The 144179-nt window shown below is 38.4% G+C and overlaps 1 protein-coding gene across 5 annotated transcripts; it reads right to left on the reverse strand.

The window, feature by feature from the left end:
* Window positions 1–684: 684 nt before the first annotated feature.
* Window positions 685–91124, reverse strand: MINDY3 (MINDY lysine 48 deubiquitinase 3). 5 transcript variants are annotated; one of them, XM_029954551.1, is made up of 15 exons: window positions 90820–91124; window positions 78459–78538; window positions 74764–74824; window positions 72910–73038; window positions 69648–69699; window positions 68654–68768; window positions 66121–66194; window positions 65178–65257; window positions 51821–51891; window positions 45784–45864; window positions 26800–26872; window positions 8719–8791; window positions 7266–7353; window positions 3752–3823; window positions 685–1634 (listed from the first exon to the last, which is right to left on the reverse strand). In XM_029954551.1, exons 1-15 carry the CDS (start codon window positions 90911–90913, stop codon window positions 1485–1487), a joined length of 1293 nt encoding a protein of 430 aa, XP_029810411.1. In that variant the 5' UTR covers window positions 90914–91124; the 3' UTR covers window positions 685–1484. The 5 variants fall into 5 exon arrangements, with proteins under 5 accessions (XP_029810411.1, XP_029810410.1, XP_029810412.1 ...); XM_029954550.1 differs by having other exon boundaries at window positions 72910–73086; XM_029954552.1 differs by lacking the exon at window positions 90820–91124 and adding an exon at window positions 87113–87194 and having other exon boundaries at window positions 72910–73086.
* Between the last annotated feature and the right edge of the window lie 53055 nt (window positions 91125–144179).

The following is a 144179-nucleotide window of genomic DNA, read 5'->3' on the forward strand; positions in this document are numbered from 1 at the left end:
GTTAGGCAGCAAGAGTAAAAAGCAGATGCTATTTTGTAGGCTCAATGTTTATGAGAAAATCTGTGCTTTTTCATAATCCTATGGAATTTAGGGCCAGAGTTTGTTTTATATACATTTGGAAGTAGCCAAGATTAACAACAGCCAAAAGGACATTGTACAGCTGTAATTTTAGTAGCTAGAATCACAGTCCTGAACATAATGTCACTGAAAGTCGCACATAAAATCTTGTGCCACTTTTTTCTTAGGCTAAAGCCTACTTCTATTAGAATTGATAACATCTAGGAAAATTACATTTAATAAAACCCCAAATAAATTCACAGAGGAAATACACACTCAGTTGAAGATAAAAATTTAGTTCTTAAATACCTAGGAGGATACTTGACAAATAACTTCCCAAGTGAAGGAACAAAAGTATTGCTGGCTATTCACATTTCAAATTGCTAGGCAACAAACCTACTGAAGCAAACTTCTCTCTGAAATAAACAGGATGGAGCTTCTGTAACTTCGTTAGGGTTTTGGCACTCCTGGCTGCCTGAATCCGTTTTAGCAGATGGTTCAACCTCACTTTTCAAGGCATTTGCTCTTGAGTACACCATAGAAAGCCCTCTAGCTTTCTGCCGGGTAGAAACACTGTAAAATATTCGTTTCTTTGGAGCAGCTAATGTAAGAAATGCAAAGCTCCAGTTAATGAAAAACGTGTTTATTTAGACCATCCACCAGGATAATAAATAATGCAATATACTAATGTAATAACAGATGTTCTCATGCATTTATCACATAAATATACAAGAAAGTTGGCTTATAGGGCTGCTGGGGCAAATTTGGAAAAGTGTATTTGGCAATACAGTTAAAGTTAACAGTGTTAAGACTATCAGACAGATTCTCTTACCTATCATTTTTTGAAATACGTCCTCTATATATCAGTGAATAAATGGTAATGTTCCCTTATAGTTTCTACTTTTTATAAACATGCCAGAGCTAAGCCAATTGGCAAAGAATCCAGGTTGATAATTTGTTACGTCTCATTATTTCTAATGGCAACTAAAGATTTAAACTCTTCTGCCTTTCAATGTTGAGACTGCTAGAGCGCCAGCCAGAGTCACTGAAATAATGACTTGTGTCTGAATGAAATAAAAACCCAAAGTGGTTTATAAATAGTAACTTTGATGCTCAATATACAAATATCATATAGTATTAGGATGTTTGTAATTTGATAAATGACCAATTATCTGACTGTAAAAGTGATGAACTTTGATTAAAGCTTAATTTTGCTAGTAAATTCCACATAAAGAGTTAAAATAGGGTAACCTTTAACATAAAGCTTTAAAACAAATAATTTAAACATATCTTAAACACTGAAAATGTGTTTTTATTTGTTATTTACAGCTAAATCCGTGATACCAGTGTAGAGCTTAATGGAGTCAACCGCCAGTCCTGTGTCCGTCTTTCAACATCTGCTATTACGAGCTAAAGCCACGGGCGAGTCAGTTCAGTGATGGAGAGCGATCTGTGGTCCACAGTAACTCAACGTAGGGCCATTTGGTTTGGAGACAGCGTTTAATAGGAGTGTCGTCTGTCTGGAGCATGGGATCTTCAAAACCCATAACCACTGCGGTCCCTTCAACATACATGACCTGTGGAACGAGATAAAGACACAGAGGTCGGTCAATATTCTTAGCAAATTCTTATGCTAACAATCTGAGCATTGCATATTATTTCATGTGAAACTTTAGTTTTTGATAGAAATTATGAGCAAGAAGATCTGCTTGCTAATTACTGTGAAAATATGTTTGGACACAAGAGGGTGATGGGCATTTAAACTGATAGCAGTTGATTTGTAGCTCATGAAGCCTATGTGAATACTAAAGCACATGCGGGTTGTTTCTGATAAAAGAAAAGAAAAATCATCCTTTAATTAACATATACCCCTTGGAAGAAATATTTATTTTATTTATATAACTGAGGCACTGGATACGCTGCCTCATGAGAGTACACACTATAAGAGAAACAAAGCTATGGATTCTGAGGAGGACTTCATTTTCTTTGACTTAGTGTCGCATTTCCAGAGCTGGAAGCAACACAAATTTCATGTGTGTCCATGAAATTTGATACTATATTAAATAATTATGTAATGCTATTCATAAGTATTCTCTGTACTGCATCAAAAATCATGGAGGAAAATTAAGGATGTCAGGATAGAAACAAAAATCACCTATAGAAAATGCTAGACAGATAAAACCAACCAGGTATTTTATCTACAGTGGTGATGATTCCCTATAAAAAGTACATGGGCAGATGGATATTGGAAAAAACTTTGAGAACTATCTGTGAAATAATATATACTAATACCGTAATTCACTATAAGGGCTCACCATGTACATTAAATGAGTCAGTCATTAATTGTAAGAGGAACACATACAGACTGCCTTCTTCCAAAATTTATTTTTATGTGTTCAGTGTTTGATACACATGATTGTAATGATGTTCATCCAATGTAAAAGCTATAAGCTGTTTGACTAAGGAGCCCAAAGAAACTTTACATGAGTTTCTGTAAAAACACATTTGTATCTTTATTTTGAGTAATGTATTACTTTCTAGTTTTGATGAAATAAATTTTATATAATAAAGCTACAACTCACACTTTTCAACTCCCCACAGCCAAACTTCCTTTTTTGAATAACTGTCCACACAGAATTTAACTCATTATTATTATTATCAGATAAAGCAAGCCCTATTTTTCACAAGGAACTTCACTTATTTAGGGCACTGGAGCAGACCTTCTTGGGCAGAGTACCGTGACCTGCCTCCGAGGCCTCAGCCCGCCGGGCAGAGCACACCCCTCCCACATGGCCAGCACTGTCATTTTGTCTACTGCGCAGAGACTTTGTTCCCTGCCCTGCGGGAAGCAGTGCCGCTCACCGTAGTGCTAGTGCATGCGTGCATACAACTTAACAGCATACATTACAGACTACTGTCCCATTAATATTTCATCTTTGATTCCAGATCTTGTTTTGAAATCATGCTCATGACAAGTGTCTTACTAACAAAAAGATGATCTGAAAACTTCCTACATACAGGTAGCATGGCCCAGCAGACCAAGGACATTATTGGGAATCAGGAACTCAGTTCCAATGCCTGCTCTGCCCAATGACTTGCTGTGTGAACCTTGGTAAGTCACCTCATCTCCCTGTCACTGATGCCTCATCTGTGAAACATGGATAATGTTGGACCTACCTTGCCGGGGTTCTGTAGGCAAATACTTACGACCGTACAATACCTCCTAGTACTAGGCTTTGTAAAACTTCAAAATCTAGATGAAGCACTCATTAACCCCTTAATAAAACTTGGATGCTCTGTTCTATCTATTTTTTGCTATAGATGGTGATAAATTGTGAAAAAAATCTTTGCATTCATATTTTGTTATGAAAAAGTAACTTTTAGTCTCAGATTCGCTCTGAAATAGGACACTACGATTGTGTACAGCCCTCCTCAGTTTATTTATGAAATCAGCCTGGCTGTGTTAGGTCTTATTCCTTCTAATAGTAGCTGTATCTAATGCTATTATTGAGTAAATGCAAATATTATCTATATATTTTATGGGTAAACAAAGCTAATTACCTGAAAAGAATCAGCAAGACCATAATAGCAAAGAGAATATCTCAAGTAGCAATTTTATGGGAACCAAACCTTGCTACATACTGATACAGTTACCAATTCAGGTGAAGACAAATTAATATGTGAATTATCATACCTTTTCATTATAATTTGACTGCTTCAATCCATTGTAGTGATAGACAGTAAACGACTCTGGACCACTGGAACCCTAGTGTAAATAAAATACTATTAAACTTTTAAATTATACTTTGATATTTGGCAATTTCTAGTTACCAATTGAAAGGAAAACACAAGTTGCTTAAATTCATGCTCTTTGGTTGGCAAATTATTTAATAAAGCAAGAAACTTATTAGACGTTATCTCCAGAAAACCTAAAAGCTGAAACAATTGCTTCTGGGTAAGAGATTGGAAAGTGGGGCGAAGTATTTATTTTTATTTTAGGCTCTTCATTAGGATATATTTGTTTAAAGACAAGACTCCAAAACACAAAAATGTTTCCTAAAAGATTATCTCTGCCTTTTTTTTTTTTTTCTAGCTGTAAATAATGTCACTGCAAACAAGAGCTATGCACCAGTATTTCCCACATGGCTCACAATATCAGGGGTTTCCACATCACCCACTTCATCTAGATATTGTTAAATTATAGTGTTCAGAGCCTTTAATATCCAATAAAAAAAAATCCTGGGGCGCCTGGGTGGCTCAGTCGGTTAAGTGTCCAACTTCAGCTCAGGTCATGGTCTCACAGTCCGTGGGTTCGAGCCCCACATCAGGCTCTGTGCTGACAGCTCAGAGCCTGGAGCCTGCTTCCCATTCTGCGTCTCCCTCTCTCTCTGCCCCTCCCCCATTTGCACTCCGTCTCTCAAAATAAATTAAAAAAAAAAAAAAAAAGGAAAATCCTAGAACTTGCTATTCTACTAAACTTTCAGGAATGTTTGATCATGTTAGCCCAACTGCCTTATCCTGGGTTCCCAGTTAGCTAAAGATCAAGTTCCGTTCTCGGAACCTGGCATTTGAGGCCATAATGGTCTGGCCCCACCTGGGTCCAGTGATTTCCTGGTTTTCCTTGCTGTGACTGATTCAAGGATGCGTAGGGGACAAAAGCCGGCCCTGTGGTCTGCCTTAGAATTTGGTCCAGTTTTGGAATGTAGAGAAGAGAGCTGCTGGGAATGGTAGCTCCAACCTTCTAGAGCAAGAATCGGCGAGGGCCTTATGGCCTCATTAGGCTTGTTGCTTCAGTTCTTGAATTTGTCTAAGCTACCCCCCGCTGAAGCTCTGACCTTCCCCCTGACTTCAGTCACTTCAGGCTGTGCAACCAAGAATCCTAAATTACAGGACCTAATCTACCTTCTCAGCTGATTCTCTCTCATGACAAACATGTAAGTCTATTGTCAGCTCTTTGCACATTTTTAAAAAACCTCTTTTCTCATTTTTCAAGATCTAATAAATCTAAGTTCTCTTACAAAAAATTAAATCCTACTCAAAATGCTTTACAAGATATAGACAAATCAATAACTTGTTCATTTTCTTAATTGTATACATGAGTGAATGAAATTAGTTACTTAGGAGGTAATTTGGCTATTTTCGGAGTTAACGTACTTTAACTTAAAAGGAGATCTATATATTCTTTAGTTCCGTTTAACAATTGGGCGAAAATACAGAACTACCAGCAGCAGGCAGTGTGACACAGTGGCAAAGTACCCACACTAAACGCCCCAATCAGCCACTGTCTAGCTGTATCATCGCAAGCAATTTTCTTAAATTCTCTAACCCTAAATTTCCTCATTGCCAAAATGGGCCAAAACGGCACCTGAGTTATAAGGCAGACAGTACCTGGTGCACAGTTGTGAGCTCAAAAAATGGGAGGTGCTTCTGCTATTGTTATTATAAACACAATGCCTCGAAATGCTTGTCTGTCCTCCACCCCCTCACCTCAGGCCCCCACACTCCCCTCCAATCTGCCTCTCTCCGAGGAGGCAAAGAAATGCTCTTCCATGGCACCTACTTTAAGCATTTGTAGTAATTACAGACGTTAGATAAATGTTTTCCTGGCTGTCCTTCTGAACTGTTTTGCAACTTCATTTATTCCTGGTTGATTAAATGTTTACTGAGTGTTACTATCCTGATGGACAGTAAGTAAATAATGGACAGAATGAGAGACAGTCATTTTATGCTCTGAGACTATGAGGAAGAAGACCTCAGTGCTGTGGGACACAGAAAGTTCAGAATGGAATAGGTGAATCGGGCACCATTAGAATCCACTGGAGGGTTTCTGATCCCCTAGGATGGGGGATGGACCTGAGAATCTGCATTTCTACAAACCTCCTAAGAGATTACACTTTGAAAGGCAAGGGGACTAAAATTATCTTAATTACCTCAAGGAATTGTACAATTCAAATATTAATTTTTAACTAATAAGTTCTTAGAATACTTGTAAGTCCTATCATGTAATTCATACATCCAGGATATACAGTTCCAAAGGGTGTGGTAACTATCCCACTGTTTACATTTCCCCAGTCAAAATCCCCTAAATTTAATGCAGTTTTTAAAATGTACTGAACATTTATTAAGCTATCTAAAACAGTATTAGGTTCCAAAAAAGAACTTTCAGAAAACCCTGGTAGTTTCATTGGGGGTGTGAACAGAGTGGACATCAAAATCTAGTGGTCATTCTGTCATGTAGGGGGAAAAAAAAGTCTTTTCCATGAGGCATCTATCAAAATTTTGAGAAGTCTAATAATGATCTTGTGATACTTACTTTTTGAAATTCACTATACTCTTTACTCATGGTAACATAACAGATCTATATTTAGAAAACATGGGTTCCTTTTTCAATTACCAAGGATGAACGTCAACACTATTATCTACCCTGTTAAAGATAATTTAAGCCTGAAATATCAAATTAACAATTCTATCTTGACATTTTCCCTCCATTATTTTGTTCCAATTTTGCTTCCTGGCAGTACATCTCCTTTGTAAGAGAGGTGAAAGAAATTGGCTATTGAAACAATGATCTTTAACTTAAACCGCACTGGTATCTGATAAAATGATCCCAGTATACCTGGCTACATATTTGGTTTAGCAGTAAAATCCTCCAGTGGGACAGGAAGGAAACAGTCAGTCGTACAGCCCATGCCTTCTGCATGTCAACAGTGCAGATGGAACACTCCTATCAAAGCCGATGGAAACGGCAGGGCTCCACACAAAGGTTCTTTCACTCAGCTAAAATTCTCCTGGACCACAGCAGTTTCCACTACAAATGCACTCCTTTACCTTTATTTAAACATATTTAAAAACATCAAAAAAGATCCATACCATCTATGAATAACAGTGACCTGGGAGAAGGAAAATTAGGGGTACAAATGGATAAAGAGCATCTCTGTCTTTTTACTCCAATAGTTCTGAATGTTATGCTTCTTCTAGAAGATTTTCATAGTACGTATTTACTGATGTATGTACACTTTTCCACGACCCCCTCCCAAGTGTTGCATTACTGTACTGAAACATTCTTCTACCTTCTCTGTGGGGGAAAGTATTTCGTCTTCTATCTCCATGTTAGAACATTTTGAACAAATAGAAAAAATTCTGAAACAATCAAAAAATGCTCATCCCAATGGAACAAAACCATACGTGCATTTCTTGAACTATGTTACCTGATCAGGAAAAAATTCTTGAAGGAATGGACCCAATAATATGATTCCTAATCCTTCTGGATCTAATTTATTCTTCATGAGATTTATACTATGGGAAGAAAAAAAAAAAAAACAGTGGATACCAAAGGAAAAAACTTACTTTTCTTCTTTCATGATTAAATTACTAGCACTATAATACATCTGACTGCCAAAAATCATATGAACTGTTCTTTTTAGACCCTTAATGACAAATACACAGGAATGACATCTAATTTGCCAAAACTTGGTTATTTTTAAACCAGAGTGATCTGTTACTATTTAGAATTTTTAAATTACGATGATGACTTTGGAATATTGTTCCTTATTAGGTAAAGTAATTTAAAAACCTCGGCTTATAAACTCAGGCTTATAACCTCCCAAGGCAAATTCTCTTTGCTTCATAGGTATGCCTGAATTTAACAATCAAATGAAGCACTTAACTTAAAAAAAAAAAAAAAGGTTCATTTTAAGCTCAAAGAGAAAAAGGAACAACACTGAAAGGTGCTGGTACATTAGATAACCAAAACCATCTCTCAAAGTCTTAATTTTAAGAACCAAGTGAGAGAGAAGCCTGAAATTCCCAGACAATGTGAGCTGAAGGGTAAAGAGGTAAACTAATTCTCACCGAGCTCAAGTGCATGACTTAGAGCAGGGGCAAGTACTGTACTGTCCCAGGAGCAGCCTGGCCTGAAGGCTGCTGTGCTGGGCCCTTACCATGGAGTACGTGTGGCCAACGCTGGTGAAAGGTGTTATGTGTGACTAGGAAGAAGGCAAAGTTTTAAAAATGAAAATGGTCTTTTTAGAAAATTTTCATTTTTCATGTTCTCTCTCAAATTATAAATGCCAGGGTAAATGTACCTTATTATATACAATATGCAAAGGATGGGATATTTGAATGTGTCTGAGTAAGGGTAGCAGGTTATGACCTGAAACAAATAAGGCAAGGCCATATTTAATATATTGCATCATTAATCCTTACTATGGGCCTATTACTTTATAGTCACATAAATGTGACTAGACCAATATACAGAATGAAGAACCTGGTCCAATCTGTCAGCTACTTCTAGAAAAAAAATCTAACTCAAGTGTACCAAGTGTGCTAACTTTACAAATGAAGGTATGTTATGTATTCTGATGAAAAAACAAAAATTAAGTAGGTGATATATAGCCACCTATGTAAGAATTTGGGGAAAAATTAACCTTTCCCCTCCTTTCCCTCTTAAGAATTGTCAGTAACCAAAATTACCGGAATTCAATTCTCTTTTGCAAATTACAGTGACATAAACAAGATGGCTCCCCTTGGAAATCAGTTTAGAACACATACAGTGATTAGGATTATACCATTTATTGGACTAGTTAACCTAGTTCAACTTTCAATGTTTTAAAAGTAATAATTTTTTTGAGTCAGTTAAATAACACGTCCTATTTAGCTTACTATTCAGGATCTGAAACAAGGTCCAACGCTTTCATCACATCTTCTAGAAGTGAATCAGGTATGAATCCATTATCTAGGGAAAAAATTAGCAGAAACATCTCGGAATAAGAGTTTTGCCAAGACATGCTATGAGAAAAATCACGTAAGAGGCAACTGTGGCTATTATGGTCAGACTCTTAGTTTTCTTGGGCACAGAGGCAAAAATGCATTTTTAAGGTGAGCTTTTAATAAAATAAACTCCACATCCCTTCTGAGAATTCCAAGGAAACTTTAAAGCCAAATTACTTCTTAAAGTTATAGTAATTATTTAGTAATTAGGTATGTCTTTTAATAAAACAATGTAAATTCCCTTTAAGAAATCCAGCGAAAATCAGCCTTTACCAACAAATTCCTTTAATGTCACTTAGCTTTTCGAAAGAATGTTAATTATGAGCTATTATTTAAGTATTTGACAATATAAGATCAAGAACAATCTCTATTACAGACTTGCTTTAAATAAAAGCCATAGATTAATGGGGAAAATTCAAAAGTTGAAACTCAGAATAGAATCAAATAGTTGATGAAGACTAGTTAGTGGAAAATATTCCTTTTCTTGGGCTTGTTGAGGGAATAGCACTGGGAAATGGCCCACATTCAGATGATGCAATGGAACATGACACAGAAAGAAAGCGTGTAGGTCATTTTGAAATCACAGTTTTAACAAGCGCTTAAGTTCATTGCCTTAAATGTGCAGTGACTGAGTTTCTCTACCCATTTACTCATTCTTGAAGACCGTTTCAGCTTTAAATCAACCTCCAACACAATATCCTTTTCAGGAATTAGTTTGAAAACAAAGTCTTTTCATGGAGAACAAGACGTACAAAAGCCCTGCTTCTGTAATTCTACTACAGAATAAAATGGAGCTGTTCTTCCACGAGGCGGCATATACTCTGTCTCTATCAGAAAGGAAATAAAGACTTTAAAGTCTTAAACCTCTTAAGTAGATGCTTACCCATTTGAAACAAAATTGGCCTTGACTAAAGGCAAAGAATCACTTAGGATTAACTTGTACAGTTGTTAAAGGTGAAGGTTTAATTCCAAATTGTCAGGTTATCAATAATTTGAGGTATAGAGAGTAAACGTGTTTGAAGGTACTTGCGAAAGTACTCAGGCTTTGTAAGCCTAACACTGATGAGTTTAAAAGGCAGAAAAGTAATCTGCTTAGCTAAGTCAGAGTATAATCAGCTCTCAACATGTAAATTAGGCTTTACTTGGCCACTAGTTGACAGGACGGAATCTCTGCATCAGCCTCCTTGTGTTCTGGCTATCACTATAGCCACTTGACAGTCTATTACAGTGTTCTCCAGGAGCACTGAATGGTGGGCAGTTTTCTCTCTTCTTGCCCTAATTAGAGACCTAACTGGCTGCATAAACTATGCAGAGAACAACTGGGAAAACAACCAACCTTTTGGACTCAAACACGATTATCCTCAAGCATCAACATCCCAAAGTAAGTGTAAGATGCCTAGGAGTATCTTAAACACGGACCTTCTGGAGCACGGCGGCAACCAGCAAGCCGGCGATTCTACATTTGGCACAGACAGTATTTTAAAGCTAGATGGTAATGTAATTTTCATAATATATCTAAGACTTTTAGTACATTCGAGATGATTAGAGGGGATTTGGAAATGGCTTACCCTTTTAAAGCCTTAGTTTTGATGTTACTTGAATCATATCAAAGCAACTATCAGACAAATTCTTTAGAATAAGAAATTCTTAAGTCTGAAAACAAATGAATCTTAAATCATCTAGTATTTAGGCAACCAATTCCTTACAGGATATGCAAATAGAGACACAGTGGAAAGATCCCAAGACCCACAGCAGAGGAAATGTGAGTACAATTTGCTGACAAAACAAACGGGAGCAGCATTCTAAAGCTTGAACACATTGCTGAATTAACCAGATAAACATAAAATAGACTTCCATTGGTTTTAAAGCTCAGAGGACCTGGGGCCAGGAGGTGTGAGAAAACGAGAGGGTGTACCAGTTATGATCCTAATAAGCCGTTACCACGTCAATGCTCCAGTACAGTTAAATTCTGTTTGAAAGGACTTGAAAGGAGAAAAGCTGTTTAAAAATAACTTTTGGGGGCACCTGGGTGGCTCAGTCTGTTAAGCATCAGACTCCTGATCTCCACTCAGGTCATGATCTCATGGTTCATGAGTTTGAGCCCCGTGTCAGCCTCTGCACTGACAGCTCAGAGCCTGCTTGGAATTCTCTCTGCCTCACTCGTGCTATCTATCTATACCTATCAATAAATCAATAAAAAATAAATGAATTTTTTAATCAACAGCTTGTAAAAAGCGTCAAGTTCTTAAAGTCTTAGAGGAGGAATTAACTCAATGTAAAAAACCAGTGATGAAAGAGAATGATAGTTAAGTGAGTTACCAATTTCCTGATAAGCTAAGAACATTTGCACCAATCAGGACTTTGTTCTGAAAGATGAGAATAAAAGGCAGAGCCTGGCAAGTCTTTTCATTAGCTCAACTGATGCTTCAGGAGGAAAGCCAAGTATCCAGCTTGTGAGGATATGGGGATGGGGTGGGCAAAACACAACAGCATTAGGACTGTACATTTTCAAACCACTGTAGGTGTAAGAGTGTCAGGGCGCCTGGGTGGCTCAGTCGGTTGAGCCTCCGGCTTCGGCTCGGGTCAGATCTCACGTTCGTGGGTTCAAGCCCCACATCGGGCTCTGTGCTGACAGCTAGCTCAGAGCCTGGAGCCTGCTTCCAGTTCTGTGTCTCCTTCTCTCTCTGCCCCTCCCCCTCTCATGCTCTGTCTATCAAAAATAAATAAAACAAAAAAAATTAAAAAGAGTGTCAAGTTTCTTGGGAACAGAAAATAAAACCGAAATTAAAAGATAATGCCATTTGTTTTAGTCAAATAGTTATTTTTACTAAACACTGAATTATACTTTACCTATCTTATTAAAAATGTAAGGGGAGGAGTTAAGATGGAGAAGTAGGGGAACCGGGATTTCCCTGTCCCTCAAACAGCTGTATTGGTCAGATCACCTGGCACACCCAGGAAATCCATCTGCCGGTGAAGGGAGACAGCGTGGCAGGAACGAGGGGCCTGTACGTGAACTGGGGGAGAGAAAATGGGGAGGCCGTGCAGAGACAAAAGGGAAAGATCATGAAACCGCAGTATTGAGTTAGGACAAGGGGAAAACATCTCCGGACCACCACTGGGGAACAAAAAATACGACACTGACAGTTTCTATTTTGCACACACACTTAGGAGTTGAGAAACGGAGGTTTCAAAAGTGGGCGACTTTCTCTGGAGTGGAGTTGCCGGGTGCAGCCGCCTTGGGGGCAGGGGAGCCAGTGTGGAGGCATGGCCGTGACCTCAGGGGCACACTGTGACAGACAGAAGAGTCTCCTTCCTCCAGGAAGGTGGGAAGAGGCTTGATCGCCTCCCTAAGGGCAGAAGACTGTGCATGCCTGCCAAAGGCCTTTTATCAACAGGGCGGTGTGGGGCTACCGCAGAACCGCAGAACCGAGGGTCCTTTTAAGATCACAGGTTCCGAGTCCCGGGGAGACCTTGCAACAGGACCGGCTGAGCAAGCACCAGCAGCTCCTTGCGGGCCGCCTCAACAGAGTGGTTTCACATACCAGGTCTGGGGAGGTCTGGGGAGGAGACACTGTGGGGGGGGGACCCAATTTTTCTCCGTCACCAACACGGTGGGGCTGCAGGGAAAAGGACAGCGGCCCCCAGTGGAGGCGGACCCGCTGACACCAAACCCCGCCCCTCCGTGCCTGGTAACTGCCCGTGGGAGACTGACACGGACACCACCACGCTGCCTCTCCTCCAGACCAGCACAGCCCCCGGTCCCAGCACCCACAGACAACTATTATTATTTTTGCTTTTGTCTGTTTTTTTTTTTTTCCTTCTTTCCCCCCGCCCCGCCCCCTTTTCTGTTTCTGATTTGTTTTTGGTCAGTTTTTAAATCCTGTGTGTGTCTGTGTAAAACACACACACACCTAATTTTTTTGTTTTTGTTTAATCAGGCATTTTCATGCTATTCTTTTTACACCTTTTATGTATCTCCTTCTTTATTTTCCTTTCACTCTACGGATTAAGCAATGGTTTTTTTTTTTTTTTTTTTTTTTTAGATTCTTGGCTTGGTCTTTTTTCTCCCACCCCTCCTTTCATTTTTCTCTTTGTCTGGAATCTGGCTCCTCCTCCCCTTCCTTTTTTCCAGGATTACTTCAATAAACAAATCAAAGCACACCTGGTAGAAGGTCCAACACTCCACAACAAGCAAGGAAGAACTGTGCAGAAGACGCACCTGGATACAGCAGCCAAAACACAACGGAATGCCCATAACACACTTGAAAAACACTTCCCAAAGTGCCAGGCCCTGGACAGTGTATTACTCCTTTATAATTCCATAGTACTCGCAGGTGCAGAATATGTAACAAGCTACTAAAACACATAAAAGACAAAAAGCTGTCCAAAATCACAAAATGGAAGAACAATCATCAAGAGAAAATCCAGGAAGAAATGACAGCCAGAGAATTGCTCAAAAGAGACCTAAACAATATATCTAAACAAGAATTTAGAATAGCAGTCTTAAGACTAATAGCTGGGCTTGAAAAAAACAGAAGACAGCACACAATCTCTTGCTGCAGAGATCAAAGACCTTAGAACTGGTCATGATGAATTAAGAAATGCTTTAAATTAGATGCAAAATAAACTAGACACAGTGACAGGAAGGATGGAAGAAGCAGAGGAGAGAATAGGTGAAGTAAGGTAAAATTATGAAAAATGAAGCTGGAAAAGGAAATCACTAGATCATGAGGGGAGAATTAGAGAGCTAAGTGATTCTAAGAAATAAAATGATATCCGTATCACTGGAGTTTCAGAAGAAGAAGCTCAAGACAAAGGGACAGAAGGTTTATTTGAACAAATTACAGCTGAGAACTTCCCTAGTCTGGGGAAGAAAACAGGCATCCCAGTCTAAGAGTCACATAGAACTCCCCTCAAATTCAAGAAAAACAGGTCAACACCATGACATATCATAGTGAAACTGGCAAAATACAAAGAGAATTCTAAAAGCAGCTAGGGACAAATGGGCCTTGACCTACAAGGGTAGACATATAGGGTTAGTACCAGTCCTGTCCGCTGAAACTATGTCAAAAGACACAGGGTATCAGACTGGACAAAAATAAACAAACAAACAAACAAACAGATCCAGCTATGTATTGCCTACAAGAGATCATTTCAGACCTGAGGACACCTGCAGATTGAAAGTGAGGCAATGGAGAACCATCTATCAGGCTACTGGATGGCAAAAGAAAGCCAAAGTAGCCATATTTCTATCAAACACACTAGATTTTCAAACAAAGACTGTAACAAGAGATGAAGAAAAGCATTATACCATAATTAAGGGGTCTATCCATCAAGAAGAGTTTACAAAAAGTGAAAGTTTGACTTTTCTTTGCCAATTCTGATGCCTTTTATTTCCTTTTATATTCTGATTGCTGATGCTAGGACTTCCAGCACTATGTTAAACAGCAGTGGTGAGAGTGGACATCCCTGTCATGTTCCTGATCTCAGGGGGAAAGCTCTCAGTTTTTCCCCATTGAGGATAATATTGGCTGTGGGCTTTTCATAAACTGCTTTTATAATGTTTAGGTAAGTTCCTTCTATTCCGACTTTCTCAAGGGTTTTTATTAGGAAAGGGTGCTGTATTTTATCAAATGCTTATTCTGCACCTATCGACAGGATCATATGGTTTTTATCCTTTCTTTTGTTGATGTGATGGATCACATTGATGGATTTGCGAATATTCAACCAGCCCTGCTTTATCAAAAATTAATTGGCCATACATTTGTGGGCCCAGTTCTGGGTTCTCTATTCTATTCCATTGGTCTATGTGTCTGTTTTTGTGCCAATACCATATTGTCTTGATGATGTGAGCTTTGTAGTAGAGGCTAAAGTCTGGGATTGTGATGCCTCCCGTTTTGGTTTTCTTCTTCAATATTACTTTGGCTATTCGGGGTCTTTTGTGGTTCCATACAAATTTGAGGATAGTTTGTTCTAGCTTTGAGAAGAATGTTGGTGCAATTTTGATGGGGACTGCATTGAATGTGTAGATTGCTTTGGGCAGTAATGACATTTTCACAACGTTTATTTGTAGGAAAGTGGATGGACCTTGAGGGTGTCATGCTAAGCGAAATAAGTCAGGCAGAGAAGGACAGAAACCGTACGTTTGCACTCATAGGTCTAACAGGAAAACAGGAAAAACCTAACGGAGGACCAGGGGGAGGGGAAGAGGGAAAGAGAGTTGGGGAGAGAGGGATGCAAAACTTGAGAGACTACTGAATGCTGAAAATGAACTGGGGGTTGAAGGGAAAGGGGGAGGGGGGAAAGAGGTGGTGGTGATGGTGGAGGGCACTTATGGGGAAGAGCACTGGGTGTTGTATGGAAACCAATCTGACAATAAACTATTTAAAAAAGAAAGAAGAAGAGTTTACAATTGTAAATGTTTATGCCCCCAACATGAGAGCAGCAAAATATATAAATTAATTACAAACAAATGTATAGATAATAACACTGTAATTATAGGGGACTTTAATACTCCACTTACAGCAATGGACAGATGATCTAGGAAGAAAATCAATAATGAAACAACAGCTCTGAATGACACATTGGACATTCAGATGGGCTTAACAGATATATTCAGAACTTTTCATCCAAAAGCAGAATACACATTCCTCTCGAGTGCACATGGAACATTCCCCAAAATAGATCACATACTGGATCACAAAGCATCCCTCAAAAAGAATAAAAAGATTGAGATTATATCATGCATATTTTCAGGTCACAAGGCTGTGAAACTTGAAATCAACCACAAAAAAAATGTGGAAAGCCCTCAAAGGCATGGAGGTTAAAGACCATACTACTAGGGGCACCTGAGTGGCTCAGTCCCTTAAGCATCCGATTCTTGATTTCAGATCATGTCATGAGTTCAAGCCCCACATTGGGCTCTGTGCCAGAAGCACAGAGACTGCTTGGACTTCTCTCTTGCTATCTCCCCCTGCCCCCATCCTTCTGTTTCTACCCCTCTCCTGCTCATGCTGTCTCTGTCTCTCTGAGAAGAAATAAATAAAAAAGGTAAAAAAAAAAAAAAAAAAAAAAAGAACATTCTACTAAAGAATGAATGCATCAATCAGGAAATTAAAGAAGAAATTTAAAAATATATGGAGGCAAATGAAGATGAAAACATGACAGTCCAAACCTTTTGGGATGCAGCAAAGGCAGTCCTAAGAGGAAAATATATTGCAATTCATGCTTATCTCAAGAAGCAAGAAAGGTCCCAAATACACAACCTAACCTTACATCAAAAGGAACTAGAAAGGCAGCAGCAAAGAAAGAACAAAGCCAGCAGAAGAAGAGAAAGAATAAAGATTAGAGTTGAAACAAACAATATAGACTCCAAAAAACCAGTAGAACAGATTAATGAATCTAAGAGCCAGTTTTTTAAAAAGAATAAACAAAATTGATAATCTCCTAGCCAGACTTCTCAAAAGGAAAAAGAGAACCCAAATAGATTAAAATAAAAAATAAAAGAGATTACAACCAACAACACAAAAATACAAACAGTTATTAAAGAATACTATGAAAAATTATATGCCAACAAGCTGGACAATCTGGAAGAAATGGAAAAATTCCTAGACACTTACACACTACCAAAATTCAAATGCGAAGAAATAGAAAATTTAACCAGACCCATAATCAGTGAAGAAATTGAGTTGGTGATCAAAAATCACCAACAAATAGAGTGTCCTGGGCCAGATGGCTTCCCAGGGGAATTTTACCAGACATTTAAAGCAGAGTTAATACCTATTCTTCTCAAACTGTTCCAAAAAGGGAAAAGCTTCCAGACTCATTGTATGAAGCCAGACTTCCCTTGAATCCTAAAGATTCCACTAAAAAGGAGAATTACAGGCCAGTATCCCTGATGAACATGGATGCAAAAATTCTCAACAAGATACTAACACATCAAATTCAACAGTACATTAAAAGAATTACTTACCATAAATTAAATGAGATTCATTTCTGGGCTGCAGGGCTCATTCAATATTTGCAAATCAAACAATGTGATACATCACATTAATAGAAGAAAGGATAAGAACGATATGATCCTGTCAATAGATGCAGAAAAGGAACTTGACAAAATACAGCATCTTTCTTAATAAAAACCCTCAATAAAGTCAAGATAGAAGGAACATACCTTAACATCATAAAAGCCATATATGAAAGGCCCACAGCTAATACCATTCTCAATGGGGAAAAACCGAGAGCCTTCCCCAATTTCAGGAACATGAGAGGGATGTCCACTCTCACCACCTTTTAATAGTGTTGGAAATCCTAGCCTCAGCAATCAGACAACAAAACAAAATAAAAGGCATCCAAATTAACAATGAAGTCAAACTTTCACTCTTTGCAGATGACCTGATACTCTATGCAGAAAATCTGAAAAGATTCCATCCAAAAACTCTTATAGCTGATAGAGGAATTCAGCAAAGTTGCAGGATATAAAATCAATGTTCAGAAATCAATCTCATTTTTGTACAACAAAAATGAAGCAACAGAAATAGATACCAGGGAATCAATCCCATTTACAATTCTATCAGAAACCATAAAATACCTAGGAATATACATAACCAAAGAGGTAAAAGATTTGTGCACTGACAACTATAGAAAGCTTATAAAAGAAATGGAAGAAAACACAAAGAAATGGAAAAACATTCCACACTCATGGATAGGAAGAACACATATTGTGAAAATGTTGATACTATCCAAAGCAATCTACATATTCAATGCAATCCCAATCAAAATTGCACCAGCATTCTTCACAGAGCTGGAACAAATAATCCTAAAATTTGTATGGAACCACGAAGACCCAAAATAGCCAAAGGAATGTTGAAAAAGAAAACCAAAGCTGTAGACATCACAATCTCAGACTTCAGTCTGCATTACATAGCTGTAATTATCAAGACAGTGTGGTATCGGCACAAAAAGAGACACATAGACCAATAGAATAGAGAACCCAGAAATGGACCCACAAATGTATGGCTAACTAATCTTTGACAAAACAGGAAAGAGTATCCAATGGAAAAAAGACCATCTTTTTTAGCAAATGGTCCTGGGAAAACTGGACAGCAACATGCAGAAGAATGAACCTGGACCACCTTCTTACACCATACCCCAAAATAAACTCAAAAGGTATGAAAGACCTAAATGTAAGATAGGAAACCATCAAAATCCTGCAGGAGAAAACAGGCAGCAACCTTTTGGACCTCCGCTACAGCAACTTCTTAGCTGACATGTCTCCAGAGGCAAGGGAAATAAAAGCAAAAGTGAACTATTGAGACCCCTTCAAGATAAACAGCTTCTATACAGTAAAGGAAGCAATAAAAAAAAAATCAGAAAGCAACGGAGAGAATGGGAAAAGATATTTGCAAATGACATATTCGATAAAGGGTTAGTGTCCAAAATCTATAAAGAATTTAACAAACTCAACACCCCAAAAAACAAATAATCCAGTGAAGAAATGGGCAGAAAACATGCATAGACACTTTTTCCAAAAAAGACATGCAATGGCAGACACACAAAAAGATGCTCAACATCATCATCAGGGAAATATAATCAAAACCACACCTCACACTGGTCAGAGCGGCTAAAATTAAGACCTTAGGAAACAACAGATGTTGGCAAGGATGTGGAGTAAGGGGAACTCTCTTGCACTGTTTGTGGAATGCAAACTGGTGCAGCCACTGTGGAAATAGTGCGGAGGTTCCTCAAAGAAATTAAGAATAGAATTACCCTATGACCCAGCGACTGCACTACTAGGAATTTATCCAGAGGATACAGGAGTGCTGATTGAAGGGGCACATGCACCCCGATATTTACAGCAGGTGCTATCAACAGTTAAATTATGGAAAGAGCCCAAATGTCCATGGACGATGAATGGATAAAGAAGATGTGGTGCATATATATACAATGGAATACTACTCAGCGATGAAAAAGGAATGAAATCTGGGCACCTTGGGTGGTTCAGTCAGTTAAGCATCTGACTTCAGCTCTTGAGTCACTGTTCCCTTGCTCATTTTCTGTGTGGATGGTCTAGCCACTGATGTAAGTGGGGTATTAAAGTCTCCTCCTATTATTGTTGTATTGTCAATTTTGCCCTTGATGTCTGTTAATATTTGCTTTATATAATTAGGTTTTGTTATATTTGGTGCACAGATATTTACAAACCCCAGGTCTTCCTGTTGGATGGATTGATTACTTTATCATTATGTAATGTCTGTCTTTGTCTTGTTACTGCCTCTGTTTTTTAAAGTCTATTTTGTCTGCTCTAAGTATTGGTATCTAGTTGTTTTTATTTTTTTTAAACTTCATTTGTCTGAAATATCTTTTCCCATTCCTTCACCTTCAGTCTGTATGTGTCTTTTGTAGGGAGTTTCTTGTAGGCAGCATATAGATGAATACTGTCCTTTATCTATTCAGTCACCCTATAGCTTTTGTTTGGAGCATTTAGTCCATTTATGTTAATGTAACCTTGATAGGTATTTTGCCATTTTGTTACTTGTTTCTTGGTTGTTACTGTAGTTTTCTGCTCCCTTCTATTCTGTTGGTTTAATGGTTCTCTTTAGTGTTTTGTTTGACATGCTTTCTCTTTGTGTAATCAGAGGGTTCACATATAACTTTCCATGTGTGTGGCAGTCTATATTAAGCTGAAGACTGCTTAAGTTCAAAAACATTCTAAAAGCACTAAATATTTACTCCCTTAAATATTTACGTCCTCCTTGAGGAAGTTCTCATGGATTTTAGCCACTCCTCTTTAAAGTTCTGTTAGTATCTTTATGACCATTACTGTGAACTCTTTATCAGGTAGATTGCTTACCTCTGTTTTGTTTAGCTCTTTTTCTGTAGTTTTGTCTGTTCTTTCATTTGGGACATAGTCCGCTCTCTCCTCATTTTGTCTGACTCTCTTGTTTCTGTGTCATTGGTAGGTCACCTACCTTTCTGGTCTTGAAAGCAGTGGTCCTGTGGTGTAGTGCCCTCCTGTTCAGGAGAACCAGGAGCTCCTAGGGTGATCCCTAAGTGGACTGGATGTGCCCAAATGTTGTGGCCAAGCAGCACATACTGTGGGCATCCTGGTGTGCAGATCTGTTCCCTGTGCAGACAACTGAAAGGCATTTTCTGATATCTCGAGGTACTCGAATATTCTTCTATCTTGTATCTTTCGTCACATCAATTTGCCTCCAAAACATTCACTTTGAAGATTTCTGTTATTTCTAAAACTCATATAAAACATGTACCTGAATATGGTGCACATATCCAAACACTCCCCCACAAAAGGGATACAAAAAAACAAAACTACGAACTTGCTTTAAAGAGGATGGCTGCATCCAGAAGTACAGCAAGCACATTCCCCGGGCCACTCCATCACCAGGAAGGACCCCCTCTGAGGGAGTTCACTGCATGGCACAAAGGAAAACAGGAGCACCCCAGCAAGCCTCCCCACAGTGACGTCTGCAGCCTTTGCCAGCCTTCAGCAATGTTGATCCCAGCTGAAGGAGCTGCCCAGAGCTCTGCTCACTTCGAATCTACTCCCAGAGGCTGGGGCTGTTGGTGCAGTGAGACCTTCGACACTGCTGTCTCACTCCCTCAGAGCGGGCAACAGAGCACTTCACCACATGTGAGATCAGAGGTGCCACGGTCTGTGTCCCACCTCTGGTGCCCCAGACTGTGGCTTTAGCCCAACACTATCAGGCTATCAATGGACACATCACTGCTGGCAAGGGCTACCAGTGCCCTAAGCCACACCCCATGCCCTGGATCACAGCTCTGAACATCACTGCCAGGGCAGTGTGCCATTGCTCTGAGCCCAGTTCCTCAGGTCTTGACATGCAGCTTTAATGGACCACCACTGAGACTGTGCTGCTGACGTCATTGCCTCCTAGAACACGAGCTGAGACTTTGGCTATGCTACTATTGCATCATGTCATCACAGGGCCTGTGCCACCGCTGTGTGACCCAACACTCCCTAGTCACTACAGTGAGCCCCTAAAGCCCAGTACTATGGGAGATCTGCACAAAGATGGACCCCAGACACCAGGGCCACAGTTTCTAGTACATCTGTGCCCCAGGATCTAGGCATTGTGATAGTTCTACACGCACCTGTTCCTTGAACTCTGATGTTAATAATGCTCTGAGCACCAGCAGGCAAGACAAAGAGCAGAGAATACCCTCAGCAAGAACTTCCTCCCACAGGCAAAAGGGAAGAACAGAAATATCCCGGCAGCCACAGTCTTTGCCTGAGGACCACAAGAGCACTAGCAGCCACTGCTACCTGTGGGAAGCTGTGCAGTCTTAGCCACGGAAGATCCCCAAACTATGGTCAATGTCAAACTCAGCCGATAAAGATGCACAAAGATGGAACCATTGGGCCTTCTTAAAAATTCAAGATGCTATATCCCACCTAGCTGGTGCCACCACAGCCACCTCCAGGTGACAGTCTTTCTCCACTGAAGGCAGTCCGAAGAGGTAGGAGAAGGGGACTACAAACTCAAACGCACAGACATAAATGCAAAGCCATCAGAAACATGAAGAAATAAGAAAAGTCACCACCACCAAAACACTGTAATTTTCCAGTAACTGACCCCACAGAAATCGGTATCTCCAAGTTATCTGAAAATAAATTCAAGAAAATTGTTTTAAGGAAACTCAGTAAAATTTAAGAGAATTCAGAAAACTCAATAAATTTAGGAAAACGTGTGAACAAAAAGAAGCTCAACAAAGAAGTAAAATCAAAGAAACAAAAATTCTGGAGCTTAAGGATAGAAGAGATGCAATGAAAAAAGCAACAAGTAGCTTGAACAACAGGCTCCATCAGGCAGGAGAAAGGACAGGTCTCTGGATATTATCAAGTCAGAGGAAAATAAAGAAGTTAGAATGAAAAAGATTGAGAAAGGCTAAGTCCATTGTCAGGCATCAACAAGAAAATTAATATATGTATTATGGGAGTCCCAGAAGGAAAAGAAAGACGAGTATGAAATGAAAATTTCCCAAATCTGGAGAGAGAGATGGCCATTCTGGTAACATGAAGGTCTAAGATCCAAAGAGCCTTCCCTACAAGAAATACTGTTTTTTTTCTTTAAGCTGAAATGAAAGGATGCTAAGTTAGTAACATGAAAACATAAATATATATAAAATTCACTGGTAAAGGTGAATATACAGTGAAATTCAAAATCCTCTATTGGAAGTATAATAGAGAACCATTTATGCCCAACACCTCAAGGAACTAGAAAGAAAAAAATAAATGAAGCCCTAAAGTAATAGAAAGAGGGGAAAAAACAAGGATCAGAGTGGAAATAAATGAAATAGAAAAGATCAATGAAACTAACAGCTAGATTTTTGAAGGGAACTGAGAAACCTTTAACAAGACACGTCAAGAAAAAAAAAGACTCGAATAAAATCAGAACAGAAGATGGCACATCTGATGCCATGATCACAGAAATACAAATGAACAGAGGAGAGTATTAACATTTATATACTAAATAACTGGACAACTGGACAAGAAGAAATAGATCAATTCCTATGACCTTACAACAGACCAGTTGTGAGTAGAGAGACTGAATCAGTAATCAAAAAACCTGTCAACAGACACAAGTCCAGGACCTGATAGCTTCACTGGTGAATTCTAAATATGTTAAAAGAATACAGAGCAATTCTTCTCAAGCTCTTCCAGAAGTAGAAGAGGCAGGAATATTCCCTAACTCCTTTCATGAAGCCAGGATTATCCTGATATCCAAACTGGACAAAAATGGCACAAGAAAGGAATATTGCAGGTCAATATCCCTGATAAACACAGATGCAAAAATCTTCAACAAAATGTTAGCAAATATTAAACAATACATAGAACATACAACGATCAAGTGGGTTTATTCCAGAGGTACAAGGATAATTTAAAATCCATGAATCAATCAATATGACACACCATATTAACAGAATGAAGGAGGAAAAATCATATGATCATCTCAAGAGCTGCAGAAGAAGCCTCTGACAAAATTGAAGATGCATTCATGATTAAAACTATCAACACAGTGGATGTACGGGGGGGGGGAACTACCTCAACATAATAAAGGCCATGTTTGACAGGCCCACGGCTATTATCACATCAACAGTGAAAAGCTGACACCTTCTCCTCTAAGATCAGACAAGACAAGGATATCCACCCTTGCTACTTCTACTCAAAAGCAGTATTAGAAGTCCTAGCTAAGCAATTAGGCAAGAGAAAGAAAGGACATCTAAATTGGGAAGGATGAAGTAAAACTGTCACTGTCTGCAGAGGACATGACACTATATATATGTATAATAATAAATAAAATAAAAACTACAGTAAACAAGTGGGGCTCTATTAAATTAAAAAGCCTCTGCAGAACAAAGCAAACAGTAAATTAAAATGGCAACCTAGAGAACGGGAGACCTTTGCAAGCTATCTATCTGACAAGGGGTTTATGCCCAAAACATTTATATATACATATATAAATAAAAAACCCTAAATACTCCACTAAAAAAGTGTTTAAACAAATTCAGTGAGGTTGCAGAATATAAAAACCTGATGCATTTCTATACACTTATAATGAACTATCAAAAAGAAATTAAGAAAATAATCCCATGTCAAAAATCTTATGTCAAAAAATAGGAATGAATTTAATAAGGAGGTGAAAGAGCTATAAACTGAAAACTATAATATTAATGAAACTGAAAACACAAATACAAAGAGGGCCATTCTGTTTATGGACTGGAAGAATTAATATTGTTACAATGTCCATGTCCACACTACCCAAAGCAATCTACAGATTCAATGCAATCCCTATCAAAATACTAATGGCTTATTTCACAGAACTAGAATCTTAAAAGAAGACACATAATTCAGTGGGACAGAACAAAGACATGAAACTACAAATGGTCAATTAATAAAAAAAAATAAAGATATACAAGGAAGAAATGACGGTCTATTTTATGAATGGTACTGGGAAATCTGGAAAGCTACATGCAAAAGAATGAAACTGGACCACTATCTTATACCATACCTAAAAAATTTAACCCATTCAATAGTAGTAGAATATAATGTCAGAAAACAAAACTCTTATTAGAAAATTTAGGTGGTAAGCTCCAAGGCATGTCTTGGCTATCTATTCCTTTTTTAATTTAACAACAAAGGAAAGGCAACAAAATCAAATGTCCATAAAACTAAAAAGCTACACAGCAAATGAAATAATCAATGAAATGAAAAGTTTACTAAATGGGAGAAAATATTTGCAAATGATATATCTGAAAAGGGGTTAATATCCCAAATACATAAAGAACTACAACTCAACAGCAAAAAATCCAAGCCATATGATTAAAATGTTATGGGTAGAGGATCTGGATGGACATTTCTCTAAAGTGGATATACAGATGGTATATGAACTTGAAAAGGTACCACTAGTCATCAGGGAAATGCATATCAAAACTATAATGAAGTATCATCTCACACTTGTTGAATGGCTATTATCAAAAAGACAAGAAATAACAAGTGTTAGGAAGGATGTAGATAAAAGGGAACATTTATGCTCTGTTGGTGGGAATGACAAATATATAAAACTCCATTAAAACACTGTTAGAATAAATTATTTCAGAAAATTTACAGGATACAAAATCAACACACTAACATCAGCTGCATTTCTATACACCAATGAACTATCTGAAAGAAAAATTAAGAAAGCAATCCCATTTACAATAGCAATGGAAACAATGAAATACTTAGGAATCACTTTAACCAGAGATGTAAGACTTATACACCAAAAACTAAGACACTGATGAGAGACTGAAGACTATGCAAATAATGGAAAGATATCCTACCCACTTGGACTGGAAGAGTATTGTGAAAATGTCCATAGTACACAAAGCAATCTACAGGTTTAATGCAATCCCTGTCAACATTCCAATGAGATTTTTCACAGGTAGAAAAAATTAGTTTGGAACCACAGAAGTCCCCACATAGCCAAAGCCATCCTGGGAAAGAGAAATAAAGCTGGAGGCATCATGCCACCTGATTTCAACCTGTATTACACAGCTACAATAATCAAAGTATGGTTCGGGCAGAAAAAGAGGCACACAGACCAGTTTAACAGAATGGAGAGCCCAGATGTGAGCCCATGCATATATGGCCAACTAAGTTTTGACAGAGTTGCCAGAAACACAGTGAAGAAAGGATAGTCTCTTCAAGAGATGGCTTTGGAAAAACTGGACAGCCACATGAAATGGATATAAAATGGAATGAAACTGGACCCCTTACGCCACCCAAAAATTAACCTGAAATGGATCAGAGACTTAAATGTATGGCCTGAAACTATAAGACCCCTCTAAGAAAACATAGGAAAAAAAATCCCCATCATTGGTCTTGCCAATGATTTCTTGGATAAGACACCAAAACACAAGCAATAAAAACTACAATAAATGAGTGGGGCTCTATTAAATTAAAAAGCCTCTGGGGAGCAAGGGAAGCAATAAATTAAAATGGTAACCTAGAGAATGGGAGACCTTTGCAAGCCATCTATCTGACAAGGGGTTAATGCCCAAAACATTAAGAATTCATAGAATTTAATAGCGAAAAAGAAAACAACCCAGTTAAAAATGGGCCATGGGTTTGAACAGACATTTTTCTAAAGACAACATATGAATAGCCAATAGGCATATGAAAAGACGCTCAGTATCATTAATCATCAGGAAAGTGCAATTCAAAACTACAATGAGGCATGACCTCACACTTGTTAAGATGGCTTTTATCAAAAACAGGAGACAAATGTTGGTGAGTATGTGGCGAGGACAGCACCATTATACACAGCTGGTAAAAATATAAAACAGTAACCCATTAAAAAAATACTATGGAGGTTCCTCAAAAACTTAAAACCAAAACTACCATATGATCCAGCAATCCTACTCGTAGATATTATTTGAAAGTACCGAAATCAGTAATTTGAGGAGATACCAGCACAAACTGAGTCACTGCAGCATTTTTCACAATAGCAAAGATACAGCAACAACCTAAGTGTCCAGAGATGGATAAAGAAGATGTGGTTTATAGATGCACAAACAATGGAATATTGATTAGCCATGACCACACAGGAAGTCCTACCTTCTAAAACAAGATGGATGGACCCTGAAGGCATTACACTAAGTAAAGTAAGTCAGATAGATAAAAGACAAACACTGCACAATGTCAGTTATACGTGGAACCTAAAAAAGATGAATTTGTGAAACAGAGTAGAATAGTGGTTATAGGGGCTGGGTGGGGTAGGTTGACTGGGCAGATATTTAAGATGTACCTTGCAACTAGTAGATAAATGAGTTCAGGAGAGCTAATGCACAGCACAGCGACTATAGTAAAAAAAAAAAAAAATCCTAGACTACGCCGGAAGACTGGATCTTAATTGGTCTCACCACAGAAAAATTCAATTTGACATGATAGAGGTGTCAGCTAATGGTACTGTAGTAATCATTTTGCAATATATGAATTATAAAAGCAACACTTTGTATATCTTAAATTTACAGGTTATTTGTCAATTTTATTTCAATTCTTAAAAAACACTCTAGAAGACTTATTTAATATTAGTTTGAATAACACAAAAATACCTTTTCAAAAAGCTTGTTCAGCGGGTGGTATTTTCCCCTGTTTAACACTGACTGACAGAGGGCCAGATTCAAGTAACTATCACTTTGTTACCCCCAAGAAACCTGCAAACCTTCTATTATACCAGATAGTATAATGATGTGAGAATCTGACAATCACTTAAGTTTCCTTATTTGTTCTCCCATTTTCACATTTCCCACTTAAAATTTTCAAGAAATGCAATCCACATTTTATTCAACAATCTAAAAGCACTTCTGAATAAAACTCAGGTATCAATATATTTCAAATATGTAAAAGAAATAAAAGAGAATCAATGTTAATAAAATAATAAAATCTTTTACCTTCTGGATCATAGGTTTGAAAAACTCTCCTGGCTTGTTCTGAAGGAGCCTCAGGAGCAACTAAAGCCATGTCCTGAAAAGACAGAAACATTGTGTCAACCAGCTACAATAATATCAGGGCCTTAAAAATAAACAGGACCAATACAAGGCTAGGGTAAGGACACAGGTCAGAAGACTTCAAGTTATATTTCTATCTGACGTGTGTGAGACTAGATAAATCACGAACTCTGTGGGCCTTGATTGTCCATTTGAAAAGCAAGACAAGGCCTTCAGCCATAGGAAGATGTTGTGATCATGACACTGAAGCTTTATATAAAAGCTCCTGAAAAGTCTAGTATTACATAATTATTATAAAAATACAATCTGCAAAGAGTAGTGACTTACACATTTGCTTTACATCACTATTCGAAAAGAAAGAGAACCCAAAATATACTCGCTTTCAAACATTTAAAACTTAAGTTGAGATCGATGACAGAAAACAGTTACATAGAAGTGCATCTGAAATGTATTACTTTAGTAGGCATTTTGTATCAATACCTGGTCATAGATCAACAATAAACTTTTACACGTCCAGGATTTTACTTTTTCTTAACTCAAAGGAAATATCTAGAAGGCAGAATGATTTCTTTTTACCACAAAACTAATTCTTTATCGTAAGTAATTTCTTTACATAGTAAGCCATATTACAATGTATCAAAAATAACCACATAAGGGGGCACCTGAGTGGCTCAGTCGGGTAAGCGTCTGACTTTGGCTCAGGTCACCATCTCACAGTTCATGAGTTCGAGCCCCACGTCAGGCCCTGTGCTGACAGCTCGGAGCCTGGAGCCTGCTTCAGATTCTGTCTCTCCCCCTCTCTCTGCCTCCCTCCCTGCTTATGCTCTCTCTTTCGTTCTCAACAATAAAGTTTTTTTTTTTAAATAAAAATAAACAAACAAAGAAAAATAACCACATAAGAGGCACCTGGGTGGCTCAGTTGGTTATGCGTCCGGCTTTGGCTCGGGTCAAGATCTCACAGCGCGTGAGTCCGAGCCCCGCATCTGGCTCTGTGCTACCTGCTCAGAGCCTGGAGCCTGCTTCAGATCCTGTGTCTCCCTTCTTTCTGTCCCTCCCCTGTTCACACACGGTCTCTCTCTCAAAAATAAATAAATGTTTAAAAAAAAACCTAATAAAAAAACCAAAGCAACCACATAGGCGTCTGACTTCGGCTCAGGTCATGATCTCGTGGTTCACGAGTTGGAGCCCCCTGTCGGGCTCAGAGCCTGGAGACTGCTTTGGATTCTGTCTCCTTCTCTGTCTGCCCCTCCCCCACTCATACTGTGTCTCTCTCAAAAATAAATAAAGCATATAAAAAAAAATAACCACAAACTTCAGTGTTATTTTGAACTCTTTGTTCCACATATTTAAACTGTTACGAAATTCTACTTGACTAACAGAAATGTAGACTCTGGGCCCCAGTTGTTTTCCTCTATTCATACTGTTGGTCTGAGCCTCTGTCTATAATTGTGTTCACTCATATGAACCTCATCAGGGAACAAGTTTCTAACTACCCCAATTTACCTTCTTGAATCTCTTTAAGAAGCTATAGTATATACCATACAATTTGAAATGCTGTTTTTCTGTGGAAACACATTTTTGTAAGAAATGTACTAATTAACTATAGTCCTAATGATTCCCACCCTTGCCACTTACCCTCAGAGAGGAAGGGACAAAGTGTTAGGAACCAACTGGAGTTCTTATGAGACTAGGTGCCTCAGTTTTTGTGGAAACATAAGTCAAATGGGAATGGGAATTAAACCAATCATACAGTTTTCAGGTAAAATAGTAAAAAAGTGCTATTTTATAACGCAGTAAAATTTGGTAATGTACAATTCTTTCCCATTTACTAGCCCCTTTGCCTGCAGTTTCAATATTACTTTGCAGACGATACGCATGTCAAATTGCATGTTTTCATCTGGCCTAACTTCCAATCATTGCTGGATGCTGGGATAGTGCCTAATCCTCCTCTATGAGAAACAAGTGCTGCACCAAAACACCTGAACATGGAATTTCACACATGTGCAGTTTTATCTGTAGGAGACAGCACAGAGTAGGACTGCTGGATCAGAGGAAGAATGCATTTGTAATTCTGGTTGATATTGCCAGACTCTTGGGTTATGTTTATTTAGCCTATTTAGAACATTACTTCTTAAAAACCGCTTCCCTTTTTGTAATACATGACCAGTACAGCCTTAGATCGCTAACTCTGTATTGAAGCTGGGATCCCAGTGGCAGCCCTCAGATTTAGGGAGCAACTGCTAACACTGGGGGTATTATTCCCTAACTTCGTTTAGCACATCCAAACCGTAACTGCACAAGTCGCTCCACTGTAAGCTTTAGTTCCCTTAATTATTTCCAACCCTTCTCCTCTTTTTCAGTTCTTCCCCCTGGAATGGCTACTGCAATCTGGGGATTCGGCATGAGATCCCGGCTCAGGAGAAGGCACAGCCCCAGATGAGACTGCATCTGTGGGTAAACTTGTAGGGGCCCAAGAGGAGGATACAGTCCTTCTTTCTCTTAACCATCTGCTGCACTGCAGCCTTTCTTACTAGTAAGTAATGAGGAAAAGCTTAAAACAAGAGTTTTAAAACAGGACTTTGAGCTTTCTAAATTAAGTATGATCTAAACAGAGGGAAAGGAAATACTGTTTTTCTTGGTCAAAAAAATAAAGAAATTTTTTTAGGAAAAGAGGTGGCAGAGAATACATTTGAAGCATACTTTAGTACTCTTATTAAGTGAAGTTTGGGGAAATCACTACTATTTAGTTACACTAACAAGATTCCGGTTTCAGCCAGAGACAAAAGTTCACATCAAATCCTCTGGCTTTAAAGACGGCAGAAAATGCAGAGGTGTAAAAGAATTGGAAGTGAACTACCTATTGCCTCATCTCTAAGTTCCAAGTGATACAAATGAAAAATATACTATGCTAGTGTCGAAAAGATTTAAAACAGTCTTAATAAAAAGTCTGCTGCCTTATCTCTTGCCTCTGGCTATGAACATACAAAAAAACATAGGCTTCAGAAAATGTATTATTCTTGTTTGAACAGGCTATCCATACTGGCCTGACACAGACGATCTGAGGCTTGCGCCCAGCTCCCAGCGAGCTCTGATTTAACAAACGTTCATTCAGAGCAGGGCTGGCGGCATGCTCTTTCTGTAACGGGCCAGAGTGTAAATATTCCAGGTTTTGCAGGCCATGTGATCTCAGCAGCAAGACAGCACAGTAATACATAAACAAATGAGCATGGATGTGTTCCAATAAATATTTTACGAAAATAGCTCATGGCTTGATTTGCCCTGTGGGCGTTGCTAACCCATGATGTATTATTTCCCCAAATGCACTGACACTTACTAAACATGCCTTCTTTCCAACACATCTGGGGATGTCTTAGTATCTTAACGGGTTTCACAAAGAAGATAATTCTGGCTCTCATCTGAAAGGGAAAAGCGGGTAGGGAACCCTTGCTGGAAGGAATTAAGAGCTGGGGGACCAGAACTGTGAGAAGAGCAGTAGTTAGGAAGGGAAAGCAGCTATGGTGGAAGAATGGCCATCACGAGTTCGGAGGTGATGGTTACATATCCAGGTAGAGAGCACGGCGTTCCGCAATGCTTAGTGCACACGGAACCTCAGCTCGGCAAACAGGGCGGTGCGGGCGCTGCCCGAGTCAGGGCTGCGGAGCCTACAAAGCGAGGCACTGGAATGGACGACAGGCGGGTACTTCAAATGTGTCACAAGAGAGGATGGCAGAAAAGGAATTGAGACAGTTCACGGTTTGAAGTTTTTAAGTGTCAAACGAGTCGCTCAAAGCGCTGTATGTGAGCAAACAGCCCATATGTCACCTACCTAAACACAAATTCCTTTTCTCCTCCCATAACAGAGCCCAGTGGCAGGGGGCAGGTTCCACGTGGAGAGCCAGCAGCCGTAACTGTCATTACCACCCAAGTCAATTTTGATGTGAATGATTTAAAACAAAAAAATCTTGTTTTGCTCATTTTGTCACACTGATATACCAAGAGCTAACTTGCTGAACTTCTTAGAAACGAATTATTCTTAATCAGACCACTCATTGTAAGATGTGTTTATGCCAGAGAGAGAAGAGAAAAAGGAAAAGACCAAAAAACAACAAAAAATTAAATTCTAATGAAAACTTTCCAAATGTTTTCACACACAAATGAAAGCCAGTACAGTCTTCTATACTGACTATTGTCTTGCTTATTTTGGGTGCTTACAATGCTTTTTAGATTATTATAGAAAATGATCGACTCGTAGTTAACACTAGTTTATCTGATATTTAAATGTTTACAGATGAAACCTGGAAAAGTTACAAAACCACCTGTTCTCAGTCAAGCGTTTCATGCTGAACTCTTTCTAACTTTTTAATTTGATTTAAAATGACAAATTCTGACACTAATTTTGACCAATTTATGTAACTTAAACACATCTGAACAAGATTCCTAGTTTAAAGATCTGTAACAGAATGATCCATGTAGCAAATCTGGTAATACATTAATGTCAAATATATTTTAGGTCTGCATTGCAAGTTTGGATGGCAAGTAAAGAATTCCATTCAACTAAGATCCTTTACAATCTTAAGACAAAATATTTTAGTGAGAGATATATTTTTCTCACTGAACGTAAAAGATGAAGTAAAATGAAACTCCAATGTAACAACTGAGTGTGAAGAATAATAAGAGAACATTACCCTTCAGATTTCCATTTCCAAGACTTAACATAGCAATAGCTTTTAAATTACATATTTAATATAGTCTTTGCATGTAACTATCCACACACCCATAATGTTCTGAACACTGTCAAGCCTGTTAAATGGTAAAGAAAGACCTGGTCTGTACATTTAAGGTGACCGTCTAATGGAAAGGATGAAAATGTGCTACCATATGCTTATTTTGACAAAGAGCATAAAATTATCGTAAGAAAATTACATTCCAAAATAAAATTCAAACATACACCACCACCCCTCAGGAAACCAACAAATTATAAATAGATTCCAATGATTTAATGCTAAGTTATCCAACTCAGCAAGTACACCTGTAGATATTTTCTTTTCTTCACCCCTAAATGTACGAAGTAGGAAAATTTTGAGGTGTATTGCATCTGAAACTCTTTCAGGTACCTGCCCCCTCCCTGTTGGGAAAAGATCAAATCCTTAAATATTGTTTTAGTTATTTAAACTCTGATTTACCATCAAAATTATTTTTACTCTAAAAGTAGTTCTCTACATTGGTCAAATATAATCAGATGCTTTTATCAGAGCAGAGGAATTTTAGAACAAACAATTTCTATTTAGCCAATTTACTGGCCAACTGGGATTGCTACACAATATAGCTTTTAAAATTATCTGTCCTCAACCAACCTTCCTTAATTGGCAAAGTGCTACAGAAGAAAACAAGGGGAAAAGGCAAGCTATGCTGTTAAGGGGCTATCTAATATCCTATCGTCATGAAACAAATATCTCTTTTTCACGTAGTTCTGTCTGTACTTATACTGCAATTATTTGGTGTTCACCATAAACCTTTTAAAATGTAATGTTAGCTATCCTTCTAAACAGCCAGTGAAATGTAAGGCAGGCCTGTGTTCAGCTCATCGGCTAGGTGTAAATAGCTCATTACTGAAAAGGTCTTTAAAGTTTATTCATTACAGCTTTCATCATTATCAAGAGCAATCTCTTAAGTAATCAAAGAACTTTTGAGAGTTTTACCTACTTCAGGAATGATCACACATATATAAATTTCATTTTAGCTCCCAGACAACACATTTCATTGTGCTACGAAGAGCTCTTCAAAAGAAAAAAAAAGTTTAACTGGTATAGAACATACCTTTAAGCCGAAAGTAATATTTTGCTTTAAAATCACTTTATGTATCATATGGACTCTTACTTCTGGAAATATTTTGGGAATTACTATGAAACATTTTAAATGAATTACCAAAGGCTATTAAGTACATAATATTCCTCAGTGCGAATGTTAAAAAACAATTCAAGTAATGCACGTCAATTGAAAGTAGCTAGGCCAGTGGTCTTTTTTCTTTACTCTTCCATTATTCCCCCCTCACCCCCAAATGTGCAAAAGCCCTTGGCTATATCCACAGCAGCCCACCGCTGTGTAGCACCGATCTGTGCTGCATTGGCAGAGAAGTCAGGGAAGAAAACAGAAGAAAAGCCCTTCAAGGCTCCTTCTCCGAAAAAACAAACGCTAAATGTACAAGTGGAAATAAGGCAGAAGGAGGAAGTCTCCAATGGGTATGATCATTGTCATTCCCATTATTAATACTGATGAAGGAGCTTCTTTCTCTCCCTATTATTGTTAACTATACAAGTCATCTTAACAATCCTTCCAGCTTTTCTCAACTGGTGTCTGCCAAGAGTTCATCCCTAAGGCCTAAGGCATCCACTTTGTAGGACTCTCCTGTGCATCTAGCATCATTTTCTGTGTTCTCTTGTTTATGTGAAGAACTGCGCAGAGAAAAGCTGTTAGCCTTTTAATTACTGATTTTCATTAAGAAAACAGCTAATATAAGCCATTACTGTCTAGGCACATGCATACCTACGTAATTCAAGAGATATGATTTCCTAACTTCTTTAAATGGCTGAAGTTAATATTCAGTGACCACCTGGAGAAAAATCAAATACATTGCTAAGAAGTTCCTCCTTATTTCTAAGTAAAGACTCTGTATCATTTGAATCAATGTAAACTCTATTAAATAACCTGGACACAAGAGTGACTAACTTATGGTGGTAGAAGGTGTTCTCACACTCTTGCACCTCCCCACCTTATAAGCAGCTTATTTATCGCTGCCTGTGGCTATAGGACACAAAGTGCCTCTCTGGGAGGAGTCTACTTCCCACCCTCACTGACATCAGGTTTGGCCAGAGAAATGGAAGCAGAAGTGACCCTACACTAGCTCCCAGAAGCTTTATGTGCCACCTGTGGTTTGGCCAAAAGTCTCTGTGTTCACCCTCTGCCAGGAGAAGTGCCCACTCCTATGGGCTGCTCCTTCAGTCCAGATCTTAGAATGAAGAAGGCACATGGAATGCACCTGCCATCAAGTAACAAGGATATCAGCTTTGGTGTGTGTTTGCGGAGACGGGGTATGGTGGGAACATTGTGCCCAGTATTTGCCAATACAGGGCACACTGTCTGGAGAGGATTCAAATGCAACAAAACAGACCCGGTTGTGATGCTTTATATCACCAACACATGCAAGCAAATCTGAACGATTCCAGGGGCAGACATCCCTGGGGTAGACTGCTTGCCTTCTCGAACACTGAATAAACCACTTAAATCGCAGGGTCATTGCTTGAGGGAGCTGGCATGAGGAATTAAAACCTAATATTCTGCCTGGGGGTTCACTCTGCTTGTGGCCCATTAATGTTTGCTCTTCCAGTTCATAGTTGGCCTACCCTTTCCGCTGGTCTTCCCCTTCATGTTTACCACTAACATGAATTTTAATAATATAAACTGCATAAAGGGGACTCTCTATGTTTGGGATGAAAATGAATGCCTAAAAAGATTAAACTGTAGTTCACCCAACGTGACTAATTTAAGCTCAGTGTGCTTGCATGAGTATAAATGCAAAGTGACAGGCAATCCTGATCTGACACCCTGAGCCCCCTCAAAATCCTACCCCCTTTTCTATGATTTCAAGAAGGTTTAGACTATGAAAAATAGTCACAGTGCTCAAATTTCTAATATTCTGAAGCTTTATCACAGCTTTAGAGAAACATTCTTATTCTTCATTATGGAAGTTGTTCTACTTCCATGAACATGCTTAACATTCAGCCCTTGGGTATTCAGGTTGAGCCTTTCATATCAAGATAAGCATGCAAACATCGTACAGCAAAGATGGTCTGGAAATAAATGATTTTTCCAGCTAGTCCTATAGCTGATCCCAACCTTTGCTTCCTTCATCATTTTCTGGCACAACTAGTATGGTTCAGCCATCCTGAACGAATTACTATTCCCCAAACGTAGCATGGACTGTCACCTCCCTCATCTTTTGTCTTCTTGCTTTATCTTTTCTTCAAGCCTAGAATACAGCCCTCATTTCATATTCAGTCCAACACCTATCCTGTCCTTTAATCCAAGCATCATATCCTCTGTACCTCTCCCCTCCTCCAGTCTCTATTCCACCCTCATATAACTATTTGCTTTTTGTATTCCTAAGGGACTGAAGTCATTAAAAGCTTAGGAGTCAGAAGATTTGAGTTTGAATCCTGGCTTTGGTGCTCGCTAGCATATAATTTTGGAGTTATTTTTCACTGGCCCCAGACTATAAAATGTTGATGAAAAATGGTATTTCCCTCACAGGGGTGCACTGAGGATTAAATGAACCCATGTAAGATGGTTAGCATAATACCTGACATAGGCAACGCTCAGTAAATATAAAGAGAAAACTATTACAATGCGTTACTTATTAATCTTTGCATTTCAACAGTACTTATTAGTACAATACAGCTAATGTTAGCTATATTGGGTCCTGTGGGAAAACAGATAAATCTCAGGTAGTATTATCAGTGATCACAAGAAGGTAGAAAGCTGGATGAAATTAGAGGAGCAACAAGGGAGTAAGAGAAACAGGAGTCACAACACAAAAGATTTCAAGCCTGGACCATGAATAATGAGCAGGATTTTGGTCACATTCTAGGCAGAGGGTAGCACAAATAAAATCAAAGAAAAATAGACAAAATCATAAACTTGTTAACACCGTCATACATTAAATACATGATATAAGACCTTTTGCTTCATTCTATCAACTCTATTATAATTATTTTCATCAATTATATATATATATACTTAGAAGTGTATCAATGCTGATTCTAATTAAAACCCACAGACTTGGGGCACCTGGGTGGCTCAGTCGGTCGAGTTTTTGACTTAGCTCAGGTCATGATCTCGCAGTTTCTAAGTTTGAGACCCGCATCGGGCTCTGTGCTGACAGCTGGAGTCTGCTTTGGATTCTGTGTCTCCCTCTCTCTCTGTCCCCCCACCCCCTGCTGCTCACGCTCTGTCTCTCTCTTTCTCTCAAAAACAAACATTAAAAAAATTTAAAAAAAGAAACAAAACATAGACTTGACCGATGACCAAATTCCTTTAGGCCTTTCTATCGATAGTTTATCTTGTTCAGACAATTATTTGGGGTCTACTGTACCAAAAAATTATTAGAAACAAATTGAAAGGGAAAGAGGGACTGTTTTCTGTCAGCAAGTTGACATGACTGAGAGAAAAAGTCCTAAAAATTATAAAAACCAGACATAGGAACAGCTGCATAAGGGCATTCAGAGAGATAGGAAAGAGAACATAAGAGCAATTTAATTATCATTTTTAGGAGGTCACTTATAATGCATTTTGAAAGAGTTCTGAAAAAAGGGTTAAGAAACAAAAGCTGTATTAGGACGGCCCAGACCACTGACAAAACCCAACAGATTAGCTGCTGAGGGTCAGCTCCAAAGCATGCTACGTAGTCAGGACACAGTCGTGGTTAAATATGCAGTGTTTCAATAACTCAAGTAACTAAAAGCTGTTAATTTATGTAGACTTCTACCCAAACGTTCCAAGCTGTTCAAATAACAGATGCTATTCTTACGTTTGAAGATAGATGTTACAAGCCACGTGACAGGTTATGCCCTCAACTATAAAAATGGACCTAAAATCCGTTTTCTTTCGGCAGTAGAGAAGGCAGGTCCTTGAAACAGAAGCACAAAATCACAAAGTGACTTAAGATAAACGGATGGGATGGAGCGCCTTGCTGGCTCAGTCAGTAGAGCACGTGACTCTTGCTCTCCAGTGGTTTTTTTGTTTGTTTGTTTTTTGGGGGGTTTTTGTTTTTGTGTGTGTGTGTTTCAGCCCCATACTAGGTGTAGAAATTACTTAAAAATAAAAAAATAAAAAAGGGATACAGGGATGGGATGACGAAACTGCTTTAGTATACAGCAAAACCCCAACATTTTACGTGTTATAGAAAGCCCAACTGTGAATTTAACTGCATTCCAAGTTCCGTGACTTGAACTCACTATGAAATATACATACCAGTGAATTTTCTTTATGACAAATAGAGTCTATAAAGCATTGTTTTACTGTTTTTCCTTAAAATCATGTTTATTACATGTAGAGAAATGTATTAATGGTGAAGTAGACCCATCCAATTTAACAAGAAACCTAACGCTTAACTGCAGTAGTTTTCCTAATGTTACACCAAAGGACAAACACACAAAAGGAGCTTACTGTGTAGAAAGAATTCTCAACAGACTCCCAGTAACAGATACTACAGTAAGAGCAGTGAGCTCATGGAGGAACAGTTACATGTTTTGTTTCTCCTTCGCATTAAATTTAGTTTCTTTATATATTCTGAGCTTACAATGATGTGTTTTCATGTGTTCTTACCTAAATGGAAAACTGCTTTATCACAGGAAAGGTCAAAGGTGATGCTCTGCACATACAAAGAGGCCTTTTTATCACCATAAAAGGGAACAAAAAGGGATGTAAAACTCATCTCTCCAACTTCAAAAGAAAGTATGAAATGGATTAGCAAGGAAATCAGTCACTGATCTTCCGAAGATGAACCTAGATGTTATAGGTAGGTTCCAGCTATTTGTAAACTCAACTAGCAGCTGTCATCCTACACTGAGGTTGAAATGCACAATAAAGACAAGAGAGACAAATTTATTTTGTCTACTATTTTATACACAGATAATTCCAATAAAATTAAAAGTATCCTATTTTCAAATGTAAAGCCCTTTCAATTTGCTTTAAAAACTAATTTCAGGGGCGCCTGGGTGGCTCAGTCAGTTAAGCATCTGACTTCGGCTCAGGTCATGATTTCATGGTTCGTGGGTTCAAGCCCCGCATCGGGTTCTGTGCTGACAGCTAGCTCAGAGCCTGGAGCTTGTTTCATATTCTGTGTCTCCCTCTCTCTCTGCCCCTCCCTTGCTCTCACTGTCTCTCTCTGTCTCAAAAACAAACATTAAAAAAAACGAATTTCATAATTCTAATTCAAGAGGAAAATATGAAAATGACCCAAATAATTGAATCTCAAAACCAAAATATAAAAATGACAAAGAATCAAAGGGAAAAATGACGGTTAGAGAGAAGGAGAAGATAGGACAACTGTTCAAATATTCTTTCAGGTGGTGTCTGGGCATCTAAAGTATATTACATGTCTCAGTATGAAAAGACCTGACTCCTAAGAGCCGATTTAACATATTATAAAATAAATGTCACATAGCCTTGTTTTAACAATAAGAGCTATTTTTGGGAAAATATATATAGGTTCTAAATTCTTGAAGCATGTGCAGTCTTTTCTTTCACCTGTGTAGTAAGTGTGCAAGTTTCAAACTTAGCAAAAGTACCATGGCACTAGAATTAAAAAAAAAAGTTCCCTGGTATGATGATTTTTTAACATAGAACACGTACCCACAAGGCATCCTTCCTCACAATGTACAGGAAATCTTATTCTGTTATGGTTCAGTTGACTTGCTTGGAGAATTCTCCACTTAACAGAGACTGAGTGTCCTTCTTTGAAGAAGCCCCTTTACCAGGAGGGGCTGACCCACATCCCCTCATCACAGGGTTCCGTGGGACCCCTGTGCGTGGTGCCTGGGTTCCTGTAAGATCCCGCCGTTAGGCTACGTGCTATTGCCTCTCAAGTATTAAGTATAAAACTCCCACTTACATAGGATTGCCTCTATGGATGTTTTGCAACCACATTCTCTAAGATATATCAAATAATGCAATATCAATTTTGTTGTTTCATAGACAGAGGTCTAGTAAGATAAGAAAGATCACTTGGCTAAGTCATATGGAAGAGTGAGATGGCTCATAAAAGGGGGAGACAGTTAAATTCTGGGTCACTAGACATCTCAGATGTGAATGGGTCACGTTACTAAGTAAACAGTTTGGCACTCAAATTTAAAATGACAAACTGTACATTTCTCTTAAAACGAATTAGAATTAATATACTTAAGAGTCCTAAAAGCAAACTATTCATCTCAAAAGGAAAAACCAAAACAGACAGTTATTTCACTGAATAGGAGCAATTTTCTCACTCATCCTCAAACCATGAACATAAATTTTATGATAGAGGATATGTGATAATGCTTATTTATAGACACTCATCAGAGTTGCTTTCAGTCACTGATCTAGAGAAAGAATCTGTGTAGGTATGCACATTTAAGTTGATCAGCTAGGAGAGCAGAAGCAAGTTCTTCTGTTTAGTCTCCACAGCGATAATGCATACACTGTTACTTCTTGAAATGTAAGCTTAGGGATACATTGAATTCTTATGATCAAAGACAACTTAGCATTCCTAAGTCCCTATCTCCCTCCTTGTTCAAATACCAACATGGCTATATCACAATTTTGGTGAGAGAAATGTTCAGCGTTTTCTGCAATCATTTGTTCAACCAAAATTTACTGAGCACCAACAATGTTCTAGGCATTGGAAAATAGCAAGAGACAAAGTCCCTGCCTTCAGAGAGCTTACTAGTGAGAAAGGCAGAAAATATATAAAACGAACAAGTAAAATATATAGCATGTGCCTAAACCAGAATACATTAAGAACTCTTACAATTCAATAACAAAAAGACCAACCACCCAATTCAAAAATAGGCAAAGGACTTGAATAGACATTTCTCCAAAGAATATACACAAAAGGACAAAAAGTGTATTAAAATCAAGACTGACAGTATTAGTCACTAACTAGGGAAATGCAAATCTAAGTCTCAATGACTACTTGACTCTCACTAGAATGGTTCTAACAATCATAAAAAGGAAAAATGACAAGTGTTGGCCCAGATGTAGAAGGACTTCGAACCTCATACACTGCGGGCTGGGACGTAAAAGGGGGTAACTGCTGTGGAAACCAGCAGTTTCCCAAAATGCTGAACACAGACTTACAATAGGTTTCAATCATTCCAGTTCTAAGTATTTACCAAATAAAAGTAAAAACAGGAATTCAAACAAGTTCCTGAGAGGAACATACACAGCAGCACGATTCACCACAGTCAAAGCTGGAAAACAGACCAAGAGTCCACTGTGCTGATCAGTGAACTGTGCTGTATGCAGAGAAGAGTGTCATTCGGCCATGGGACAGCAGTGAGGACACGGGCTATAAGGAGCTTGCACCTCAAAAACATTACGCTCAGCAGGAGAATCCCCACCAAAGGCCACATGTATGATCCCATCTACATGAAATGTGCAGTAGAGGTAAAGTCACAGAGACTGAAAGCCAAAGGGGGCTCCTGGGGCTCTGGAGACAATGGGGAGGTCCATGCTTAATAAACATGGCATTTTATTCTGGAGCAATGGAAATGTTCTGGAGCCAGTTACAGGAGGTGGTTGTACCAGGCTCGGAACGTGCTGGATGCCACTCAACTGTTCAGTTGAAAATGGTTAATTTTGTCGTATGAATTTCACGTCAATTAAAATATATCTCTATCTAGGTGTGAGAGAGAGAAAGTCAATGGAAAGGGGGTATCACAAGGGGTTGACATCTTAAAAAGACAGCCAGGGCAGGCCTTCCTAAGGAGAGGACGTGGGAATACCGACCTGGAGGGAGAAGAGAATCCTTCAGACAGAGAGCTGAGGCGAAGGCAAGAGCAGGCGCTGGCGGCTCCCCGCGTTTCTGAGGCACAGCGGAGATCAGGGTGGCCGAGCGAGACAGGAAGGGCAGCGGTGGGAACCGTTCTTAGACGGCGAGAGGGCCTCAGCTGGGGGAGGCGGGCCGCTAAGTCATTCTAAGGTCGGCTCTTACGCTGAGTGAAGGGGAGCCGAAGTGGGGTTTTGAGCACAAGCGTAACACAAAGGGACTTACACTTAACAGGGCCATTTTGGTTGCTGACCTGAGAACGTACTGCAGCCCCTCGAGGGGCACGGGCAGAGGCGTCACTTAGGAGGCTGCTGCCAACGATCTAGGAGAGAGAGTTCTCCAATTTGTCTTTCAGTTCCTCATTTATTCTCCAAATGTTCTTTTCTCACAGCCTCCACAGTTTCATGGATATAATTACTTCTCTTACAGTTTTTCATTTTTTGAATTTATTTTTTGATCCTATGTGGTCCTACACCATTCTCCATTTTTAAAAAAAAATTTAAGTTCCTTTCCCTATTGCTCTCATTTCTGTTTTCCACGTAAGCGCTGCAAGCACTGTCCGTGCGAGCAGGCCTGGTGAGCCGCACCGGGGTTAGCTGGCCAGGCCGGCTCACCGAGAGCGCCCCCTGCAGGATGAGCCTTTCCTCCTGACCGGGTCAACCAGCCCGACAAAACTAAGTCGCTTTAATCACACAAGTGGGCGCATTTAGCGATGGCAAAGCTGCTGAGCTCTCTGAGATTCTGAGATTAATCTGCTAAAAACACTCATCTCATTAGCTTTCTCTCCCCTTCATCTACGCAATCCAATCTGTCACCAGCCTGTCAGTTTAACTCAGGAGCGGATCTCTCAAACCCACGTAGCGCCGTCCATGCCGACCGCCCCGAGCCCGGCCGCACCACATTCCCTGCTAACTGGAGTTACCACAAGCGTCCTCCTTACCCACTCCCCAGGTTAGGTCTATTTTCAGTATGTCCGTCTTCCACAGCTAGCCACACAGGCATCCTTCCAAAAATGCAAATTTAATCCTGTTTCTTTCCTTCCTACCCCTCCCCCAAAACCATTCCCACCACCTATTTTTAACAAGTCCAGTGGTTGTCATTACTCTCTGAATACTCTTCCCAGCCAGAGACCTGCTTTTGCGGCCTCATCTTACCCCCTGCCCCTGAAATCCTCAGGGCTCCCGCTCTTCTCTTTCAGTCTGTTCCCAGCACAGTCTTGCGCCCCGGCCATCTCCTGTCCAGGGAAAGCTCTCTGCCCCTTCCCATAGCTAATCTTACTAATGCCTCGGTGCTCGTTGAGACACACATTAGTTCTTCAAGGAAACATTCCTGATTTGAAAACTAAGATAACTTCTTACAGCATTATAGGCCGTGCTTTGTCAGTTCCCATCATAGATGCAAGTGTCACAATTTTACTAAGTGTGGTTCTTTGATTAATGCCCCCCCCCCCATTAGAACGCACACCTTCATGAGAACAGGATGCAGCTGTTTTTGCTCACCGCTGTCTTCATGGCCCTGGCATGATGCCGGGTACACACTATGTGCCCAGTAGATATCGGACTGGCAAGGTCACACACGAATGACGACCGCTGCAACTATTACTACCTCCAGTGTGTCACCCGAAGAATCATACTGCTTTTCAGAGGCATTTTCAAATGCTAAATTACAGACTACTTCGAAAATTGTGACCTTAAAACATGCTTTTTTACTAATCATAATCAGCACAAAGAAGTCAGCAAGTGAAATACATATCCATAAAATCCTACCAGTTTTACAGAAAAACACATCAACATTTACATTAAGCTGCTGTTTCAGGCCATAGAACATAAAGTGAATGAACCCCCCCCCCCAATAAATAAGCCCAAACTCAAAAGTAAATAACAAAAACAAACCCCTAAATTACTTAAAAAAATTTTTTTAATGTTTTATTTATTTTTGACACAGAGAGAAACAGAGCATGAGAGGGAGAGGGGCAGAGAGAGAAGGAGACACAGAACCGGAAGCAGGCTCCAGGCTCTGAGCTAACTGTCAGCACAGAGCCTGACGTGGGGCTCGAACCCACGAACGTAAGATCTGACCTGAGCCGAAGTCGGAGGCTTAACTGACTGAGCCACCCAGGTGCCCCTAAATTACTTTTTGAGTAAACAAAAACAAAGCCAAAATTACTTGCTCAAACACAGAAATATCTAAGAAAGAAGGAGCAAGTCATAGATTTTATAAACAAACAGCAAAATTTATAGTATTTTCTATATGGCAAAGGGTATATAAATATTACTTTAGTTAAAAAAAGTTTGTAAACTGGATCTAACATATGTAATCAAGTATTAGTGGTCTCATTTCCTACTTCTGTGATCTTCCTGCTTTTATTCCAAAGGGAAAAATTCTTTAATTGCAACTCTTTAAAAAAAAAAATTATTCAAGCAACCTAAAGTCAGTTGTTTTAAAATCCACTGAAAAGTAGGGGCGCCTAGGTGGCTCAGTCGGTTAAGCGTCCTACTTCGGCTCAGGTCATGATCTCCCAGTGCGTGGGTTCAAGCCCCGTGCTGGGCTCTGTGCTGACAGCTCAGAGCCTGGAGCCTGTTTTGCTTCTGTGTCTCCCTCTCTCTGCCCCTCCCCTACTTGCCCTCTGTCCCTTTCTGTTTCTCAAAAATGAATAAACCATAAAAAAATTTTTTTTAAATACACTGAAAAGGAATTACCCATACTTTTAAGAAGCTTCGGAATGAGTCATCAAAAAATATTTTTAGAAGATATGTCGCTGGAACAAGTGTGGAAAACTCAGGCGAAGGCTTTACTCACTGCACCGCGTGCTGGACTACCGCCAGACCCTGGGGTACGAGGGCAGGTATCAAACAATTGGTAGAAAATTCAAGACTTCTGAAGGAGTGAGGTACTGGATATATGAGTATTACAGCTGAAGAACCTAAAATCGTACTATAAAATTCTCTCTAATCACTTCAGGCGGGTGTGCATTTCCCCTCAGGGTTGTGAGTAGCTTCAGGGAATGCAAATAAATGAAGACAGATTGAAACACCTTGTCTGACTTAGGAGGCTTGTTTGGCCAGGCCTACAACTGATGGGACAGGGGTTTGCTTCTATGTACCTCAAGTCCCTCATTCAACATCTTGCGGCATGTGGCTGCGGTCTCTTAGGAAGATGACCGGGAAAGCCCCTGCCCCGCGAGGGCTCACTGCCAACACGAACACACAGAAGGTGTGGGCAGGAGGAACCTGACAGGTGCAACTGCACAACGGACCAAATGCTGCGGGAACAAGAAAGAATACCAAGCAGAGGGGCGAGACGCGAATGTTTCATAGAAAAGTAGGTATCGTCCCTTTCAGGGCTCTATCAACAGACCTAACATTTAGAGGCTTAAATACGAAATGCCTGCATATTTATGTAGCTTGGTCGACATTATTCCTTCAATTGAGTGTAAAAAATCTTCTGCTGACAACAAAAATCACTTCTTAAATATCAATGATAAAATTTAAGCTTTAAAATATTTTCATCTCATTATCTTTTATATTTGAAACTTTTTACTGTTTCATAGTTTCATTAGTTTTCCTATGCTAAAAAACAGGGCTGGAGATAAAAATAATAATTGGCTTGAAAATACATTTTTGCATGTAAATTGGAACTGATTTTCTTTTCTGGAAGTTCAGAACATTTGACACAAAAATTAGTCAAATGATGAAATCCTCCCTCTGGAATTTTAAGTTGTTCAGTTTCTGCCTTTACATTGTGCTTTTAACTTCTTTTCTACTTGAGAAGGGAAATAAACAGCAAAAACTCTCAGGCTAAATGTAACCTGTCAGTACTTATAGTACTGTAGTTCTGTAAAAGTCTGTACTTTCAGAGTTACATTTTATAGCTTTTTCTTTAAAAAAAATTTTTTTTAACTTTTATTGATTTTGGAGAGACAGAGAGAGATAGAGCACGAATGGGGAAGGAGCAGAGAGGGAGACACAGAATCTGAAGCAGTATAGCCTTTTCTGTTTAAGAAAAGTTAACTATGAATCTCGCTCTAAATCAATTATCTAGATTTTGGCAGCCCATTAAAAGTAATACATTAAAAAGAGGCGCCTGGGTGGCTCAGTTGGTTGAGGTTCTGACTTTGGCTCACAAGTTCAAGCCCCACGTCAGGCTCTGTGCTGACAGCTCACAGCCTGAAATTTGCTTGCGATTCTGTGTCTCCTCTCTCTCTGCACTACCCTCCTCTGCCTCATTTGTGCTCTCTTTCTCTCTCAAGAATAAACAAACATTAAGAATGTTTAAAAAAAAAGTAATATAGTAATAAAACAAGAAAGAGATGCACAAAACTTAGTTTTTGGTACAATTTATACGATTGCACTTCTTTCAAACACAAATAAAATTACACTAAACGAGTACAACCTAAAAAACTGTATGAGATAATCAGGAAAGTCCACTAGAAATAAAGAACCTCAAAATACACAATTATATATCTTTTCCCTTTAGTCCACCATCAGCAACTCCATCTAGGCACGCCCCCCCCCCCATGTTTAAGAAATGCAGAATAATGAAAATGGCAGGGATGATGATGATGGTAACAGCCAAGATGTCCTGGGCACTCAACTTGCTCTAGGTGCCGCTAAACATTTTATATTTAAGCCTGATGACAATTCTAAGAGCTAGGTGTTATCAGAAATCACTATTTTCAAGACATGGGAAAAGAGGCTGAATGATGTTCAGAAGTGGCAAGGCTGTGATTCAAGTGAAGTCTGACTGACTCCAAAGCTCTGAGCCACTCCACTGGGGACAAAGACATACTATAACTAAAGGATGAAATTTAGAAACAGCTTTAAGAATTTAAAAATAAACATATTCAAATACATTAATCTAATTCAATATCATAACCATGTATATATTAAAATTATAGCAAATATTCTATCTTAAAAGAGCATTTCTATACCACAGGACTATTTAAATTAATATATTTAAAAACGTTTTCCTAGATGTTGTAAGTAAAATTATTTTACATTATGTAAAATAGATTCTTAGCCTTTTTACAAAAGAGCATTCCAAAACTTTTAAATGCAGTTATAGTCACCTTAACAGAGTGATTTCTGGAAGATATCAAAAGGCAAAGTTCTCAAGTCACAAAAGGTAAAGAAATTATAATGAAATCATGACAGATTTTACTGAAATAATTGTAAAACTTGAGCAGGATTATAGTATTTCTTCAGTATTATTTTTTTAGATTTTGGAATAATCCCCCTGTTAGTGGGAATGCACTGACGTCTGCACAAAGATCCACACTAAATATGGACGTATATTGCTTGTTTGCCTGATGTCATACTTAAAAAAAAGTCCTGCTATAAGCATACCTTGGCAAAAAATACGGTGAGGTGAGTTTCACTGCCAACAATCCAAATAGGGAATTTTGGAGATTTCAAGTAAGAACCAACCTAGAACAAATGTAGCAAAATAAACAAACAAATGAAAATTTGACAGTGCCTGTTGAATATTTGCCTATGAATATTTGAAGCAAATGGAAAAATGTGTTGTGCCAGAATGCCCTTACCCATAAAGGTCAAATGGTGAGTGCAAAAGAAAAAAATCAATGTTTTAAGACCGGCAGAGCTAAGCTTATATTGCACCTTTACCATCAGGGTAACAATAATACAGCTTTAACACAGCTAGAAAAAAGTCAGTTTAGCACTAACAATCATCCTCAGGTTTTACTGAAGTTGTTAGACAGAATGACTACTTTTAGAACATCAGCTTGATTCTCAAACCCTAAAACTACAAACTTGATAATTACTTTATTAGGGGAATAATTATAAATTAACAAATAAGTACATTTATGAACAAAGGGGAAAAACCTTAAGAACATCCTGTCTTCAAAGAACCTTGGGCAATATAATAATCTCTCTAAAGTAAAATATAATCTTCAAAATATTTAAGAATATCAAAGAATCCTGTCACTTGACTCTTCATGGTTGGACGTTCCAAGTTTTAAAATAAGAAGTCTCCTCAAGATGTACAAAAAGTTATAGCCTACCTTCTTAGGTTATATATTTAATCTATAAAAACCACAGTACCTGAAATGTGAGCGTATCATTTCTGTGGGTGACTGAGAAAGTTTAAAACTCAACAAATAAGAAACAGACTTGAGAAATCCCATCATGTTCACATCAATCAATTCCATATCCCTCTGAGGACAGAGACCACAACTTCAACACAACCTTACCATCCAAATTTGCTGAATTTTCTTTTCTCACACAGACTCCCTGAACGGGGGAAATTCCTAGCGGTACTGTACCAGTCAGGGCAATTCCCCCCTCATCAGGCTGCAGGATACCCTGCTTTCAACCACCAATATGGCCCCTGGAATTCATCACTAGGAAGTTCATCATTAGAGTTTGTCGTTAGGAAGCAGGAGACAGGTACTCTCTGTATTCACGGAGAGAAACACTGGTATCTTTGTCCTCTGACGGGCAGGGTGAGCTGGATGTGCTGATGGCAATGGGGAACCAGGAGAGCAGGAAGGGTGATGATTTGGGGTAAGAGAGAATAAGGACAAAGGGCAAAGACAAAGGCTCGGGTCACAGGTTCAGAGTAGAAGGGATTTTAGAGGTGCTCAGTGAAAGTCCTTCCACTGTACATCAGGAAACAGAGAAGTATCCAGGACCAGTGCCTTGCCTGAATTCAAACAGTTAACTAGTACAGAGCTGGAATTAAAGCTCAGGACTTCTGACTCCTCATGTGGTAGCTTTCCCTCACATCACACTACTTCTTGTGGTGAAAACTACAGATGTTATTTAATTTCTCTCTTAGAAAATGAGTACATGTTTTTGTGTATTTGAATAATAAGGCAGAGGTAAAAAAAGATGAGATTATATATGGTAGGATCAAAAGGTAAACAAATTAATTCATTAAATGTTTTATAATAATATAAATAAATAAAGAGTGCATAAATGGTGCAGCCACTTTGGAAAAACAGTCTGACAGTTCCTAACGAGCATGCAATTACTGTGGGGCAGCAATCTCATTCCTGGGTACACATCCAAGAGAGACGTTCACAACAAACTTCCATGTGAATGTTCCCAGCAGAATTATTCATAGTAGCACAAAAGCAGAAACAAGCCAAAGCCCACCAGCTGACCAACAGATAAACACAACTGATAACATAAATACAACAGAATATTTGGCCATAAAAAGGAACAAAGTGCTAGTAGCTAAAACAAGAATGAACACTGAAAACATTACACCAAGTGAAAGAAGCCAGACACTAAAGGCTACCTATCATATGCTTCCAGTGAGATGAAATGTCCAGAATGGGCAAAACCACAGAGAACCAGAGCTGCCAGGGGCTGGGGAGGATGGGGAAGTGACGGCTAGTGCGGCTACAGGATCTTGTCAGAGTAAGGAGAACATTCTGAAGTTCAATAAATGATGATGGTTGTACAACCTTGTGAACTGCACACTTTAAAATGGTAAGTTTTATGGTATTTGAGTTATCTATTAAAAAAAAAAAGGGCACAGTCCAAAGCACTCAGACTACCTTCTGAACTGGGTGTATGTAACAGAGACTGTTGCGTTTGTGTTAATGAACACGTTTGATTAGAATGATATGAAAATGTTAATTTCTAAGAGCAATTTGCTATGATAGTAAAGCACAACGAATACAATCACAATGATTTCCTTAATGCCATTTCTCCAAATGTTCGGTAAAAAGCAAACGTATACAGGTTTTCGGAAGGACATCTGCAGTTATGTACAGCACAGTGTAATACAGTCTTTCAAAAAGCTTTGTCGCGTCATCCCGACCACTTCTCTTCCAGGTCTCCCACATGCCGGGCCACTACACACTGCCCCAAGTGCCCTGGAGCTGGGTGTCAGACAAGCAGAGCCAGCCCTCAGCCTCAGAGCTCACTGAAATTATCCCATTGGCAGGGAGCCCATGAAACCTAGCCAACTCCGTCCCAACACCCACACACAGGCTGCCCTCTATGGGAGCACCTCGCTGTAGCCCGGTCCCGAGGTACAATCCCGTCTGCGGGGCTGCCTGGTAGCACTCTGTCGTTTGGAGGTGTAAGGAAGAGAGAGCCCTGCCTTCCATCTATCACTGTGTTGTGTCCTGCCATTAAAATAATCTTCGGAGCCCCTGGCTGGCTCAGTGGGTTAGGTATCCAACTCTTGATTATAGCTCAGATCATGATCTCAGGGTTGTGGGACTGAGCCCCATGTTGGGCTCTGCACTGAGCCTGGAATCTGCTTAAGATTCATTTTCTCCCTAGGGGCGCCTGGGTGGCTCAGTCGGTTAAGCGTCGGACTTTGGCTCAGGTCATGATCTCAAGGCTTGTGGGTTCCAGCCCTGTGTCGGGCTCTGTGCTGACAGCTCAGAGCCTGGAGCCTGTCTTTGGATTCTGTGTCTCCCTCTCTTTCTGACCCTCCCCTGCTCATGCTGTGTCTCTCTCTCGCTCTTTGACCCTCCCCAGCTCATGCTGTGTGTCTCTCTCTCTCAAAAATAAATCAAAACATTAAAAAAAAAAAAAGAAAAAAAGATTCATTTTCTCCCTTTCTCTCTGCCCCTACCCGACTTGCATGGTGTTCTCCCTCACCTCTCTCTCATTCTGTCTGTCTCTCTAACACAAGATGAAACAAACAAAAAAACAAAACAAAAACCAGTTACGCTAGAACACTAGAGCAATATGTACTCGGAGAATACACAGCTATTACTGATTTCCTGTCGGAGCCCCCACGTTTCCTGGCGGCCTCAGGCAAGGATTGTCACTCTCCGGGGAGTGAACCAGTAAACAAGATTTGCATCTGGAGGCTGGAGATTGCCATTTCCTGATCAAAATAATTTTGGCGTCGGTCATGCTGGGCCAGACGTAGAGTGGCCAAGGTGCACAAAAGATCAAAACCGCATTTTGGATTATTCACTGCTAGCTTCCTCCCCCCAGCATTTGCTGAGGCAAGTCTGGGCATTCCTTTTGATATGCATTTGACTCTGTTTACCTGACAACCGATCCGCGTCAGTTCTCCGCCCCAAAATTCTATATAAGAGTGAATTATTTTCTTAAAAAATGGAGGAGAAGAATAAAGAAGAGAAGCTTGATCGGAATCCGTGTGTGCTGTCTTCACTCTCTGCGTCTCCCTCCTGCCCTGCTTTTCTCGCCCTCCCTCAGGTGAGGACCCGGGACGGAGGCGCGCTCAAAGCCGGGGACGAGCGCGCCTGGACCTGGCGGACGAGCGCGCCTGGACCTGGCGGACGAGCGCACCGCGCACCCGCAAGTGCCGCCCCAGCCCGAGTGGAAGCGGGCGGGCGGACGAGCGGACCCGGGCTTCGGGCTAAGACAATTTCCCACTAAGATCGTAGGAGGAAAACAGGCATTGCTCTACCTCTTTTACCTGACAGCTACAGGAAAGCAAAAAGCATGACTTAGAAAAGCTTTCTGAAACTGGTAACTCACTCACTCAACAAATGTTTACTGACCACCAAATATGAACCCAGAAAGACAACATCCCTGGCTTCAAAGACTCTATAATCCACTGAAGATGACCAGAGAAAAGCAAATTCAAGATAAAAATAAAAAACAAGTTAACGGACACGATCATTAGAGAGAGATTATTCCTACGCTATTAGGAAGAGTCACTGAGGCAACGGCCGAGGAAAGGGTCTTTGAGGCACCACTTTAAGTAGGACCTGATGGGATGGAGGGAGCCATCCAGTTAAGATCTGGAGTATTCCAGGTAGACATGATGGGAAGCACGAAGTCCTATCAGGCAGGAAAGGGCTTGGGTGTGTTGAGAAACTGGCCGGGAGCCAGGAGGACGAGCACACAGCACGGAGAGGGCAGCGCGCCTCCAGAGGGACAGACGGGATCTGGATCAGGGCGTTACAGGCCACACGGTGACGATCTCACAGTCTGTCATCTCCACACCCTATCCTCCTGCAAAACCCACACCCACACACACGCGCGTGCGCACACACACACTTTACAAAACACGGCTTTACTAAAATATCTTTGACGTATGCAAATTGTATATATTAAAAGTGTGCAACTTGGTGTTTTTACGTATACACTGTGAAAAGATCACCACAATCAAGTTAATTAACATATTCATCACCCCCATACAGTTACCACTTTTGTGTGTGTGAGCACATGTGCACACATGCATGCACACACACACACTTTTAGGATCAATGAATGTTTGTGTCTGTTTCATGGGAGAACGGCATGCAGCTTGATGATCTGGGTGCCAGGCTACTTCAGAGGAGCAGTTAGGTTGTAAATTAAAGTCACTGAAAGTAACAAAACAGTTGCTACTGTGTAACCACACAATGTCTACTAATAGATTGGGGCAGGATGAAACCTGATTCATTATCATACCGTATCACTCCTTTCCCAGTGCAGTCATGAAAGAGGAACACTTCTGTTTACCAGCAAGCAAGCAAGAAGGCAAGAGGGCAAGACCCTGTTAGTTTACTCAGTCCCCATCACCAGAGCTGCTGCTATGGGCCCACAGTTCTAAAACGGGGCGCCTGGGTGGCTCAGTCCTTAACCGACTTTTGGCTCAGGTCATGATCTCATGGTTCATGGGTTTGAGCCCCACATCGGGCTCTGTGCTGACAGCTCAGAGCCTGGAGCCTGTCTTCGGATTCTGTGTGTCTCTCTCTGTGCCTCCCCCACTCATGCTCTGTTTCTGTCTCAATAATAAATAAAAACATTAAAAAAATTTTTTAAATAAAAACAAAAAATGACAATTAGATCCACTTCTCCCTTTCCCAAATCAGGACGTTTCATTAAGCGCAAATCATTAATGATTTGAACCCCATTTAAAACTATTTGGAACATCCAACAATTACTTCATATTATGGAGAAAAGGCATGAAATATTTATCAATAAACGAAAAGTTCATGGCAGCTCTAAATCTTAGGCCATGTGCTGAAGAATTTAATGCTGTGAAATGCTTGGAATTTTGTTTTTAAGTGTGAAATCATTTTTCAGATGGAACAGACAAAAGTTAAAACTTGGGGCACTAGCAAATTCTTTTTCTTTGCTTGATAAGTATTTCCAGTTGTTTCAGCAAACATACCGTTATGAGGAACAAACAATACATCCTTTTCCCTTGGTTTACCAAAAAATACATGTACATTCAATAAGAGATATCTCTTTTTTTAATAAATTGTTTTGTTACTGGGTTCAGCCCTCTGCCCTCAAAAATAGGAAGCTCGGCATCCTTGGCCAGCTTAACTCTATCCTTAATACGCCTGTCAGTTTAGGGAAGGAGATCAGGAAAGAACTGAAGAGTCTATACTAGCAAGCTAAATGTCATCATAGGAGGAAATACTATCCACAACAGTGGACAAGTGAATAAAAAGCATTGAAAATGCCATAAAAATCAACTTACCTTACAGTATCTTAAAGCTTCCATTAATGTTAAGAATCCTACTGCTGCTTGTTCACGTATACCAAGAAGTTCTACAAAAAAACAGCACTGCATTAGCATATAGACATCTGAAATGTACCTATATGTAAATATAGTCAGCACTGCATTAGCATATAGACATCTGAAGTGTACTTATATGTAAATATAGATGTACTCTACATATATATTTTACATCAAAACTTTTATTCTCCAAAACTAGATTTTAAAACATAGCACGTATTTATTGTTGAGTTCCATCAAATCATCACTATATTACTAATTATTATAAAATACCATTAGATCATGTTTGTGTGGATGATAGGATACCTCAGATGTACGTTAAATGTATTTACGAACTTTATTTTCAATGTTAACTTTTAAAATGAGGACATTTTTCTCTCTGAAACCCAAGGAGTTACAGGCAAAAAGAAGAAAGAGATACTCGATAATATGTATTGTTTTGACTTAGAAAAATAAATGAATATGCTAATCTTAATCTGTAAAACTAACCATTGGTTATCAGTGAACCTACCAGTACAATACTTAAAATATGGGTATTTGATACCATTCCTGACTCCTATAAATAAATACAGTGTGCTTAAGACTCAGAAAACGAAGACAAATAGAACAAGGTATCAGTTTTACAAAGGCTAAATTTATCAAGAGAGATAGAAGAAAACACTTGTGTCTTCTCTGATTATGCACACACATACACACCGCATCTTCAAGTGATAAAAGAACATCTGCTTATTGTATTAGGGAAGGCATACAAAAGTGACATTTCAGTTGAACCTTGAAGTGTATGTAGGAATTTTCCAGGCCAAGAAAACGTTACGAAGAAAATTCAAGGTAGAGGAAACAATAAAGAACTATTAAAGTGAATGTACTTAAGGGGTGAAGAATATGCCAAAACCTTCCTTAATTAGGTCTCTTGCCTGGGGAAGCTGACAAATGGTGATTAACTAACAGAGTTCAGAAAAAGCAGCTTCTGGGAGTGGTATGAAGAGAGAAGGTGAGTTTGGTTTTAGACAAGCTGGGAGACAGGAAACCTCGGGACTTCTAGCTACAGATGGATACACAGCAGAGGCTCTGGAACACAGCGGGGAGAGGTCAGGGTAGGATGCAGAGCTTTGGGAATCGTCAGCACAGAGACGAGAGGTGATGTCGTGGATGCGGGTAAGAAAGAACAGACGGAGCTCAGAGAATGAAGACAAATGATTACTTCACAACCGAGATCTAACTGTGATGACGATCGTTTCTTTTACAGCCCACAGCTTTCAGTGACTGCGCATTCAGTGGGACTATAATATTTGGATCCACAAATATTTCTAAAAAGCATTTTTTCCTGGTTAAAAATTATGTCCACTGTAAATACAACGTACATATAACTTTGTTTCCTTTTCACCATCTGGCCATGTTTTATCTACTTTGTTTGTTAAGATATTGTGTTTTTCTTATTAGTTAATGTAATAATATCAATTCTTAGTCATACTATGTATTCTTAAGTACAACATTCAGGCCGTGTAAGCCAAGAACTAGGTGTTGAAACTTCTGGATTTATAAATTCAAAATTAATAGAATATATATGTCATTATACATAAAATTAGTATTTCTCACTAGTTTCTTATAAGTACCAAGAGGGGATAGCAATAGTTCCCAAACTGTCTTTTATGATTCCTAGGGATCCACAAGACCCTTGAGAGACTACATGAAATCAAAATGATTTTCATTAAAAGACATTATCTTTTTTTTTTAACTCTTAAACTTCCACGTGTATAAAGTGAAGTTTTCCAGAGGCCGAATGACATGTTATATCTTAACAGACTGACTCTATAAACAGAGATGAGCATGCTTACTAATTAACCTCGACACTGAAGGAACTCACAAAACTTTAAAGCAATGTCACTCTTCTTACTAATTTTCTTCTCAGTTTGGAAAATAGGTACTTACATTGACAAGTAAAGGATGGATTGTCGTTATTTTAAAATGAGTTAATACATCTTTTTAAGTATCTCAGCCTTAATTTAAAACAAAAATATTGATCATTATTTGGTTATAACTCATATAAGCAAAAGCTCTTTGGGATCTTCAATCATTTTTAAAAGTATTAAGAGCAAGAGCCAAAAAAAAAAATACCTGAATCACTGGATTAGAGCATTCAAAGGAAAAAAAGAGAGTGGGGGCGAGTGACCCAAATACAGAAGTGGTACTCTACGGCCTCACACGTTTCCGTCCTCTTCCTCCTGAGATTTAGTTTCAAGTTCAAGGAAGACAATATATGTTGAGAAACATTTTCACGCTTTAATTTCTAAAATCAGATACTACCACCTAGTGTTCTGATTAGATACTACATCATCTATGTCCTTGGGATTTTAAACAAACGTCTCAAAGAGTCTGTGTTATATCATGCTACTAGCTATGGCAAACTAGCTGTTCTTACTTGTTGGAGAATGAATTATTAATACTAGGTCAGTAATCACATGTTTAGGCATGTACTTTGGATGATAATATTTAAAAATTACTATTTCCTTAGATTAAATATTAAAATGTTTTATCTGTGGTAGCTAATGCATCCTTAAGAATATTTATTAGCATACAAAATTGTAAATTTAGTGAGGATATACCCACCTCACATATTACAACTTACAGAATTTATTTGCATAAGACTTGTCTCAGTAAGTCTCAAAGAAGTCAATTTACACTTGCAGAAGATCCTAATAATTGTGTCACTGTATTCTAGAATTTTCTAACTTTGTTTTCTTAGCCTCGTATTTCAGATTAATCATGATCAGAGTCTTTATCAAGCCCGTCTGCTTCAGTCAGTGAGACCACACACACACACACACACACACACACACACACACACAGAGTTTTATATTTTCAGTTTTCCATTCCACCCTCTTCTCTTCCACCTCAGCTGTCACTTCTCACCACCTGCAGCACATCTGCGGAAGTCCTGCTTGGGCCTTTTAAATCTGATGCGGACTTGGAAACCAGATGACTGCACTGCACTTATTTAAGAAACATACCCTGAGTGCCAAGTACTGAAAAGAAACAACGCTGCACAGTGCAGGAGTACAAAGCTACCACTGCGAACACGGAGATGAAGACAACAGGATCTCCTCTGCAAACCAGGTAAAGATAAGGGGTTAATAATCAAAATACACATGGGACTTCTACAACTCACTTGGAAAAACCCAAATCACCTAGTTAAAAATTGGGCAAAGAATATGAATCGACATTTCTCCAAGAAATACATATAAATGGTCAACAATACATGAAAAGATGCTCAGCGTGGCTAATTATTAGACAGACGCAGAACAAAACCACACAGAGTTACCACCTCATACCTGTTAGCATGGCCGTTATCAAAAACCAACCAAAAGCTGTTGGTGAGGATATACAGAAACTGGAACCCTTATACACTGATGGTGGGAACGTAAAATAGTGTGGCAGCTACAGAAAAGAGTATGGAGGTTCCTCAAAAAATTAAAACCACAACTACCATGTGATAGAGCAATTCCACTTCTGGGCACTCAATCTAAAAGAACGAAAAATATTATGAGATAATCTTTTGCAAATCCCAAAGAGGTATCTGCGCTCCCACACTCACTGCAGTGCTATTCACAACAACCAACACGTTCAAACAACCTACAAGTCCAGCGGCTAATGAAGGGATCAACATACTGGGTACACACATGCGATGGAGTATTACTCAGGCTGCAAGGAGGAAATCCTATCATATGTGGCAACAGGAACGACCCTGAGGACACTATGCTGGGTGAAATACACAAGTCACAGAAGGAGAAATACTGCACGATTCCACTTAGATGGGTACGTAAAATCATCAGGTTCACAGAGGCAGAGTGGAATGATGGTGGCCAGGAGCTGGGAGGAGGCGGCAACGGGGAGCGGCTCCTCGTCAGATGAAGGTGCAGTCATGTAAGATGAGTAGATTTCAGATACCTGCTGTGAAACTTCATACTCACAGTGAATACTGTATCCTAACTTAAAAATTCATTATGAAGGTAGATCCCATGCTGAGTGTTCTTACTACAATTTAAAAAACACATCTTCTCCACCTTCCTCAAGAGAGTAGGTGAGAACAAAGCAGAATGCGTTAAGTACCATGAAAACAAAACGCTCAGAGGTCAGGCCAGATCACGCTGGGCTGTGACCACCAGCAAGCTCCCCCGGGGGGGGGGGGGACGTAAGTCTTTGGCAAAGGGCACAGCATGAACAAAGAAATTAAGCAAGTAGCAGAATTTTACTCAAGCACAGGTGTAAAAATAAGCCGGGATGAAGTTACGCAGAGTCCTTGAGTAAGTAAAGTAAAAAGTGAGAAAAATTAAAAATGACATTTCCAAGAAGGTTAGAACAGCTAAACTAAAAAGCGATAAAATACTGAGAAAGACCTGGCTATCTCACGGACACATAAATTGCACACGTATATACAGTTGGAGCTGTAAACTTTGTGAAATCTAGTTTTGAAAGTGAAGAGCTTTTCAAACCCAGTTACTGCTTGTTTGCTGTATTCCTAAGAAGTCAGGTTGCTACAGGGCTGGCATGTAGCTAGGCGTTGCCAAATTTAGCAAATAAAAATACAAGATGCTCAGTTAAATTTAAATATCATATAAAAAAACAAGTTATCTTTTTTGGTAAAACTAGATTCCAAATATTGAATGGCACATACTTATATTAAAAATGATTTACTCTTTGTCTGAATTCTAATTTAACAGAGAGTCCTGTATTTTACCTGGCAACTTAGCTCTAACTAATTACATGTATTTTTACAAGTAAAAAAAATTTACAGAAAATAAGCACTTGTGTGCTTTTCTCACACTAATTCACAAATTCTAATAAACCAAACACTTCAAATTTGTTTATCACCTAGCCCCTTAATTGTGATTATTACTTTAAAAATACTAAAATTTCAAAATGATCTTAATCTTCAGTTCAGAGTCTCTTAGTGTGTATGTATCATGAGTTCATCAACTTTCAATGAACTATTTTATTATCTCCTGGATGGACTGGGATAAAACAAACAAACAAACAAACAAAAACACAAGCTCTGGGTTGCTGATTTATAAGAGCTGACTCTACTTCAATTCCATAAAATGAAAACATTAAAATAATTATCAAACGAACATAAAACAATACACGTACAATACATATAGTAACAAGTACACAAATACAGCAGGATGCCTATAAAACAGAAGAGAGACTGTCAGAAAACTGATCTGCAGGTAAACAAAGTCAAAGAAAACCTCGGCTCAAAATGCAAGCAGTAGTGCAAGCCAAAGAAATATGGCAGGTAAAAAGGGGCCAGACCATAAGAGGATTTGAGAGCCTTCGTTAAGGAGTTTAAGTGCATGGGCAAACCAGTCACTGAATGGTTGGGAGAAACTATCATGATCTGATTTAGCTTGTAAAATGGGACACTAGCCACTGGGAAGGACTAAGGGGGCGGGCAAAGGTGAAATGAGGTGACTAGTTCCACTGTGTTCTACTAAGGAAGCAAAAGGGTTTTAACAGTTGAGGGTAGAATAAAGTACTCAGATTCAGGAACTGTCATTAAAAGACACAAAAAGAAACAATATATATGGGAAGATTACTACTGTAAAGATGTCACTTCAAAATCATCTACAAATTCAATATAACCTGAATTGAATTCTAACACATTTCTTAAAACTGCAACTTAAAATGCTGGGAAAAAGTTCAGTTGGACTAGATAATACAAAAATGGCAATAATCATTTTGAAAAAGTGTGAGAGTAGCAACATGGGCTGACCAATATCAAAAACGTTATCAATGCAATAATGTAGTTTCGGCATAAGAACTTACAAATAGATTAGTGGAATAGAAGAGTACAAAAAATGTCTCATACATATGGGAAAATCTGTTGTTTGATCAAGTAGGTATTTCACATCTGTGGGGAAATAAGCTATTTTTTGGAGATAAGTCAACTGGTAGATCCCTATCTCACACCACTCATAAATAAATAATCCAAATAGACTAAAGAGCTAAAGATTTTTTAAAAACCCTACAAAAGCATTTGAAGAAAATACTAGGAAATATTACTTTAATTGTGGGATGGGAGAAATACAAAACTGATTCAAGAAAAAAAATTTAAAAACCAAATGGAACAGAACAAAATCAAAAAACATTATAGAAAAGATGAAATGATTTATCTTCATAAAAATGAAAACCTTGGGTATGATAAAAGATACCATTAACAAAGAGACAGAAAAGGCTGAGAGAAAATATTTACAACACATACACAAAGAAAAAATTTACAGAGCTCCTAGACACTGTGAATAGAAGAAAATAACTCCTTCCCCACAAAATGCAAAAAGCTAGAAAGAGGCAATTCCTACAAGAGGAAATACTAAAAGCTGACAAACACACAAGAAGATGATAAAGCACAGACTCAGGTGGAATGAGAGAAATGAAAATTAAAATAGGCTATCAACTATCAGTAAGACGACATAATATTAAAGATGGATGGTTCTGAGAGGCAGCCAGGATGCAAAAAAATAGGAACTCTCCTACAATGTTAGAAGCAAAGTGGACATATTACCAGTTAGTAAAGCGGACTGTAGAAAGTACCCTGGCATTATCTATCAGTTTAACAGGTATTCTTCCAAGATTAAATATAGGACTTATCATATGACCCACGGTTATCACTCCTAGGTAGATAGGAAAAAAGGAACACATATATCCACACAAAAACTTGTACATAAATGCTCCTAACCACATTATTCAGGACCGCCAAGTGGAAACAAGCCAAATTTCCTTCTATCAATAAATGAATACATAAAAGACAGCCTAGCCACACCGTGGATTATTATTCACCAATAAAAAGGAGTGAAGTGCTAGTCTATGCTAAACATAGATGAACCATGAAAACATGCCAAGTGAAAGAAGCCAGTCACAGATGATTAGATACTACAGGATTCTATTTTTATTTTTTTAAACACTTATTTATTTTTTGAGAGAGCATGAGTAGGGTACAAGCAGAGAGAGAGGGAGACACAGAATCCAAAGCAGGCTCCAGGCTGTCAGCACAGAGCTCCACACAGGGCTCGAACTCATGAACCACGAGATCATGATATGAACTGAAGTTGGACACTTAGAATGAGCCACCCAGGCACCGCTACAGGTTATTCTATTTTTAAGAAATCCTCAGTTTTGGCAAATTTAAGGACAGAAAATAAATTAATTGATGCCTGGAGCTGAGCAGTGAGGGGATTATGGGGAGTGACTGCAAATAGGTAAAAGGGATCTGTTTGGGCTGATAAAAATGTTCTAAAATTGACATGATGGCTGCATAACTAAAATCATGGAATTGCACATTCTAAATAGTACCACACAGGGGCACCAATTTTGGCTCAGATCATGATTTCATGGTTCCTGAGATGGAGCCCTATATCAGGCTCTGCAGACAGAGAGAAGCCTGCTTGGGATTCTCTCTTTCTCTGCCCCTCCCCTGCTCACACTCATGTGTTCTCTCTCTCTTTCAAAATAAATAAACAAACATTAAAAAAAATGAAGCAAATAGTACATGTATGCACACTCATGCATTATCTCTTTCATAATAAACATTAAAAAAATGAAGCAAATAGTACGTGTATGGTATGAATTCTATCTTGATAAAACTATTAGTAACAAAAATTAACTGATGCCTAAGTTTTTAGCACTTTTAGAAATCTACCCTATAGGAATACTTGAATTATACAGAAAGATTTATATACAAAACTGTTCATTGCAATATTTGTTTATAACAGCCCAAAATGGTAACACAATATACATGTTCAACATAAACTAAAGCAAAAGACAAACTGGAAAAAATAAAGGCAAGAAAACTGCCCTATTTATCTTTCATTGAGCCTCTTGGCCTTTCCTGGGTAATACAGAATATTCATTTCTTTCCAACTGCTGGACTGATGATTACTGCTGGGAAACAGCCTATCTCTGAGCTTTACTAGTTGGACCCACTCTAAATCCCTCTATGTAAACTCATTCCTACTCTTACTGCTCACTCCACATTTAAAAACTTCTCCCATCATCCATTTTTTTAATATCTTCTGAAAGCAGTGGATTCAAACCCCTTCTCTCCTTTATGCACCTCTAACTTTACCTCTGTCCACTCAGTCTCAGGGGACTTTAAAATCTCAAAAATTCTCCCAGTTTAATCTTTCACAGCTCAAATTCTGCCTTCTTTTCTCCACCCATTCTTTCTTCCTGCTTTAGAAGAACTGTGTATCTTTCCAAGGCTGCTCCTATCTCTGACCCCGTTTACTTGGAGGTGGTTCCCTTCCCTGGGCCAACAAACAACTTCTGTGACTTCTATACCTTAAAACAAACCTACACACAGCATCTCTTCACATGGGCAATCAAGTCCTCTCTTTTCCTCTTTGGCCAGCAAAATTTCCTTGCTTACACTGCTAAAATATGTATCCCTATGATCTCGTTTCTATCTCAATTGCTCTTTTAGGTTTTTTTTCCCAATATTTTGAGAGAGGGGAGAGAGGGAGAGAGAGAGAGACTGAACGAGCGGGGGAGGGGCAGAGAGGGAAGGGGACAAAGCTGACAGCACAGAGCCCCAGTGGCTCAAATCCCCAACCATGAGATCATGACCTGAGGCGAAGGCATATGCAGTTAAGACTGAGCCACCCAGGGGCCCCTTCAATTGCTCTTTTAAAGCAAAGACCTAGCTAACTGCTCAATTTAGTCCTCATTCTCCTTGAATGAGAAACAAAGCATGAGGCTCATTCATAAACTCTGTATCGTGGACAAGAATCTTTGGATTAAGGGTGCCAGGGTGGCTCAGTCGGTTAAGCATCCGATTTTGGCTCAGGTCATGATCTCATGGTTTGTGGGTTTGACCTCCACATTGGGCTCTGTGCTGACAACTCAGAGCATGGAGCCTGCTTCGGATTGTGTGTGTGTGTGTCTCTCTCTCTGCCCCTCTCCCACTCAGTTACTATTTTTCTCTTTCAAAAAAAAAATAAATGTAAAAAAATGTATATAAAAAATAATCTTTGGATTAAATTCTCAAAATCCTTTTCTCTCCATGAGGCAAATAATTTCCTCTCAGGTTATGAATATTACAAGATAAACTTCTTCCACATCATCTTCTATATTTATTATCACACTCAAAATTCTGTTAAATGTAGTTTAAGAGGCAGTTTATCAAAATGACTAAGTATGCTGGGTATATGGAATCTGACTACTGTCGCTGAGATCTCATCTCTGCTAGTGTGAAGTGAAGCAGGAATTCTTAACCCCTCTGTGCCCTAGTTTCCTGCACTCTACAGTCTTCAGAGAAGAGTTACAGGAATGACGTCATTAGGTCCTAAGGACAGTGCTTGGTGCAGTCGCTTAACCGCTCCCCACCGCTGCTTAATTAATGGGCATCAGACCATCATGCCCGGCTATCCCAGCTCTTCAGAGAAAATGAAATACTTGAGGGCAGAGACTTTTTCTGACACCAAAACACACAGAGTGACTTTCAAGTGAGTTTGCCATGATGTGTCTTCACGTGCTCATTTCTTCAAGAAGCTGTCTGTATTTGAAAACCTAGTCCCATATCTCCTCAGTTGGATGCTGTGGGTTCTACGCCCCTGTGGCCTCTCACGGAGACAGAGGTGCAGCACAAGGTGCTATGGGGGAACGAGCACAGGCTGTGGATGAGGTCAAAAGCACTTGATGCCTCTGCTGTGTGATGCTGGGCACATTACTAGATTATCTGAGGCTCAGGTTTTGTATCTTTCCATCAAAGTTAAGAAGACACATATCAGGGCACCTGGGTGGCTCAGTCGGTTAACTATCTGACTGGATCAGGTCATGATCTCACAGTTCATGGGCTGAGCTCCATCTCGGGGTCTTTGCTGACAGTTCAGAGCCTGAAGCCTGTTTCAATTCTGTCTCCCTCTCTCTCTGCCCTCCCATGCTCATGCTCTGTTTCTCTGTCTCAATAATAAACATTAAAAAAAAAACTAACAAAAAGACATATATCTGAAACATACTGTTTAGCCCAAAGGACATAAATACTAGTTGCTCTTTTGTTCTTCCTTCCAAATGCCTTCAGTGACTGTTTTCCTAACACTCAGCAACTAAAATGTCAACTTCTCAGTATTAAGAACCCTGAGGTCTTCCTCAGCTCCAGGTTTACGATCATGCTTCTTATGAGTCTCCCTCACAGATGCTGTGCTTCTTCCAAGGGTCCTGAGACCTGGCTCATCAGAAGGATCCTGGGGTGATTTTAGAAGTACCTGCCCAGGACGCCTGGGTGGCTCAATCCATTAAAGGTCCAGTTTCGGCTCAGCTCATGATCTTACCTTTGTGGGTTCGAGCCCTGCACTGGGCTCTCTGCTATCAGCACAGAGTCTGCTTCTGATCTTCTCTCCCCTCCCTCTCTGCCCCTTCCTCACTCGTGTACTTCCCCCCACCGCTCAAAAATAATAAATTTTAAAAAATCATTTTTAAAAAAAAGGAAGAAGTACCAATGCCCCGTCTCCACCACGAAGAATCTCTAATTTATGTATTTACTCTTGGCAGGGGCCTGAGCACTGACAAGCTCCTCAAGTGGTACCACGTAGTCAGGATTAAGACCCGGGGCGTCTTCCGTCTCATCTGCCTCCCAGGCCCCACCTGTGTTCTTCCTCAAAATGCCCGCTTGCTCGTCCCGGCTGCCTCCATTACAGTGTCAGCTCCGGCCTAAAGTCTCCCTGCTCACCCCAACATCAACAGGGGAGGGAGCATCTCCTCCTTCCTCTGAACCCGTGCCAGTTTCTCTGAACCTGCTTGTGTCACACTGTGGTGCGGTCACCTGCGCGCACGTTCTTCTTGCCCCAAACCAGGTGTGTGTGCTTTTGAGGGAAGGCTGAGTCCTCCCCACGGGCCAGTTAAGGCATTTTAGAAATCCGATCTCAATTGTCACAACATCCCTTTGAGGAGGGCATTAAACCTCCATATTTTTTTTTAAACTAAGGACACGGAAGCCAGAAGTCAAGTGGCTTGTCTAAGGATTTTACCACTAGTAACTCACAATTTCTCTTCACTTACTACCAATAGTGCAGCCTCCTTGCAGGTTGTCACATCGGAAAAACGCCCAATAAATGCTGAAGAATGTACAGATTTTTAAGTTTGGTGACGGAACCCAGATTATGTCAGCATTGCTTACAACTAAGGGAAAATGAAAGAAATATGATCTATTTCCTTTTCCAAGATAGTTCCTTCAAAGTCATTGCTTAGTTTTAATATTTAAACTTTACTTAAAAAAGTTCACAGTAAGACAAGAGTTTTGGAAACTGCTACTTTAAGAAACAGAAAACAATGAATCTGTACACATCGAGAACAAAAAGTTGGATAAGTGACTACTGTTCTATAAAGAAAGTAACAATTTCATGGCAAGAAAAACCATCTATTGGAGGATAGGTGAGGAATGGCCTACGGAGACAGTAAGAAAAGTCCGGCTCTGGGAGTAGGAGAGGGTTAGGAGAACGTGCAGAAGGAGAACGGAGGACCAAGCTGACCAGCGTCAAGAGCTAGAGCAACACGCCCAAGCCCAGGCGGAAAGAGTCATGAGCCACAGCCCAGCAGGAGCAGCAAGGACAGGGGTGAGGCAGGGCGAGATGCTTCAACCTCAGTGGAGCAGGAACCTTCCTTCTCTGATCATCTGAGATGGAAGATAGATACTTCAGGCCCCAGAAACTGCAAGGGGAAGGAACAAAGAAGCCGGGGGGGGGGGGGGGGGGGGGGGGGGGGGGGGGGGGGGGGGGGGGGGGGGGGGGGGGGGGGGGGGGGGGGGGGGGAGTGCATGTTACTCGAGAAAGAACGGCATAGCTTTAACTGGCAGGATTAAATGCCTTCAGTATTGAATCAGAAGGGAAGGTTCAAGAATAGGACAGGCTCGCTTACAAACAACAAAGCAAGGTCTCCTGTGTAGTCTGTCCACGAATTGTTCTATCCTTTACCAGAAATCAGCAAGACTAGGTTCTCATTCTAACCCAAACATTAAATGAATAATTTTGCAGTATTTTTTTGACAGAGGGAACAAGAGAGTGAGGGGCAGGGAGAGAGACTGAGAGAGTATCCCATGAGGGGGAGGGGGAGAAGGAGAGGGAGAGGGAGAAGCAGGACTCATTCGGGGTTTATGTTTTACCCAAAGAGGGGCTCAAGCTTACCCAATGCAGGGCTCAAACTCACCAACTGTGAGATCATGACCTGAGCTGAAACCAGATGTTTAACAACTGAACCATCCAGGCACTTTAATTTTGCAATATGTTATTTAACGTATGGAGGGAAGATAGTTCTAACATTTCTTAAATGGTAAAACAAAGGGCTGGATTCTGTGAGTGTGCTTTTAAACCTGAAATTATATCATCTTTACCAACATTTTCTACCTTCATATTGGATCCTTTCATGTTTCTGTTAATTAACTATACCTATTTCTAAACTTTGAGAAAAATTCATATTAAGGAACAAGATCCGCTCGTTTAAATGGGAATAAAAAGCATTATACTGCTTCTGTCATTTGGTGACAGTTTCGTCTCATTGTAGAAGAAACACAATTCCCTGTGAAGTGCAGAAACTTCCGAAGCATCCTGTCCTAAGCTATGTACGCCAGAAAGAGGGGCATGGTAGTTAATATAAGTTGAATAACTAAATAACTGAAATTAGACTGAGCATCTGAAAGGAATTTTATTCAGAATTATTTATCAGTGCATCACTGGATGAACTGGCCAGTAATGTGGCTTCACTTAAATGTCCCTGGGAAGCTAGAGCAGAGAAATAACTGAGACCAGAGATGGAGGTATAGTGGAAGGGGTGGGTGGTTTAAAATGCTCAGATAACATTACATGTGCCCAGCATTTTAAAGGAAATTATGCACATTACACGTAATACAGGAAAAACCACTAGAGGCACAAAATTGTAATACTTATAATTCTCTTCAATTTTAAGAAAACCAATACTATCTGAGGCTTACAGATACTGCTGGATAAATATGTACCAGATTTATGGATAATAAGAGATTTATTACTTTTCTAATGAAGTTAGTCCTACAATCCCGGTTTTTTACTAGAGAAAACTTAAAGGATTGAGAAGTAACTTGACTAAAGTCTTACACTTGGAATTTGAATCCAAGTTTGTCGGTCTCCAAACTCCATACTCTTTAAGTGACAGTGCCTTGAAGACAGGTAAGGGTTTTCGTATATAAAGCACTTATCTTAACCTCGAAGTAATGCAGAGCCATTAAATACATGAATAACAGTCAACTGTACTCTAGTGAAACAGTCATAAAAGTGACAAACACAGCAAAGAACATACTTACTCATTCCTGAGCATTCTCTATCGCCATCCCACACATTAGACACAGCATGTCCGGTCAGTAGGAGGTTAATTAAACTTTGGCTATTAATAAAAATTTAAAAGTAATTAAAACATGAATAAACTAGTTTTCAAATCAAACGGTCTCTACAGTAAGGCATAAAGTAATGACTACTTACATTACACTATGTTGATTAAGAAACAACGGCAGAGAAAACCTTACATTTTTATTTTATACACTCAATTGCACAGCTTTGCTAAATGTATCACTACGCACACCACCACAGTGCTGTCTACTGTGCTATATACTCATCTACACAACTTTATCCAACACATCACCTTTAAATGGATGAAAAGATGAGACTAATAATTTGGTTAATATTTATAATCATCTATAAATATATATAGAAAGATGTAATTATTTTTGTGTTTGATGGCTGATTTAATTTTAACCTCTGAGGCACAAAGATCTAAAAAGAAAGACTTATGTAATACAGTGGGTTACCTATCACTGTTTCATTGATTTTAGCTGAAATATTTACAACTCGGGTGTGTGTGTGTGTGAAGAGGTGAAGTTTCAGAGAAAAATAAGGAAAAAATATTTCCCCCAAACAGGAAAGCATTTACAAATAGGTAAGGATATACTTATTTCTAAGTAAATTTCATCCATGAAAAAATTTCCTAAGTGGAACATAGAGCAGAATTTGTTAAAGCACCCCTGTTGTTGTCTTAAAAGAAATTTTTTTGCCGTAATAGATCCAATGCATTCAGAAACCTGAAGTGGAAAATAACATTTCATATACAAAACAAGCAATGCATAAAGCACAAGGCTGCTCAAATTCATATACTTTATGCTGTCCATAATGACAAAATCATCTGACTGAAAGTCAAGCTCCTAAAAACTTAATTCCATGTAGGTAGGGAGACAACAGATTTTAGTTAATTACCTGCCATGTCCATATACAGGATCTATCAAAGGTTCATTTGAATCTTCAATTTCATTTTTTATGTTTTCAATGCCCTAAAGGAACCAAGAAATTCACTGGCTTATTTTAAAAACTAAAAGTGAAATGTACAGTAATTTAAAAACTGACCATTTTTTACTACAAATGAATAAAACACAATTATTTAAGTAACTTTTCTCCCAAAAAGCTACTCAGATTTGATGTGGGCAGAAACATTTGAGATGCTAATTGTTAGGAAGTAGCTCCTCCAAAAATCTTTTCTTTCAGGGGCTCTACATCAGGCGCTGATTGACTCACGGGTAATGAGATAATGTTTAAGTTTCAGGAGGAGGGAGGAGAAAATTATTTCATCTAAAAGTTAACATTCACTTGACTTCAGGCTAAATTCAAACTTAATACACCTGCCAAGGCATCTGATGTACTTGCTTAGGCCATTTAAAAACTTATAGGTACTAAACACACGCACACCAGTACTGAGAGAGATATTTTCTTAAAAACCAACTTTCTGATACTCACTGTACTTCAGTAAGTACAAGACCTGGGCGTGTAACCTCATCAACTCCGGAAAGACAAAGATAAACTGCTCTTTCTCGTGCTGCTCACCAAACTCCAACCACTGGTTCTATCAGATTATAGGCTATTTCTAAGGATTAAAGACATTAATCAATAGCCCAAATACTGAATGACTGCCTAAGTAATGTAGGAGGACACAAACAAGTATGAGATCTTACTCCTTTTAAACACCACGCAGCAGCCTATGATAAAGCCAAAATAAGTAATATAAACAAGGGACACCATGACTGGTGAGGGACATCATTTCAAAGACCAGCACAAAGAAGAACAACGAGACAGAATGGTTTATTGGCTGTACAGGGCAAGAGACGGAGGAGGTACCAAAAGTCCTGAGCGTAAAACACTGGGGGCATAATGCACAGTCAAAGCTGAACTAAGAGCCCAGGCATTGCAGGTCCCCTGCTCACCCCTATTTACCAATTCTCAGCAACCACAGAGGGCTTCAGGTTCTTTCTCTTCAACATGCCCCTAAAATTTTTTTAAATTTCCAAATTTAGAACCTGCTTCTCAATATGTTCCTTGTCTTTTCCATTTCCACGGTCACTGCGCTAGCTTCCGCTCAGCTCTTCAGTGCCCACTTTTCTCACCTTCCCGACTCTCATCTTCTCCCCCATATACTGACTCTCTCCCACGTGACTCTCACCCCAAGTTACAGAAACTCGTCAACAAAAAAATGTTATTCTGTCTTCAAGATCTTTATTCCAACTGTAGCCAGATAAAATCGCAATTATGTTTTGCACAGAACACAAGTGCCTTCACATTCTGAGGCATTTTTATCCAGGTGCCCTGTCTCATCCTCCACAGCTGCCCCCCTGGTGTACTATGCTGCAAGCTATATTGAATTCCGTATAGTTCTTTGGGTGTCATACCCCCAACCCATATGCCTTTATACTTGCTGTTTCCAAGGCTTAGAAATCTTCCCACAGCTTTTCGATCGAGAAAACTCTTCCTTATCCATCAAGACCCTCTATCCACCACATGGTCCCTACTATATAAAATCTGTCCTTGAATCTACCAAAAAACAACCTCCAAACTCAGACATTATTCTCCTGTTTTCTCCCCAGGCTTTGTGCATGCAACAAATAAACACCAAAAACCACTGCCATGATGGAATTGTTAGTGTGTCGTTATTTTTACGGTACTGAAGGGGAACCATTAAAAATAAATGTATCTCACACTATAATTCCAGTCCCTAGCATAGAGTCAATGCCCAATAAACATCTGTGGAATGAAAGAAATCTGCTGTCAGACATGGTAAGTCTAGCAGGATATTCAACTAACGCGCTGCTGGAGACAGGAGATTGGCCCTTGGGGCAAAAAGGCAGGATAGGATGTGTACACACAGCAATCAGCCACATAAAATTAAGGGGAGAAAGTAAAATGCCCATGAAAGAAAAAGCATGCAGTAGACAAGGACTGAAAAGTTTTGGAATATAGTTTTGGAATATAAAAATGTAGAGGGGGAGAGAAAGGAGGAGATAACAGGCAAAGAAGAAAATGAAGCCATCAAGAAAAGGGGGGTGGGGGACCATGAAACAGTGTAGAAAGGGAAGCAGCACCGTGATGTATCTGGTAAGTCAGGAAAGGGACTGAGGGCAGTAAGAGCTTCCAGAGGGCATGAAGGGGTCAAATGCCAGACACTGCCAAGATGACAGAAAACAAAATTCAGAAGAACGGAGTGCATTTCATAATTAGAAAATTATCGATAACCTCTACAACACAGAAGATCAGGGGTAGAAGTAAGTGTGAAAGTGGTTAAGTACTAAGTGAGTAGTGAAGAAAGAGAACTTGATTATCATCAGCATAAGAGATTTTTATTCTGAGACTTAGGAAGAATATCAATTTAGAAAGAGTATCAAGAATAAAATTATTCATCACAGCAGGAAAAGCACTACTAAACTCAAATTAATAAAAGCCAGAAGAAGCATCTTCTTAAACAAACCTTTGTCAGTAACACAGAATACAAAAAAAGCAATACTCCAAATTTGTTTCCCCACATTGAATAGTGGTCCAAGACAGCATCTTTTAATTCTGATAAACTTCTGAAAGATCTTTTTCTGGGGGGAAAAAAGAATTAAGTATTAGTACTAGAACAAAAATGATGACATTCACAAATGGGGAAATTTTTAAATTGTCTTATACATTAAACTGTATACAAACAAATGAGATTTCTGTAAGTGCCTCAAATTTTCAATACATATTTAGCCATAAAAGCAAAAGCTATTGCTGACAAATGTCACTAACTATATACCATTAAGAAAGAATGCCGACTTGGTAGGGAGACTCTTCATATGGTAGGGAGACTCTTCATACTTAGTGAACTGTCTGGCATCAGTGCATTCTACAATAATCACACATATTTAAAGCATGAAGTGGCCCTCTCTAAGAGGTGTTCAAGAAAAAAAAGAAAGCTTGACTCTGTAAAGCCTGAAGATTATTTAATAAATCATCTGAATACCAAAGAGAAGGTGAACATTTGTGGCTTCTTTTCAAAGAAATCAAGGTCATATTTCAAATGCCACCTGTGATTCTATCCATGCAGCTATCCTTACCTTTCACAATGACACGTTTAATGCTCTAATGAAAATACGGCACTTTTAGCAAAAATCGTAGAAGGCATATTTTGGCAAATAAGAGATAATAATTCAAATATTTATCTTATTAGAAATCTTTGTTGGGGAAATATTAAGCTACAATGATTTTTTTTTCATTCTAACGATGGAGAACCTTGACACATTATGAAAAAGTGTATTTTGGTAGTTAGCTAATTTAGGAATCAGAGTAATTTGAGTGAACTTTTGTAAATGATTAGTTTAGAAACACTGATAAATGAATCCTCAAGTATACAAATCTAAGTACCTTTCCACGGTATGAACAGACTTAAAATGGCAATGTGTCCACAAGGTAAGTATTTTAAATGTTCCAATGTTACTTACTGAATTAATGCATGAAATCGCTCAAAGCCAAGCTCTTCGACAGCCAAGGCAGCTATACATAAAAGACACTTTTCAGCACTCCACACGGCAAATAAATGACACAAGATACACACAGCAGGCTGTAAATACTTTCAAGCAATCAAAATTTTCCCTGTTTCCTTGCTTCCTTAAAGTTCTCAGTTTATTTTCAACGTTACTGTAACAGAAATTTATATTTCAATATCTTGGTTACCATGATTATAACTACAACGGATATGATGCTGAGAATGTAGAAGGGGGATTAAATAATAAACCTTTACTTTCCATTGTTATGCTAGGATGGTTCATAAAATAGGAGTGCTTCACACATCACTGGAATGTGTCTTGCACTTTTAAATATGCAATTCATAGATCCAAGAAAAGTCGTCAGAGCTAATCTTCCTCCTTCATCATATAAAATCTTGAGGTTAAATGTTTAACTGTTAAACAAACGTGTATAAAAAGGCATAGCACTTTGAAACTACACAGGTTCAATGGCAGCTTTAAGTTTGTTTCCTTATTTGCTTGTAACGTATTTAGATTATGATTATTAGTACAGCATAATTATAAGTTTAAAAAAAAACAAAGTAATTAAACTACTTTAAATCCAAGGTCATGTTTCTGCAGCACTTTACTAAGTGCCAGGCCCCTCCCCAAAAGCTCTACAGGTCTTAACCTCACTGAGTCCTCTGACGACCCTATTGCCCCATTTGACAGAAGAGGAACTGAGGCACAAAGCAGCAGCTTCGCTGGAGTAGAACAGCTAACAACAGAGTTGAGATCTGAATCGAGTCTTGACTCCCTCTGCAAAGATAATATCTTTAAAGATCTCATACATGTGTCAGAGTGTACAACTTCATACCAATTTTATAAAGCAAATCTCAGTACATTTAAATATTAATTCTTACTAGAGAATGAGAGAGTTGGATTCATTAGGAATTCAAAATCAGGATTTTGATTTAGAAGCTAAAATGTCTCATGGGGCCATCCTTTCAAAATCTTTTTAATTTTCAAATGTTTCGAACAATTTTTAAAAATCTTCACAAGTCCAAATGGGTTAATTTCAGTAACATTTCTTGTGTGGGAAACAAACTGAAATTGAACCTGAGCATTCACTACTGCAAACACGAGTGCATTACCAAAAGCCAAAACTACACACACCACAAAAGCCAATGAAATTAATGTTTGTGCAGACTGTAATATTGACATGAGGGAAAACAGCTCACATGTAAGATTTCCGGGTACAACAAAAATTCGACCTATCCGTTTCTAAACTGTACTAATCATTCTGCAGCGCTTGATTATCTAAATAATTCTACTGGGGATACACTATGAAAGTTGACATAAAGATAGTAATTTAGAGAAAAGAGGCAAGCAAAATAAAAAGCTTAGCAGGCTGGATGGTGGAAAAATATAAAACACAAGAAAAAGAACACAGCTGGGAATAAAGAAAAGAACAGGTAAAACAGATTGTTATATAGAATAAAAACTTTAAGTTCTTTGCATTTGTCAACATCTAAGGTAAATTCTCAAATTTTCAGTTAACAAACCTTCAAATTTTTACAGTACTGAAAACAGATTTGATATACGGTTTTATTTCATGTCCACCTTTAAAATGAAGCAAGGGAAATTGGAAAACTACTAACAGGTATTTTTTGAAGAGGAATTAAATCTAATATGTCACCTTAATTAGTTACTGAAGTACCAAAGCTAATGTGTTATGAGGCTATTTAACCTAGAGCAATTTAACCTGTAACTACAGAAATGGACAGTATATCCCATGGAGAGCACATAGTACATCCCTAAAATACTAACAAAAAATGACAAAAAAAGATCTTACTATTTTCCTCCATATTAATATACAGATTGGCTTTAAGCAGATATTCTCTAAAACAACTTTTAATTAGTTCAACTACTCCTCTGTCAAAATTTTAATGTCCTAAATGCAACTATTAATCGTGCTTCATGCAACCCAGTAAAACCTGGACAGTATTTTAAAACCAATCTTAAGGTTTCTGACCATCGTCCTTGTAAACATTTTCTACTGTTTCCTTCAACTGTCATCATCGATTCAAAAAGGATGTTAAATTCTTTTTGAAAGGCTATGTTTGAAAGGCCTGAACGGGATAAGTCATTCAACTGTTTAAGTTTTTAAAAATCGTTCCTGGCAAACGTACTACTGTTAGAATCTGCCCACTGTAACTGCAAAGTCGGAGAAAGAAGATGCTGATGCATCTGAGTCCCTTCAGCCCATGGAGATAGCAGTCCCTGAGGGATAACCCTACACGGATATCAAGATGTACATCACAGGTAATCAAAATTTACTCTCTATAAATCAGGTGTCCAATCTCTTTAAAAACAATTTCTGCAGAGATGATAATTACTGGAATGTCTCATAGGAAGAATAAGTCACTTTACTGGAGATAAGCACGTGGAGCTACCAATTATCAAAAGTCACACACTAGCAAGATAATTCCTGAAAAGAAAAACAGAAAAGCAATTCTTTATCTAGCTTCAGTACTATCAGAAATCTCCATTTTACTAGTTCATTCTGGCAGTGTTAAGGTCAATTAAATAAGAATTTTCAAAGGTCAAAATCCACAGGATACATTATTTTTATAAATAAGAATATTATGTAATTTAAAGAGAAATCTTCAATGGGAAAACTTAAATGAAGGAATAATTAAAACCCTTATTTAAAACTACCTTAAAATAACACATATATATAGACTATACTAAGTCATGTCCAAAGAGTTCAGGAGGAAAAAAAACAATATGTAACAAAGAACAATGTCCCCACCTTTGCTCTAAGAAACAACTAAAGGTATTTAAGAAATTTTCTAATGTCCCCAAAAAAAACCCCTTTTTTCCCATTTCAAAAAAAAAAAAATTACAATATTAAGGCATCTAACACTGACGTATGTAGGATTATGTTCTTTAAGTTTTCTAAATGAGAGTTCCAAAGCTCAAAATTTCATCAAGCAGACATTCACTAAAACTGTTTTAGAAAGTTTAAGAGACACATTTCCTTTCTTTTTCCCCAAGGTAAACGGGCACAACGCCCTCTGGTAGCTCAAAGAATCAAGAGAGAAATGAAAAATACTAAGACTCATGACTTAAGGTATATATTAAAAACCAGATATATTAGGAGATTTTACACTTTTTTTTCTCCTTTAAAAATTTCAACAGTTTTACCAAAAGAAAGGTTCAAGAGACTCCTTTGGGAAGTAAAAACACGTCTTACCAGAAGGCTCCACTTGGCAACTAGGCTCCGCGGGACTCCCAGAAACGCCGGCCGGCTGCTCCTCCGCTGTCTTTCCTCTTAACCAGGAAACCAGGCAGAATGCTCCAGAATTGTCACAACAGGCACTTTCTAAAATATCACACAAGGTATGACAAAGGAGTTCTTTCCGTTCTTCCTCTAAAAATAACCAAAGTACCAGTTACAATGGTTTTCTTTGAAAAGAAAAGAAACAACAAAAACCCTGACACAGATAAAAACAAGAAGAATGTTTTAATTTAATGATGAGAACCAACCACTCTATGTGGGTAGAGTATTCCTCCCCCAGCACAAACAATCTTACATTTTAGAAAAACAATGTGCTTGAGGATCACAATGTCATCACTATTAAACACTGTCATTAATCAGGAAAGGAACCCTGGAAAAGGAAGAACGAACCCTTAGAAGAGAGAACAAGCTCCCCGAATGACCCTTAGGCTGGGAAGGGAGCACGGAAGCCGTGAGGGACCCTCTACTGCAGAACCAGGCGCCACGGGAGGGCCTGCTGAGACTTCCAGCTTTTCCCTCACTTCTGAGCTCGTCTAACGCCCCTGACCTCCGTGGCCCACAGGGGTAAGTAAGGCTGATGAACTAACGCGCCCTCAGCACGTCCGGTACCAGACTCATTACATTAGCAGACGCCATGGCAGTCAAGCTGCATAAAATACAAGCTCCGGATACTGTGCTGCAGTGACTGGAGCATCAGACTTCCAAAGACAAGAGCAAACTGCTCAATTTCTTCCTGAACCTTAGCTCCCTCCTCTGTTCTAGCAGTTATCACTCTCCAAAAGTAGTGCTGTTCCTGAAACTTTCAACGGTAAGATGTGTATACAAGCTATGCAAAATTTTAGGCCATGGGGAGATTTCTATCTCTCCTAAGAGACTCGTCGTTCTTTAAGGCAGGAACTGTGCCATTCACTTTCTAACCACCACCACAGATACGTTTATGACAATGCTACAGAAATATTTTATCAATGTGCATATATTTCTGTACATGAAATATTATAACTTTTATCAGTAAGATGGTGACGTTAATATTAAAGAGCATCTCTTGATTTCTTCTCTACTACAATTTATTTTGCATTTTGGCTAGTAAATAATAAAAAAAAAATACATGGGTAACACTTTAACTCTTAATTTCAGTAGATCCTATGGGTACGGCTTGGAATGGAAACTGTTCTGCCCTTATATACCAAACTGGGATTATATAATCTAGCTTATATTCTTCCACAAGCTATTGTGAGATTCACATAAAAGTGTTCACTTACTGAAGGGAAGACGTAAACTGTTAAGCAGAATGCAAATGTTTATTACTATCAGGTAGCACCACACAGCTCTCTGACCTAATCTTACTGCACAAGCTCTGACAGCTTCGTCTGCAATTTAATTCGCTTCTCTGCAGTATCTGCATTGTGTAAGGCATTGCACTGAAAGCTGCAGGAGTACAAAGATAACTCTGAGTTTCTGCTCAGAGCAAAGTCAGATAAACACAAACGACTATCCCTTGCAGTGTGCTATTATTTAACAGTTCAGAGAAATGCACTACGTTTTTAGCAAGAGGCCGAGGGTTTATTTTCCCTTAGTTCTATTACCCTGTCTTATACCGCTCAGGGTGTATTCCCAGAGTTGGGAATATTGAGGTCACTATTCATGAAACTTTCTGAAACACTGAAAAAATAAAACTCAGGAAAAAAGTATTCCATTTATAGTTTACTTTTTAAGATAAACGACTTCAGTTACACTACTGCCAATGAGAGGTACACAATGATCTATAAGTTAGAAGGTAAAGGAAAAGGTTATAGAAAACCACGGCCATACCTGGGCAATCCCTCCAAGAAGACTTCTCCGAAGAAAACAGGAGCTTCTTCAAAAGAAATGCCTTTATACAATTAAAGCAATAACTATTAGAATCCACTATATTAAAAAAAAAAAAACATTCTTTTTTTTCAAACGGTAAAAAAAAAACAAAACCTTCATGTGTATCTCCTTTATGGTCTACTGACTAGTGTTATAAAATTTTCAGATATTTCCCCCTCACATTCAACTGTAATTAGCATATTATTCAGAATATACCATTATAAACTGGACTCTAGGTCCATAAAATTCTTTGGTTTTAATATGCACTTTGTGGCAAATAGAACTGACTCAGAATCACACATAACTGGAAAATTAAAGAAACTTACTGCTCGTTCACAAAGTAAAGACCCAGAAATGGGAACAAGTCTACATTTCTCTTAGATACCTTGGGGGAAGAGAAACCACAATATAAAACTGGTTCTGCACTATTAGCTCTGATTTGTGATATCAGAATACTGCTACAAGATTCATCACTTTAAGGAGTTCCTAAGTTCCTGGTTTAACTCAAAAAGCTATAAGATTCAAAAGAAAAAACGAATTGATCTCTGACCTTTCCCTGAGTTAACTGTGTTACACTGATGATTTGACAGAAAGCAGTTCGGTGTAGTGTTTTCTTCTCAAATGTAGTTCAAGGACCATTTCCATCCCAGTCATCTGACTAGTCTATTTAAAATGAAGACCCTTAGGCTCCACCTATTGGATCTGAATCTCCAGGGGGCAGATTCAAGGAAAAGCTTACTGTGATGCTTCTCACTTACTGCTTGAAAGCAGTAGTGTATTGGTTAAGAGGACTGCTGTTAGACACACCTGGGTCTGAATCCTGAATCCACTTTACTAACTAAAAATAATAATAGCATAAACTTCAAAAGGCTGCAGTGAGGATTATATAGAATAATCTGTGTGATGCACTTAGCACAGTACCTGGCACCTAATAAGCAATCATTTCAAAGTATTTTAACAAAAATATAAGTAATATTCTACAGTATCTTAAAGAAGTAAAATCTACAAATACTACAATCAAGTGTCTCTGACTTTTCCCCAAAATGGCAACCATAAACTGAAGACTAGAACTATATTACAATAGTTGGGAAAAGTGAGGCGGGTACCCATTGTTTTACCACTGATACGATCACTGTTGTTAGTATTTTGATATACTTCCTTCCAGTCTTTCTTTCATACCTGTCTTAATTTTTTTTTACAATGAGAAGCATAATGGGTATGTGATTATGTTTCCCATTTTTCTGTTTTCCCACAGGATTCCTAACTATAATTCTTAATCACTAAATGTCTACCGAGCTATCAAAATTTACTCAAACATTACTTCATGTTTAAACTACATTATTGCATACTAGCCTTATAATTTTGTTTACTACTATAAATATAAAAACTTACCGAATACAACATTTTCCATATTCAGGGCTATTTCTTTAAGAAAGATTCACAGAAGTATAGTGATTTCATAAAAAAATCTGCATTCTTATACTTCTGGTTCAAATGTACATTTCCCTCCCTGAGTCCAAGTACGAATGTACCACACAGCAATAGGAGTGTGCCAGCACCATCCTACCCTTCTATGCCCTGGTAATTATTTTCTATTTAAAAATTAAGAAAGTAAGCAATAGAATCTGGTTGCAGTTTTTTTTGTACTTTTTTGGATTCCTAGTGAGGTTTAACGTCCTGATTCTTTGGTTACCCATCATTATCCCACCGGTTATGCCTGTGCACACATCATTTCACCACTGGAGCCTGCGTGGTTTTCTAACTGATCTGTACACATTCTTTGTAAAAGACAGACAATACCCACTTATCGGTAACATTCATTGCAAATCTTCTTCTGAGCCTGGAACTCCATCTTCCTCTTAGTGCTGGCAATACATTAGTTTTAGTTCTTCTGTGGCTAAATATTATGACAAGAACATATTTGGCATATGGTATCAGATGATCTAACTTCATTTTCCCCCTCTAATTGGCAACTAGTCATATCAGTCACATTTATTAAGTTTTATTTTATTCTACCACTGATTTGTAGTTCCTTCTTTATCATGGTATGTGATAAATTCTTGGTAAACTGCTATGTGTAATGTGGTCTACTCCTGTATTAACCATCTGGTTCCACAATATGCCCATTCTTCTGGCCACAGTGTCATGTTCTAATTTTTGTAGTTTAAGAAAGCTTTAATATCTAGACTTGTTCATTCCACTTCAGTAGGCTAAATGATTTAGTTTTGACTTTTACACTGAAAGTATTTTAAAAACCCCAAATTCTTCTATGATTGCCAAAAATTATGTGACTATGAAACTAAATTGTGAGCTTAAAGATACAGGAGGGTTCTGAACATTACAATTATCCCTTGCAAAAACAGCCATCATTACAGAGATATACTGACTACAGGAAACTCTTGTGATACACCTTGCATTTAACTACATTCATAGACATTTAGTAAAAACCATGGGTGCTACTATGGTCCAGGAGGGCCAGGGTTAATATAATCTAATTTAATGCAGACAGAACAAGGCATCTTCAAATTCAGATGGTAAGATTCTACTAGCAACCAAAATCTGTCCCCAGACTAACGGTGTGATTAAGTCCAATACTAATTCACAGTTAAACTTTATTCTTTAATTTCAGTAACTCCCAATGTTCAAACATTCAAATTTTTCTTAATTTTTAAATAATTCTACTAATGCAAACAAAATAAATTTTACCACTTAAAGAAATAAACTAATGACCTATAAAGGATATATTTTGGAATCAGTCATGAAAGGTTTATTTCCCTTCTTCAGAGAAATAAATTTTTAATTTAATAACAGGGAGTATGAGGCTTGAGAGACAAGTTTACTTTGCAGCTAGCTAACAGTTCAGGAATGTGTTCCTTATGCCCAATGAATAATAAATATCAAATTAAGTACGTACTTTCAAAATGTGCTAATTAAAAACCATAATAAATTCCAGCTTCTCTTATAATAGTTGTGAAGTTACACAGCTGTTCAGACATTGTAAGTATTATAGTAAACTGAAAATTCAATTAGTGGTTTTAAACATATAATGATTGATTGTGGCAAACTGGCCCTTGAAATTCAAACATCATAACATATCAAGATTCAAAATCGTCAGATTAACACTATCTGTCCAAAGAAAAACTTTTTTTTTTACATTCTGGAAATTCTGTTTGAAGTCTGTTATTACTGATTTTATTTTACAAGTCGAAGCCATTGCCTAAAATTGTAAAGACAACTTATTTAAAAAATGTGTAAGGTTGTAGAGCATGAAAATATTCACTCATCTTCAACTTTTTAGGAAACTCACTTCTACAGTGAAAACAAATGAAAATAATATATGGCTACAATGTACCTCTCCATAGGATAAAACGCTATTACTCAACGGGATCATTGTATTAGAAAGAGGTCATTATTAATTCCCAATTTTCTGAAGGTCAGGAACACCTATTAATACAAGATTGCTAAAAGGCTATTGCTGCATAACCTGCTGATGTTCTGAGTTCATTTTTATTTTAGATATTTATAGCACTTTACATAAATAAAAGTTAAGAGATAACTGACCAAGTCTCATGGCATACAGATATTAGAAAACAAAAAATAAAGTATGAAACGTTGAACATGTCCCTCTAAGGAGTCGGTAAAGTAGTCTATGTTACCTGAACAGGTGCAATAACAGCACAGGGGCCACCTTCAAACTGTTCTAATGCAGATCCCTCTGATTCACTAAACACAAACCCTAAAAATGAAAGCAAGTAGCAAACATTAAAAATGTAATTCAAACAGCAGCCCAAAGAATTTTTAACGTATTTTTCTTTGAAAACAACCACTAATTACAAAAGCAAAACATCTCGAGGTTAGTCAGGCAAAGTGGTTTTAACTTTTTGGCGGATCAAGGAATCCTTTGAAAAAAGATATGAAGCCTATGTTCCACGCCTGTGCCCCAAATACACATAAACGCACACACATGTGCGCGCGCGCACACACACACGCATTTTGCACCCAGGGAACCCTCTCAGTGGACTAAAGGAATAAAGTGTGAACCTCAGTGAAAGACCACTAAATTACATCATTTATTTGAAGAAAGACTACATACTCTATCTACTGAATTCAAACACTTTTTAGGACCTTTTCGTACAGAAGCTTTTTTCATTCCAATCTCTGAATTACCTTCTATAAGCTTAAACTTAAATCAGAGACCGTGAATGTGTCCATACTATTTCAATTTCAGTACTATCCAACCGGGACTGAGTGGGAGCAACTAGCACAGCTTCCTACAGAGAGCATGGGGCCAGAGGTCTGGAAAATCATATCTGTACCACCTTCAGGAAATATTCTGCCTCTGTAGGTCTCTGTGTCCTTATCTTTCAAACGGTTGTTTTCAATTCCAACATGATAGGACTACGTAAGCTTTCACTTGTAGTTCAGTCATTCATCCAACAAACATCTGATGAACATAAGATACTATACTAAGCATCTAGGATGCATATATGAATGACTAAGCCCCTGGTCTGTAGAAGCCAACAGTACAGGCAAACAAGGACATAAGGGCAAATAAAGAATAAGTGTAAGTTACAACAGAAGTATGAAGATAGTATCGTGGCTACAGAGAGGAATGATTGACATGCCTGAGTCAAGTTATAACAGGCGACCTTGAGGCTGATCTTGAATAGGGATTTGCGAAACACAAGGGTGGAGAATGACTCGGAGGTAAAGAAAATGCCTTTATTAAAAGAAAAAGGTTTGATAAGAGCAGGGCAAGTTTACGAGTCAGAGGGAAATGTAGTGTAGCTTCAAGGTGGTAGTGGGTAGGGCAGGGGAGATGGTAAAAGGGGGAAGAAAGCTGACAGGAGGTTAATACTGGGAAGGGCCAGACCATGACAAGTTCTGATTAAAGCTGTAATATGATTGTACTGGGTTTTTTGGTTTCTTTTTTAAAAAGAAAAGAATGGGGATGAGACTGTTTCAACAGCCATACAAAGATGGTATCAACCTAATAAAACTGGCATTAGTATGGACAGAAGAAACTATATCTAAACAGTATTTCTGAGGCAAAAATTAAGATTTAATGTGTATGTGCAAGTGGGGCAAAGACGTAAGAGCTCGAGACACTAGGCGACGGCAAGTGAGATTACGGATACCCTAGAGGGCCCCACGCCCTCCCACCTCCTCTCTGTAACCTTGCAATTCCTCTCTTTCAAACAGTACTTAAACCTGGATCTCACATATTTAACAACGAGAAAACCTCCTTAAGAATCCACCAAATCTATTTACTTGAGTTGAAAAGTTCTATCAACACAAAAACTGGCACACAGATGTTTATAGTTCCTTTATTCGTAACTGTTAAAGGAAGCAATCAAGCTGTGCTTAAGTGAACCGCTGGGTAAATGCACTGTGATACATCCAGGCAACAAAATACTATTTGGCACTAAAAAATAAATGAGCTTACAAGTCCTGAAAAGACATGGAGGAACCTTAAATGAGTATTACTCAATGACATAACCAATCAGAACTGTATGGTTCCAACTATATGACATCCTTGAAAAGGTAAAGCTATGCAAAGGATCTATAGAATCTGAACTCTAAAAAGATTAGTAGTTGCTAGGGATTGGTGGAGAGAGGGAAGGATGAATATGTAAAGCACAGAGGACTTTTAGGGCAGTGAAAATACTATGAAACCATAATTAAAGATAAATGTCATTACATGTTTGTCCAAACCCAAAAAATGTACACCACCAAGAGTGAACTATAAACTCTGGGCCATGGGTGACAATGATATGTCAATGCAGGTTTATCAACAGGAGCAAATATTCTCTCTGGTCGCGGGTAATGATAATAGGAGAGGCTATGCATGTTGTGGGAAAAGAAGTATATGGGAAATTTCTAGAGTTTCCCAACAATTTTGCTGTAAACCTAACACTGCGCTAAAAAACTGAAGTCTCGGGGCACCTGGGTAGCTCAGCCGCTCGGTTAAGCATCTGACCTCGGCTCAGGTCATGATCTTGTGGTTTGAGTTCGAGCCCCACATCAGGCTCTATGCTGACAGCTCACAGCCCGAAACATGCTTCAGATTCTCTGTCCCAATCACCCAGCCTCTCCCCTACTCACACTGGGACTCTGTCTCTCAAAAGTAAATAAATTTTTTAACAAAGCTTTTAAAAAGTATAAATTTAAAAAATTTATTGGACTATTAAAAAAATCCAGGAAAAACTCCAATCACCACCTTCTCAAAATCTATCCAGTTGTCTACGTGCACTCTCACTCTCCTTACCTCACAATTTATTCAACCCACAAAAATTTGGTTTTCAACCTATGACTGCACCAAATTCATTCTCACTAAGTTCATTAATGACCAGTACAGGGTATTCCTCAAGTCTCTTCTTATTTACTCTCTAGACAATGATCTGAAATGCTCACCAATGACTTCTGAAAAACCTTTGCCCCTTAGCTTCGCTGCTCCAATTTTGTTCCAAATTTTCCTTTTTTGTTTCTTCTCAGTCTCCTTGGTCAGCTTCTCTTAAATGGTAATGTTCCTCCTACCTTGGCTTTAGGAACTCTATTTCTTTCATTCCATACATTCTCCTTGGGTAATTCATCTACTCCCAAGATTTCCATTACTGGTTGTATTCACCGAATTCTCAATGAGAGCCCAGATTAGAACTCCAGACATGAAGGGAATCTCATTTCCTTATCATGGTCCCGTCTATTCTACTTTCTACCTGAAATCTCCAACCTCATCCTTTGCCACTCTTCCTCTTAGATTTCAGGCATGCTGAGTTTCTTTCAGCTCCTCATATACCCATTTTCTCTCTGGTGTCTTGCCCTTTGAACATACTGTTCCCTGCACTAGAAACATTTGCTAACCCTGTCTCTGTCACCGTAAGGCAATATCTTCTTGGTTTGAGGCCCCAAAACATGATTTCTATCTGTCCATTTCTATCCCATCTTGGTCTATTTTGAGGTTCAAACCATGGTTGTCTCTCACCTCAAGGACTGTTAGCAGCTCCCAACTCGATGTCCCCACTTCTCCCCACCTGTCCTGACTCCATTCTTATTTCTTCACCACGGACTTACCACAGAAATATTTTAGATTTGGAAATTGGATTTTGTCCAGCCTAATTAATACCTTTCAATGGCAATGAGAATGAAATCTAAACTCCCTTTCATGGCCTTACCAGACATCATGTTCAATCAAACCCACGTTCCCTCAGTTCAATCTCATCTTTATCATCTACAGTGATCATGGCAAGGTCTTTACTTGGTCCTAGTGCTTGGTGTTCCTGCTACATACATTTCCCCTTCTCTCTTCATAAAGCTGAATCCTTCTTCTTCTTAAGGACGCACTGTGGTTGGTGTTAACTCCTCAGAGACACTCCCTCCTACACCTATCTAAGTAGGTGTATCTAAGATCTAAGATGGTTGGTCTCTCCTACCATTCTCCAGAACAACCAGTACTTTTCATAATCTGTGATTACTATATTATTGTTTGTTTACTTGTTTATCATTTGCTTTAGAGGGGTCTTGCCTGTTCTGTTGACTAATGTTTTCCTAGTATGTTGTATAGTTAATGCTCAATAAATGCTTTTTGAATTGTTGCAAGGAAAGATAATGGGGGAATTTGTTTCTAGGTATGCCAAGTTCAGTTTTGAGATAACGATTTGGCACTATTTAGAAGGGGAGAAATAGGGGTCTGGAGCTTAGGGCAGAGTTTAGGATTAAAGACAACAATTTGAATTATCCTCAACACAGCAATCATAGTAAATGAGAACGTGTACAACAAAGACAACGGAGTTGGGAACATTAAAAAATAAGCAGAGGCTGAGTCAGCAAAGATGGACACAGATTAGAAAGGTAAGAGAAAAACACACTGAAGTCCTCCAGCAAGCAAAGAGTAGTTACTTGTTATAAATGCTGAGTAAACACAAAAATGTAAATATTGGATTCCAAAGCACATCACTGGAATACAAAAGAAATCTAGAGGACTGGAGAGAGTACCCAAATTTTAAAGGGTTGAGGAGTGATTCAGAATACAAGAAGAAAGAGTAAATGCAAATTATTTGTTAAGCAAATGAAAGGGGGAAAGGATGATAGCTTGAAGGGTAGCTGGATAAAGAATCATTACTTATTATTATTTATATAGGCTGAAGAACAGGAGTTTAAAAACAGCAAAGGGGCAATTATATGGGAAAGAGGAAGTTTAAAGACTCCAAGTCCTGAAAGAGTTGTGGTGTGGAAGTGGTGGGACTGGGTAAAGAGAGATTCTCGAAGTGTGGTCTACAGAACCTTGGAAATCTGAGACCCTTTCAGACGATCTAGTAGAGGTTAAAACAATGCTCATAATGGTACTAGGACATCATCTGCCCTTTACGCTGTGTTGACATTCACACTGATGGTACAAAAGCAATGGTGGGTTTTACCACTGGTGCCTCCGCACAGGAGTGTCCTTAAGCTGTATAGCAGTCATCATCCTAGTAAACAAAACCGCACTCCCTTGGACACAGAAAAAGCCAATTTAACTAAAGAATGCCCTTACTGATGCTAATTTTATTAAATCTTGACCTTGAATAAAATGGCCTTTTAAAAAATACTCTGCAGGACAAAATGGAAACTAAAGCTACATACCTTGATAATGACTGCTATCTCAAGAAAAAGCACATGTGTAATTTTCTGAATTGCAAGCAGGAACTGCTTTTTGGAAAGCACAGTTTTTAGTTTGAAGCGCTATCGACAAACTATCATTATTCAGACTTGGGTATGTGGCAGATCCTTTCTCAGAAGTGAATGAAGGAGCCTGATACTTTAAGGGAAATGACAGACAGTATCTTCACCAGGGGTAAGTTTTCAGGCTTTGAAGCAATAACTAAAATTCTGGAGAACCTGCATTCACCTCTGTAAACTTGACAGCGTCTCAATTCTTAGAGATTTTTCTAATGAGATCAATGGTCATAGAAATAAATGTGACTTTTGTTATCATATTATGAAATGTGTTAGCATTTCTGCATAAACCAGTGGACCAGTAACTTCCAGATAAAAGATGCATGCTGTTAGAAATGAATGCACAGGTAAAGAACTGTTCAAAGAACAAGACATACCAACCGATTTCAATTTAACACAGTATAAAAAAAAAATCACTGATGTGGCTTCAGATTCCAGATCACAATTAACCTCTAAGAAACTACCACTTGTCAAGTTTTGGTGTAGTATCAAAGGAAGATATCCTCAATGATCTGAAAAGTCTACTCTAAGACTCCTACCTCACCAATCACAGTCTGGGAGGCTGGGTTTTCTGCATACACTTCCTAACAACATCCTAACAACATCCTGCCACAGGCTGAAGAGAGAAGCCAGTGAGGAGCCAGCAGGCTTCTAAGGGGCCACGTATTCAAGATACTTACAGAAACGTAAAATAATGCTTCAGGTCTCATTCATATTGAAATCTTCATAATTTTTAAGATTATAAGGGGACCCTGAGTTAAGAAACAAAAAACAAAAACTTGAGAGTCACTGGCCTACCAGAAGGGAATCTTAGCAGGCTTCTAAATTAACGATATAGGCAAAGAGGGTAAGAGCGATTTGTAATTACTAAAAATTAAATTATTAAAACTTAAAATTTTAAGTTTAATTATTCAGAATTACTGAATAAGAATGAGGGGAACAAGAGAATTGAGGAGCACGTTAATCCTGAGAGACGTAACAAAAGCTGACAAGATAAAGAACTAAGAGAAACACTGAGGGCTCAACTAACGTCTGAGTACTGCATGTGTGTTGATGGTGACAACAATCTTCTCCATCAGTACACAGCAGCCTGGGACAAACTGAACAGATGACAGGCTGAATGGAGGGTGGGAAACAGGTATGACAAACAGGACAAATTCAGTCAGGACAAATGATCTCTAAGGGTACTGGCTATCACATCAAGACAACCACATCTGATGTCAACCCAGGAATGAGAGCGGAAGCCAAGAGGCCCTGCTCCTACTGGATGGAAGTAAGGAAAGGGTCCCTGGCCTTAGGAGGTGGGGCAACGGTGAAACCAGGCTCTGTCCAACTTTCAAGGTATGTAATAAACATGAGTCAGTAACGAATTCTTACCTTCCTTAAGATTACTACGAACACAAGGCAGTTTACAAAATCTATAGGTGGGGCTTCTAGCTGAAATGCATTACAGTGAGTTGCTTTGTATGTTAGAGCTAAAAACCCCATGGAGAAGTCTATGCAGACCTGCTATACACCAAACTCTGTTTAATAACAGTATACAAGGTTTTTAAAAAATTTTTTTATGTCTTTTATTTATTTTTGAGAGACACAGAGAGATAGCCTAAGGAGGGGAGGGTCAGAGAGAGAGAGGGAGACACAGAATCTGAAGCAGGCTCCAGGCTCTGAGCTGGCTGTCAGCACAGAGGCCAACGCGGGGCTCGAACCCACAAACCGTGAGCTCATGACCTGAGCCGAAGCCAGACACTTAACTGACTGAGCCACCCAGGTGCCCCTACAGTATAAATGTTTGTGTTAACAGATAATGAACAAAGGCCATTAGTGTGCAAAATGAAATAAAGTCAATTAAATGTAAATTAAGTATTCTATCCTAAAATAGGACTATGCTAAGTAGGCTTCTCCTTTTATAATAGGGTTTTACTTGCATTTAAATTTTTTAGGATATAGAGTTATCTCTCTTGTATTCTCATATTTAAATCACTTCCTACTTTTAAAAGGAATTAACTCTTGGGGCACCTGGGTGGCTCAGTCAGTTAGGTGTCCGAGTTTGGCTCGTGTCATGATCTCGCGGTTTGTGAGTTCGAGCCCCGCGTTGGGCTCTATGCTGACAGCTCAGAACCTGGAGCCTCCTTCACATTCTGTGTCTCCCCCTCTCTCTGCCCCTCGCATGCTCACACTCTCTGTCTCTCAATAATAAGTTAAAAAAATAAGATAAATAAAAAAAAATAAAAGGAATTAACTCTTCACAAAATGTTTTTTTCTGATTAGATCTCAAGTTAGCCATCTAAAGCATCTGATCCTGAACATAATTTTGTATCATATTCCACAGTATTACAAACATAGAAATCTGTTTCATAGCTGCTAACTAATTTAAACTTGAGCCACAAACTTCTTTGCAATTTTCTAACGACTTACTATGCAGACATATGACTTTTACTTTCATACGACTTACTATGCAGACATACATTATTCAGGCCAGTTTTACAAAGTTTGCCTCCATACTTCTGAATTCCCATGTAAACAAAAGCCCAGAGAAAAGACTTGGTTTGTCATTACAAACTCGATGATAGTCTTTGAGTCAAATCTGCACTGGGCCTCATTTTCTAGATGAGGATACTACATTTATCCTTGGGTATCTCTAAGGGTTGTTGCAAGGATTAAATAAGACTTCTAAAAACTGTAAAGCATAAAACAATTTAAGATATTATGACAGATACTTTAAACCAAAAAACATATTATGTATTCAAAGTACCAAGAAATTAACTTTTTCATATAAACTCACAAATTTTAAGTTAAAAGAAATGGCTTTTAGATGACATGATTCACGTAGGTTGGAGAAAGGAATATCTGTTCTTGAGAGAAATAAAAGGTGTCCAACAACAACATCCTCTGAAATGATATGTTCTCACAGTATTATTCTCACTTTGGAAGAAAACTCAGTAATACTGGTATATCATTTTATAACTTTGGGAAAATGTTAAATCACATTATAATAAACATATTAACTTGTAAATACATCCTATACTTAATATTTTAACCGATCTCTCACTTTCCCTAAATTATGTTTTCATAATACATAACAAAAATGGTCCTTTACCCAAAGTCCTAACTCTAACTTGAATCAACCACGCCCCATCCCCCACCTCGCCCCCGAGGCCCACGCCCTGACAAGGCCCCCAAAACAAGGAACTGGAATAAATAGCAGTTGTGTTTCTCCCTTTCTGGCTAATCTTATAGGTAAAACAATAAACTAAAGCTTAAAGGAAAGCGGGGAAACAGGGAGAATAATGGTTTCGCAGAATGTATAATCTAGATCAGGGGTTGACCTGTTTCTGTAAATGCAGTTTGGAACACAGCCACACTTGTATTATCTACGGCTGCTGTTGCTGCAATGGCAGAGATGAGTTTTAAGACAAAAATAATAAATGCCAGTGACCCCCTTCTACAGGAAAAGTTTGCCAAACACTGAACTGGACAATCAATAGCAAAAAAAAAAAAAAAAAAAACCCACAAACACAAATATTCCCAGTATGTACGTCAAGGTTTCCTTTATAATAAGATTAATACTTAACTCCTGCTAGATCTAAATGACTCTTACCTGGTTCTGCTGGTAGCTGGTCAATTCGACCCCGTGCTACCATCTCCAGTACTTCTATCTGATCCAAGCCACCATCTCCTCCCCACTGTATTACTGCAGTTGTCTGTCATTCCATCTTGCTGTCTCACTCCAGGCACTCCAGCCTGCCCTCAAACATAGCAGTCAGATTAGTCCTTTAAAAAGTTGTCACGTCATCTCTCTCCTCTGCTGTAACTCTCGAAATGGCCTCTCATTTCATTCAGAAGAAACATCAAAGTCCTGACCATGGCCTATAAGGCTTTCTAGGCCACTGAATGAAAATTATTTCTTCCATCATCTTTTGTTACTCTCCCCAACCCTCATACCTTCTCTAGCCAAACTAGTTGCCTTCTGGTTCCTTGAACAAAAATGCAAGGAATAGCCTAAAGTCTTTTATGGCGGCTATTCTCCCTGCCTGGACCACCCTTTCTTCAGATAGCTGCACAATTCACCCAGTTGCTGCAAGGTATGCTCCAATCTCATCTTGAGACGAGGCCTATCCACATTACCCCACTGCACAACTCCCTAGTTCTTTACCTTCGAACTATTGCATAGGCTCAATTTATGGTATGCTTATTATGCGTCTTCCTTCCTATCCCACCAAGCCTAACCTGCAGGGGCCTGGCACACTGTCGTCCTGTGTGGGAAGAAGGGCAAGGGGGCCAACTGGTACTGCGGACTAAGAGGTAGAAAACACACACATTTAAAAAAGTATCACAGGCCATGGAAGGAGAGAAGAAGGCAGCAGAGACTCAATTTCCCAGTTAGAAAATAACAACTGCAAACCTTCCAATTATGCAACTAATTGTCTTTGAAAGAAAAACAGGCAAACCCCACCCCCCACAAAACCCTATTTTTTTTTTTTAAGAAAAAGGAATTGCAGAAGAGAATTATCTAAAACTGCCAAGTGAAATAAAACAACGACCATGTGCCACTTCTGTGGCTCACTGCTGTCACAGACTGTCTGAAACTGCCAGATGGATGAAGAGAAGAAAAGCAACTCTGGGCTGCAGCAACCCCTGCAGATCATTCTAAACATATCAAAAAACGTTTAATGTGACCAATCAACATGGTTTCATACATGGAATATCCCTAAACACAATTTTACAAGTATTTACCCTAAACATCTCACACTTTTAACTTGCTTCCAGAAAACTCCTAAGATTCCAGTTGTCACCACACAGTTACAGACTATGAAGCAGAGCCAAGGTTGGTGTCACGTTGCAAATGCTGTAAATCAAGTGCAGCAAAGCAGTGTCCTGTGCCTCTTCTCCTAATCCCCAACAACAGCCAACGTGGTCCTTGGCAATGACTTCAGCCTCTAAGTGAATAAATGAATGTAACAACACTTAACACAGCAAAACCAATAACGACCTCCCTCTGATTCAGAAGTGGTAACTTAAAAATACATACTTGGCCGCCTGAACATTTGGCAGTGTTAAGACAGTGAAGAATTAAGAAGTATCTTTTATTTTTTAAGACAGAGAGAAACTGAGCATGAGTGGGGGGGGGGGGCAGAGAGCGAGAAAGACAGAATCTGAAGCAGGCTCCAGGCTCTGAGCTGTCAACACAGTGCCCCACGCGCAGCTCGAGCCCACAAACCATGAGATCATGACCTGAGCCGAAGTCGGACACTTAACCGACTAATCCACTCAGCCGCCCCAAGACCGTGAAGAATTAAAGAAAAATTGAAATGGTGTGGATTGAGTGATTCTCATTAAGGAACTCCTATAGGACTAAAAGGTGGCATAGCACTCTTGTGTCATTATAAAGTTATATTTTAAATAATGATTATCATGTCTCAACTATCTTTCAATAAAAAAGTACATAAAAGTAAAAAACAATAATGATTATTTATCAAATAAACAATAATTTCTTACAATTGTCAACTCACGGCCAGAAAGTGATCTTTGGTTTAGTCTACAATTAAACACTGTTTAAAGTGGGTTACGAACTTTCATTGTCTGAGTGTTCACTATGTCAGATATTGTGCTAAGTGACCAAATGTATTTACATGCCTTTAATCCTCACAACCACCCTGTAAGGTTGACACTACTATTATCTGCATTTTACAGAGAAGCAAACTGAGGCTTAAATACATTAAGTAACTTGAACCTGGAACCAAAGTATACCTGTTCCAAAGCCTTCTCTTAACTAGTAGAACTGCCTCTCAATTCTCCTGGACACTGGCATCACAGTATTAATATATAAGAGGCTGACCACTATCTTAGTCTATGCTGTACACGCTGAATTAATGTTGACACATTACATGGGAAGTAAAAGTTTTCTTAATCCTTTACAGCCTTGTATACCTCGGGAATGTTCACTGTTAGGACAAAATGAAGTCAATGTAGAAAGTAAGCTTTAAAACCTGCAAATGCCAGGTGACCACGATTTCAGAAAATATCACTTCAGGGACGTAATTAAATGTGTAAAAAGAGCCAAAGCAATTACATGTTAAAGTTTGGAAACTCCAAGGGGTACAGTGAAGGCAAATCTGTATTAGGAATCGGGAGACTTATAATTCACGCTCCTTCTATCAATACGTGTGAATCCGGCCTGGTCATTTAGCTTCACAACTCATTCTCCTCATCTGCGAAATAAGAGTGAGGGACTAAATAACCGAAATGAACGTAATACATCACGATTCCTAGTTTACCACCTCTTAAAAGAGGCATATCTGAGAGAAAGGAAGGGATTTACCTCAACTCTGAATTTTTGTTACAAAATACACACTAATGAAGAACTTAGATTTACCATGCTAAAATTCCCCCAAATCCTTTGAGAACTGGTATTCTCTAAATAGATGATTTAATAACAGTACTGAAGAGCTATCATTTACGGGCCTACAGTTTACATACTTACATGACGGATCCTTCTGACTCCAAAGACTATGCTCATAACCTCACTTTAACTTCAGTCTTTCTTCAGTCACCTTAAGTAACATGCAAAGTTGTGTTTTATTATTAAAACTTAAGAATTACATATAATTGCTAGTATAAAGTGCCAAAGGCCGAGCCTGGCACAGCATAGGAATCCAAGAAATGGTGATTCTTATTTCATTAGTGTTCGTAATAATAAAACTTCTCACATAACTCAAAATCCCGTCTGAATTAGACCGGCACAGAAAGTGCTATGATTCCTTTTGACTGTAACAGATAACTAAACCCATCTCAAAACTGGGGATACTTTGGGTCAAAAGAGCACCTGAAAGCAAGCACCGGCTACTACATCCAACCACAAAGTTAAAATGCAAAAACAACAGAAGTGCCTTCTAGAAGGAATTAGCTCCTTTGACTTTCCCGTGGACTTCCCTCTCTCCAAAATTAAAGCAAACACCCATACCACGAAGCCTTGGTAGTGGGAAAGGATTCAGGGGGCCACAACACATGCCGAGAAACTGACACCGGGGCACGGGACACGCCCTCCGTGTCACACACCGCAGCCCAACAACCTTGCTTCTCTCCAGCCGGAGGGCAGCGCAGGGAGCGGCAGAGGCGCTTCGGGGTGCTTAGTGGACAGCTGCAACCCTTCTCCTACTCAACCACTCCCCCCGAGCCAGGCAGGGCGTTTCTAGAAAGTCCAGTTTCCGAGCTGAGCTCGGGAACTGGGACAGAGTGCAGGGCAAGCCAGGGGCGCCGCAGTCAGGGCAAAGAAAGCGGCTGGAAGCCAGAGCCCCGTCCCGGTACCTTGCGTCCAGCGGCAGAAGATGGTGTCAGAGAGACCGGGGCTGCTCTTGGTGCCCCACACCAGCTCCATGAGCTCTTTAGTCAGTTCGGACATGATGGGGTACCGGCGAGCGGGTCTTCGCTTTCAGGACTGCCGCCCCGGAACATGGGGAAGGGGCGCCTTCAGAGACAGGGGGTGCGGGACGGCAGCGGCAAACGAGCTGGGAGGGCGGACGGGAGGAAGGCGAAGGGAGAGCGACCTACTCGCTGGGACCGCGCCTGTCAAGCCAGCCCGAGCGGCAGCAAGGAGTTTCCCGTGCCGGAAGTGCCCGGCCACTTCCACTTCCGGCTTCCCTTTCGCTACCGTCCCCGCCCCTCGGTGGGCCCGGGAGTCGGTCCCCGGAAGCGGAAGTGGGGGGGTCAGGAAGAGCTTAGGGACTCTCTGGTGGCCGCCCGCTTTCCAGAGCTCGCCCCTCGCCGTGGGTGGGGTGGTAGCTTTTGTACTGGCGGGCACGCCGCGTTCTCTGGGCGTTGGCATGTTTGTTTTTTTTTTTTACCATCCAGGAAACCCTCCTGCCTCTGCGCACTGCTCTGGGCTTAGCTGCAGGCTCCGAGGCGCACGCCTTAGGGGCCTGGAACGTAGACTATTCCTTAAAATGTATGTTACTAGTTATGCAGAACTACAACTCTTAAGACGAGGGTTGTGTCTCGGTGAGGAAACATCTATGTCGGTACAGAGAGCCGCCAATAATTTGAAGTCTGTCGGCCTGTATGCCTCGATAAATATGAAGTCCAACCAACTATTAAATAGTTGTGCATTAATTAATAGGTAGGTGTAGTGTAATGTGCATTAGAGATGTCTCTACTGGGTGTAACACAGAATTACAAAGTTATTTATAGGGAAACAGATTCAAAGCAGCCTGTTTGTAAACGGTAGAGCATTTTCATCTCGAGCTTTTGAGAGGGTAGGGTGGGTGGACAACACCTGGACTGAAGTCTAGTTTTAATCATTGACCAGCATTCAGTTGAGTTTGTTTTATGTAAAAACTTGTATTTGTGATGCTTAAAAAGTAGAGAACATATTGACCAAACTTTGAATGTAAAACAAAAGAGCAAAATCTGACTGGTTCCTCACAAGTAAGAAGGCTTGGCTAATTTATACTTTATTTCAGACTTCAACAATCTTTGCTGTAATGCCTGAGCCATATCTATAGCCCTCCTAGTTTTTATTCCCTTTGGAATTCCTTTTAGAATAAAAATTCCTCTCTTTACCCAATTTTTGCAAACCAAATCTTACTCATTCTTCAAGACATAGTCTGAATGCCATTTTGTAATAAAGCTGACTCCAGTCATTAAAATCTGAAGTAAAAAGTTTAGCTTCTGAAATTTCATGGTAACTCATCTGTAACTTGCTCATGACATTTACTGTCATCCTTGTATTTGCAAAAATTACTCTTCTGAGCTATAAGTTTATGGAAGTCAAGGACTTGTCTTAGTCATAGTACCTAGTATGGAGCATTGAACATTGCTGGATATCAATAAGTATTAGTTGAAGGAATGATATTTGCGTTTACTAGAATTTAAAAATTCATTATCTTTTTGCACATTAGGGATCACGAGAAGTAGTAGTAAGTCCAGTTAAACATCTAATATTTGCTAGGTGATTTACAATTTACAGGATTATTTCACTTCCTGAAAGACATAGAAGGGTCTATTTCATAGACTGTGTAAGTAGTAGACCTCTAAGTTCAGAGGTGTTGGCCCCAAATGTTTTCTTTCCATTATTATACAGACAGTATTGTACAGTTGATTAACTCTTCTATACATATAGGGTAAAGGCTATACTTCCAAAATGCAATTTTAAAAATGGAATATTTCTTGATCTAGATTTTTCTAAGTTTCCAGCTATAATGAGCAGACAAAATCTTCAGTACCTTGATATGTCCTTTCCACTTTTAGGTTATATTCTTTATTTGCAATGTTTAAAATTTTTAAATTAGCAGGACATATTTTTAACAAGGAATTTTTTTAATGTTAAATTATTTATGTTGCTTAATTCATTAGTTATAACATCTAAAATGTGAACTTACTACAATAGAAATGCAAATTAATATTCATTTCAAATTTTCTTATTCAGTAATTATACATAAACATAATACACACTGGAAGCAGTCGAGTTTGTTGCATTTATATCTGACACAGGATAATGATGACTTTCTCTTATTATAATAACTTGAAGATTATGTAAATTTGCCTTGAAGTATTGCTCCATATTTTAGCACGTATTTTTTCTTAGGGTCATCTATGGTTTTGATTAAAGTGATGTGTGTCATTAAGATGTACACATGTTGCATGAATGATCTTTGGGCCTAAAAGAGAGTCCTGAAATATCAGAAACATTCTGTGCATACGTAATATTTATTAGTAATATTTCTCTTTAATTCAAATTCAAGTCAGGGCACAGCCATAAAACTGGGCTGAGATTTCCATCCTGATTAATTCCCTTTAGCCTTCTTTACTATTTCATAGCAACAGAATTACTTTATCAAACCCCTAACTGTGCTAGTTTCCTGTCTTTCCCAAAATTCCCTGTCAAACAAAGTACAATGACTTCATTAGCTGGTTCCTAGCAACTGCCACGGAAAGAACAATTCTCCAACTGGAATACCTCAAACTCCTGATTTAGTGTATTTGCATCCCACTTATCTAAGAGAAATCACATCGTTAGAAAAACCCTATACTTTAATATGGTTAATACGTTCTTGGCAAGTTGCTCAAACAATCCCATACTCACCTACTAATAAAACTATCTTATTTATATGCCCTATGTTTACAATAACAGCATAAATCTATCAAACAAATGAAATTCTTTCCTTTCCATTAGCCTAACCTCATCTCAGCTGGATAATTTTCCTACCAAGCATTAAGTCCACCATTGTCATTCCCAAGTATGGCATACTGCATCATTTCCCAAAGCACTTTCTACTGGCATTCATACACGGTGGAAAGGGGATTCTATCACTAAATTCTGGGTTAAGTAAAGTTAAGCAGTTGTTCACTATGGGGCTTGTGGGTGGCTCAGTTGGTTAAGCATTCAACTCTTGATTTTGGCTCATGTGATGATCCCATGATTGCTGAGATCCAGTCCTGCCTGGGGCTCTGCACTGACATGATGGAGCCTGCTTGGGATTCTCAATCTCCCTTTCTCTCTCTGCCCCTACCCTGCTCCCATGCTCTCTCTCTCAAAATAAATAAATAAATAAACATAAATAAATAGAAAAAAACAACAGTTGTTCACTGCAACTCTCAAGAGAGAGGATTGTATTCAGGGCTAAAAGGCATGTGAATGATTTTATTCTCTGATCTTCTAACATAGTTTAGATTAAGAATCACTGGTATAATGGAATGGGATTCTGATTGGAAGGAGAAAATATGAATGTTATGAATATGATTAAGAGGTACAAGCTTAAATTTAAAACAAGGAAATATGAATGTTACTTCGTATGTGACTAATAACTATGGCCTTGGATAAGTCATTGAAACTTTACTGTGCTTTTTTCATCTATAAATTAAAAGGAATAACTGTAGATCATCTCTTAGGATGCCATTCACTTCAGATCCTATCCACTTTTATGATTAAAAAAGACACTATCTGTTTAGAAATTAAAATATATGGAAAAAGTGAGAAGAAAAAGAATGTTGAGCATGTATATAGAATAAACAAATGACTTAGCATTATTCTGCACTAACACATAGAAGAGATTATTTTCCCCTAACCACTTACTTGTGCTAACATTACAAAATGAGAATATCAAGTTCCAAAATATATATTAATCCAAGACTGGCTATATTAAATGAGTACATAATATTTGCACACTAGGATGTGTAATAGACACCTCAAACTCACTGTGTGTCAAATAAAACATTTTTTTCATAAAACCAGTTCCTCTCTCAATGTTTCATGATGAATGAATAGTACCATCCTCTACCAAGAAGCAAATTTTTTAATGTTCTCAATTTTATAGGATGAATAAACAACCTCTTTGTGGCTCAGCTGCCACATTCATAAAAGAAGGTCATTGATGATAATTATGTCATATAACGATTATGAGATTAAACAGAAAACATGTAAAAGAAATACGTAACTGAAAAATATTATTCTTATGTTAGCTATGTTAATGGTTTGAACAAAGGACCATAGGGGCAACATGGAAGATGAATTATTTATGCATTTGAACTGGATATAATTTTAACTAGAGAAAAAAAGCGAGGATGTGCATTTTTGACATGTCATACTATTATGGCAGGAGCCTGGCATTTGTATCACCAGTGAGAGAGGAGTCAGTAATGTCAGATAAAGGAGGGTGCATAGACTGAATTGTGTCCCCTCCAAATCCATATGTTGAAGCCCTAATCCTCCGTGTGACTATATTTAGAGATAGGGCCTTAAAGATAAAATTAAGTTAAATGATGTCGTAAACATGGGGCCCTAGCCCAATGGAACTGGTGTCCTAAGAAGACTAGAAAGACACCAGAGATCTCTCTCATCCCACATGAACACAGACAAGACACTATGTGACGACACAGTAAGAAAGTGGCCATCTGTAAGCCAGAAAGAGAGGTGTCAGCATTAACCAACCCTGAATGGAACTTTGATATTTATACTTGTAGCCTCCAAAAATTGTGAGAAAATTAATTTCTGTTATTTAGGTCAGCCAATCTCTGGTATTTTGTTATGGCAGCCTGAGAAGACTAACAGAAGGGGCCAGAATCTAAACATATTATCTTACATAGTTAAGCAACTAATATTTATTGATCACATTTTATGGCTGTCACTATACTAAGCAATTTACATGTGTTACAGTACAGAACCCTCATGAATAAGTACTATGATCTCTTAGGAGGATAAAAATCTTGCCCCGAGTCACGCAGTGAATGGAAAAACTAGGATGCAAACCTAGATTTTTCTGACCCAGAATCTGCACAAATACATTTCAGAGCCCAGGTGATTTGATTCTAGAGTCTGTGGCCTTAATCCTAATTGCCCCTTAATACTATGAACTTAAAATGTTTTTATGTTTATTTATTTTTGAGAGAGAGAGAGAGGGAGGGGAGAGAGAGAGAACACATGGGGCAGACAGATATTATAAACTTCAAATATAACAGGATCTAGTTAAGATTTTTCAACAGTGTGGTGATAACATCATCTTTATATCTTATGATTGTAACTGGCAGTATGCAATGAGGACACTGATTACAAATGAGAAAGCCTGGAAATGGCTGAACCAGTTAGGAAGTTACTGCAATATATATAGGGGATCCAGCAGTTAAAAAATTGACAAACATTCTTAGCCTCATCAAATTTACATTCTAATGTGGATCACATACAAAAAAACTCAGATAAGTGAAGTATATAGTATGATACATTAACTCCTCCAGAGAAAATAAAGCAGAGAAAGGAGATAGAGTGCTGGGTGAGGCGTAGGGGGTTGCAATTTCATATAGTCCTTCCCTAACTCAGGATAAAGTGGCCCCATAAGCAGAGACCTGAAAGAGTGAGGCAATATATACAACGTGAAAATATTTGAGGCAGAGAAAAGATCAACCACAAAGACAAAGTGAGAGTTAACCAGGAAGTTGGCAAGACCACAGGGGGCACACTGAAATTGGACACAAATGAGGAAATAGCCTTTATGCTGTGCTGCAACTTTCCTATTGGGGAACTTTCCTACTGGGGATTGTTAGGGGCTTGCCCAGCTTCTTTCTCTCCAAAGGATAACTTAGGAGCCACAGGTCTGTAGGATTATATGGAGGAAGGGGCAGAGTTGCTTTTATTGCAGCCTGACCTTGCAGTAAGGCATCTTTTTGACCTCAAAAATTCATGTGGCATATGATAAATGAGACAGAATATTGTCCTCAAGTATGGAATGTGCTGCCTATGAAGGATAAAGCAGCCTACTAACCATTGTACTTCTTTCTTGTGAGAGGTACAAGGTACACAACTTGTCCTTTATTTTGGAGCCAAGTCCAGAAATGTCCGAGCCACTGAACCCAGAAATGTTTCACTGATTTGATAGGCCCTTGAATCATTGTAGAGTTTACCTCTTACCCTCTGAAGCACATTTCTTACCAGGCATCCAGAGTACACTTGACCATTGAACAGCATAGGCATAAACCACATGGGTCTACCTAATATGTGGATTTTTAAAATATAGTACAGTACTGTACATTTTCACTTATGATTTTCTTAATAACGTTTTCTTTTCTCTATCTGACTTTATCATAAGGATACAACGTATAATACAGATAGCATATATAAGGTTTATGTTTAATGTGGTAATTGACTGTTTATGTTATTGAAAATTCTTCCAGTCAACAGTAGGCTCTTAGTAGTTAGGTTTTTGAAGAGCTGAAACTTATATGCAAATTTTCAACTGTATGAGAAGTTGGCACCTCTAAAACCTTGTTTTGTTCAAGGGTTAACTATACTTGTCATCTCTTTGTTATCAGGTTCAAGTTACATGATGTCATGTGTTGTAGCCAGATTCCAAGACTGTTTCCAGTGATTCCCTCCCCCTGATATTCCTGCATTTCTGTACTTCCATCGCATTGAATAGAGCAATCTTTCTAAGGCAAGGTCTGGAAACTTCTTCCTTTCCCTCTTAGGGGATGCTACCTGCTATGCTTTGAGGACACACAAAAGCCCTACAGAGAGATCTATGTGGGTCTAAGATTTCTTCTCAATAGTCAGCACCTACTTTCCAGCCTTATGGGTGAGCCAACATGAAAGTGGGATCTCCACCACCAGTCAGGATCAGGGTCAGTGTAGCACCAATGGGAAGAAACCCCAGAAAAGTGCTAGAGCCTGTGTGGTACAGCACCCCAGAGCCAGTGTGTCCACAACTTCCCAATTCTACACTCTCTGATGCTGGTAACTTGAAATCTACCATAGAAGGGATATTCACAGGATGGAAATTACCAGTGCTACAAATCAAGATATTTTCTTCCAGGAGAGCTGGATGTCAAATATTTACCAGCATGCCATGGAAGAGATTCGGTCTCCAAAGGAAAATTTGTGCATTAATATCAGCTTAAAGGAGAATATGTTCTGGAAATGTATAAACAACAACAGTCCACCATGGAAGGAGAGCTTCAGTTGGGACATTGATACTGAGATAATCCCTATTTAATTTAGCACTTAGTACATGCCAGGCATTGTGCTGAGTAGTTCATACACATTCTTTGTTTTATAGACACTTGAGAGGCAGTCAGGGGTAAGCTGACTCCCAGTCACAGAGCTAGGATGAGTGTGCCTATGCCCTGCTGACCAGATATGTCTGTTCTTTGATTCACCTGACTCTCCCCTCCCTTCCCCCATCCCAATACCTTTCAGCGTGAAGGAGTCAGAGTCAACAAAACTGTGGCCTTCTACACTGGATCCAGAACACCGAGGGCAAAATGAGTCAGCCACAGCAGAAGGGTTTCTGTGGATAGTGTAATAAAGTGGTTTAGTTTCATTCTTTTGCACATGGCTGTCCAGGTTTTCTGACACCATTTGTTGAAGAGACGTTTTCTCGTTAGATATTCTTTCCAGCTTTGTTGAGGATTAGTTGACCGTATAGTCGTGGATTCATTTCTGGTATGGAAGTGTTGAGTCTCAAACTAATACTACACTGTATGTTAGCTAACTGGAATTTTAAGTAAAAAATAAAAATAACAAAAAATAAAACACTAAAGTCTAATTTAAGAAATAATATACTTATGGAAACAGTACCAATTCAAATTGAAAGGAAAAGAGACAATAACAATAAAAATTGATCTCTGAATCCTCACATTTATATGGGAAGAAGGCTGAGAACACAACCCAGATGCAAACATGAGATATCTTTTATAGTCAAGGAAGGGTAGAACCAAAAGTTCAGAGAACAGACTTAGAACTACAGTGAGTCTTTCCCAAGACCTAAATCCTAATTGAGGAAATATCAATGTGTGTCTGATGTGTTCTTCTAGATTTTAGAAATGCTATGGGCCCATATCTCCTATGTACCTCCTCTAGAGTTTTTGATGGAAGAGTCTATTGCAATATTCCTATCCCTTCCCACAATTCTGATGGGTGTGCAGACCAGATAAATTGTCTATTATTAGTTCACTAGTTTTTGGAAACCGCATTCAAGAAAGTTCATACATACTTTATCTAACTGAGATGATGAGGTCCATAAAATTCAAGGTGATGCTACAAGGTGTGAGACTTTATGAGAGTTTGTATGTAGGAAAGACTTGAATTATTAAAGCTAAAGGGTAGTCTGTGGGACTCAGCCTCCATGATGGCAACCATGATTCGTGCCCTTGATATTCATACCCTTGAATAGTTTCCTCCCACACTAAATGGGGCTGAACTGTGTAACCCACAGAGTATTGTGGAAGTGATGGTATCTGATTTCCAAAACTAGGTCATAAAAAGTATTACAGTTGTTTCCTGATCTCTTCATTCTTCTACTTTGAGGGAAGCCAACTGCCATAATGTGAGGACATCCAAGCTGTCTGTGGATAGGCACGTACAGAGAGGAAGTGAGGCAGGTTATCCCCATTCCAAGCCTTGGGACCCCACTTTATTATGAGGGCCCCAACCTAGGCAAGGAGAATTCAGCCTCCTCTGAATTTCTGGTCCTTTCACAAATAAATTCTGTATCTGGCCGTTAGCATTATTTACTCCCTCACTGCAGAAAATGACTTTTTTTAAATGCTGACACAGAAAATTTTGAGTCTCATACTTTGTCTTAGACGGCTAATTAATAAATATGAACCATCATTTTCTTTCATCAATATCTTAATGATATTTACAAAGGGGTCAGTCTTTGTAATCTGATGTCAGTCAGTAGACACTGGTTGCCCCACTGTGATTTATCAAGGATAATTCTCTGTGGAAAAAGGCAGCTGTAAACGTTAACTCTCAGTAATTTCAAGTAGCTGGGGAATGGTTATACTCACGGACTCCATGAGAAGAATTTTGGTGGATTATAGTCCATTATAGGAACCAAAACTAATAAAGCCTTTGGCAATGCCATACTTAGTGGAGAAATTAGAAAATCTTACCTTTCAGATTGGCAACAAGAAAATGACACCTGCTATCATCACTTTTATTCAATATAGTAAAGGAGGTCACAGTCAGCAAGGCAAGGAAAAGAAATTAGAGGGCGAATCAGACAGAAACAAAATTATTGTTATTCATAGCCTGTCCCATGTTTCATTCTATAGATAGTCATTTTTTTTTTCTGGATTTCTGTAGCAAAGTTTGCCTTTAATGCTCAAGACCTTTCCCTCCCACAGTCACTTACAGTTTGTTCTAAGAGTCGCCTGCCTATGAGTCCCTCACAGCATTCACTGAATACCTTTTAGATAGACAGAGGCCAAATAAATGAATATGAAATGGAGTTGCTTAATTTTTTACCAATATTGTATCTAATTTTCCCCCCTATTTTGGAAGAAGAATGGCAATTCCTGTTGGGTAAAGCTCATAAACTTGATAGGATGAGACAGCCAGAAAGGAAGAATTCTGCACGGTTTAAGCCAAGTCAGCAATGGTAAAACTGGATAGGAAAATTGGTTCCATGAGTTGAAACTGCTTTTAATCTCAGAATGTCTCCCTAGCTTTCTTGGTTATCTCAAGTAGGAGCTGTTCGAATTTGCTTGACTCAAAGTTCATATTAAAATGCTGACTGGGGCACCTGGGTGGCTCAGGTGGTTGGGCGTCCAACTTTGGCTCAGGTCATGATCTGTGGGTTCGAGCCCTGTGTCGAGCTCTGTGCTGACAGCTCAGACCCAGGATCCTGCTTCAAATTCTGTCTCCCTCTCTCTCTGCCCCTCCCCCACTCACTCTCTCTGTTTCTCAAAATAAAATAAAAACATTAAAAAAAATTTTTTTAATGCTGACTATAAAACCAGAGTAGGAAGAGGTAGATGATCATAAATTCCCAGGTTGAATTATTGTCATGATCATTTGTGGGGCTTCTGTTCAGCAGGATACCATGCTTGCTGAAGGATAAATGACCTCTGCTCCCAAACCTTCTGGTGCCACACATTGTGCAACATTAGGAGGCAGTTTATGTGAGGTTGGGACCTAGATGAATGGAGGTCTGGTTCACATTAGCAAAGAATAGTAGAGCCCTGAAGCTGCTTCTATTTTCTTTGGTTTTTATTTTTGAAACTTGTTATGATAAAAAATTTCAAACAGGGGCGCCTGGGTGGCTCAGTCGGTTAAGAGCCAGGCTTCGGCTCAGGTCATGATCTCACGGTTCGTGGGTTCCAGCCCCGCATCGGGCTCCGTGCTGACAGCTAGCTCAGAGCCTGGAGCCTGCTTCAGATTCTGTGTCTCCCTCTCTCTCTGACCCTCCCCTGCTCGCACTGTCTCTCTCTCAAAAATAAATAAAAACCATAAAAAATTAAAAAAAAAATTTCAAACACACACAGAAAGAAGAATTATAAGCACTTATCTTCTAGATTTAACTATTAAGTAACTCATTTCATCTGTTTTTGGTATATTTTTGATATAAATTAAAGATATTGTAACAATATACTCCTAATTATTTCAGTATGCATATCTAAAGCGAAAACACCTTTTTACATAAACACAACAGTATTATTAACATAATAATAAACACCTAACAAAATTAAAAATTCCATAAAATAATTTAACATTATTTAATATAATCCATATGTCTCCAATAGTTCATACTATGTTTTGAAATCTAGTTTCTTTAGACTGTTATTCAATCAATGGCAATATATGGTATTTCTCTAAAGGAGAATTTAATATAGAACATTTCCCTCTCTTCTTTTTCATGACATTAGCTTTTTGAAGAGAATGGATCAATTTTCCTTCAGAAGATTTGATTTTTAAAACATATGTCATGTTTCCTTCGGGGATTGTTTGATTTGTCATTTTGGGATTTGGGATTTGGTATCACTGTAGGTTTTGGTTTTTCCCATTAATTGGAGGTTTAAGTGTAAGGATTTGCGAGAATGTTTTAAGAATAATACTATGTGTTTCTTATTACATCACATCCAAAGGCTGACTGTGTAATTATGAATGTTGCTAACACTGATCTGTGGGCTCTAATTTTATTCTATATCAATTCTATTTTCTGTCAACTTTTAATTTAATGGTTTGCCATCCACTAAAAATTTGCCTGAATCAATTATTTCTTTAGGACTTGGAAAATGATTATCTTTGGTTTACTTCTTGTTCTTTTTTTTTTATTTAAAAAGAGAATGAGTTGGGGAGGGTCAGAGAGATAGAGGGAGCCACAGAATCCAAAGCAGGCTCCAGGTTCTGAGCTGTCAGCATAGAGCCCAATATGGGGCTCAAACTCACAAACCGTGAGATCATGACCTGAGCCGAAGTCAGATTCTTACCTGACTGAGCAACCCAATTTTCCCTCTAATGCTTTTGAGATAAATAGTTTCATTATTTTTAATCTTTCTGATGCTTTCTAATACAGTATATAGTACTACAAAATTCATAAGAATTAAACAAGTTTTATATTTTCATAATCATCATTCAATTCAAATATGTTAACATTCCCATTTTCTCCCTTAATTTTTAATTATTCCCAAGTAAATTTTAAATCTTCAAATATTTCCTAATCTATTTGTTATTCATTCAAAGTTTTAAAAAATATTTTTAATGTTTATTTATTTCTGAGAGACAGAGAGACAGAGCATGAGCAGGGGAAGGGCAGAGAGAGAAGGAGACACAGACTGAAGCAGGCTCCAGGCTCTGAACTGTCTGCACAGAGCCTGATGCGGGGCTCGATCCCATGAATTGCGAGATCATGACCTGGCCACTCAACCGACTAACCCACCCAGGTGCCCCTGTTATTTCTTCAGAGAGTAACTATATTTTGCTTAGGGAAAGAAAAACATATTGTGGTCCTGATATTTGACATTTGGTAACATTTGCTTTTAGGCTTAGTTCATGGTCAACTTTTATAAAAGTTTTCCCCTTGATTGAAAGGAGCATCTGCTCCCTGATTTTTTAGTATATCATACTATGTATTACTAATAGATTAAGGGATTACTTCATTGTTGTATCTATCCAGTCTGAAAAACTTTTTAAAAACTCTAGATCAGTCATACGGAGAGAATTTTAAATTTCCCACCATTCAGGAAGAATTGTCAATATTTTTCTTGTTGTGACAAATATTGCTTTATGTATTGTTTTATACTATATGTCCACACATTTGGAATTGCTATATCTCTCTGGAAAATTATGCTTTTATCTGTAATTAATGATCTGAGTTAGTGTAAGTAATGGTGGTATCTAATATTTAGTTCTTACTTGTTTATGTAATATCTAAATTATGTTTATTTCTTTAATAGTTAAAGTTTTTTTTTAATAGTTAAAGTTTATTTAGATTTACTTGTATGGTTACCACTTTCTTTGTTTACCATTTCTTTTTGGATTTAACTTCTTATTTCCTACAGCATATCTTTTCTGAATTCTTCCAAAGAGAGGATTTTTGTGAATACTAAATATTTATAAAAATGTATTTGGTCATTAATTTTAAGTGCTAATTTAGCTAGGTATAACATGCCAAGTTTTAGGTTCTCCTTTGCCATGTGACTTTGAGAATGTTACTTAACCCCACTGTCTCTCAATTTTCTCATCAGTAAAATGAAAGTTTACAGCTGTTTAAAAGTGTAAATTAAAATTCACATTTGTAAATAGTGCTGGCTCATGGTAAGTGCCATGTAAATGTTGTTAAATAAAAATTAAATACATGATGTGGGGGTGTATTTCCAGTCCAAGATGACAACATAGGAAGACCCGGATCTCAGCTTCTCTACAGACATATGAAATCCACACTATTTATAAAAGAGTTCCTCTTGAAGAAGAACTGAGGGCTGAGCAAACAGCTACTGCACAACGTAAGAAAGATGACATAGAAAACATCAAGAGAGACAGAGACATGGTAAAGGAGGGAATCCCCACCTTTAACACTTGGAGCTTCAGTGGGGGGGGCAGTAATGGGAGACTTTGAACAGATTCACCTACTCTGGCCTTGTGCTCTGCACAGGAAGGAAGGAAGGAAGAAAGAAAGAAGAAAGAAAGAGTGAAGAAAAAAAAGAAAAGTCATGTTTTAAAAGAGGAACTGACATTTAAAAGACTCAGCCTTAGGGGCACCTGGGTGGCTCAGTCGGTTAAGCATCCGACTTCAGCTCAGGTCATGATCTCACATTTGTTGGTTCGAGCCCTGCATCGGGCTCTGTGCTGACAGCTCAGAGCCTGGAGCCTGCTTCCGATTCTGTGTCTCCTCTCTCTGCCCCTCCCCCTCTCATGTACTGTCTCTCTCTGTATCAAAAATAAATCAAACATTTAAAAAGTTTTGAAAAAGTTAAAAAAAAAAAAAAGATTCAGCCTTAGAACGCCACTCTGTGGCAGAAGAGCTGCTGGTACTCTCTCCAGATTGGTGGGCCTGGCAAGCGCCATGGTGTATGCCTCCCCCACCTTCAGAGTGCAAACTGATGCAGGGTTCTGGATGCCTTAGCTATGCCTGCTGCCTCTGGGAGCACATGGTCTGTAGCCCACACCAGCTCTGGATGCCCTGGGGCACAGAAAAAAATGTGTGGCTTAAGAGAGCAATAGAGAATAAAGGAACTGGACCTAGAATTGTGCCAGGTGTTGGGGGAGCTGGTGGAACTCTTTCTAGGTCAGAAGAGCTGGTGAGTGTCACAGTTAATGTCCCCCCTCCACCTTGGTAGATTGGACAAGAGCAGGATTCTAGACACTATAGCCAGCCCACTGCCTCAGTGAGTCCCAGGCTCCTTGACCATACCGTTCTACCTATATGGTCCCAACATGGCACACACTGGAACACCCCTGGTTCTGCAGGTCCAGCCATTGCACTGGGAATGCTCCAGGTCTGTATCACTTCACATCCAGACTCTATGGCACCCCTAGCATGGAATGATCAGGAACCTCCAAGCTCATACTTTATTTTGCTCCATAATAATAAATACATGCTTGTCAATAATTACTTTAAATGTAAATGTTTGAAATTCTATAATCAAAAGACATAGAGTAGCAGAATGGATAAAAAATAAAAACAAACACAACAAATAAACAAAAATAAGACTAGCTATAGCTGCCTACAAGAGACTCAATTCAGCCCTAAAGACACATACAGACTGAAAGTAAGGGGATGGGAAAAGATGGACCATGCAGCTAGAAGTGGAAAAAAAAAAAGCCAGGGTAGGAATACTTATATCCGATAAAATAGACTTTAAAACAGCCTGTAACAAGAGACAAAAAAAAAAAAGGATATTTCAAAATGATAAAGGGGTTAGTTGAATAAGAGTTTTTAACCATTGTTAATATGTGTATACCCAATATTGGAGTCCCTCAATATATAAAACAAATACTAATAGGCACAAAGGAAGAAATTGGCAGTGATACAATAATAGTAAGTGACTTTAACACCCCCTTACAGCAATGGACAGATCATCTAGGTACAAAAATTAACAAGGAAATAGTGTCTTTGAATGACCTATTACATCAGATGGACTTAACAGATATATACAAAATATTCCAGCCCAAACCAGAATACACATTCCTTTAATACACACGTGGAAGATTCTCCAGGATACCTCCATATTAGGCCAAAAAACAACTCATAACAAATTAAAAAATTGAAATCATGTCATGCACCCTTTCCCATCACAACAGCATAAAATAAGAAAACAATCACAAGAAAAAACTGGAAAAAGCACAAACATTTGGAGGCTCAAAACATGCTACTAAACATTCAGTAGGTCAATGAACAAAGACAAAATTTAAAAATAAAACATGGAGACAAATAAAAATGAAAACACAATAGTCCAAAATCTTTGGTACACAGAGAAAGCCAATCTAAGGGAGAAACTTATAGTGATATATAGGTCTACTTCAAGAAAGAAGAAAAATCTGAAATAATTTACCTTATACCTAAAAGACCTAGAAAAAGAAGAGCTAACAAAGCCCAAGGATAGTAGAAAGAAGGAAATAATCAGAGCAGGAACAAATGACATAGAGACTAAGACAACAATAGACTATTATTCAGTCATAAAAGAGAATGAAATCTTGCCTTTTGCCACAACATAGAGCTAAGCAAAATAAGTCAGTCAGAGAAAGACAAATAACATATGGTTTCACTCATATGTGGAATTTAAGAAACAAAACAAATCAACATAGGAGGGAATAAAGAGAGAGACAAGTCAAGAAATAGACTCTTAATATAGAGAATAAACTGATGGTTACCAGAAGGGGGATGGAGGATGGGTGAAATGGGTGATGGGTATTAAGGAGGGCACTTGTGATGAGCACTGGGTGTTGTGTGCAAGTGATGAAGCACTGAATTCTGCTCCCGAAACCAACATTGCACTGTATATTAACTAACTAAAAGGTAAATAAATAAATAAACTTCTAAAAGAAAACATGGCTAGTAATGTCTTTGACATGAGTTATAGCAACATTTTCCCAGAGGAGTCTCCTCAGGCAAGGAAACAAGAGCAAAAATAAATTACTGGGGCTACACCAAACAAAGCCTTCTGCATGGTAAAGGAAACTACCAACAAAACAGAAAGGCAACTTACTAAATGGGAGAAGATATTTGCAAATTATATATTTGGAAAGGGATTAATATCCAAAATATGTAAAGAACTCATGCAACTCAGCATCTAAGAAACAAATAATCCAGTTAAAAAATGGACAGACAACCTGAGAGCTATTTTTCCAAAGAAGACATACAAATGGCAAACAGACACATAAAAAGATGCTGAACATCACAAATCATCAGGGAAATGCAAATCAAAACCACAATGAGCTATCCCCTTTCATGCGTCAGAATGGCTAGAATCAAAAAGACAAGAAATAACAAGTATTGGTGAGGATGTGAGGAAAAAAGAACCCTGTGTACTGTTGGTGGGAATGTAAATTGGTACAGCCACTGTGGAAAACAATACAAAGCTTCCTCAAAAAATTAAAAATAGAATTACCATATGATTCAGTCATTCCACTACTGGATATTCACCTGAGGAAAATGAATACACTAAATTGAAAAGATATATGCACCTTTTTGTTTATTGCAGCATTATATACAATAGCCAAGATATAAAAGCAACCCAAGTTCCATCTGCAGATGAATGGATAAAAGGAAATGGTGTATATATACAATGGAATATTACTCAGCCATTAAAAATGAGATCTTCCCATTTGAAATAACATGGTGGGTCCAGAGGATATTAGGTTAAGTGAAATAAGCCAGACAGAGAAAGACAAATATATATTTTATTTATATGTGGAATCCAAGAAACAAAACAAATAAACGAAAAGTAGAAACAGACTCATAAATGCGGTGAAGAATTTCAAGGTTGCCAGAAATGAAGAGGGGTAAAGGGATGGGTAAAATGGGTGATGGGGAGTGAGAGATACAGGGTTCTAGTTATGGAATGAGTAAAAGAGGGGGATAAAAGGTACAGCATAAGAAATATAGTCAATGATATCATAATTGTGTTGAAGATGACAGAAGGTAGCTATGCTGCTGGTGAGCACAGCATAATGTATAGACTTATTGCATCATTATGTCGTACATCTGAAACTAATGTAACATTGTGCCAACCCTACTTCCATGAAAAATAATTTAAAAAATAAAATACATGAAAAATGTGAGAGCTATTTTCTCCCATTCCTTAAAGATAACACTCTACCATTGTCTGCTGCTTAGTGTTTCTTTTGAGACGTCTATGGTTTATACACTTGTCATTTCTTTTAGGAAACCTGTCTTGTCTCTCTCTTTGCACATGAGAGTACTTATTTACCTTGGCTTTCTGTGCTTCATTGTGTCATGTAGGTATGGTTCTTTGCTATGTATCCTGTGTGGTGTTTTTTGTTGGAAATTTGTTTTTCATCAACTTGGAAAATACGGTAGCCATTTAATTTTTAATATTTTTTCTCGGTCATTCCACTTAGGTATTGTCCATCACTGGAAATCTGAAGAAGTACACATTGGGTTTAGCTACTTCATGTTCTATGTCCCAACTTACCTTCCATATTTTTCATTACCTTTCTCTGCAACATTTTATATGTGAAATAAAGTCTATTTGTTCTCCGCTTAGCTTTGTCCTACCTGCTTTCAATCAACTTAATTTTAAATATCAACAATTATTTTAATTTTATACAAATCAACATATTTGATTGTTTTTCAGACTTGTTAACTTGCTAGAACTTTTATAATAGTGTTTTCCAGACCCACTTATGATGAAATGTTTCCTTGTTATTTTATGATTTTGGATTATAAGCACATTTCCTGTGAAGCTTTATTTGTGGGAACCTTATATGGCTGTAAAATCTAGATTATTTGTCCTTCAAAGAGATTTTGAATTTGATTCATCCAGGTATTCCAGTGATAATTGTATAAGTAATACAGCCATAGACCAATTTTATCTTGCTTTCTCAGCTGAAACTTTCCTGGACTGTAGAGATAGTAGAATTAAGAACTTCATCCTGTCAGAGGAAAACTCCAATATCAGAAATTCTCAAGCCCAACTTTTTATTGATCCATCTAGACTTCATGTTAACATAAACCTACTTTTTTCCCTGAGTTGGTGGGTGTATTTTTCCCCCCTATTCTGCACTTTTACTAAAGGCATTATTTGAAAGGTTCAGTTTCATCTAACATCATCATAGAAGTTTAAGTTATTGTCTTTTGATTTGATGCCTTAATGCCCAAGAGATTTAAAAACAATCCCCACTCCCCCCAAACTCAAATGCATTCCTCTAGGACTGGGAGATATTTAGTTCATTGGCTATGGCTCTTCTTCTGGGGGTCTTCTTCAGCTTCAATCTATGGGGATATCTCTTACTTTCTTGCAAGTATCAGTATGCACCTGAGAGTATGTCTTCCATATTATAAAGTTTATTTTTAAATATGTTTACTGGATATTATCCAATCCAACATATTTCCAAAAAATGAAGTCTAGGTTCCCCAAAATGTGTCTTGCAGATCCCTAATAATCAATTCAATGTGACAATGTTAAATGAAAAAAAATCACTCTTACAATATTTTTCTTCTAAAATTTACTTTTAAATATATGTAAGAAACGAACATTAATTATGTTTTTCTTATGTTTTCTTATGTTTCAGCAAGGACTAGCCCTTCAAAAATGCTCTGCCATTCTAAAGAATGCCAGAAAGCCAAAGAAGCAAGGGATGTAAACAAATCAGTTACCATCTAACCATATTACTGATACATGTCATCTAATAGGTGGTTAATGAACTATGTTCTCTACCTTGATTTATAATTCCCATGAATATTTGATACTGTGTTGTTTGGAAATTTAGGATTTAAATTCTTCCACTCCATCAATAGGTGGTGCCACTGTATTACAGTTTGAATATTGCAAAAAGGAAAAAACACAAATGTTTTGGAATAGTTGGCACCTATCAGCCAGCATCTCACTTTCCTAGATGATTATGTCATTGCTTTTGCACCAAGAAACTTTGGTTTTAGTTTTTCTTTTAAAAAGTTTTTTTATGTTGTTAGAATCATATGGAATAAGATTGCCTGGATTCTTCTAATGTGTATTATACTTACAGAGATTGTGGGAGCACTTGTGTGTTATTTTGATTACAAAACAATTCATAACCAAAAATAATATTTGTGGCAGGTAGCTATATATTCTGATATCTACAGGACAGATATATGCTTTGATATTTTAGATCATCACAAATTCTCATTTTCATTTTATGATTTTCAAAATACTCCTTTGTACTTGTAAAAATGTAGCATTTTGGTTTAATCTTGAAAAGAGCAAGGCAATACCTATTTGTATTTTTTCCCCTTTATGGATGCTATTAATTATTACGTTGGTCACAGTTCTGTCAAGAGATCTTTTTGTACTGAAGTGCTCACAGAAATAACACCACTGTGAGGATCCTCTCATGTTGCAGTGAGTCATGCAGGGTCACTTTGGAATGGGTAACCCAGTATGTACTGGCATAAAGATGACAAATAGTGAAAAATAATGAATAATAAGTCCCTTTCCTAGCTCTGCCTTTGATTAACTGTGTAAGCTGGCAAAACTGTTCCCTCAGTGGTGATTGTCAAAGTCACAGCATGATCACAGAAGGTGGGAATAGGAGTGGGAACTCCCTGACAGAGCTTCTGTGATTCTTCTCAGTGATTTCAGAAACAGCTAGTTTTCCTAAGCTAATTAGTCCTGCAGTTGTTGATAGAGATGATCTGAGAAGAAGTAATTGAAAATGATACAGTTTTTTAGCAATACTAAAAATGTAGGCAACACAAATATTAACAAAGGAGGCAACATATTTAAAATCATTTGTATTCATTAGATGAGTAGGGCAGCAGATAGAAAATTCAGTTCACAGTAGATAAAATATAATACATTTTTTGGTGGGGGACCCACGTTAGGGGCTATATGTTAGATGATGCTATTACCAAACAGTTAGCACATTTAGTTTTATTAATAAGCTAAGAGATGAAGAAATGTTCTTAAAATTATTTTCCTTTAGTGAAAGTTTTAATCTGTAATTCTTATGAACAGATTTCTATGGGAAGACATATTTTCAAATTTATTCTCATTGATTTTTATTTTACAACTCTGTAACAATCCATTTTATTTCACAACCTGTAATTAAGATATATTTTAAAAAGTTACACTGAAAGTAAGTGTTGAAGCCCAGACTAAGCTACATCCTTCTAAGTTATATGTTCTTTTTCATTACAAAATGGGGATTGAGAAGATTAAAGTTTAATTACAACTATAGAAGTTTAGAGGCAAAGCCAGTTTACAGAACAGTACAAACGTTATTTCAATTAAATTGTGTTAATAGATGATAGGTACCCTATCCTCTCCATGAATTATCCTACCATATTATAATTCTGTCTTCATTAGGGATTGAGTCAGAAGATGCTGTGATTGGTTTAAGCTTGAAGGTAGAAACCACTCTGTAAGAATTTTGTGATTGCAATGATTGTTTTATACTAAATAGAAATCATTTGTGGTGTTCAGGCAATTTACTTGTAATTGTTGCTCCATAATGGCAGGAAGGCAGAATTGGATTTTGAGGAGTTAACTACATGTTCTGTTCAACATTCATAAAGACATTTGAGACAATAATATAGTAGATATAATATTAAAACATCTTTTGCTTAGGAAAGATTCATGTGTACATATTAGAAATCCAAAGTCTGTTCCTTAGTTTTCTTATTTATTCATTTATTTATTTTTGAAATTTTATTTTATTTTATTTTTTTTACTTTATAAAGTTTTTCTTTCTTTTTTGTTTATTTATTTATTTTTTTTTGAAATTTTATTTTATTTACTTTATAAAGTTTCAGTTTTCTTGACTTTCATGCTGTATTAGTCTATTAGGGTTACCATACAAAATACCATTGGCTGGCTTAAACAGCAGCTATTTCTTTTCTCACAGTTCTGGAGGCTGGAAGCTCAAGATCGGAAGCAGGCTCCAGGCTCTGAGCTAGCTGTCAGCCCAGAGCCTGACGCGGGGCTCGAACCCACGAACGTGAGATCTGACCTGAGCCGAAGTCAGAGGCTCAACCCACTGAGCCACCCAGGCAACCCGGTGTTGGTTTTTGATAAGACCTCTCTTCTAGGATTATAGACAGCCATTTTTTTCATTGTGTCCTCACATGGCTTTTCTTCATTGCATGGACACCAAGAAATCTCTTGTTCTCTCTCTCTCTATTTCACTCCTTCTCTCCCTCTGTCTCTTCCTTCTCTTACAAGGACAACAGTCCTATCAGATTAGGATACCATTCTTATGACTTCATTAAATCTTAATTACCTCCTTAAAGACCCCATCTCTAAGTATAGTCACATCTCAGGTTAGAGCTCCAATTCAAAATCTATATCAATTGTGAGGGGCACAATTCAGGTCTTAGCAATGGCTTTGACACTTTCAAAATTATGGGACACTTATTTTTGTGGAATATCAATCAATTTGAATTTGTTTAATATTTCTTCAAGATGGGATTCAGCACATACATCTTTGGTAGTGATGCTATGTTCTCTTCATTGTATCCTGTCAAGTGGCACATGATTTCACTTTGTCCCATTACTCATGATGTTCACAATGGTCACTCAAGTGATCAAAAGAGTAACATCCAGGCTTCTCTACCATAAAGTCATTTTTTCCTCTTTTGTCATTAATAACTATTTTATAGGAGGATACCTTGAAACTTTATAAATGTTTCATATCTTATCAAGACTATTATAATCAAATAATTTTCTGGTTTATTTCTTATGCAATCTTTATTTTATTTAACTTTTATGTTTATTTCTTTATTTTGAGGGAGTGGAAGGGGCAGAGAGAGAGAGAGAGAGAGAGAATCCCAAGCAAACTCTGTGCTGTCACCACAGAGCCTCTTACTGATGGTTTTTATACAACCCAGTTGGAGGATTTCTGAGTTTGCTTAAGGAAATAAGAAGACTATTCATTGAAGGAGCTGCAGAATTTGGATGGCATAAACTTTGATACTGGCTGTATCTATGTCTACTAAAATAAATTCCTGTTTCTTTCAGGGTTGAAAAAGTCCACTGTGGTCATCTTGCCAGTGAATGGCCAAGAAATGGCACCATATCAGGAACTCAGATTTAGGTTTTCTTTTTTTTTTCTTTCTTTTCTTTTTCTTTTTTTTTTTTTTGCTGGCATGTGTTATATTTGGTAAATAGGGTCCATGTTTACTCCACAAACATCCTCAATTCCTTCCATGATGGTCATGTGTCCATTGTACAAGCAGTGGGACAGCTGATGTTGAAGATGGCTGATGTCATCTGGTTGAGTCATTTTGTTTACTTGATTGTTTAGTACTTCATCCACAGTGGATGCTTTCTGATGGACAGTAACATGGATGTCTTCATACTTCATGCCCATTTTCCTATGCCCATCCTCATGCCTTTACACCAGACCTGCATGTATTTCATCTTCTAATCTTTCTTCCTCTTACATGTCCCTGGTCAACTGACCAAGCCATTTTCACTTCTCAAGAATCTGTCTGTATATATTTCAACCTTAAGCAATATCTCTTTCTACTTAAAATGGCTAACCATGTACATGGTCAAATCTTTGGCCACAAAGGATATTTTCTTCTCTCCTGTTTTTCAAGGCTGTACTTGGGTAGAATTATACTGCCATCCATTTTCAACCTGCATACACACCCCAAGAAGACCAATCCATGAATCAAGCTTGAATTTTTTCCTCCCCTGTCACCTGGGCATAAGGAATTTTTTAGTGTGACTTAGACACAGGTACTAGTATAACTATGGTGATGAACTGATCTGGGCTATGTGCTCATGGAGCTTATTTGTACTCTCTGGTCCAGCTCTGGTTTGATCCAAGAAGTACTACTGCTACCCAGGATGGATTGTTGTTGGGCTTATCTAACACTAAGACTTGTTGGGACTAACAAAAATCTCCTCAAGATGGGCATCTGTGGCCAAGTGATCTCTTGGTGCCCTTCAGTTGGATATTCTGTATTTACCAAGTCCCAGTAACATATCTGAAGGTGGAATGGTCTTTCGCCAGAACTTTAAGGCTCTGCATTGTGATTCTCATGTGGCAATTTCCCCGAGTATTGATTCCTTTAATACCATAGAGACTAATGAATTGTCCGAATCAAACAGCAGGGATGTTTATACCATGGTCTGGATCTCCTATAGAGCTCTTTCCTGCTTTATAGCTTTTTGCCACCCAGTATATGTGTCGGAGCATATACAATATGGAGAATGCTGCTTTTAGTATGCAAAGATTTCTATCAGGCTTTGTGCTTCCTTCTACTTGGCAAAAGCTACAAGGTGTAATAAATTGTCCTTTATTATGGATGGGATATTCTGGGGTGCCCCTGACAAATGAACCCCTAAACGTCTTATTTCTGTGGCACTGCCCTGAGGATTTATCTCTCATCTCTGGAGTATATGTGTCTTACAAAGGTCTCCAGCATGCCAGCCACTTGGTGTTTTGCATGTACAGTGAATCAATGTGATGTTCAGAAAGATGTCCCATATTTTTCAGAGAATAATTTAAAAGAAGGTGGGAGACTTAGAGCCCTTGGGAAAATTTGTAGTATATACTGTTGTCTTTTTTATTGGAATGTAAACAGATTCTGATCCTCCATAGGATTGGAAAAAAATAATCTTCTTCAACAATGATGACCACATCTAACAACATAGCTGCAATTAAATCCAGTACTGTGATACTAGATTTGAGTCTATGGTAGCCTTCTGTTATTCTCTAGGATTGATCTAATTTTTGTAGGGGCCAGACTGGTAAATTAAATAATGGTGTCATTACTCCCTCATCCTGAATCTTTCAAAGTGGCACAAATTTCTGCCCTACACCCATGCCCGATATGACATTTATTTTTTATTTACTACCTTAACTTTAATAGGAGGAAGATTCAGAGATTTCCACTTGGTCTTTCCCGCTATGACAGATCTTACCTCATAGGTCAGGAATCTAATGTGAGGATTGTGCTAATCTCTAAGTCATGTCAATTCCAATTTTACTTTCAGAATCCAAGGAAGTGATCATCAGGTTTGTTTATGGACACAGTGAACCCACTGTGGGTCAGACACTGTCCTGGACTTTTTTATTGCCTTGTTCTCATATGCCCCTAAAATAATAGGAGGACATGATAATGATTTGGGTCTCTGGGTGTCACTGTCAACTTGTACTCTGTGTTTAACAGAGTTCTAGAAATGTTTGGATACTATAAAGCATCCCCACAACTCTCTGTGGATCAAGCTCATCTATATGTCCTTGCAACTTTGCTACACATTATAATTGCATTCACGTGGTTTCCTATGATTATGTACATTCATCTAGACTCTAAGGTATATGGGCTTCTATCAACACCATAGTTATAAGGGACACTAGTCCTTAAAGGACTCTCTTACTGTCAGTCTCTAGACTACAAGCTTTTCATGATACTGGTGATTTCTCACCAATGTATTTCTGATGGCCTGGAAAGGGTGTCTCTTCTAGAATTTTCAACTGAACCTAATCATTTGATAAGTTTTCTGGCCTTATATGATATGTTTACTCTAGCATGAATACTTCTGTGACCTTTGGATCTCTTTTTACCATCTTCTATGGCCATTCTGGCATTTCAAATTTCTTTTGTATGGTCTATTGTTTTTTCCATGCTTCTAGGAGTAATCTTCACCATCCTCTGGGGTCCTTGACAGGACAGTAAATCCTGCATCTTTGGAATATGCATTTAATGTTAGGTACTATCCCTTTTCGTCATACTCAGAATCGAATTCCATGAGAATCTTTCTGGTTCTTTCTAGAATATATAGGCTAATCTTGTAGTTCTTTTTTTTTTTTTAAATGTTTTATTTATTTTTGATACAGAGAGAGACAGAGCACGAGAGGGGGAGGAGCAGAGAGGGGAGACACAGAACTGGAAGCAGGCTCCAGGCTCTGAGCTAGCTGTCAGCACAGAGCCCGACGTGGGGCTCGAACCCACGAACGTGAGATCTGACCTGAGCTGAAGTCGGAGGCTTAACCGACTGAGCCACCCAGGCGCCCTGCTTGTAGTTCTTTTGAAGTATAGTCTTTTTCTTCTTTTATCAGGCCCAGCATGTTCCTGACCGGGTTCTACTGTGACCTAATTCTAGTTACAGGCCTAGACACTAAGAGAGGAGATGGGGCAGATCTTGAGAAGGGAACATGTTGCCTTGCAAAGGAGACACTTTCACATTCTCTTTAAGTTATTACGGAGCATTCTAGCTTTTAATAGGTATTGAATACTTGTGCAGAGTCAGAAGGTTCAGGGGATTCTTGGGATTCAAGGTTTTTAGACCATTAATCTAGATGTATCCTTCTCATGTGTCAGGACCCATTCTTTCCCAATCAGACCCTGAACCTAATCTATCTCAGTTTTGACTTCAACTCTCTTTAGAGTTCAATTGCACTGAACATTTATTCCTGGACATGAATCTCAGCTTTTACCGCCTTCCCAATTCTTGAGAAACTATAAAGGAAGTCATCTGGATTTCAGACTTCGCTTTCAATTGGCTACCAATCACTCTGAGTTTTTGTTATCTCTTATAGCATTTAATAGTTCAGCCCCACCCACTTTTATTATCTTTGTAGTTACTCTTTCCACCATATTTCTCAAATGTGTGATTCACCACACCACCAACGCATTCTCTTCTACTGACATCATCCCAGTTCATCATCAGTGAAAGTTTTAACAATTGGACAGTTACTTTGTTCTGGGGACTACCTCTGCTCTACTTACAACCAGTGATGTGGTCTTCATTGCTGGCAGCTCCCAAACCCCATCTTAACTCCTGCTTTCACAGACTATTTCTGGTACCAGTTGTTGCAGGTTGACTTTTTTGGGAAGTAGCCTCTGAGAGAGAGCTTAGGGTTCGCGATGTTAATTAGAACTGTATTTGGAATCATCACCTGCGGAAGGGAGGACAAGGAAGCGTGACGGGGCAGGGGAAGATCTAGCTGTGTTGCAGACCCAACACCAGTCTTGGCTGACCACTTGAGAGCTCTGGTGGTCCTATAGAGTTGTCCTGAATTGAGTTGAAGTGCTGGCATTTTATATTCCTGCATTAAGCAGTCATTAGATGTGGACCCTTCTGAGAAAGAAGTCTGACCTTAACTGAGGGTGTCTCTGCAGCCAAGATGATGTCTGAGAGTTCAGGCAGCTGAAGATTATCTGCCACTGTGACTGGCACCAGCACCTGGGACATAAGTCCTTCTCTGAAGGGGATCTGAGTGGTGCATCACAGTGGTCATAGCAGTAGTCAAAAAAGGTATTTTGTAACACAGGTATTCAAAAGAAATAAAGAATGAAGACTGAATTTTGAAGAAAAGAAAATCTGAAGAGAACAATTACTAGTAAAGAGGCTAAATCAGTAATAAAAACCTCCCAACAAACAAAAGTCTAAGACAAGATAGATTCACGGGTGAATTTCACCAAGGATTAAAAAAGAATTAACACCAATCTTTCTCAAACGATTTCAAACAATTGAAGAGGACAGAATACTTTCAAACTCATTTTATGAGGCCAGTCTTACCTTGATACCAAAACCAGATAAGGAAACTAAGAAAATTACCTGCCAATATCCCTGATGAACAAAGATGCAAAATTCTTCAACAAGATATTAGCAAACCAAATTGAACAATACATTGAAAGAATCACACAACATGATAAAGTCAGATTTATCCCTTGAACATAAGGATGGTTTAACACCTGCAAAGCACTCAACGTGATGTGCCACATAAACAAAATGAAGGATAAAAGTTGCAAGATCATCTTGATAGACACGGAAAAAGCATTCGGCGAAATTCATTGTTCATTTAGGACAACTCTTAAAGTGAGTGTAGAAGGAATGTACCTCAACATAATAAAAACCATATAAGACATGACCACAGCTAATATCATGCTTCATGGTAAAAAGCTAAAACGTTTTATTCCAAGATCAAGAACAGGTCAAGAGTTTCCATTCTTCCCACTTTTGTTCAACAAAGTAGCAGAGGTCCTTACCAAAGCAAGAAAAATAAATAAAAAAGTCATCCAAATCAGAAAGGAAGAAGTAAAATTGTCTCTTTTTGCAGATGACATGGTATTTTATAATGAAAATCCTTCAATTATCACTCAGCCATAAAAACAAATGAAATCTTTCCATTCACAACAACATGGTTGTACCTGAGGGTATTACGTTAAATGAATAAGTTAGACAGAGAAAGTCGAATGCATTACTTCACTCACATATGGAATTAAAAACAAACAAACAAACAAAAAAAGGAGCAAGCAAAAAAAAAAAAAGAAACAGACAGATATAGAGAGAACAAAGTGGTGATTATCAGAAAGGATGAAAATGCAGATTGGACAATATAGATGAAGAGGATTAAGAGGCACAAACTTACAGTTATAAAATAAACAAGTCATAGGAATGAAAAAGTACAGCATAGAGAACACTGTCAATAATATTTTAATAACTTTGTATGGTGACAGATGGTAACCACATTTAGCATGGTGAGTGCTGCAAAACACAGAGAATTGCTGAATCACTGGGGTGTATACCTGAAACTAATCTAATTTAACATTATCAATTATACTTAAATCAAAAGAAAAAAGAAAATCCCAAAGACTCCACCGAAAGCTGTTAGGACTAATGAATAAAGAAAAAAAAGAAAGAAAGAATGGATGAACAGAGGATGAGGTTAGTGCCCCAATGGCACAATCATTAATGTTTGTCCCGAGTGATTGGGCCAGAGCTAGTTTTCAGACCCTGAACTTAATAACTCAGAAAGGAGCCTGGTTCCCCTGAGGAAGGGCTCTGCAGCTCCACAGCAAGTGTAGAAAACCATGATTCCTCTAGTCCTTAAACAAAGAGAACTATGGCCATTTATTTTGATAAATGTAGATTGGGGAAGGAGAAATTCCCAGATCATTTGTAAACTGTTGGATATAAGATCCAAGTTGATGCTGATATCCAGGGATCCCAAATAATGTCATCCCTGCCCCCCTTCCCCATCTCCCCATTCAAGGGCAGGCATATGGGGCAAAATAATAAACGGAATCTTGGCCCAGGTCTATTTTGCTGAGTACTCTAGATCTCCCTACATCACATATACTGTCATTATTAATTTGCTGAACTTCAAATCTATCATCTTGCTCTTTGTTTTCTATTTGGCCTGTTCTTTTTTCCTGACTTCTTTTTGGAGCAAATGAGTATGTTTTAGAATTCCGTTTATCTCCCTGGCTAACTTTATCTTTTAGTGGCTGCTCTAGGCTTACCAAGTATCTTCAAGTCATCAGAGCCTGCCTTCACTTCTTCATACAGAATGTGCCTCTCTTGTAACACTGCTTTCATTTCCGTTTTCCTGTCCTTGGTGCTATTACTGCCATACCTTTAACTTCTCTGTGCACTGAGAACGTTATAACTCTTAACAAGTGTGGGTGGTGAGTTCTCAGTTCCGATTCTCTTGGGTAGGTACAAGGCCTATTTCCTGTCCCCTAAAATTTTGTAAAAACAGTCAGTAAGCTTCAGCTTTGGCTACCACTCTGATTCTTGCAGCCTACACTCCACCTCTGTTGCTCTTATTAAGAATTTTCCTTACTTTCTGGATGGCCAAGCTATTAATATAAAGGAGCTTGCTTGGTTTTATCTATCGTTTTTAGATGGTCTATATTGGGAAAATATTTCAGGGCATTTTTTATATCATATTTCTGAAAATACATGTGTGATTAATAAACTACATCAATTTTATAATTAAATACATACTTGTATGTATGGATATGATAAGCTTCGCTTCTTAAAAAGAGTTTTAATATACTCTAACAGTGTCTTAGAACATTTATAAGAATCAATGTTATTTTAGGTCAAGAATATATTTCTTAGTAAATGTATAAATCATACAGGACATATTTTTGGTCCAAAAGAAATAAAATTAAAAAAATATCAGTTAATAAAAATATACCTAGAAATATGTATATGTTATATATATATTATGGTTTTTTATTTTTTGTTTTTTATTTTTGAGAGACAGAGAGAGTCAGCGTGAGCGGTGGGGGGGGTGTCAGAGAGAGAGAAAGACACAGAATCTGAGCTAGCTCTCAGCATAGAGCCCAACACGGGGCTCGAACCCGTAAACTGTGAAATCATGACCTGTGCTGAAGCTGGACGCTTAACCGACCGAGCCACCCACGCACCCCATATTATACATATTTTAATATAACTTCTGGGTCATATTGAAATTACCAGCTTCAATGGGTGACGGGCAGGGAGGAGAGCACTTGTTGGAGTTAGCACTGGGTGTTATATGGAAACCAACTTGACAATAAACTATAAAAAAAAAGAAAAGAAAAGCTTCAAGAGATAGTAGAAATAATTTTAGGTTTTGTTGGGGTGGCTCTAAATACTATTTGTTTAAAAAATTTTTATTTAAATTCCAGTTAGTTAACATATAGTGTAATATTAGTTTTATATGTAGAATTTAGAAATTCATCATTTATATACAACATCCAGTGCTCATCACAGCAAGTTCCCTCCTTAATGCCTGCCACTCTTTTAGCCCATTCTCCCTCCCCACCTCTCATTCAGTAACCCTGTTTGTTCTCCGTAGATAAGAATCTATTTCCTGGTTTGCCTCTCTTTTCTTCCCCATATGTTCATCTGTTTTAGTTTTTAAATCCCACATATGAGTGAAATCTTATGGTATTTGCCCTTGACTGATTTACCTCACTTAGATAATACTTTCTATCTACATCCAGGTTATTGCCAATGGGCAGATTTTATTCTTTTCTATGGCTGAGCAATATTCCATTATATATATGTAATATATGATATGTATCATATCTTTATCCATTCATTAGTCTATGGACATCTTTTGGACACTTTCCATAATCTGACTATTGTAGATAATGTTGCTATAAGCATCAGGGTGCATGTTTCCCTTCTTATCAGTATTTTTGTATCCTTTGGTTAAATACCCAGTAGTGCAATTGCTGTATCATAAGGTAGTTCTATTTTTAACTTTTTGAGAACTTCTTACTCTTTTCCAGAGTGGCTGTATCAATTTGCATTCCCACCAACAGTGTAAGAGTATTGTCCTTCTCTGCATCCTTGCCCACACTTGTCATTTCCTGGGTTGTTAATTACAGCCATTTAGATAGGGGTGAGGTGATATCTCAGTGTGGTTTTGGTTTGTATTTCCCTCATGATGAGTGATGTTGTGCATCTTTTCATGTGTCTGTTGGCCTTGCGTATGTGTTCTTTGGGAAAATGTCTATTCATGGTTTCTTCCAATTTTTAAAGTGGATTATTTGTGTTTTGGGTGTTTAGTTTGCTAAGTTCTTTATAGAATTTGGATACTAATCTTTTATCAGATATATCTTTGGAAATACCTTCTCCCATTATGTAGGTTGCATTTTAGTTTTTTTTTAAATTGTTTCCTTCATTGTGCAGAAGCTTTTCATTTTGAAGAAGTTCCGTTTTTGTTTTTGTTTCCCTTGCCTCAGAAAACATATCTAGTAAGAATTTGCTATAGACAATGATAAATAGGTTACTGCCTATGTTCTTCTCTAGGATTTTGATGGTTTCCATCTGACATTTAGGTTTTTTATTCATTTTGAATTTATTCTTGTGCGTGGTGTTATAAAGTGGTCCAGTTTCATTCTTTTGCATGTTGCTGTCTAGTTTGTTGAAAAGACTATCTTTTTCCTATTAGATATTCTTTCCTGCTTTGTCAATGATTAATTGACCATAGAGTTGTGGGTGAATTTCTGGGTTTCTATTCAGCTCCATTGATCTATGTGTCTATTTTTGTGTCAATACCATACTGTCTTGATCGCTATAGCTCTGTAATATAACTTGAAGTCCAGAATTGTGCTGTCTCCAGCTTTTCTTTTCTTTTTTCAGAATCCTTTGGCTAGTCAGGATCTTTTGTGATTCCACACAAATTTTAGAATTGCTTGTTCTAGCTCTATGAAAAATACTGGTGGTATTTTGATACCATTAAACATGTAGCTTTGGGTAGTATACACATTTTAACAATATTTGTTCTTCCAGCCCATTGGCATGGAATATTTTTCTATTTATTTCTTCTTCAATTTTTTTCATCAACATTTTACAGTTTTCAGAGTATAGTTCTTTTACCTCTTTAGTTAGGCTTATTCCTAGCCTAACTATGGTTTTTGGTGCAATTGTAAATGGGATTGATTCCTTGATTTCTCTTTATGCTGCTTCATTACTGTTGCACAGGAATGGAACAGATTTCTGTATGTTGATTTTGTATCCTGCAGCTTTAGTGAATTCATGTATCATTTTAGCATTTTTTTGTTTTTTGGTGGAATCTTTTAGGTTGTCTAAATAGGATATCATGTTATCTGCAAATAGTGAAAGTTTGACTTCTTTCTTGCTGATTTGGATGCCTTTTATTTCTTTGTGTTGTCTGATTAATGAAGCCAGGTCTTCCAGTACTGTGTTAAATAACAGTGGTGAGAGTGAACATCCCTGTCTTGTTCCTGACTGTAGAGGTAAATCTCTCAGTTTTTCCCCATTGAGGATGATATTAGCTGTGGGTTTTTCACATATGGCCTCTATTAAGTTGAAAAATGTTCCATTTATCCCTACTAGTTGAGATTTCATATCATGAATAGCTATTGTACTTTATCAAATGCTTTTTCTGCATCTATTGAGAGGATCATACAGTTCTTATCCTTTCTTTTATTAACGTGGTGTATCACATTGATTTATTTGTGAGCATTGAACCACCTTTGCAACCTAGGAATAAATCCCACTTGATCATGGTGAATGATTCTTTAAATGTACTGTTGGATTTCATTTGCTAGTATTTTGTTGAGAATTTTTGCATCCATGTTCAACAGGGATATTGGCCTGCAGTACTCTCTTTAGTGGAGTCTGTCTGGTATTGAAATCAGGGTAATGCTGGCCTCATAGAATGAGTTTAGAAGTTTTTCTTCCATTTCTATTTTTTGGAATAGTTTGAGAAGAATAGATAATAATTCTTTAAATGTTTGGTAGAATTTGTCTATGAAGCCATCTGGCCCTGGACTTCTGTTTTTGGGGAGATTTCTGATTACTGATTCAATGTCTTTGCTGGTTATCAATCTGTTCAAGTTTTCTATTTCTTCCTGTTTCAGTTTTAGTAGTTTATGTTGCTAGGAACTTATCCATCTCTTCCAGAGTGCCCTTTTGGTGGCATGCAATTTTTCTAGAATATTCTTTTATAATTGCTTGTATTCTGTGGTGCTGGTTATGATTTCTCCTCTCTCATTAGCAATTTTATTTATTTGGGTCTTCTATTTTTTCCTTTGGCTACAGGGTTATCAATTTTATTATTTTTTTCATAAAACTAGCTCATGGCTTCATTGGTCTACTCTACTGGTTTTTTTGTAAAGTTTCTATATCATTTATTTCTGCACTAATATTTATTATTTCCATTCTTCTGCTGGCTTTAGGGTTCTTTTGTTGTTATTTTTCTAGCTCCTTTAGTTGTAAGGTTATGTTGTTTAAGATTTTTCTTGCTTCCTGATATAGGTCTATAGGTATATAGGCTTATCAGTCCCTCTTAGTACCACTTTTGCTGTATCTCAAAGGTTTTGGACCATTGTGTTTTCATTTTAATTTATTTCCATCTATTTTAAATTTATTCTTTCATTTCCTGGTTGACCCATTAATTGTTTAATAGTATGTTTAGCATGTTTAACCTCCAGGTGAATGGGGTCTTTCCAAATTTTTTCTTGTGGTTGACTTCAAGTTTTATAGCATTGTTGTCATAAAAGATGCATGCTGTGATCCCAATCCTTTTGTACTTTTTGAGGTCTGCTGTGTGACATAGTATATGCTCTATTTTGTGGGATGTCTCATGTCCACTTGGAAAGAATGTCTATTCTGCTGCTTTAGGATGAAATGTTCTAAATATATCTGTTAAGTCCATCTCACTCAGTGTGTCATTCAAAGCCATTATTTCCTGATTGATTTTCTACCTAGGTGATAAGTCCATTGATGTAAATGGAGTGTTAAAGTCTCCTACTATTATTGTATTACTATCAGTTCTTTTGTTATTAACTGTTTTATATATTTGGGTGCTTTCATGTTGAAATCATAAATATTTATAACTGTTGGATTTTCTTGTTGGATAGTCCCCTTTTTATTATATAGTGCCCTTCTTCATCTCTTATTACAATCTTAGGTTGAAAATCTAGTCTATTTGATATGATATAAGAAAGCTACTTTGGTTTTCTTTTGACATCCATTTGCATGATAAATGTTTCTCCATCCCTTCACTTTCAATCTGCAGGTGTCTTTAGGTCTAAAATTAGTCTCTTGTAGACAGGATATATTTGGGTCTTTTTAATTTTAATCCATTCTACTACCCAATGTCTTTTGATTAGAGTGCTTAGTTCATTTATATCCAGAGTATTTATTGATGGATACATATTTAATGCTATTTTATGACTTGTTTTGTTGTTTCTGGAGATTTTCTCTGTTCCTTTCTTGTCTTTGTCATTTTTGATCTATATTTCCCATACAAGGAGACTCCTTTAATATTTCTTGCAGGGCTGGTTTAGTATTCACAAACTCCATCACTTTTGGTTTGTCTCTCCATCAAGTCTGAATAATAACCTTGCTGGAAAAAGTGTTTTGGCTGCATATTTTTCCCATTTAGTACATAGACTATATTATTCCACTCCCTTCTGTCCTGCCAAGTTTCTGTGGAGAGATCTCCAGCTAGCCTTATGGGTTTTCCCTTGTAAGTTAGGGACTACCTTTGTCTTGTTGCTTTTAGGATTTTTTTCTTGATCACTGTGTGTTGCAAATTTAAATATAATATGACTCAGTGTTGCCCTTTTTTATTGATTTTGATGAGAGTTCTCTGTGCCTCCTGGATTTGGATGTCTGTTTCCCTCACGAGACTAGGGAAGTTTTCAGCTATTATTTCCCCAATAAACCTTCTGACCCCTTTTCTCTCTCTTCTGGGACTCCTGTGATACAAATGTTACTATGCTTGATAGAATCACTGAGTTCCCTAAGTCTATTCTCATGTTGCATAATTCTTCTTTCTCTCTTTTGTTCAGTTCATTATTTTCCATTATTTTATTTTCTTTATCACTTTTTTGTTCCTCTGCTTCTTTCATTCTTGTGGTCATTATATCCAGTCACTTTTGAATCTCAGTTATTCCATTTTTCATTTTGGCCTGATTGTTTTTTAACACTTTTTTTTTCTGCAGTAAGGGGCTCCCAGATGTATTCTCTGCCTTTCTTAAGCCCAGCAAATATCTTTTCAATTCTACATCAGGCATATTACTTATATCTGTTTCATTAGATCTCTGGCCATGACCTTTTTTTTTTTTTTTTTTTTGTTCTTTCTTTTGGGATGAATTCTATCTTGGCATTTTGTCTAGGTCTCTGTCTTCTTCTCTGTGTTAGAAAAATCCCGTTATTTTTCTGGTTCTGTAGAGTAATAGTTTTATGAAGAAGAGGCTATGTAGTGTCCAGGGCCTGGTGCTTCAGGGAGCCTGTCTGGTGTATGCTGCAAGCATTCTGCTCTTGTGTTGGGGCTGCTTTTTCCCTTAGGTCAGTCATTTAGAGAGGCTCTTCTTGTCTGCTGTGGGCAGTGTTTGGACCTTAGGCAGAGTGGTGAGTTTTAACTATGTGTGCTTTGGTTTGCTTGTTAAATGAGACCTGACACTACTTCCACTAGAACTGAAGCTGTACAGAAAGAACTCTATGCTTAGTAGACATGCTGCATGTGGGGGCTTGTGCTGGTCCTTTGGGGAGGAAGCCTGCTGCACTAGTTCTCAAGCACTCTTGTCTGAGAAAAGCAGTACCAGAAGAGCACAGGGGGCAGGACTTGGTGTAAGCAAGTTTAGTAGCAGTGTTGGTGCTGTGCCATTTACTGAGATTGGTTTATGCTGGGGATGGGGGAGCGAAATGGCACTAGCCAGCTCTTTTGTTCCCAGAAAGGGGTCTCCATGCTTGCTGCTCTCAGGAAAGCTCTCCCAGAGGAATGAATAATTTCCCCTCCTGCATCCTAGGTCATTTTTAGATTGCTGTTTTCATGCTATCTGTCTCCAGGTTGCTCACCTGCCTTGATCAGTGCAGTACACTTTTAATTCTATCCCAGCCAAGCTTGCTGACTTTCAAAACTCCAAACTTGAGGGATGTGCTGTGGTGGGGACCTGAACTGGTCTTCCTGGGGAGAATCTCACCATGCTGGGACAGATGCAGGTCTGACTGAGAAGGGCAGTCTTGCCAGAGCATAGGGGAGTGGGATCTGGAACAAAGCACAGCAAAGAGCCAGTATCCAGGTTAGCTGTCCTCAATGTCTGTGCCTATGAGGAGGGACAAGAGTGGGGGGGGGGAAATGTCACCTGTTGGCTCTTTTGTCCCTGGAGAGGTGTCTCTGTGAATGCTGCTTCTCACAGATGTGCTCCAAGGATAGCAAGCAGCCTCTCCCTGTGTGCCTTAGGGGATCCTCAGGGAGCACTGTCTGCCCTGGGGTTGCGTGCCTGCCTTCTTTCCAGTAGTAGGGTAGCACGTTCAGGGCTCTTTCTGGGCCAAGTCCACTGACCTCTAAAACTCCAGGCACTGAGCCCTGCTAGTTGTAAAAACTCGTGGAAATCAGCCCCTCCTGTTTCCCAGCCAATGGCTTTGGGGAAGTGTTCTCCTTCTGTGTATCTCTGTGTGCTTCGTTTCTTCTTGTCCTTCTCTGTGACCAGCACTCCCTCCCCTCCACAGCACCTACAAATTATTTCTCTCCCAAACCATGTCTCAGCACTTCCTACCTTCCTTGATGTGACCGATTCTCTCCTTCTAGTTGTACAGTTTGTTCTGTCAGTCCTCAGGTCGATTTCCTGGGTACTCAGAATGACTTTAACTGTGTTAAAGGGATGAGGCAAGTCTGGGGCCCTACTACTACACAGGAACTTTAGCTCCCCAAAGGGGAATGATTATGGATGGATGAAAGTCTCACAGGCTTTACATAAAATATGGAAATATATGATACATATAAAGCTGAACCATTTATTGCTCTTCATTCAAATAAGTAACAGTACAACATCTTCCAAAAATTTGAAAAGCAATTTAAATCTTTATAGTGGCATAGTTGGAACACATTTCTAAAATTTCTTCTGTTCTCTCTCTCTCTCTCTCTCACACACACACACACACATACCCCACATCCGATTGTCAAAGACTTATCATCCCTCTGTCAGATTACCTAAATTCACTTTCATTACAGTCTTCTTTTGTCTTTTCTTTCCATATTCCCCATCTACTTTATTATCTTCCAATGCCCTTTTCTATGTTAATCATTCAAGTCAGTATTTCTTTCTTTCTTTCTTAAATAAATTTAAATTTAAATCTTTCTTTTTTAAATTACCATGTAATCTAGCCTCTTAACAAATTTTTGAATATATAATACAGTATTGGTAACTATAGACACAGTGTTGTAAGGACTTCCTCATCTTGTATAACTGAAACTTTATACACATTGAACAACAACTCCTCATTTTCCTCTTCCCTTTGTCCCTGGAAACCATTATTCTAGAATCTATTTCTGAATCTATTTTAAATACCTCATATAAGTGAAATCACATAGTATGGTCCTTCTGTGACCAGATAATAAATGGAAAGACATTTTACATTTATGGATTGAAAGACTTTAAAAAAAATAGTTTATTGTCAAATTGGTTTCCATATAACACTCAGTGCTCTTCCCCACAAGTGCCCTCCTCCATGACCACCACCTCTTCCCCCCCCCCCCCCCTTCTACCCTCGGTTTGTTTTCAGTATTCAGTAGTCTCTCAAGTTTTGCGTCCCTCTCTCTCCCCAACTCTCTTTCCCTCTTTCCCTCCCCTGGTCCTCCATTAGGTTTCTCCTGTTCTCCTGTTAGACCTATGAGTGCAAACATATGGTATCTCTCCCTCTCTGACAAGACTTAATGGTGTTAAAATGTTCATACTATTTAAAGAGATCTATAGATTTGATGCAATCTCTATCAAAATCCCAGTAACATTCTTTAAAGAAATAGAAAAAATACTAAAGTTGATGTGGAATCACAAAAGACCCCAAATAGTCACAGCTCTCTTGATAAAGAAGAGTAAACCTGGAGGCATCAGGTTTCCTGATATCAAAATATTTACAAAGCTACAGGAAATAAAAATAGTATGGTACTGAAATAAAAAGAGACATACATACCAATGGAACAAATGCCTATACTGTCAACTAATTTTCTACAAGGGTGCCCAAACTACACAATGGAGAAATGATAGTCTCAACAAACAGTATCAGGAAAACTAGATATCTACATATAAAAGAATGACATGGGACCCTTAGCTTACACCACACACACACACACACACACACACACACACGAAAGCACACACACACACACAAAAGAAACTCTAAAGGAATTAAATATTTAAACTTATAAATCTAAACCTATATAACTCCTAGAAGAAATCTTAGTTTAAAAGCTTCATGACATTGGTCTAAGGCAATGGTTTTTTGGATAGAACAGCAAAAATAAAAGTGGACAGGTAGGATACAGTCTTTTTTTTTATAGTTATCTAAAGAATGACATATTTCCTTCCAGTTTTCATTCCATGGTATCTTTTTTCCTTTTTTTAAAATCACGTTTTTAATTTAATTCTAGTATAGTTAGCATACAGTGTTATATTATTAATATTATTTTTTACTTGCGGCGGGGTGGGTGAGATGGAGCATGAGCAGGAGAGAAGCACAAAATCTGAACCAGGCTCCAGGCTCTGAGCTGTCAGCACAGAGCCCAAACACAGGGCTTGAACTCATGAGCTGTGAGATGATTACCTGAACCAAATTTGGGTGCTTAACCACCTGAGCCACCCAGGTACCCCAAGTGTTATACTAATTTCAGGTGTACAACACAGGGTGACTCAACAATTCTACACATTGCTCAGTGCTCCTCATAAGTGTACTCTAATTCCCTTTACCTATTTCTCCCATCCCTGTACCCAGCCTCCCAACACTTCCTTCCTGGTAACCATCTCACTTGTATGTAGAGTTTAATAAAACAAGGGGTACCTGGGTGGCTCAATCAGTTAAGTGTCCTACTTCAGCTCAGGTCATGATCTCATGGTTTGTGGGATTGAGCCCCATGTCGGGCTCTGTGCTGACAGCTAGCTCAGAGCCTGGAGCCTGTCTTCAGATTCTGTGTCTCCCTCTCTCTCTGACCCTCCCCTGCTTACGCGCTCTCTCTCTCTCTCTCTCTCTCTCTCTCTCTCTCTCTCTCAAAAATAAATAAAAATGTTAAAAAAATTAAAAAAATAAACAAAACAAATGAGCAAAGGAAAAAGGGAGAGACAGAGACAGAGGGAGACAGAGAGAGTCAAACCAAGACACAGACTCTTAACTATGAAGTTAACAGATGGTTAAGACTACAGTCTTTAGTTTTTAAAATATCTCTCCCTCTCACTACATTCTGCACTGTAAACAACAAAGGAAGTCTGATGAAAGACACAGTATCCTCCTAAGCCAGCACAGAACCATGATGCTTTATTTTTTCCCTGCTACACATGATTCACCAATATGTATGAGGAAAGGATTGAAAGATAAAAGATAAGGTCTTAAGACTGTTTATTATCAGAAGGAGTGATTATGGCTAATTTTATTTTATTTATTTATTTTTTAACATTCATTCATTTTTGAAAGAGAGACAGAACATGAGCATGGGAGGGTCAGAGAGAGAGGGAGACACAGAATCTGAAGCAGGCTCCAGGCTCTGAGCTGTCAGCACAGAGCCTGGTGTGGGGTTCAAACTCACAAACCACGAGATCATGACCTGAGCCGAAGTCCAACACTAAACAGACTGAGCCACCCAGGGGCCCCTTGGCTAATTTTAAAATATACATTATTTTAATCTTTTTTTTAAGTTTAAATAAAATGACAAAAATGCAATAGTTGTAAAATAAATTAAAATTTATAGTATGAAAAATAAACATAGATGTTTATCTTGTGCCAATGATTTTCATTAATATTTTTATCTCTATCTTATCCCAAGCAGATCAAAGCCTCCCAATCAAATATTTTATTTTCTATAGTAGCCTGGCAAAACATTTTACTTATAATAGTGGTTTAATAAATATCTATTTTTAAAATGAACCAATAAACACACAATGCATAAAACAAACATTAATTTTGTAGTCTACATGGCAACCAAAACAGAAATACTTATAAACATCATGTAGCCAAGGCTAACATTGTTTTAAATCACAAAGAGTCTTCATGTCACCATTATTTGAAATTGATTTCTACCAACAAGTAACTCCATCATTTTGTAAAACGATGACAAAAATTAATATCCTCTACTCAGCTGGAGCTGGATAAGAGTTTAACAAAACTCACTGGTAGAAATGACACAACGTACTGGGCTAGAAGCTATCCACTTAATATGGAGGTTTGTTGTCTTATGTTGTTAAGATTTAATTTTCTTATTGCTGTTTTAGACTTTATTTTCAACATACTTAACGGGGGTGAGATCCCTCAAGGGCTTCAGGCTTGAATGTTTCCCACTCTGGCATTTACATATCTTTGCTTCTGGTACTTGTCTCTTCCCACCTTTTCTTTCTTTTGACTTCATCAAGTAAGTGTTCCTTTCCACGTGCCTTGATAAAATCAAGTCACCCAAACAATGGCTGTTAGACTGCAAGGACAATCCCTCTACTCCTGGCACTTGCTGCACTGGCTGACTTTGGCAAAACATGCTACCCTCCTCTCCCAAGAGAGGACACCCTTGAGTTCCCTGCCAGGCACTGCCACATAGAGTCATAGGCTAACAGAGCTCTGGTAAAGTTTCTTCCAAAATATGAATAACTGTTATTATTAGGGGAATTATGTTAAAGAGGACCTTGTTAAAAGGTTTGCTGATACAGAAAGGATTTTATCTGATGTCAGGGAGTGGGCAATAGAACAGGAGTATGTGGTTCAGAGTGGGAATAATATTGCTATTTTCAGTATGTCTGTAATTCATGAAAAATATAAGGTACTCACCACCAAGAACATCACCCATCTTCCGTAGCCCTTTGTAGTCTAAGTCAAGCTGTTTGTCACTCAGAAGATCTTGAGCCAAAAGTTAGGTGTCCTAGTTTGCACCAGAAGTTTGTGAATTTCGAGCCTGTTGGTAGATAAAGTGAACCAAATTTTATTATTGAAGACTATTATTTGCTACTTATCCCAAGTACCAGGAATATTTGTCGACTCTCCAAATTCTTATACTATATCTATTATCTTATCTGATATTGGTACAAAGTTAAAAATCTTTATAGATGTTGGTAAAAATGACCCAATTATTGTATTTTTTTAAGGCAAGGCAAGGTTAATTCTTTAACCTATAAAGCTGCATGGAAGCCCATCTTACAGAAATTTGTCTGATCTGTGCTATTGGTACCAGATACTTCTGGAATCTCGACAACGTGCCCTTTAAACTTTAGACAATCCATTTACTAATACCATATGAGAAAATAGTGCCTCATTCCTCAGTGAGGAATGGGCTTTATGCGTATCGGAAATTTTGCTAACCCAGGGAAAGACAAAATAGTAGATTCTTCCCTAACTCTGCAAAACCACAGGAATGGGTGCTGTGAGGCATCGAGAAACTCCTTGATAGCTCTACTAAATCCTCATATCACGCACTTGGAATCTTCATAGAGTCACCGAAGTTATAGATAATTATACATATTTAAAGAATACATTTCAATTTGACAAATATTTCTTTCACAAGTGTGTTGAGGGCTGCAGAAAAAACAGAAAGAGAGTCCTTGTTTCAGGAGATTTCATTCTAAAAGGCATGTTGGGGCCAGGCAGGGCCCAGAGAGCAGTGATGGTATGACAGTGATCATTAAAAGGACAACTACATAAATAATTTGAATACAAGGAAGAGTGGGCTAAGGCAAAAATGAATTGGATTCTTCAGAGTAAGAAGACATAACATCTGGTTGGGAGATCATCTTAATTAATAGCCAAGCTATGGAAACAACCCAAGTGTCAACAGGTGAATGGATCAAAACCCATGGAAGATCCATGTGACAGAACACCCAGCCATGAGAACAAAAGAGGTCCTGCCATGACATGGAGGGGGCCTGAAGGGATTATAAGTGAAATAAGTCAGACGGAGAAAGACAAATACTGTATCATCTCACTTATAAGTAGAATCTAAAAAATCCAAACTCATGGAAGAGTAGAATAGTAATTGGTAGGCGCTGGGGGAGGGGGAGATGAGGAGATGTTGGTCAAAGAGCACAGATGTCCAGTTATAAGATGAAGAAGTTCTGGGCATCTAATGTACAGCATGGTGACTATAGTTAAAAATACTGAGTTACATACCCGCAGGTTGCTAGGGAGTAGATCTTACATGTTCTCACCACAAAAAGAAATGGTAAGTATGTGATAGGATGCAGGTACCAGCAACACTACACTGGTAATTATTTTGCAATATAGATGGGTATCAGCTCAACACATTGCACACTTAAACTTACATTGTGTTATATGTCAATTAAATCTCAATGAAACTGAAAAAAAATCAAGCAACTCCTCTATCTGGTTGGTATTTGAAGATTGGGCAAGATTCCCAATACCTCATGATTAAATAAAATCTGAGGTACCTTATTCACTACTATATATCCTATGCCTAGTATAATGCTAGCACATAGTAGGTGCTCAGAAAAATATATATTTCCATTGACTAAAATAAGATGGTTTTTGAGAAATTTAGGTATTTCAGGAGGTAATTTTTAGAAGCCCTAAAATTTTTCATTACCTTAGAGCAATATGAATATGTGAAATAATATCTGTAGGAAAGATGACATTATATTCTTTTGAATTTCTACTAGTATTTTGACTTTTGATTTTTCCTATTTGAAAATGTTGACCTGTCTTATTGTAAGTCGGGAACCTTGAGTGTTCATGCTCCCCTATTTCTCTACTTGATAGATTTTGTCAGAAAACTCCAATCTAGGGGGGAACTAGTTGAGCTGAGACTTCAAATAGAATCTGAGTCATACACATGTCTGGTAACATGAGAGAGACAAGGATGAGGTACAGCACAGAAGATAATGGGAAGGCAGCTACTTAATTTTTCCCCCTTGTCTTAATCAGGAAATCCTCTTTCCCCCGCCATTTTTATTTTTTTTAAACAATGTATTTCACTGACAGGAAACTTAATGATGAGTCACTTCTAGGAAGCAGAAATTTGATTTTCTAAATACTTAGCAGGGATCCAAGAGTGACATTTAAAAATTATTTCCTTGCTGTAACTTGGTAACTTTTTAAAATAAAAGGACAATGTATGGGGAATGGTGTACACCTACATGATAATTCATGTCAACCACGCACTTACCACAAAATCTCAAATGCTTCCCCACATAAATCAGTTCTGAGACCTAAGGAATCTAACTCATTAAAATGTACTTGAGATTCCTGTAACCTTTTCTCAGGAAGCAACAGCAGGTATAAAATGTGCAGGTTTTTTTTTTTTTTAAATATGTGCAAAGCTTTAATTCTAGTGTATAAAAGAAAACCTTTTGTAGGTAGCTGAAAAGTTTGGAAGAAGGTGGGTGGGAAAGTCATGGAATTTTGGAAGTATGATGTAGATTTTGGTAAATTAGAAATCTGTCATAGGATAGTGATGGAGGAGATGCCAGGCTGAGTCAGATGTTCTCAGTGCCTAGGCGATGATCTGGTTATAAATTAGGTTCCTTTGGAAACTGCACTAACATTTTTGGCCACTAGGTCATCATTTCTCCCAAATGCAGTAACAATAATCGTGAGTCAGTCTGCATATGGTGTAGCTGGTATTGTACTATTTATTGCTGGTGATAGTTTCACAGTCTCGGTGTCTGGTGTTTGGAGGAAATGCACATCATTCTCTTGCTTAGTAACTACCAATGACTGTATCCTATCTACAGAATAGAGAAATTCTATAAAGTCTTTAGTGTGATATGCAAGGCCCTCCATGATCTGTTCTGGTGATTCAGTATCGTCCTCCTCAACTACTAACCACCTACAATCCTACATCAAGATTTAGATCCATCCTTTCCTCCTTTACACCACCACTGTACCTTTCTGGGGCTCTGTTGCTACATTTATCGCAGCAAAGATGTATTCATAAGTCACTCTCCTTTAGGGCAGGGACCATGGTTTATTATACTTTGTATGAACAGTACATGGTATATTGTAGGAGTGCCATAAATGTTTGTTGAATTCATAAATACACACTCAATCTTATTTTTTTTAAATTTTTAATGTTTGTCTTTTGAGAGAGAAAGAGTGAGTGCAAGCAGGGGAGGGGCAGAAAAAGGGGGACACAGAATCTGAAGCAGGCTCCAGGCTCTGAGGCTGTCAGCATAGACCCTGACGCAGGGCTTGAACTCATGAACCATGAGAATATGACCTGTGCCAAAGGCAGATGCTTAACCAACTGAGCCACCCACGGGGCCCCCAACACCTGTTTTTTTTTTTTAAATGAATCATAACAACTACTAAGTTATACACCGGAATATGCAGTAGGCAGAATGTGAGAATGACCCCAATGACTCTTGACTTTGTAGACCTTCCTCCCCTTTGAGGGTGGTGAAGTAAGAGACAATTTCAAGATTCTGTTACATGGCAAAAGGGAGGAGGTCTTTGTGGCCATAGTATAATCTCACAAGCCTTTTCACAGCAGAGTTGTAATGACTGGTGGAAGAAAAGAAAGTCAGAGACCCAAAGTTTGAGGGACACATGATGTACCGTTACTAGTCTTAGAAATGGAGGAGACCATGTGCCATGGATTGCAGGTAACCCCAGGATCTAGGAGCAGCTCCCAGCAGACAGCCAGCAAGGAAATGGGGGCCTCGGTCCTCCAACTGCAAAAGAACTAAATTCTGCCAACAATATCTCTGAATTTGGAAGTGGATCCTGCTACATCCTGTGGGTAACAGACCAGCCTGCTGATATCTTCATTTTAGCCCATGAGACCCTAAGCAGAGAACCCGGTCCTGGTATCCCACACTTTGGACCTACCCCAACTGTGAGGTAACATGTGGGTATTGCCAAAAGCCATTAAGTTTGTAGCCATTTGCTTTGCAGCAACAGAAAACTAGTACAAATAGCGGGCAACCTTATCAGATAAAATGGATACCTAAGTTCTGCTCTGTTTTGGTCCCTTTCTTTGTGTAATTAATAGATAACGGGTATGCCTATATGAAGCTGATGCTTGTTAAGTAGGCGGTCCAAGGCGGTTTGGTCATTTCAGATCAAGTAACAGACTGTTAAAGAATGTATTCCCCAGCTCATACATTCTGCAGGGCTCAGGCTGGAAGGCGGCCCTGGGTATAATATAAAGTCAGGATGGCTTGATGTTCTAGCTAATGATAACACAGGTGTAAATGCAGACAAAAACATTACGTCCAAGAGGTGAACATAATGACCCTCAAGTCTGAATATTTGGCGGGGGGGCTTCCGCTGGGGCAAGGCCATTTATTTCCTAATCACTAGTTCTATTTGGTTCTGTGTCAATATGCCTGGCATTTTTACATTTTTTGACATCTTAATGAAATCAATTTTGGATAATATCCTGATTCTCTTATTCTTAAGAAATAGATTTTTATTAATGCTTAAGAAATCCATTTATGCGTATTATAAGGCAATTAGAAATTTGTACACTAGATGTTTAATAATAGTAAGGAATACTTTAGATATAAGTATATGGTTTTTTTTTTAAAGTCATTCTGTTTAGGGATTCATATGCAAATCTATGTAGGTGATAAAAGGAACTTGCTTTCAAATAGCATGTAGACTGAAGGGAGTAGATGGGAGTTGGAACGGAGCAGTGGGTCAGCTGTACCTCATGGTTGTTGGGCTGTGTGATGGGTAGATGGGAGGTGATTTTAAAAATTTGTCTTGGGGAGCCTGGGTGGCTCAGTTGGTTAAGTGGCCAGCTTCAGCTCAGGTCATGATCTCATAGTTCGTGTGTTCGAGCCCCGCATCGGGCTCTGTGCTGACAGATAACTCAGAGCCTGAAGCCTGCTTCAGATTCTGTATCTCCCTCTCTCTCTGACCCTCTCCTGCTCACACTCTCTCTGTCTCTCAAAAATAAATAAAAACATTAAAAAATTTAAAAATTCATCTTTAATATAACCAAAAGAGTATTTGCTTACCCTCATACACACTTGTAATGTTTTGGTGTTGATGTTTGTCTTCAGGTTAACTGGTCAGTTGTACAGCTAGAAACTGAAGTATTGATGAATTTCACAGGCTTGGAATTGCTAAAGTACCTTTATGCTAAGTAAGCATGGTGACAATTGCTCACATCGTGGCAAACTCCTCCAGTATCTATTGAAGAGCTTTAGTGTGCACTGAATCATGATAGATCCCGTGATATACAAAGAAGTTTAAAAATATGTCTAAACATTTCTGCTTGGTAGTTGAGACCTACCTCTGATATATAGAGAGCTGGCCATGAGGTAGGCTGACTTCACAACTGTACTATTATGTCTGTAGGATTTATCAAACATCAAAAAAAAAAAAGGAATGAGACCAAGGTATTATATTACTGGCAATTTTCTAGGGGCATGCACATTGGCTGGTGGGAATAAATATTTTGGAGTAGCTTCTTGATGATGATGAGGTCTGCAGACAGCATCCCCTAATGCAGGGTTTGTGTTTTGGGGAGTAGGCTAGGGAAGTTTTGGGAACAGCACAGTAGGAGCTGAACTCTACAGTCCACCTGTGTCCTTCCCCCCACACCACACCAGCCTCTCCTTTACAGAAAAGTTAAACTAATCTTTAACTAGAATGAATAAGACACCTGCTGGGGAGGCCCACACATGTACTGGCTCATCAATCGTTAAGAAACCAATAAATCCTACATAGCACTTAGAAGTATGTCTAAAACACGAAGAACACGTAGGATTCAGAGTTAAGACCATGGCAGGCTGTGTAAATCAGGGCTGTAAATGTTAAGAATTGAGGTAGGTCTCAAAAGAAGTGGGGAGGTCACATTTTCCTGCAGGGTAACTGTTCTTCTGGGAGATGCATGGAAGAATGGGGGTCAATGCAAGCAGGCAAGAGAAGTCTGGCTGTGATCGGGGTTTCAGACAGGGATCTGAGCACAGAGACGAGACCAGCTGGTGGAGAGCCTGAATTCCTGCCAGAGAGAGGTTTTAGAGTTGATCTAATAGACAATGGGGAGTGATTCACTTTTGTTAAACAGGTGGTGCTAATTAACTGAGGATAATCAGAAGTTGGCTGTCGAGCAACAAGTTAGCTGCAGAGTTTTCGTTGATTAAGGGGTATATGTATGGGAAAGTGTTTCCTAAATTAGTCTGAAAAGAATCAGTTTGGGGGCAATTTTTAAAAGTGCAGATTGGCAAGCCCCTCTTCTGGTGTTTATGTCTCAGTGGATTTTGGATAGAAACTGTTTTTACAAGCTCACAGAATGAGTTTTATTTATGCATAGCTCTCTTTTAGGCAGTTAGAAAATGCATCTAATAACATATTTCGTGTTTGCCCTAACTTCAATGAGATTAGACAGAAAATACAACCATGATGAGGAAGAAAGAACTTTGCTGAATTTCATTTAAGCAATTGACATTTCCCATTTAATGACTTTAAATAAATCCCTCAACTTATTGAATCTTTTGTCACTAGCAAGTTTCTGAAATGTGGCATATGGAAAAGAATACGTGTTTAGGTTTAAAGAAGATCATCCACGATATCGCTAATATTACCAGATAGTTTATAATAAAATGTCCAGTCTTTGTCTAACCATTACAATGATCATTTGAGCATTTTTCTACTTTTGACCAGCAGAGGGGGCTCTGACTCTTGAAATAAAGAGTTTTTTTTTTCTCCAGGTAGAAACAACACCATTTTTTACAGTTAATATCCTTCGTAGTTTATAACTTAAAACTTCTACCTACATTGTCTATGATACTCCTTTTTACATATCTCCCAGTATGAACTTCTTTGCCATGTGAAATGGGCTATATTACCAGAATATTTTTGATTCTTCCTTTCCCATTCACCTTTACTCATGTTTTCCCTTTTTCTGGAATATTGGTGATGATCACCTCTCTAAATATGCCTTACTTGAGACCCAGTTCAGAAATAATTCTTTAATGTATTCTCTGATCTCCCAAGTCTGAACTTGTACAGAATGGTTAGGTTCCTGGCTTACAGCACTAATACAACTATTTACTAAAGAAATAATGTTTTTTGTTATTCTATTATAGGATAGTTGGCTTGCCAGATAACACAGTTGATAGCCAGTTAAATTTGAATTTATGATGAACAATAAATTATTTTTTAGTGTCAGTATGTCCTACGAAACATTGGTGCACATTTATACTGAAGACTGTTTATCTGGAATTCATATTTAACTGGGTATTTTGTTTTTATTTGCTAAGCACTTTGATGGTAGAGTTTTATATTGTTCATATTCATAATCACAGAGCACAGTGTCAGTGCTTAGTGGTTGCTGAATAAATAAAAGGATCAAAGTGTAATATGTGGCTAAATTATTATGGTATAAAGGGCTATCATTTTTTAAAGCGATAATGGCTTCAAATTACCTACATGTGCATGACACTAATGGGTTGACAGTGAATTTTCATTCATTATAAAACAGAAAATAGTTGTAAGAAAGAACTTTGTGCTAATTAGAAATTTCAGGATGTAACAATAAAAATTGGAGGAAATATTTGAAATATACTTAAATGTCTTAAAAGATCTCGAGTTAAGAAACATTATATGGTTAAGAAAATTCTTTTGTGAAATGAGCATGAATCTCTTATAAGGAAAAAAAAACCGTGTTATTTTAAAGATGCATTATGTGGGGTACCTGGGTGGCTCAGTCACTTGAGCGTCTGCCTCTTGATTTCTGCTCAGGTCATGATCTCACGATTGTGAGGTCGAGTCCCACATTGGGCTCTGCACTGGGTGTGGAGCCTACTTGGGATTCTCTCTTTCTCTCCCTCTGCTCCTCCCCTGTTCATGTTCTCTCTCTCTCCAAAAAAGCATAAAGGTGCACTGCACTATATGTTGAATCAAGACATGAGTTATAAAAAAGATGGCACTGATTTTACCCGTTGTTTAAAACAATGAGTTTATTTCCATACTTTGCCTTTGAAACAAGGGGGGGAAGTGTGGTATAGGTATTACCCTGTTTGAGAAAATAAATTTTGTGCACTTAATCTAAGATATTTATAAGACTCACTATGTTAAACCAAACCCACAGCATTTCTCCATAAATTTCTTAAGCTTTTGAACTTACTAACCTAGAAAGGATAGAATATTCATAATTTTCCTCTATCAAAACACAAATACTGTAGAGTCTGAAACCTCCCTCAAACACTTGGAAATCATATGTTGGGTCACCTTATGACTAAATTCCATTATACTTGTCATGACATGACATTAGTGTGCAAAGAGATTAAACTATACTGATATGGGTAATTTAAAACTACCGATTCACACACACACACGCAGACATACATGCATGCACACAGACACACTCAGAAGTCACTGAAAGCTGAAAACAATTTTAGTCTCATTAGATTTATACAATGTAAAGTCACAACATAATATAATTCTGGGCCTAATGGCTGCAATTGAAAAAAAAAAAGATGCTACTCACTGTTGGCAACACTTCATAGACTGTTAGTGGAAGTGAAAACTGGTATACTTTTTCTAGAAAGGATCTTGGTTATGGCTCTCTAGGTCATAGACCTTACAAAGTTTAAACACTACCTACTAAGAGCCCTTTATAAAGTTTCACCAAGGAAATATAAAAAACTCATACAAAGGCAAATGTGCAGATAATCCCGTTACACTTGAGGAAGGGAGGGATATTCACAGCTCCTCATGGTAAGGCCAAATCCTTGGAGCTCCTCTTGCGGGCCATGGGCCCAGAGGTTGCCTTTTCACAAGGGTCCCTTCACCCTGGGCTCTGATGTGGTCACCTGGTGGGAGCTACATTCCTGACATCTTAATCCACAGGTCTCCTATGTGGATGACGTAACAAGTTCCGCTGCTATCACAGAACACTATGGACTGGATGGTTTATAAACACACACACCCGCACACACACACACACACACACACACACACACACACACACACACTCACACACACACACAGGAATTTATCTCTCACAGTTCTGGAGGCTGGAAGTCCAACACCAAGGTACCTGTAGATTCCATGTCTAGTGAGGCACTGATCCTGGTTCACAGACATCCCGTCCTCACTGCGTCCTCACGTTGGTAAAGGGGTCAGAGAGTTCTCTGGGGTCTCTCTTAAAATCTCATTCATGTGGGATCCATCTTCTAACTTAATCACCTCCCAGGGGACTCACCTCCAAACGCCATTACACTGATCAGGTTTCAACATGTGGCCTTTGTGGGGAACAGACACTCAAGTCTGGGAGGGCGCAGCACGGGGGCCTGCTTGGCGTCTAGTCTTGTAGCCTGGAAAGATAGGACGCTGTCCTCCAATACTGTTGCAGGTGACAAGTCAGAGTGGATCTGGAGGGTAAACGAAATATACTCAGTGATTATTATAAAGAGGGTTTAAAGATTAGGAACTACATGCCCATCTGTACCAACCCTGATAGTGGACTGGGGGGAAGCGCTAAGGACCTTGGAAAAGTGGTCATTTGGACAAATTTTCCCCGTGGCCAAGACTGATGGAATAGATTCAACCTCATGGTTCTGGTAACTCTCACCCTCCTACTTCCTTGGTCTTAGGCAGGTATAATGAATAATTTTTTTGTAATATTTTGCTCCCTACTCCTTCACCAACCATATTATATGAATGTTACCTAGCTTGCAGACCTTCAGATTTGAAATGAAGTTTCAAGATAATCTTTTAAATTACCAATCTTTCATTTTAAACAAAGTCAGGGACTACAGACCTAAATTAAACATCTCCCCACCCCTCTCCCCATGGCCTGCTGCTTTACAAAGAAATCTTTAAAACTGTATTCCACAGTTTTGTAGACATGTTGGTATCCCAACCACTTTCAGTGTTCTTCCACTTCAGTTAGGTGATTCCTTCTCCTTTATTACAACAGAATAAAATATTTCTACATTATTCCTTATGGTTATTAAAAATTGAAACTATCAGGTATCTAGTTCTTACCTGTTCAAAATGAATCCAGATGTTCACCTACTGAAAAGGTGCCAGGTTGTTGTTGTTTTTTTTTTTTCTATCGTAGATTTAACTTTGGAAAATAAATTCGGAACAATTCTGTAGGGACTATTGGTCACAGATGGCTGAGGGATAATAAATCCTCAGGTGGAGAGAGTGTCCTTCTGGATTGTAGCACTTGAACTGATTTTAATAATTTAGAATTCTCTACCCTGCACTGTCCAAGTAAACAGAAGGTCTCTCTTATTAGCGTACTTCTTTTATTTTTTTAAAAAAGTATGTCATTAGCTTATGACACCTTAATTTTGTTCTTACTCTTAATTTAATACTCCGGCTTCTCTTCCAGGAATTTGCTTTTTCTCTAAAGGCCACAAATAGGTTCAATTTCTTATATCTTTTAAAATAATCCCTCTTCCGGCAGAAAACTCTCTCCTGTATTCCCAAGTTGAGTTTCTGTAATGTTCTTTCTCTTATTCGTCATCATACTTGTCACATATCATTATAATTACCAGCTTATGCATCTGAGCTCCTTAGAGGCAGGGATCACTTTCTTATCAATCATTATAACTCCATAGCTTAGCAGACTTCCTGGTATATAATAAGTGCTCAATAAAAAAATGAAGTCTTTTGAGTTAGAGGTTGAGATGTCATTTATATTGTCCAGGAAGAAATAAAAAAAAAGATTCTGTAAGTTCTTTGGTTATTTTAGTTAGAATGTTTTAAACTATTTTATAAGGAGAAGGGAACATTTTAATAATTTAGAATACTCTATCTTTCATCACCCAAGTAAACAGAAGGTATCTCTTGTTAAAGTACTTCTTTTATTTTTTTAAAGATATGTCATTAGTCTAGATTCATAGAGGAATTTTAATGCATCTTCTAAATGCTGTTGTGAAATTTTTTTCTTATGTTGTAAATTTTTATAAATCAGGGCCCCAGGTAGAATCTGAGGGCATGCTCAAACTGAGATAATTCACTGGGGGAAAGGGAGTATGTTTCATAAAGTGAGTATGGATAAGGGGTGAGCAGGTTGGAGAGAAATTTCAAGAGGTAGAACTTTGGGGCTAATATCAATAGGGATGTGGTCACCACTAAGACCAAAGGGAGGAGATCTTGAAAAAAAATCATGTGTTTTGAGGAATTCAGACCTCTATCAAGGAAGAGGACCATCTGGAGGCAATCCAACTGCACTCTTTTCTCTCCTTTAGATCTTTGGGGCCCCAGATTGGCCAACCCAACAGTAAGCCACAGAGGAAGCCACCATGTTGCTGTGGTCCTTAGAGGCTGACTTCCTATTGCATCCGTGGAGAAGGCTGAATGGTGATGGGAGGTCCAGGACAGGGTGATCCCTCTTTGTGATAATGTAGCTACTTTCTCAATGGAATATTCATATCACTTAAAGAAAGCCATAAAATCAGCAAAAACCAAACCAAAACAAAACCCCCAAACAAACCCACAACCATTTCCATTGTACTAGTACTCTCCTTGTATTTAGTTTTATTTAAGTGCAATTAAAGCAGTTCTTACCTTCGGGAACTGCAATGGGTGATGGGAAATGATGAGCCCACAAAAGCCTTCGATTGTAGGATATCAGCCGAAATGTGGTTGAATTGGGTTCCACAGATTGCATTGCTTTTGACCTCAGGTTCATCTTCATCCAGAGTTCAGGGCCACATTCACACTAATGGGATATTTCATCCTGTAAGGGAATACATTTCTCAATGCACTAAAATGCTTTCCTCTAGCATCACTCTGCTTAATAAGATGGAGAGGTGGCTCCAATTGGGTTCACTCTGTATTGCCAGCAATATGCAATTTTTTTTTCATATACTATATTATCTTAGTCTACTTCCTTCAATTTAAATTTGAGTAAATGGTGCTTTTATTCTGTGAAAATCCTCCTTATGCTCTATATTGGGCTTATGTAGATACCAATTTTCACATTTCTGGCTAAAAAGAATATTGATGTCTAAATGAATTTGAGAATAGAAGACTTTATACATATCGATTCCATCAAACTACAGATATGTAGCATAGATTTGATACTTAGTTGAAATTGGCATGCTGACATAGCATGTTAATACCTTTAAAACTATGTATGAGTAGAATAGAGAACATAATTTAGTATTTTGACAAACACACCAATGGCCCTCAACAGGAAAAGTACCCAATGCTGGCTGTGGACTCTTAACTGAAATCAATAGTTTAATTTTTTGTTTTTATTTTAAAAAAGTTTTTAATGTTTATTTGTTTTTGAGAGACAGAGACAGAGAGTGAACAGGGGAGGGAAAGAGAGGGGTGGGGGACACAGAATCCAGAGCAGGCTCCAGGCTCTGAGCTGTCAGTACAGAGCCCGACGCAGGGCTTAAACCTACAAACCATGAGATCATGACCTGAGCTGAAGCTGGACACTCAGTTGACTGAGCCACCCAGGTGCCCCTGAAATCAGTAGTTTAAAATTCACCAGATCAGGGGTGCCTAGGTGTCTCGGTCAGTTAAGTGTCTGACTCTTGATTTCAGTTCCGGTCATGAATGATCTTGCAATTCGTGAGTTCAAGTATTTGGGCTCGCACTGACAGTGCAGAACTCTCTCCCACCCTCTTTTTATCCCTCCCTCCACTCTTACTCTCTCTCAAACTAAATAAATAAACTTAAAAAAAAGTCACCAGACCATTTGCAAAAATGGTAGAGTCCAGCCTGTATGTTATTGCAAATATTGTATACCGTATTGCAAAATATACCATATTTACATGTGAAAAACCTGAAGCCCTTTGGAAAAGATTTATTTAGTATGTCTAGCAGGTTAATCAAATGTGTTTTAAGTAAAACTTTAGGCAGAGAGAAAGTACTGTTTACTTGGTTTTGATGCAGTTGGATATGATGGAACTGACTAGTTTCCTCTAAAAACCAACTCATTTAAATAACAGCACATTTTGATTCAGCACATTGTATGTTGTAAAAATGAAATACAATGCTTAACCTACTAAATAGTTATGAAAACAAATAAAAAATATTTAATATGAGGCTTTTGCAAAGAGAAAAAGTTTGAGTCAAGACAAAGTTCCAACTTGATTGGATTCAGGAAAGAGGGCAGCACTGTATAATGAACTCACCTAGAAAAAAGAAATCTTGGATTGAATCATTAGTATTTATTTTTCCATTGAATTGCACTTGGTGGTTAACAGCTTAAGCTCTGGGGCCTGACCACCTACCTTTGAATATAACCCCTTCCCTAGTCACATGAGTCTGAGAAAATCACTTAGCCTTTCAGTGCTTTGGTATTCTTTCTTTTCTTTTTTCTTTTTTTAATGTTTTATTTATTTTTGATACAGAGAGAGACAGAGCATGAGAGGGGGAGGGGCAGAGAGAGACACACACACAGAATCTGAAGACAGGCTCCAGGCTCTGAGCTGTCAGCACAATGCCCGACGCAGGGCTCGAACCCATCTTTTCTTTTTTTTTAAGTTTATTTATTTTGAGAGAGAGACAGAGACAGAGACAGAGAAAGAGGGAGAGAGAGAAAATCCCAAGCAGGCTTTGCACTGTCAGCACAGAGCCCAATATGGGGCTTGAACTCACAAACTGCAAAATGAAGATCTGAGCCAAAATCTATAGTCGGATGCTTAATTGACTGAGCCAACCAG

This window comes from Suricata suricatta, chromosome 10 (genome assembly GCF_006229205.1).
Source record: "Suricata suricatta isolate VVHF042 chromosome 10, meerkat_22Aug2017_6uvM2_HiC, whole genome shotgun sequence".
In the NCBI taxonomy this organism is placed as follows: Eukaryota; Metazoa; Chordata; class Mammalia; order Carnivora; family Herpestidae; genus Suricata; species Suricata suricatta.

Bases quoted from the DNA above. Each gene is read 5' to 3' on its own strand.
- MINDY3 (XM_029954550.1), bottom strand. From the start codon at position 90,913: ATGTCCGAACTGACTAAAGAGCTCATGGAGCTGGTGTGGGGCACCAAG. The intron at 74,825-78,458 runs GTAACATAGACT...AATTGTATAAAG, and splicing joins CTGTTATTGCACCTGTTCAG to GCATTTCTTTTGAAGAAGCT. The intron at 45,865-51,820 runs GTAAGTTGATTT...CATTTGTTCTAG, and splicing joins AAGCTTTAAGATACTGTAAG to GTTGGTTCTTACTTGAAATC.